At 38.3% G+C, this 104999-nt stretch overlaps 2 protein-coding genes and 2 pseudogenes across 2 annotated transcripts; 1 reads left to right on the plus strand and 3 right to left on the minus strand.

The window, feature by feature from the left end:
* Positions 1–19674: 19674 nt before the first annotated feature.
* LOC138379199 (small nucleolar RNA U3) lies at positions 19675–19747 on the minus strand (annotated as a pseudogene).
* Positions 19748–23594: 3847 nt separating this feature from the next.
* ZNF280C (zinc finger protein 280C) lies at positions 23595–74499 on the plus strand. The gene is made up of 20 exons (XM_069463350.1): positions 23595–23656; positions 26023–26066; positions 26189–26235; positions 31476–31625; positions 34008–34073; positions 34174–34310; positions 37284–37398; positions 42718–42888; positions 43036–43145; positions 48133–48353; positions 50618–50775; positions 51634–51734; positions 52523–52669; positions 58210–58341; positions 62284–62594; positions 63360–63500; positions 69789–69851; positions 73224–73342; positions 73488–73524; positions 73647–74499. Exons 3-20 carry the CDS (start codon positions 26205–26207, stop codon positions 73660–73662), a joined length of 2226 nt encoding a protein of 741 aa, XP_069319451.1. The 5' UTR covers positions 23595–23656; positions 26023–26066; positions 26189–26204; the 3' UTR covers positions 73663–74499.
* LOC138378344 (ribosome biogenesis protein NSA2 homolog pseudogene) lies at positions 38141–41598 on the minus strand (annotated as a pseudogene).
* A 16255-nt stretch (positions 74500–90754) lies between the features above and the next one.
* On the minus strand, positions 90755–100992 carry RAB33A (RAB33A, member RAS oncogene family). Its single transcript, XM_069463920.1, has 2 exons — positions 100634–100992; positions 90755–91343 (listed from the first exon to the last, which is right to left on the minus strand). The coding sequence occupies exons 1-2, from the start codon at positions 100889–100891 to the stop codon at positions 90888–90890; spliced, it is 714 nt and encodes a 237-aa protein (XP_069320021.1). The 5' UTR covers positions 100892–100992; the 3' UTR covers positions 90755–90887.
* Between the last annotated feature and the right edge of the window lie 4007 nt (positions 100993–104999).

Raw genomic sequence — 104999 nt, forward strand, 5'->3', positions numbered from 1 at the left:
AGGCACACCTATACCTTGGACTCAAGCATTACAAAAGCCATCTATGTAACCTAAAACATTTGTACCCCGTTAATATTTTAAAATAAAAAAAATTTATAAAATGTAAGAAAAAAACAAAGACATTCTAACCTCTAAAAAAAAAAAATTTACATATGTCATTTTTAGGGATAGATATTATTTCCACCAGTGTATTTCCTATAATAGGTTTGTCCACTTGGGCCTGGAGGGAACAATACAACGTAAAAATTAGTTTAATAACAATCAAACCCTTCAATTCATGGCTCACCAATGACAGTTGAACTCTCACTATTCTCCTCTATCTGCCAGCAAGAATATTCCACTTCTGAGATTTCCTGGTAGAAAATTTATTTACATTTACTCTCTGATATAAAGATTTCCCTAAACCTTGCTAGTATTCTTGCTTAGTTTTATTACAGTGAAACTCACCTAACATACAATTAACCATTATAAAGTGTTTAATTCAGTGGTATCTAGTACATTACAACGCAGTGCAACCATCACCTCAAATCCTTTCAGCATCCAAGGAGAACACTCCGTACCCAGTAAGTAATCACTTCCCATTCACACCTCCACCCAGGCCCTGGCAACAACTAATCTGCTGCCTGTCTCTATGAATTTGACTATTCTGAATATACCATGTAGTCACAATCATACAATAATGTGACTTTTTGTGTCTAGCTTCTTTAACTTAGCATCTTGTTTTCAAGGTTCATCCATGTCGTAGCATGTATCGGTACTTCATTGCTTTTAGGGCTGAGTAATATTCCATTTTATGAATGCACCACATTTTGTTTATTCTATCATCCTTTGATATACACTTAGTTGCCTCCACCTTTTGATTATTATGAATATTGCTGCTATAAATATTTGTGCACAAGTTTTGTGTACACATATGTCTTCATTTTGGGGGCAGAATATACATAGGAGAGGAACTGCTGGATTATATGGTAATTCTATATTTAACAATTTGAGGAACAACCTAAATATTTTACACAGTAGCTGCAACCTTTTACATTACCACCAATAATGTATGAGGGTTCATATTTCTACACATCCTCAACATTTCTTATTTTCCATTTATTTTTAATATACCCATCTTAATGTGTATGAAGTGGTACCACTTTGTGGTTTTGACTTGCATTTCCTTAAGGATCAACAATTTTGAACATCTTTTCATGTGTTTTTGGCCTTTTCTTTGTCTTCTTTCAAATATCTATTCAAGAGTCCTTTAGTTGGATTGTCTTTCTGTTGTTGAGTTGTAAGAGTTATTTACATATTCTGTTGCTGAGTCATAAGAGTTATTTACATATTCTGGGTATTAAATACCCTTATCAGGCATATAACTTGCAAATATTTCCTACAATTCCAAAGGTTGTCTTTTCACATTCTTGATAATGAACTTAGAGGCACAAAAGATTTTAATTTTAATGAAGTTCAATTTGTCTATTCTTTGGTTGCTTGTGCTTTTGGTGTCAATCTGAGAATACACTGCCAAATGCTTATACAGTGTTGGTGGGAATGTAAAATGGTGCAACCATTGTGGAAAACACGTTGGTCATACTTCACAAAGTTAAACATAGTCTTAATATATGATCCAGCAATTCCACTTTTAGGTATACACCCAAGAAAATTAAAAACATACATTCACACAGAAACTTATACACCAATAGTCATGATAGCATTATTTATAATAGCCAAAAATGGAAACCCCCAAATAACCATCAACTGATAAATGGATAAGCAAACTGTTGTATGTCCATACAAATAGAATGCTATACAGTCATTAAAAAGAATAAAATACTAATACATGCTACCATGTGGATGAACCTTGAAAGCATGTTATGCAAAAGAAGCTAGGTACAAAGATCACATTTCATATGGTTAAACTTATATGAAATGTCAAGAATATGCAAATATATACAGACAACAAGTAGATTAGTGGTTGATTAGTGCTGGGAAGGGGGAAGGGAAAGATGGGGGTAATAAAGTATACTGGCTTTCTGATTCAGGTGATGAAAATGTTTTAAAATTGACTTTGGTGATGGTTGTACATATCTGGGAATATAATAAAAACCTTTGAAATTTATGCTTCTAATGTGCAAATTGTGAGTTATATCTCAGTAAAGCTGTTAAAGAAAAACATTAGTATTTTCTATATACTATCATTAGATAATCTGAAACCAAAATTAAGAAAAAAATTTGGGACAGGCGCAGTGGCTCATGCCTGTAATCCTAGCACTCTGGGAGGCTGAGGTGGGAGGATTGCTTGAGGTCAGGAGGTCGAGACCAGCCTGAGCAGGAGCAAGACCCTGTCTCTACTAAAAATAGAAACAAATGATCTGGACAGCTAAAAATATATATAGAAAAAAAATTAGCCGGGCATGGTGGCACATGCCTGTAGTCCCAGCTACTCGGGAGGCTGAGGCAGAAGGATTGCTTAAGCCCAGGAGTTTGAGGTTGCTGTGAGCTAGGCTGATGCCATGGCACTCTAGCCCAGGCAACAGAGAGAGACTCTGTCTCAAAAAAAAAAAAAAAAGAAAAGAAAAGAAAACAATTTTGTTCAGAATAGCATTGAAAAAGATAAAATACTTAGGAATAAATTTAACCAAAAAGTGCAAGACATGAACATTGAAGACTACAAAGTATTGTTGAAAGAATTTAAAGAAGACCCAAAAAGGGCCAGGTGCAGTGGCTCACACCTGTAATCTTAGCACCTTGAGAGGCCAAGGCAGGAGGATTGCTTGAAGCTGGGAGTTCGAGTCCAACCTAAACAAGAGCAAGACCCTGTCTCTACAAAAAATACAATTAGGTGTGCATGTTGGCACTCGCCTTGTAGTCCCAGCTACTCAGGAGGCTGAGGCAGGAGGATCACTTGAGTCTAGGACTTTGAGATTGTAGTGAGCTATGATGACACCACTATACTCTAGCTGGGGAGACAAAGTGAGACCCTGTCTCAAAAAAAAAAAAAAGGCCTAAAAAGTTAGAAAGACATTCTTGTTTCATGGACTAGAAGATTTAATATTGTTAAAATGGCAGTACTCTCCAAATTGACCTACAGATTGAATATAAGACCGATCAAAATATTACCTTCCTTTTTTTGAAGAAATGGATGAGCTGATCATAAAATTCAGGTGGAATTGCAAAGGTCGTCAAGTACCAAAAACAAATTTGAAAAAGAACAATGTGTGAGGACTCACACTTACCCATTTCGATACATGCTACAAAGCTACAGTAATCAAAAGAGTGTGGACCTGCCGTAAGGATAGAAATATAGATAAGTGTAATAGAATGAGGGTCCAGAATAAGCCCATACAAGTATGGTCACTTGACGTTTTACAAGGGTGCCACACCATTCAATGGGGGAAAATAGTGTTTTAAACAAATGGTTCTGTGACAACTGGATATCCACAAACGAAAGAATGAATTTGTCCCCTATCTCATACTACTGTATATAGAAAAATTAACTCAAAGGGGCAAAAGACCTAATCTTAAGACCTAAAACTATAAAACTCTTAGAACAAAATATATGTATAGACCTTAACTTTGGATCATGAAATTTTCTTAAATATGACACCAGAAACACAACTAACAAAATAAAAGATAGATAAATTGGACTTCATCAAAATTAAAAATGTTCATGCCTCAAAGAACACTAATAAGAAAGTGAGTAGACAACTCATAGAATGGGAGAAAATATTTACAAATCATGTATCTCATGTGGGTCTAGTATTCAGAATACAGAAATAACTTTCCCTACTCAACAACCAAAAGATTAACAGCCTAGTTTAAAAATGGGCAAAGAGCTTGAACAGACATTACTCCAAAAAAGATATACAAATGGCCAGTAAACACATGAAAAGATGCTCAACATCGTTCTAATGTGAATTAAAATCACAAAAAAATACCACTCCACACACAGTATCATGGTTATTCAAAAAAAAAGAAAAAGAAAAATAACAAGTGCAGGTGAGTATGTAGAGAAATTGGAATCCTTGTGCATTGCTGGTGGGAAAGTAAAATGGTATAGCTGCTGTGGAAAACAGCTTGGCAGTTTCTCAAAAGTCAAATTTATAATTACCATAGGATCCACCAATTTCACTTCTGGATATATACCCAAAATAATTGAGCTGATGTGGATGTGGTAAAATGGGAATACTTATTCACTGTTAGTGGGAATGTAAACTAGTACAACTGCTATGGAAAGCAGTATGAAGATTCCTCAGAGAACTAAAAATAGACCTACCATTCAATCCAGCAAACCTACTACTGGGTATCTACCCAAAGGAAAAGAAGTCATTTTATCAAAAAGACATCTGCAATCATATATTCATTACAGCACAATTCACAATTGCAAAGATATGGAACCAACCTAAGTGCCCATCAACTGATGAGTGGATAAAGGAAATGTGATACACACACACACACACACACACACACACACACCATGGAGCACTACTCAGCTGTAAAAAGGGATGAAATACTGTCCACTGCAGCAACTTGAATGGAACTAGAGACCATTAACCTAAGTGAAGTATCTCAGGAATGGAAAAACAAATACCACATGTTCTCATTTATAAGTGGGAGCTAAATGAGAGATATATATGGTCATAAAGTGGTGTAATGGACATTGAAAACTAAGAAGGGGGGAGGGTTGAACAGGGTTAAGGGATAAAACTCTACCTATCAGGTACAACATACACTATTCTGGTAACAGGTACACTGAAAGCCCTGACTTCAGCACTATGCAGTTCATCCATATAACAAAAAAACACTAGTACTCCATAAATTTTTTGAAATAATAAGAAAGGACTTGAATAGGTATTTGTGTACCCATGTTCATAACAGTATTATTCACAATAATCAAAAGTTGGAAGCAACCCAAGTGTCCATTGACAGATAAACGAATAAACAAAATGTGGTTCAATGGAATAGTATTTGGTTTTAAGAAGGAATGAAAGAGTGATATATGCTACAGCATGGATGGACCTTCAAAACGTTATATTAGTTGAAATAAGTCACACACAAAAGGGCAAATATTGTATGATTCCACTTATATGGGGTATCTATTATACACAAATTTGTATATAGGGAAAGTACAATAGAAGTTACCAGGGCCGGGCGCGGTGGCTCACGCCTGTAATCCTAGCACTCTGGGAGGCCGAGGTGGGCGGATCGTTTGAGCTCAGGAGTTCGAGACCAGCCTGAGCAAGAGCGAGACCCCATCTCTACTAAAAATAGAAAGAAATTATATGGACAGCCAAAAATATATATAGAAAAAAATTAGCCGGGCATGGTGGTGCATGCCTGTAGTCCCAGCTACTCGGGAGGCTGAGGCAGGAGGATCGCTTGAGCCCAGGAGTTTGAGGTTGCTGTGAGCTAGGCTGACGCCACCGCACTCACTCTAGCCTGGGCAACAGAGTGAGACTCTGTCTCAAAAAAAAATAATAATAAAAAAAATAAAAAAAATAAAAAAAAAAAGAAGTTACCAGACACTGGGGGGTAAGGGTAATGAGAAGTTATCGTTCAATGGTTACAGATTTTCTGTTTGGGATGATGAAAAAATTATGAAGTAGATAGTGGTAATGCTTACACAACAATGTGAATACATTTAATGCCACTGAATTGTAATCTTAAAATTGTTAAAGTGGCAATTTTTATGCTATACACATTTTCCCACAATTTTTTTAAAAGTTAAAAATGTAATATACAAAAGCCCATTGCAGGCCAGGCATGGTGGCTCACGCCTGTAATCCTAGCACTCTGGGAGGCCGAGGCAGGAGGATCACTTGAGGCCAAGAGTTTGAGACCAGCCTGGACAACACAGCAAGACCCTTCTCTACAAAAAAATCATTGCACTGTACTCTTTTTTTATTTTTTATTTTATTTCAGGAAATTATAGGGGTACAAACATTTTGGTTACATGTTATGAATTTGCCACATCCCAACCATGATTTGAGACATGCCCTTCCCCCCTACAATGCTCACTGCATCCATTAGTTGTAAGTTTACCCACCCCCAATCCCCCTACCCCCAAAGAATATTACTACTGTGTGAGCACCTTAGTATTGATCAGTCAGTGCCAGTTTGATGTGAGGGCGATCTGGCTGCGAGATCTGTCACCCCATTGATCTCCAGGGTTGATTCAGCTGATCTGGCTGGCTAGGCGGGTGGCCCCTTCCTCCCTCACCTCTCCATGTGCGTCCCTCCCGAAGCTGCACTGTACTCTTTAAATGGATGATTTGCATTGTTTGTGAATTATATCTCAACAAAGCTGTTAAAAAATCTATTACCATTCAAAAAGGATAAAAATACTAGAGAATATGTTTAACCAAAAAAATGAAAGACTCATACACTGGAAAATACAAAACATTCTTGAAAGAAATTTAAAAAGACCTAAATAAGTGGAAAACCAACCTGGTGTCATGGACTAGAAAGGTGATATTTTTAAGATGGTAATTCTCCCCAAATTGATCTGCAGTCTGAATGCATAGCCTATCAATCAAAATACCATCTACCTTTTTTGCAGAAATAGACAAGCTTAGCCTAAAATTCACATGTAATTCCGAAAGACCCTAAATAGCCAAAACAATTTTGACAAAAAAAACAGTGGGGTAGATAGAGTTCACACTACCCAACTAAACAACTTACTACAAAGCTGCAGAAATCAAAACAGTATAGTTCCGCCATAAGGAAAGAAATACACAGCCATGGAATAGAACACTATTAAGACCATGACCAGACAACCCACAGAATGGGAGAAAATATTTACACATAATGTACCTCATAAGAAGGTAATATCCAGAATATATAAAGAATTATCTCACAACAGCCCAGTTTAAAAATAGGCAAAGGACTTGAGAGGATACTTTCCAAAGAAGACATATAAAATAAACAGGCATATGAAAAGATGCTCAAATCATTAGTCAGTCATTACAGAAATGCTATAAAAATGCCACAAAAACCTCTGAGGCATCATTCGCCTATTAGAGACATCAGCTTCTAGAATGGGGTTTGCAAACAATGAATTAAAAGGTGGAAAAAAAAATAAATAAAATAAAAGGTGGGCAGCAGACATGAAATAAATCATCTGGGAGGAGATATGTATATTTAGTCTCTGGTACTCATTAGCCCCTAAGGATAATTCCACTTCTTCAAACTATAATCCTGCTAACAGTTCCTGGACATTTCATTGTCAGCCAAGAGGATAAGACTTTATGGGAGTATGATTACTGAAAGGTTTTTATTGGTAAGCTTCACTGAAGGTGGATCACTTCTTATTCACCTATGCAAGAAGTTTTTATCTAGAAAACTACTCCCTTACTCCTAAGAATGAGAAACAGAACATCACTGTCTCCCAACCACCCAAACTTCCCTACTTGGTTGCTTTGCTTGGCAATATTTGTATTGGTTAAAATATTAGGGTGAATTAAGCCATCTTATGAATAAAGGTAATTGGTACATATTTTGGAGTACTAAAAGTTTTCTTTTATTTTTGAACATGATGCTTCTAATTTTGACTGATACATCATACAATCTGCTTCTTTCCTAGGCTAAATGTTTGAAAGCTATTTTCCTAAGACTCCTGGACATGGGCAACAATTCTTTTCTTTAGGAAAAAAATGACACATTCTCCAGAGGGAAGCCAGCACATATTTTCATATTTTATTTACCACATATTTTATTTACTTTTTATTTTAGACAGAGTCTCACTTTGTTGCCCAGGCTAGAGTGCAGTGATGTCATCATAGCTTACTGCAACCTCAAACTCCTGGGCAGAAGCCATCCTCCTGCCTCAGCCTCCCAAATATCTAGGACTACAGGCACACGCCACCATGCCCAGCTAATTTTTCTATTTTTTGTAGAGATGGGGTCTCGATATGTTGCTCAGGCTGGTCTTGAACTCGTGGCCTCCAGTGATCCTCCAGCCTTGGCCCCCCAAAATGCTAGAATTATAGGCATGTGCCACTGCACCCAGCCTTCTCTATTTACCTTGAGACTCAGTTTATCCCTATTTTGAAAGCAATGAAAGTAAGGTTATGTGGGATAAAAGTACCTTTGGTCAAAATTCATTAAGTAAAAGTAATTGCAATTCATAATTACATTTTAAAAAACAAAAACAACTTTATCCTATGGACCAGTTAATGGGGGAAGCCACTCATTCTTTAAATTATAGGGACCTTACGAATAGGATGCTTATGCATTCAGTGTGCTTGAAATTGTGTAGAGTTTGCATGCTGCGCTGTCATGCTGTTTACAATCCTCCATGCCAAAACAAAACTGGTGTGCATGCCTTCCTGTAGGCCATTTTGTCCATTTCTCTTTATTTTTGTTCATTCTTTAATTGTGGGGATAGGGGTATGTGGATAAGTAGCATTGCCAGATAAAATACAGGACATACTAAAGAAATGATTCACTGTTTATGTTGAAATTCAAATTTAACTGGGAGTCTTGTAATTTTATTTGCTAAATCTAGCAACCCTATAGATCAATAGAGAGTAATGGTGACTGATCTGTGAAAATTAAAAAGGACTACATATTGTATAAACTAGAAACAGCACTTCTAAACTTTAATGTACATGCAAATTATCTCAGGTGCTTATTGAAAAGCAAATTGTGATGCTGAAGATCTGGAGCAGGACCAGAGGTTCTGCATTTCTAACAAGCTTCAAGTTGATGCCAATAATACTGGTCTGTGAACCACAGTTTAAGCAAGGCTGCAGTGGAAAATGTGCATGTGCATGTGCGTGTCTGTGTGTGTGTGTGTGTGTGTGTGCGTGCGCACACGTGCTATCCAGCATCTGAACTCACTTTCTGCACTTAGGGAATTCACCAATATATGAGTCTTGGGGGAAAATTGAGCCTGGTTCCCACTATGGAATCTAATAGAAGGTGTCAAATACTTTATCAGCCTCTCTTGCAGCCTGAATTTAGTTGCATGACCTGCACTCCATCAATCAGAAAAGAAATTGAGTCAGGAACTATTAATATCAATAGTAACACATAAAAGCTAGGATAGCAATGAGTTCTTTTTCTTGTAACAGCCACAGTTGTGGGCAAATTGAGTTCCCATGGCAGTAGTGGTGGTAGATGAAGCGGCAGAGTCCAGCACCCTGAGTAGCATCATTTAAAGTAGTCTTCTCACTGAGCGGCTGAATCTGCAGCATGGTTTTGGGCATCGTTCCTGGCTACACAGCTCTGAGCTTGGTTCTCAACCTTCACAAAGATTCTGTGAGCTGCCCAATGTCTTTCCACCTCATTCACTCAGAATTTATATTTGTTGCTTGAAACTAAGAACCCCAGTCAATCCAAAGCCAGAAGCTAGCTGGCTTATACAGCTGGCAGTATGTGTGTGGGATCAGCACTCAGGGTCACCTCTGTTTCACAGGGTGAGGAGATTTCTGAGAGAGGGACCTTTCTACTTGTGGGAACAGTAGCTATTTCCTGGCATATACCTCTATGTCTTTTTGTTTATTATACTATTACTATAATAGGACTAGATTCATATGCTAACCCTATCATAACTAGTTATATGACTTTTGGCAAATCACTTAGCCTCTATTTCCTTGGCCATTAAAGGGTGCTAAGACTATTACATAGTTCTACTATTGCATTTATTCACATTATATCATTATTATTTGTTTTTACAACTTTACTGAGATACAAACTACACATAAAATTCACCCATTTCAAGTGTATAATTCAATGACTTTTAGTAAATTTACTAAGCTGTGCAATCATCATAATTCATTTTTAGAATATTTCATCCACCAAATAAAATCCCTCAGGCTTATTTACAGTTATTCCCTATATCCAGCCCCAGATAACCTCTAATCTACTTTCTGTGCCTATATATATAGATTTTCTTTTCCTGGCTGTTTCAAATAAATAGGATAGTACAATCATGATTATTTGTTACACAAGTTTTGTACACTAGTTAGTGAGTTCCCAAAAGGCCTATGTCTAACAGTAGAAATCAATGAAATTGAAAACAGAAGAACAATAAAGAAAATCAATGAAACAAAGATCTGAATCTTTGTAAAAAATCAGTAAAATCGACAAACCTCTAGCAAGTCTGGCAAAGGAAAAAAAAGACAAATTACCAATATCAGGAAGGAAACAGGGAATATCACTACACATGCTGAAGACACCAAAAGGATAGTAAGGGAATAATACAAACAATTCTACGAAAATATATTTTAGAATTTAGATAAAGTCGACCAATTGCTTGAAAATCACAAACTAATAAAATGCACCAAAGACAAAATAGATCATCTGAATACTCTAATAACTACTAAAGAATGTGAATTCATAATTTAAAACCTCACACGCCTGTAATCCTAGCACTCTGGGAGGCCGAGGCAGGAGGATTGTTTGAGTTCAGGAGTTCGAGACCAGCCTGAGCAAGAGCGAGACCCCGTCTCTACTAAAAAATTAAAAAAAAAAAAAGAAATTAGCTGGACAACTAAAAATATATAGAAAAAATTAGCCGGGCATGGTGGCGCATGCCTGTAGTCCCAGCTACTCAGGAGGCTGAGGCAGTAGGATTGCTTGAGCCGAAAAGTTTAAGGTTGCTGTGAGCTAGGCTAACACCATGGCACTCTAGCCTGGGCAACAAAGCAAGACTCTGTCTCAAATAATAATAATAATAATAATTTAAAACCTCAAAATAAATCTCCAGGCACAGATGGTTTCATTTGTTTCTACCAAACACTTAAACAGAAATAACACCAATTCTCACAATCTCCTCCAAAAAATAGAATAGGAGTTAACACCTCCCAATTTATTTTATGACACCACTCTTACCCTGATACCAAAATCAGACTGACAGTACAAAAAACAGACCACAGACCAATATTTCCCATTAACTTAGATACAAAATCCTCAACAAAATACTAGCAAACTGAATCCAATAATGCATAAAAAGAATTATACAACACAATCAAGTGGGATTTGTTCCATGTGTGAAAGGCTGGTTCGACATTTAAAAATCATTCAATGTAATCAACCATATATCTAAAAAAGAAAAATCCTATGATTATATCACTTGACACTGAAAAATCATTTGGCAAAATCCAACCCCCCAATTCCTGATAAAAGCTTTTAGTAAACTAGGAACAGAGGGGAATTTCCTCAACTTGATAAAGAATATATATCTACAAAAACCTACAGCTTGCTTAACGATAAAAGAACATCATACCCGTAAATGACTTTTTCCTAGGGGAGCAAAATCTACCTGTCTGACCCCAAGAGAAGAGTTGGGGTCCAGCCCACCCATGTCCCTCCGCCCCAGCTTCTGGGTGGCACTCACAGCACCAGAGGAGGGTCAGTGGTCCAGTGAAGCGAGAAGTCCTGGGCCCCAGCACCTTTGTCTGCAGGGATGAGTGGCAGGACATTTCCCTCGGGGCTAATTCACAGTCATCTCACACCAACAGCCTCAACCCCCAGGCACACTCCCTTTCCACACTGCATTCTCTCTTCCCCCGAGTTTCTCCTTTGGACCTTCTCCAGATCTAGACCTCATCTTCTGAACACTTTGATATTGCCCTCTAACGTGAAAATAAATAAGGAAGAAAGTCAAAGTGTTGGTTAGGAGAATAACAATCAACATTTTTGTCAAGGTTTATACTAAATCTTCCACCATGTCCAGGCTATCTTAACAGACTGCATGTAGAATGATGTCCTAGCCACTCCTTCATAAGGAGGAGAAAGGGGGCATCCCTCTTGATTTTTTAGAGACTGGTGGAAAACTCTTTTCAACATTCTCGAATGTTCTCTAGTAAGGTATTTTTTTTTTTCCACCACTGTAAGATGAGGGAATAGCAAAGTATTTTAATCTGGTGGATTTTTCACTTGATTTTCAGCTGTGGTTCATTCAGAGCACTTGGTATATTTTTCTTTTTATGTCTGGAGGGGGAAAAACCCAGCACCACTCTCTCCTGCACGCGTTTTCAGACTTATGGGGCCACAATTTTCATGCACATTTGAAGCAGGAAAATCTATATTGTGCCTTACTTTTTCACTTGAATTACCTCCTACTGAGGCTGTGGTTGACCTTCAGGCCCATGATGTTCCTGAATATGAGTGGCATGCATAATTAGCAGGCTAGTGAGAAAGAAGAAAGTGATATCAAAACCACTACCCAGGGACATCAGAACAATGGCTTGAGAGCCCTAGGACTCAATGGGCCATACCTGCTCTGCCATAGATAACCTCTGGGACCTTGACCAAGCCAGATCATCTCTTTGTGTCTTTCTTCTTGGTAAATTAAATAAAACTATTCTCACCACTTCCTATCTCACAAGTATGTTGTAAAAATAAACTTAAATGATTGAGGTGAAAATATTGAAGGTTTTGGTTGAGGGGTGAAAGGTGGCAGGTGAAAGGCACTCTCTGAATGGAAGATTCAGAAAAAGGAAGCCATTTGGCCTTCAGTTCAGAAACCAATCATTTTAACTAAATTCAATATACATCTGTTGAGCACTAACTCTGTATATGTAGCATTTTGTACTATGTGCCATGTGGCCTTCATAGGAGTTATAATCTAGCAGAATTACACTAACTCCACCATAGTTTGACCTTTTCCCGTGCCTGTGCCAGTTCCCAATAAAGTGCTGGCCTTCAAGTTTGCTCAGGCTATGTTTTCTATATAACCTAGGCTAAGACATTTGCTGCAGATACAAAAATGTGAATAATTGTCCTTTGGGAAAACTAAGAGTTCTTGGCAATAAAGAACCTGAAAAACATAACATTAACTGGAAAAGGCAGAATGCAATTTGTTTATACAGTCCAACCCTAATTATATAAAAATAGGGAGAATAAAGAATTCAAGGAAATAAAATTTAACCAGTGTTTGCCTCTGGATGGTGGCATTATGCATGATTTTTGTTTTCTTTAAACTTTCCTAAACACCCAAATTTTTCTATAATGAACTTCTATTTCTTTAATGATCAGAAAAAATATATTAAGATCTAGATTTAAAACTTTAAAACTCAAAGCAATAGCTTATTGGTATGTACAATATCAATCAACAAAAAATTAAATATGTAAAACCATGGCAGATGCTAAAATGGCACAGTAATCAAGTTCTAATACCAAATATCAATTTATTGTTGTTATTTCAGAATAACTTCTAAGTACAGAATTTATGTCTTATCTTACAAATCTTTTCTTTTTTTACCTTTTATTACTTTTTATTTGGATAGACATTTATCCAAAGAATATATGCAAATAGCCAATAAACACATGAAAAGATGCTCAACATCATTAGTCATTAGAGGAATTCAAATCAAAACCACAATGAGATACCTTATCATACCCACTAGGATAATTATAAGCAAAAAAAAAAGCTAAAATGGAAAATAGAAAGTGTTGGTAAGGCTGTGGAGAAACTGGAATCAAAATAAATTTTATTGGGAATGAAAAATGGTACAGCCACTGTGGAAAAGTTTGTTGGTCCATCAAAAAGTTAATCATGGAGTTACCATATGACCCAGCATATACACTCCTAGTTATATAACAAAGAGAATTGAAAATATATTTACATACAAAAATTTGTACATGGATATTTATATTAGGCAAAAGATGGAAACAACATGAATGTCCATCGACTGACAAATGGATAAACAAAATGTGCTACAGACATACAATGGCATATTATTCAGCCATTAAAAAGGAAAGAAGCATGTGGTACAACATGGATGAACTTGAAAACATTATGCTAAGGGAAAGAAGCTAGCCACAAAAGATGACATATTATATAACTCCATTTATATGAAATATCCAGAACAGAGAAATCCACACAAACAAAAAGTAAACTAGTAGTTGTGTATGGCTGGAGGGTAGCTGGGGGTGGGAGTGGGTGGGTAAGGGCATGGTAGCTAATGTGTACAGAGTTTCTTTTTGGGGTAATGAAAGTGTCCTAAAATTGTGGCAATGGTCACATGTATTTGTGAATATACTAAAAACCATTGAATTGCACACTTTAAGTGCATGAATTGTGTGATATGTGGACTATATCTCAATAAAGCTATTTTTAAAAAATCTTGTACACCAATGTCCAGAGCAGCATTAGTCACAATAGCAAAAACTGGAAACAACTCAAATTCCCAACTGAAGAATGGGTAGCCAAAAAGTCATATATTTGTACAATGAAATATTATTCAGCATAAAAAGGAATGAAGTACTGATACATGCTACAACGTGGATGAACCTACCTCAAAAACATTATGCTGAATGAAAGAAGTCAGACACAAGAAACTACATATTGTATGATTGCATTTATATTCAGTGTCCAGAATAGGCAAATCCATAGATACACAAAGCTAATCAATCATTGCTGGCACATAAGAATAGGAGGGAATTGGGAGTGGCTGCTAACAGGTTATGGGTTTTAAGGGGTGGGGAATAATGAAAATGTTCTGGAATTAGATAGTGGTGATGGGTGCATAATATCATAAATTTATACTTGAGAAATCACTCTATTGCACACTTTTAAATGGTGGATTTATGTGTATTTGTCTCAATATTTTAAATTGCCAAAAAAGGCTATACAGGAATAAACCCTCATTTAATGGTAGTTTTTGGCCAGGCATAGTGGCTCATGCCTATAATCCTAGTACTTTGGGAGGCCGAGGCGGGAGGATTGCTTGAGGTCAGGGTTCAAGACCAGCCTGAGCAAGAGCGCAAGAGCAAGACCCTGTCTCTACAGAAAATATAAAACTTAGCTGGCTGTGGTGGCACATGCCTATAGTCCCAGCTACCTGGGAGGCTGAGGCAGGAGGATCGCTTGAGCCCAGGAGTTTGAGGTTGCAGTGAGCTATGATGACACCACTGCACTCTAGCCAGGGTGAGAGAGCAAGACTCTGTCTCGGAAAAAAAAAAAAAAAAATATATATATATATATATATGGTAGTCCTTAAAAAAAATGAGAACAGTTAGTTCTCATAATGGCCAGTTAGTGAAGAGAACCAATAGACTGGTTTTCCAGAAGCTTGGAGAAGAGTTTTAAGAACAGAGCAGTCAAAATCCTTCAAACAGTTTCCATATGCTGATTCCATTCTCACCAGACATCCTTTTAATTATGATTTGGCTTCTCATGTAGCTTTCATTTTAACAGAAAATTTACTGACCAGAGTTTTCTGGTCTTCTTGGCAGTTATATTTTTCATGAAAAAAAAAATAAATTAGATTGGAAGCTTGGTGTATAAGCGTTTTCTGCTCATCCTTCTGAGGCAGATTGACTTTCTCCCCTCCTAATTTTAGGTCAGATGTGGAGACTCAAGACACTAAGAGAATTTGTTACCTAGGGAACCGGGTGGGGATGGGGAGGGTGCTGCAAACAGCTTGAAAGTGGCAGAAGGAGTCTTATGGGCTTTTACAGTGTCTGGGGGTGGGACTAGGAAAACTTCCCCTCAGCACGGGCTGTAGATTTGCAAATTTTATTTGTTTTTTGTTTTGTTTTGTTGTTTTTTTGCCCCCCCCCCCCCCCTTGTTTTGTTTTTTGAGACAGAGTCTCATTCTGTTGCCTGGGCTAGAGTGCCGCGGCATCAGCCTAGCTCACAGCAACCTCAAACTCCCGGGCTCAAGCGATCCTACTGCCTCAGCCTCCGGAGTAGCTGGGACTACAGGTATGTGCCACCATGCCCGGATAATTTTTTGTATATATTTTAGTTGTTTGGCTAATTTCTTTCTATTTTTAGTAGAGACAGGGTCTCGCTCTTGCTCAGGCTGCTCTCGAACTTCTGAGCTCAAACGATCCACCCGCCTCGGCCTCCCAGAGTGCTAGGATTACAGGCATGAGCCACCACGCCCAGCCAGATTTGCAAATTTTAAACTTACCAGGGGTGCCGAAAGAAATGGTGGGCAGGTCGGATTGTTGCCAGTTTTAAATTTCCCACCAGAGGCAGAGACAGACTGGAGAGTTGCGAGTTTTAAATATCCCACTGGTGCCAGAGTCTTGCAGGCTGTAGATTTGCTAGTTTTCAATTTCCTCCCAGCACCAAAGCAGGTATGTGAGCTTTCTTATTAGCCTGTCTGGAAGTGGGGACCAACTACGAATGCTCCAGGATTTTGGAACTTTAAACTTTTATGTTTGTTATTTTGACTCGCTGTCTTTTCCTGTAAAGCTTATTTTTGGGGTCAGAAGCTATAGACGAGAAAGAAGAAACTAGCTCAAATAGGAAATATTGGGTAGGATTCAGTGACTGGACTTTTATGTGTGTGTTAAGGAACGAGCCAGGCAAGATTTTAAGTTTAGGTATCTCTTGAGAGAGAAACCAGTAGTGCCATAGACCTTATGGAGAAACCTTCTTTACAGTTCAAAACACAACGTTTGAAAAATGTGCAGTATTTTGGCAATGTTTCTCGTGTGTTTTTTCTTTACATTTTTGTAACTATTATAGAATTAGGAATAACAGAGACGCAAGCAAAACCGTACGTTTAAAACAAATGCGGTGAAATTAATAACTTCATTTATATTCCTTTCGGTTATCTGATAAAATGTGAGAAGTGCCTCGGGAACAGTAGGTTTTTATAAGCAATATGTATTTTTAAGCTGGTGCCTTTAGCCTTTACACACAGGGAGAACACAGAATTCACATTTCCGTGTGGTCAGATAGAATGTACAGCCATGCTTTCAGGATTGCAACATGGGGTTAAGTGCATGGTTCGCTGAGTAGATCTGCATCTGCATTGGTCCCTCGCCCTTTTCCGCGGCCTTTGTCCGCAGCCCGCGGCCGATGGCCCGTGGCCCACGGCCAGAGAGCTGCTGCCTTCGAGGGTGTGTAACCGTTGCACATGTCAACGCCCGCCAAACACGGTCAGTCAGAAAGGGTACCCGGATGTTCGGGGAGGGTGGAGCCAGCGTCTACCCATGAGGCAGCGCGCGTAGTTATAAATCCCAGCCTTGAGCTGAGGCGCTCATTCCGCGTTGGAAGTCTCTGCGGCCGTTCGTGTTACTGAGGCGGTAGCCCGGCGTTTTCGCGTTCCTCCCTTTCCCCCCTCCTCCTTCTCCTCCTTCTCCTCCTCCTCCTCCTCCTCCTCCTCCTCCTCCTCCACCTCCACCACCTCCTCTTCCTCCTCCTCCTCCTCCTCCTCCTCCTCATCCTCCGATCCCCAGTCAGGCTGATCTGCTCTGCTATCGGTAAGTGCCCCCCGCCCCCGCCTGTGCCGCGCGGAAGCAGGCAGCGGCTCTCCCGCGCGGCCGTGGCCGCCTTGCTCTGAGAGCAGCCACGCCTGAGGCTTTCGATGCCCGCGCGGGTCGTCAGTCTGGACCAGAGCGCGGGGGAGGGGACAGGCTTGGCGGCGCGGCAGTTGGTGGGCCACCATCTTGCGCCGGCCCTGAAGGGGGAGGGATCTCGGAAAGGTAGCTGCTTGGCTGTGGGATTTGGCGGCCCGCTGCTGCGCGGGCAGTGGCCGCTCGAGCCATCGCTACCTCGGCGGCCGACTTCTCACCTCCCGAGGCCTGTGAGTCCGTCCCCAGTCCGGTTTTGGCTTTTCTTTCTAGAGGCAACTCCCTTTGGTCTTTTGTACGTTTGATGCTGATGTCTGACGGAGACCCGCCCACCCCCAAGTCTCTTCAGTCGTACCAAAAGAGACTAGAAGGGGTTTTGAACTTTAAGGCATAAAGGGATCCTGTGTCCCCCTCCTTCTGCCCAAGCCCCCCCCCATAGGTTACCACGTGCACACCCTTGTTCGCTACCAAAGGGACTTACCTTCTCAGTCAGAAATCGTGTTCCATTCCGTTATTGTCTAGAGGATAAGAGCCCTAAGGAGGAACGTGGAGTTAGATATACTGTTTTCTAACAGTGAGCTTTGCACGTTTTACTTAATGAGATGGAAAAAATTATCCCGTTCTGAGGTTTTTCCTGCTCTGGAGATGGAGGGAGTTCCTTTCAATTTATCTCAAGTTTTAATGCTTTTTAAGGAAAAATTTAAGAGGAAAATGTCAACTGAACCAGCATATGCTGGCATGGGAGACCTTCATCCAAGGGATTCTCTTTGTTTGAAAAGATTAAAATTTGGGTTTTTGTTTTTCTTAATCTATGAGCCTGAATTTTTGGCTTTATTGTTTTCAGGTTTGGACTATGAGATTTAATGCCTTTTAGTGCCGTTAAACATAAAATTGAAACCTAGAAGTAGAGTTTTAGACTACAAAAGCCTCCTTTTAGCATTCGTGAGGTGTCCTGGTTTGGGAGTTAGTTACTGTGAAACTCAAACTGTCTCCTTAAGCAGAAACTTTACTGAGCCTATGAAGGCACTGGTTTGCTTATAAAACTATGTTAAGGCTGTGTACCTTTGTTTTAACATAAGCACAAATTTCACTATAATTGTATCTTGCATTTGTGTATTTAAGTGATAATCAGCCCTTTTGAGATGGTCTGTGAGGTGTTGGTAGAACTGTTCTGAGGTGAGGAAACAGACTCAAGGAGAGAACTTTATGGAGGTCATGTGCCTAGGAAGTGTTAGAACCAATTCTTCAACCTAGGTTTTCGGACCCTCATCCAATGCTCAGTTCACTATATTATATGCCACTTTTTATGGGCGTGAGGTGGTAAAGGCGAATAAGCCATGAGGAGGGAGGCTCACTTAAAAATTTTAAGAAATAGGGCCGGGCGCGGTGGCTCACGCCTGTAATCCTAGCACTCCGGGAGTCCGAGGCGGGTGGATCGCTCGAGGTCCGGAGTTCGAGACCAGCCTGAGCAAGAGCGAGACCCCCGTCTCTACTAAAAATAGAAATTATCTGGCCAAATAATATATATATATAGAAAAAATTAGCTGGGCATGGTGGCGCGTGCCTGTAGTCCCAGCTACTCTGGAGCCTGAGGCAGGAGGATCGCTTGAGCCCAGGAGTTTGAGGTTGCTGTGAGCTAGGCTGACGCCAGGTTACTCACTCTAGCCCGGGCAACAGAGTGAGACTCTGTCTCAAAAAAAAAAAAAAAAAAAAAAAAAAAAATTTAAGAAATATTATTCAATTCGCTTTTTCTTTATATTTTTATTTTAAGACTTCATATTTTTTCAACTTTTTAGTACTTAACATTTCCAAGCATGTTGAAAAGTTGAAGAATGGCCTATTGAAAAAGTTCTGATGTTGAAGAACTCCAAATTTCAGCTTTTCCTGTTGAACTTGTTTTCCCAAGTTAGATTTTTTTTCAGTCCAGTTTGGCTTTTTTTGGTCTAGTATTTTACTACTCAGCATTGTGTCTTTTAGTAGGGGAGAAAAGAGTAAGGGAAATGGGATATACAGTTCTGTACCTTCCCTTTCTCCCACTTGTTTTCTTTTCTTTATTCAACAGGATGTTTAGAACCATACCAAGAATTTATTTGTTGGTGTTTTAATGAAGTGGGCAGGTGAAATACCAAAAGAGAATAGCAATTTTTGTAAATAGAAGGTAATTTACAGCTTTAAATAACAGGATACTGGAAATTTATATTGAAAACATTTTGTTATTCAAAAGTCACTTTTCAAAGATCAGAAATATTTATCACTTATGTTCACTAATTAGATATATAACTCTGAATTTTTTTTCTGTATCTTCTGCCTCAGAGAAAAACTTAAAAACACTGGGTTTTCAGTCAGGTTGTTTCAAGTAATGATTCAGGAAGACTTGATTTATTCAGTAATTTTGATCAAAAATGTATGTCTAGACTTTTTTCCCCCAGTGCTCTACAAGTTCAGAGAAACTTCTCTAGTAAAGAACTATAGAAATGATCCCTGAAAGTATAATCTTTGTCTGGACCTTTTTGATTCATTCTTTGCAAAGTGGTCTTCTTTTAGAAAGTGTTCCTCTTTCTTTCTTTTTTTTCTTTCTTTTTTTTTTCATTTTTTTCAGTTTCATTTCTTAATTTTTATTTTTAACTGACATCTGATAATTGTGTATATTTATGGGATACAATGATGTTTTGATCTATGTATGCATTGCAGAAAGATTCAATCAGGCTAATTAATATATACATCATTTCACCAGTTGATCATTTTGTTGTGGTGAGAACATTAAAAATATATTTTAGCAATTTTGAAATAATACATTATTATTGACTGTGGTCACTTTGTAGGGCAATAAATAACTAAAACTTATTTCTCCATTCTCACCAAAACTTTGTACTCTTTGATTAACATCTTCCCTTTCCCGTCTCTTCTGCTCCTCCCTCCCCCCAGCCTCTGGTAACCACTTTTCTATTCTCTGTTTTTATGAGATCAACTCTTTTCCACGTATAAGTGAGATCATACAGTATTTTTTTCAGAGGCTGATAAGAGAATCTTTAGACAAAGATTAAAGACATTTGAGGAAATGTAAATCATTGTTAATCTTTGCACTAGATTTCCTGTTTTAGAAAATAGATTATTTTCATTAAAAGTATTTATATTTAACATGTAATGGTTTTATCTTGAATAAATGAATACATATTTAAAATCTGTCTGGGTTTCAGATTCTAATATGGTATCAATAGATATCATCCACATAAACATAAAGCTCAGTAGGATCCTCAGTAAGTTTTAAGAATGGAAAGAGGTCCTGAGACAAAGGAGTTTGAGAACTACTGATCTGATGTAGTTTATTTGTGATAGTATTTTAATTGAGTTCTTTATGTGAAGTAGAATTTTGTTCTCTTTTTAGTGCTTGTACTCATCAACTTGTAGTCTGACTTCAGGTAAAGAAGTTGTTTTTATTTTTTTATTTATTTATTTATTTATTTATTTATTTTGAGACAGAGTCTCACTCTGTTGCCCAGGCTTAGAGTGAGTGCCGTGGCATCAGCCTAGCTCACAGCAACCTCAAACTCCTGAGCTCGAGCGATCCTCCTGTCTCAGCCTCCCGAGTAGCTGGGACTACAGGCATGCACCACCATGCCCGGCTAATTTTTTCTATATATATTTTTAGCTGTCCATATAATTTCTTTCTATTTTTTTTAGTAGAGATGGGGTCTCGCTCTTGCTCAGGCTGGTCTCGAACTCCTGAGCTCAAACGATCCGCCCACCTCGGCCTCCCAGAGTGCTAGGATTACAGGCGTGAGCCACCGCGCCCGGCCAAGAAGTTGTTTTTATACAATGATAGTTGTGTAAAAAAAATTTTTTAAAGGAGCAGTTAAGCAAAATACTACAAAGTCCTGTATAAGAATATTTCGTGTATTTTATTTATTTAATCTTCACAGTAGTGCTGTAAGGAAGGTATTACTGTTTTTATTTTGCAGATAGAAAGTAAGGCTCAAGGAGATTGATTAATCTTCCCATAGGTTTGGCGAACAGGACGTGATAGGGCAGAAGTTCCCACTCAGATTTCAGTCTCTATGTCCAGTGTTCCCATCATTGAACTTACTTGACATTTTCCCTGGTGGATAGTTTTACTCCTATAAAATGTTAATTAATTAATAATATTATATATTAATAATATATTATGCATTAATTATATATACTTCCTGGGGTTACTTTAGGAATTACAGCATATCTTATGAAACTTATATATTTACTGTACAGATTGGCTTTGAAAGGCCAGTAATTATGTATTAGTCTTTTCCCCAGGTTATGTCATTTACATATGAATTATAATAAAATCATATGCCTAGAAAGTCTTTACCCTGAATATAATATAAAATTACTTGGTAAAAAGCAAATTTTATTAGAGTGCTCCATCCCAAAAACTAATATAAGAGAAAATATTTTAAAATGTAGGCAAACTTTGTAAGGTGTTATGGTAATGAATTTTAAATCTTATTGTAAACTATTTTCTACAAATAGATGAAGATTGAAATTAAGAGACAAAAACTGAAAACAAATAAACTAGGAGGAAAATAGTAAAGTTACTTTCTCAAAATGTATTTGGACTTCATGTGTTCAGGCTTTCAAAAGATATATAATTTTCACAATATAAAAAGTTCTTAGACAAAGAAAAGATGGGGAGTCTCTGTTTCTTTTTGAATTGTATGTGATTTGTTCCTAAAACCTGGTTTGAGAGTGAATTGTTTAGATGCTAGTGAAATTTTCTAAGGAACCAAGGTATAATCTGGTGTTTCTTGGATTTGAGTACTGTACCAATCACTTCCTGTTATAAGAAAAACATTTTCATAGACAGCCCATACTTAAAACGTTTAAAATATTCTCAGAGTTCTTACACAATTATACAACAAAGCAATCAAGTGAGACTACAAAACCAACCAATGCTGTTTGAATCAACTTAATATATTGAATGAATAATATATTTTGCTGAAGCAAAGTCACTGCCTACTTCTATTGAGTTTTCATACCTACAATTCATACCTATATAAATAATATCAAGATTTTTCTATTTGAACCCTTTTTAATGCCCTGATTTCTATAGCTAACCATATTGTCATTTACCCTTCATTTAGTGCATATGTATCATTTAGATATTTTCTATCTACTAATAAGCCACAGCAATAAAAATGATAGTACTTGGTGACAATGCAGTTGTAAATACAAACAGAAACATGAGTACTGAATTATGTAGCCAAGCTTAATTATAAGGTGGTCATCCAGATGATGCCCAGAGTATGTTTGTGTTAATTTTTTAGATAGCAAAACAAAAATATAGAATTATAGAGCTCTCTTGTACCATCTGGAATATATCTACTTTCCCTAGAGGTCTGTTGACCCTGGTTTGGAAAATGCTGTGGTAATTCATTGGTGAGTTTATTATTACTCTTGAATAGAAGTGCCAGAAACCTAGCTCAGTAGGATAAACCAAAAATGAATAATTTTTTCCTCTCAACTGAAAAGCTGTAGTGGATAATTTGCTTCAACTATGACTAGCTTCAGGTATTTAAATAGTACCGTCAGGACTTGAATGTCTCTCTACCCTACCCTTTTTCTTTCTCTACCCCAGAATCTTATGGCTTTGCTATCCTCTTTGTTGGTTTCTTTATTAGGTACTCTTTTTTCCACAGAGTGACTCCATCACTCCTAGGCTTGTATTCTACTAGCTGACTATTTTCTTAACAGCTTTATTGAGATACAATTCACATAGCATACAATTTACCCATTTAAAGTGCACAATTGAATGGCTTTAGTATATTCACAGAGTTGTGCAACCATCACAGTTAATTTTAGAACGTTTTCATCACCCCAGTAAGAAACCCTGTACCCATTAGTGGTCACTCCCCCGCAACCCTCCCAGCCATAGGCAGCCACTACTCTACTTTCTGTCTATAGATTTGCCATTTCTGGACATTTCATGTAAATAAAATACAATATGTGGTCTTTTTGACTGACATCTTTCATTTAGTATAATGTTCTCAAGGCCCACCCATATTGTAGCATGTATCAGTGCTTCATTCCTTTTTATTGCTAAATGTTATTCCATTTTATGTGTATATCACATTTTGTTTATCCATTCTTGAATTGGTGGGTATTTGGGTTGTTTTTGCTTTTTGGCTATTATGAATAATGCTGGTATGAATATTTGTGTACAAATTTTTGTGTGGACATATGTTTTCAATTGTCTCTGTCTGTAGGAGTGGAATTGCTGGATCATGTGGTAACTCTATGTTTAACTTCGTGAGGAACTGCCAAAGTGTTTTTCACGTGGCTGCACCATTTCACATTCTCACCAGCAGTGTTTGAGGGTTCCAGTTTCTCTACATCCTTGCCAACACTTGTTATTATCTATCTTTTGATTATCCTAGTGAGTATAAAACAGGATCAATTAATTTTTTAAATATTTTTGATTGTGGTAAAATACACATAACGTATACTTTACCGTTTTAACTATGTTAATCCATCATTTTTTTAATTTTTTTTTGTAGAACAAGCTCTTTTAAAAGATGGTTGAATTTTATATATATGAAAGCTGAAACCAAAATATAACTAGATAGTAATAATGATTATTTATACAGGCAGTCTCCAAAAAGTGAATGGGTTGTGTTTAAGAGATATTTCATTAGTCACTTAGTTGGAATTCATTTTCTCCTGTAAGAACAGTGTATTTAAACATGGGCAGGTATCTCCACCTGAATAAATAGCTGAAATAGAGAGTTCTTTCCTTTTTTGCCTGTTTTGATGCCAACTCTGAGTTGCAGAACCTAGAGACCCTTTGGAGCTCACTACTAATATTATAGAAGCTCTAAGATCCCTACTGAATGTCTTTGATGGATAGTCCATTTCTCTGACAGCTGACTTAATCCCCCATACAATTCCTTCCCTTGCCACCAAAACTCTGAAGTGGTGACTTGAGGGTTTTCTTGTGGTGATAGTTTTGGAGGGTTCAAATCCTTCCCCAAAGGAATCCATGAAATTTATTTGTTTATTTTTTGTTTAAACTGGAACTAAATATGATAGTCTTTAGATTTGTTTTGTCCAGTAGAAATGTTCTGTAGCTGCATCGTCCGATATAGTAGCCACTAGCCACTTGTGGCTTTTGAGCACTTGAAATGTGGCTAGAATAACTGAGGAGCTGCATTTTTATTTTTAATTAAATAAAAGTAGCCACATGTGGCTAGTGGTTACCTCATTGGATAGCACAGCTCTAGACTGAAGTTATGTTTCTAATGGCATCCAAGGCTTTCTGACTTTTTAAAGTGTTTATGAATATACCAATTGAGGCTCCTTGGTGACTGCTGTGGGCCTCAAAAGCCACCTATATAGCCATAGGCAGTGGATATGACTTGTTTATGTAGATGACTTTTTACATTTAGTGCTCATTTTAGGATGTTTGTGCCAATAAATATTTTATATGATCATTTAATAGAAGTGTTGAGCCAGGCCTGGTGGCTCCTATGCTGTAGTCCTAGCTACTTCAGAGGCTGAGGTGGGAGGATCGCTCGAGCCCAGGAGTTCAAGGCTGTAGTATGTTATGATCATGCCTGTGAATAGCCACTGAACTCCAGCCTGGGCAACATAGCAAGACCCTGTCTCTAAAACAATTTTTTTGTTATTATATGAGTATCAAAGATTGTACAGTTGTGACTCAGAAAATATTCTGTGTTCTTGGTAGCAGCAGATCCTTAATGGTGAGCAAGAATTGTCATGTATTTCTCTACTTGACATATGTATTACCTTAATTCTAGTTTAGGGACAAGCGCTAACTTTTATACCGGTAACTTCTTGTGGAATTAAAGTAATTTTTTTCCTTTGGGCTAATTGAGTCCAAATAATTTGGAATTCAGGAAAGTTTGCTTCTGTCTGTCTAAGAATAATTAGAGACTGAATTAGTTCTGTATATCCTACTTTAGATTTTTGATGTCTAATTTTGACCCTTTTTGTTTTATAACCTAAATAGTTTTTTAATAGTGTTTATTTTGTATGTAGAATATTTGGTATATACATGAGAACTCAGAATACAAATTCCTGTTTAAAATAAAGCAATTGAAATGTTTTTTGATAATATTTAATGTAACAGCTTTTTTAACATGTACATGGGGAAAACCACAGAGTGATTACCCATAACAGCTTTTTTAAAAGCCTAAACAACCATTGACATATTAGATTGTAAACTTCTGAAGGCAAGGACTATGCCTTATTTATCTTTGTTTTTTTCTCTAGAATTTAGCACATTAAGTTGAGCAAGAAGACAATGAGTATTTTTTAATGAATTAAGATATGATGAAATTTATCTAAGTAATTTTCTGTTGCTTTTCAGTTACAGTTCATTTAAAAAAAACTAAAAGTATAAATGTGTGTTTTCTTACAATAATAACATATTTCTGAAATGTGAATAGGTAATATTAAAGATTAATGTCACTTCACATTTCAAAATTCAGATTTACTAAAAGAGATATATTACATTTTTACATAAGGATGCCTTTTAAAATTTACTTGTAATTTAATAATTCATCAGATTTTTTCAAGTAGTAAATGCGTCCTTCATACATTCAACATTTTATTTACTAAATTTGCATTCATTCAAGAATGACATAATTATGTAAAGTTAGTTACATGTGTATATCAAACATATCAAATTCAAAAGGTGAGCTTTTTGTAGAAGAAAAAGATTAAATCTGTGTATTTAATTTAACAAAATCCACACTAATAGTGGATGTCTTTATTTTATAGGGTGGAAAACAGACCCAACTTATTATCTTGTCTGGAGTTACATGGTAAGTTTAGTGGAGATTGAAATTATATCCAAATATTTCTGGATCCCAAGTTTCATGTTTCAATATTTGTTGTTACTTAAAGCGACTCAAAAAATTGATAGATGTCATTTGTTGATACTTAGGTGATCCTGCAACTTGATGGATGACAACAACGCTCTCCAACCAAAAAGTAAGTATTGCTGCCGCAGTTGATACTAATATGCGTGGCTTTTGTACTGATAATCTTTCTTCAAGAGGAAAGGTTAGAGATAGAGGTGGGCACATTTTCTTAAAAACAGAAATACCTAAATTTATTAAAGTAATGTATACTCATAATAAAAAACCAAACAATATACAGTAAAAATGTCAGTAAAGTAGAAATGAAATGTTTTCTCCTCATCCCTGGAGATAACTACTATTGTAGGTTTGGTCTACATAATCACAAACTTTTTCTATGCATAGACAAAAAAAAATTATTTCTACATAAGATCATACTATATATGCTATTATGTACCTTTTAAAAAATTTTGTTCAACTTGGCTATATTGACAATGGTAGTACCCAATTAAAAAGAATAAGGAAGACCTATGTGTCCACATGGTATCACATGGCATCAACATTAATATAAGTATTTTTTTAATTAATGGTATATGTAGGGCTCCCTCATTTCTTTAAATTTGGCATTGCCTGACTGCCTAGTTTCTTGGTACATAGAATTATCATATGTTAAGTGCCTGCTACATATCCAGTAGACTACTGTGTGTAGGAAGAAATACAAAGGAAGAAGAAAATACATTCTTCACTGCCAAGGAGCTTACTTTGGAGTTAGTTTAAGACACATGAAGAAATAGTGAGCAGTTTGAAATCATAGATAGTAAATCTTGAATACTGTAGTATAGACTGTCAATGCAGTAAAAAGTGAAAGAAAAATAGGACTGATGGTTTGAGGAAGTTATAATTGAACTAGGATTGAGAAGGGGCAGGGAATGAATATTTTGTTGGGTATTTGCTTGAAGTTAGATACTTTATATGGCATTTTCCTGAATCTGTGTTACCACTTCTATTAGGTACATATTGTACTCATGTTAGAGGTGAGGAAATAGGTTCAAGTAATTTCTTCAGGGACACGTGATTAGAAATGGTATGATGAGGATTTGAACTATTGAATTTGACATCAAGTCTGTGCTCTTTCCACTATACTCCATGATGTGGACAGTATAAGGAGAAAGGATATTCTAAGTGGAAGAAGCAGTATGAATGAGGGCTTCGAGGGACACATTTAGGATGGTGTTTTCAAGTATTCAAAATATGCAAATGATAAACTATGAATTATGTTTTTAATTTGATATATAGAACGTTTTATATGATATTTTTTGAGGTATTGTTTAGAAAAGAAGGGGATCAGTTCATAATATTGGTTACATTTGGGAGGATGAGAAGGTTTTTTGTTTGGAGGTTTGGTTTACTTGCTTTTTGGTAGGTGGACTACTAAACATTAAGCAACATTAGCTAAGAAATGGTTTGTGGCATACCTGTATAGAAAGGGAAATTAAATTAAAATTTTTTTAAGTGGCATCAATTTGTTAAGATGTTTTTATTATGTATGCTATACCCAAATCATTGTTTTCAAGTAGTTCCTTTTAACACCATGCTAAATTATGGTCTTAGTTTTGAGTAAAAAGTAGAAATGGCATTATTGTAATATGGTAAAACTACTTTTAGAAATGACTGCATTTAAAAGACAAAGATGATATTGTCTAAGCTAGAACCCTGAAGTTGTTTTGTTTTGTTTGGATTTATTTATTTTCTGGTTGTCCCTCCATCCACATCTCACTCCAACACTTATATCTACCCCATTGCTATGATTTTAGTTTAGATCTCCATAAATACTTCTTTTTAACCAAAACAATACACACACAGTTTTTTAAAGTCAAGCAATCTGGAAAGGCTTTAAGTTGTATAACCACAGTTTCTTGAAGGGAGAAAAGGAGAGAAAAGAGATCCTGTATATGTAAAAATTGTATTGTGTTGAATGTCATGTTTTCTGCGTCCTGTGTCTTCCTCCTTGATTGAGTCTTGTATTTTGGTGGATTCTTCCTGAGAAAGAAAGGGTGAAGAGGAAATAAATTTTGTATGATATTGCTGGTCTTAATTTTTTTTTTTTTGAGACAGAGTCTCACTCTGTTGCCCAGGCTAGAGTGAGTGCCGTGGCGTCAGCCTAGCTCACAGCAACCTCAAACTCCTGAGCTCAAGCGATCCTCCTGTCTCAGCCTCCCGTGTAGTTGGGACTACAGGCGTGCACCACCATGCCCGGCTAATTTTTTCTATATATATTTTTAGCTGTCCATATAATTTCTTTCTATTTTTAGTAGAGATGGGGTCTCGCTCTTGCTCAGGCTGGTCTTGAACTCCTGAGCTCAAACGATCCGTCCACCTCGGCCTCCCAGAGTGTTAGGATTACAGGCGTGAGCCACCGCGCCCAGCCTCTGGTCTTTATTCTTGATGAAAGAATATATACCTCATGCTTGATGAAAAGATTGGTTGAGTGTGGAATTCTAAACTGAAAATTACTTTTACTAAGACTTTTATAAGCATTATTTTAACTTTCTTCCTCCTCCACCTCGATTTTAGGATATTCTCTTTATTTCCAGCATTCTCAGATTTTGTGATATATCTCTCTAATGTAGTTTTTTTTCCTTGATCATTGTGCTGGGTGCTAGTGGACCCTTTCATTCCGGATGTTTATGTCCTTTAGAACAGGGAATTTTTTTTTTTACTCTTCCTTTGATTACCTCCCCTCTCCTTTTTCTCTATTCTCTGTAGCGTTTATTAGGTGAATGTTGTACCTTTGAAATTGATTTTTCTAACAATCTTGCCTTCTTGATTTAATTTTTTTTTATCTTTTAGTTCCACATTTACTCAACTTTGGCATTTGGTTGCTTTTTAACTGAATTTTGGCTGTCTTGTTTTTAGTATTTATTTTCTGAATGTTACTTTTTATAATCTTATCTCTCTAAAGATGCTAATTATAGCTTCTCTATTATTTTCTTCTGCTCAACTGTATTATTTCTGTTTTCTTTAATATCTTTTGGTCTGTTTTATTGCTTTGATATTTAACATTGGAGGTTTTCCTCAAATTTCTGGTGCTCATTGGTGATTCATCCACATTTAAGAGTGAGGCACTTTTTCATAAGTTTGTTGGCCATTCTTCTGTCTTGTTTTGAAAAATTTCTGTTCGTGTCCTTTGCCCACTTTTTGATAGGGTTGTTTGATTTTTTTCTTGCTGATTTTCCTGAGTTCTACATAGATTCTAGTTATCAGTCCTTTATTGGATGTGTAGCATGCGAAAATTTTTCCCATTCTGTAGATTGTCTGTTTACTCTCGTGACGGTTTCTTTGGCTGTGCAGAAGCTTTTTAATTTAATCAGGTCCCATTTATTTATTTTTGTTGTTGCTGTGATTGCCTTTGGGGTCTTCTTCATAAATTCTTTGCCTAGGCCAATGTCTATAAGAGTCTTTCCCACATTTTCTTTTAGAATTCTAATAGTTTCACTCCTAAGGTTTAAGTCTGTTATCCACCGTGATTTGATTTTTGTGAGAGGTGAAAGGTGTGGGTCCTGTTTCAGTCTTCTACATGTGGCTATCCAGTTTTCCCAGCACCATTTATTGAAGAATGTCCAAGAAACATATGAAAAAATGCTCAACATCTCTAATCATCAGGGAAATGCAAATCAAAACCACAATGAGATATCACTTAACTCCAGTGAGAATGGCCTTTATCAAAAAGTCCCGTGACAACAAATGTTGGCGTGGATGCGGAGAGACAGGAACACTCATACATTGCTGGTAGGACTGCAAACTAGTGCATCCTCTGTGGAAAGCAATATGGAGATACCTTAAACAGATACAAGTAGAGCTACCATTTGATCCAGCGATCCCATTATTGGGCGTCTACCCAAAAGAACAAAAGACATTCTATAACAAAGATATCTGCACCCGAATGTTTATAGCAGCACAATTCACAATTGCAAAGATGTGGAAACAACCCAAGTGCCCATCAATACATGAGTGGATTAATAAAATGTGGTATACGTATACCATGGAGTACTACTCAGCTATAAGAAACAATGGTGATATAGCACCTCTTGTATTTTCCTGGAAAGAGTTGGAACCCATTCTACTAAGTGAAGTATCCCAAGAATGGAAAAATAAGCACCACATGTACTCACCATCAGATTGGTTTCGCTGATCATCACCTAAGAGCACATTTGGGAATAACATTGATCGGGTGTCGGGCAGATGTGGGTGGGGGAGGGGAGGGATGTATACATACATAATGAGCGCAATGTGCACTCTCTAGGGGATGGACACGTTTGAAACTCTGACTCGGGGGGTGGGGGGTCAAGGGCAATATACATAACCTAAACTTTTGTACCCCCACAATATGCTGAAATAAGAATTAAAACAAAAAGTGAGGCACTGAAGTATTCCCTAGCAGCTCTGTGTTTGGTGAGAACTTGTAAACTGGTGATATTCATAGTATGCTCTTTACTTAATTTCTTCAGGTGAGAAGTTTCTGATCTGTCCTGGAATGGAATAAGCTTCACTTAATTCCGCTATTTTCAGTCTAGCACGCCATCCCTGCTTTGCTCTGTGCCTAATATACATGAATCTGGTTCAGTTTTTCTAGTATATCTCTTACTATTGCCTCTTATTCTTAGTTTATCTCCCTTTTGTTAATACAGGTGGGGTTTTTATCAGCTAATGGATACAGTCCTTTTTGTAGATATAATTATATTCTGGTCATATAAGTGAAACTCACTTTGTACTTAATCCTAAAATTTATTGGCCACTGTAAACAACTGCTGTCCTTCTTTAGCTAGCTAGTAAAACTGATTTAGATCTTAGAGATTGAGTTCTGAGTTGTTTTTTTTGTTTTTTTTTTTTTGTTGTTGTTGTTGAGACAGAGTCTCACTTTGTTGCCCAGGCTAGAGTGAGTGCCATGGCGTCAGCTTAGCTCACAGCAACCTCAGACTCCTCGGCTTAAGCGATCCTACTGCCTCAGCCTCACGAGTAGCTGGGACTACAGGCATGCGCCACTATGCCCGGCTAATTTTTTCTATATAGATTTTTAGTTGTCCATATAATGTCTTTCTATTTTTAGTAGAGACGGGGTCTCGCTCAGGCTGGTCTCGAACTCCTGACCTTGAGCAATCCACCCGCCTCGGCCTCCCAGAGTGCTAGGATTACAGGCGTGAGCCACCGCGCCCGGCCTGAGTTCTGAGTTCTTTGCTACCACGTACTGACTATAAATATCAATTCAGTAATTGCCATTAGGGCTACTAGAGTACATCTTAAATATACTATGTATTGCAAAAAAGTATTTTTCTTCTTGAAAATAAGGTTTGCTTCTCTCCTTTTGAAAATTAGGTAATCCCAAAATGGCAGAACTCTTTATGGAATGTGAAGAAGAAGAGCTAGAACCATGGCAGAAGAAAACAGAAGAAATTAAGGATCAAGATGATGATGATGAACTGATCTTTGTTGGAGAAATACTAAGTTCAAAACCTGCCATTTCAAGTAAGCATTTACTTTCAGTACAGTTTCCTAAGACGGTTGTTTCTAATGGAAAGACCTCTGGGCCATCTTCTAGGCCTTTGATGTCCTTGTCCTTCTGTAAGTAATTGGAGGTAAAAGGGAGTATAAAGGACAGTAAGAACTTGTGAGAATCAGGGTGGGGATATAGTTGGGAACTGGAGTAAGGACATAAGAGGTTAAAACATCAGATATGAAAAAAGGGAAATAACTAAGTTAACTAGAGGTTACAATTACCTAACAGCATTGTAGGCCTTCTGAGATTGGAAATCATAATTTTTAGTGGAACGAGGTAGCTTATCTGTTTGTTAGTTTTTATTCTTTTTCTCCCTTAAGCCCAGATGTACAGAAAAGGAAGTGTTTGGAATGCTTTGCTTAAAATATCAGAATATACTAAATAAATTTGTGTTAGTGTCTGATGGGGGTTCTCACATCCAGGCAGCTGCGTCATCAAAGTGTCATCTTGATATATGACTACAAAATGAATAGGCACTGCATGATTATACAATCTCTGGTCTGTGTACCAACATGTGCTATAGCTTCTGGCTATACTTATCTTCTATTACTAGCAACTATTGTTTATATTCATGAAAGAGGGAGGTCTTGGTCTTTAGCCACTGTAGTTAGACAGTGCAGGCAGTTGGCACACTTAAATACTTATGGATTTCTAGCAAAATATGTCCCATACCTTTGTGGATTATTAGATTTCTGTTAGAGTAATTAGGCTTGATATTGTTATAGTGTTAAAGTGAAGATACTGGTGATACTTGTGAAAACGTCCTCTCAAAATTATGTAAAGTGCAAGGGACAACATACTGAATTTCAGGTGAGAAAGAGGAAACAGATCCTTTCCCATTTTATTTATTTTTAAGCCTGGAGAATTTACCAAGGAATGTAACCAGCATAGCAGTTTCCTTTATTTACCATGGCAGTAGGTAATAGTGTGGTTAAGAGATTGATTTTAAATTTTCTGAAGGCCTACTTCTTCCTTTTCTTGACTCTAAACTTGGAATAGCACTTCTATTCAATTTTATCAGAGGTAGAATAATTTAGCCAATTAAATTCTCAGCATCATTTCCTGTGGCAAATTGGGAGGTTCTAAGTGGAGTGCCACTTAAATTATAAAATGGACTAGATATATTTGGCACGTTTATTGTTGATAGTGAACAGACTATTGTATTCTCTTAATTATTTCTAGTCACTGTGATGATTTTTATGCTGAAATGTTACATTTCAAAATTGTCACTCAAATCATCTTATTGAAAGCATGATAATTAAGATTCAAGTTGGATTTATATTAATTGTAAATGACTGTTAACAGTGCTCAACTAAAATAATGTGTGTTAGTTTTAAGTGATTCTATCAAAAAAGGAATTGGCTCCAGTGGAATTTCTTTTATAAATTGTTAACTCATAATTTAAAATGATTTTATTTATGTTTTATGTATAAGCCATAAAATATTTTTAGCATATGGAACATGAGCTACATGTTTATGTAGAACTACCATGGGAAGGAATAGAAAACTTGTGTTTGGTAAACTACAACCACCGAAACGTAGAAATAGCTGCTCTTTAATGATTTGAGTAAATACTTATCTTGACTTCCTGAATGAAAACAATATCAAGTTGTTTGAGCAGATTTTTCTCCTAGAAGACTTATGTTGTGTTTAGTCATAGAGTGCTGCATTTCTGTGATCATAAAATAACCCTACTTTTGCATGACCCTTTACTTTATAGAATTATTTTATGAGATTTGGTTCTTTTGTACTAGGAGAGAAAAAAAGGAAATTTTTGAGATTTTTATGGAACTCTTTAAAGCTCTATACCTTTTCCTGATAAGCAATTTTAGACAAATCTCTGCTCTTCCAAATTTCAATTTGATCCCTCAGTAATCTAGAAGTTACAGAATTCACGTGGGTACAAGAGTGTGCGATCTTAAACTGATCCAGAGGATCCAGTTGGGCTCAAATTAACTTTTGATATAGTGGTAGATTTGAAACAAGTTAATCAGATACTCTTAAATTCAATTTAGTCTAGTTTGAAGTCTGATAATTTCCCATTCAGAACTCAAGACTATGCTATTTCTGTGCTTAGATTAAAAAAAAAAGAACTCAAGAGTAGTGGAGAGTAGTGGTACAGATAATCCAGTCTGCTCACCCATAATAAATCTTCCAGGCTTTTAGGGTGTGAATGTGGCATGGGTTTGGGGAAGGGCTTGATTTCAAATCACACAACCTTTCACTATTAAGGAAAAGAAATATACTTCACTTACTGGTTGTGTATTAATGTATTTTTTGAATGTTTTTTCTATTTTCTTAATATATGTTTCATTCACATCACAAATTTTAAATAAACATAATTGTTACAGATATTTTGAACAGAGGTAACTCCAGCTCATCTTCAAAGGGAATAAAGAGTGAGGCACTCAGTCCAGGTACAGTATTAGTACAGTATTTTAACTTTAAAGTGAAATATTTTGACACAGTTGGTTATATAGAAATATATTCAATATATTATGTGATTTTAAAATACAGGTATTCCTGATGTATTCAAGCCTACAAGTCAACACTACAAAGACCCAACATCAAGTCCAGTGGCTGCCTTGCCTAGATTTCATCCTGAATCTAAATCTTCACATAGCTCTGTTATTGTTCAGAACGTGTCTAAACCTGTAAGTGTTTCTGAAATTACATAATTAGTTCAGGGACACATTGGATATTATAATACTGACTTAAAACTGTGAACTATACTAGCTAGTTACCATTTCAGTAGAGGCATAATCACCATCAGAAAATATCACCATCCTTATGATATAGCTCTACCAATACCCAAAATAATAACTATAGGAGCTAATTACCCAACATGTTAATAATCAAATGATACGCTTAAATAGCTATGGCATTGAAAACTGTGATATCTAAATATGACTACAAAGGTATAATCAGTAATGAATATTGCATAATGGCAACATTTTTAAGATAGTAAACTGAACCAGGTGTTCTTAATTAGGAAGATTATTTTGAAGTCATTGTTGCTGTTTATTTTGAAAACATATCTTCATAGTTTAATTTTAAACACTTAACAGAAGTAATAGATAATTGTAGTACTTAATATTTATTTGGCTGTTAGTATGCATAAGTCTTTTTGCTAAATGCTATATATAAATTAATCTTGTTTAATTCTTATGACATCCCTATGAGGTAGGCACTATTATAATTCTCGTTTTATAGTTGAAGAAACTGAGACTCAGAGAGGCTAAATGATTTACTCAAGGACGTACAGCTGGTAAATGATTCATCTGGGATTTCAATCCTATTTTAAAAATATGCCTATACATCCATTTATCCATTTAAGTATATATTTTAAAAATGGAAACATTGCTTTAAGAGCATTGGTGTAGTCCACAGACTGTTGGGGTTCCCCAAGACTTTCAAGGGTCTATAAGGTTAAAACTCTTGTCTTAACAGTAAGACATTTGCCCTTTTCACTATATTGACATTTTTAAATTCACCAGATAATTGTAATGTGCAGCCAGGGTTGAGAATGACAGCTATATATTCTTGAATGAATTGAGAAATGTATGCAAGGAAATTTTTTTTAATTTTTAAAACTATTTCATTCCCTTTCCCTCAACAACTCTTTCAGGCAGGGAGAGAGATTATTATTATTATTATTGTTATTATTTCTTTTAAAGTCAATATGATACAGCTTAAGGACACAGACTTTGTAATTATGCAGACCTGAGTTCTAATTCTGTTCCATCACCAGTAATAAGCTGGGTTGTATTGGGAACCTTACTTAACCACACAAAACCTTACTTTACCTATCTGTAAAATGGGTGGTAATATTAGGTCTTTATTAGTACTGTTGTGACAACTACTTGGTATAATACATGTACTGTGAAAGATGCAAGCACATTTTAAAGACAATTATTGGTGGCTATTATTTCAGTTGGAAAGGTAAATAGCTTGAAACTCAGAAGTGACTTGCCCAAGGTTACATAGTTAAATATAAGGACAGGTCTTCTGAATCACAGTCTATTGTCTATTCTACATTACTATTGTATTTGTTGTCTTTCTGAACTATTTTATGAGACATAAGAAATTCCTGGCCGGGCGCGGTGGCTCACGCCTGTAATCCTAGCACTCTGGGAGGCCGAGGTGGGCGGATCATTTGAGCTCAGGAGTTCGAGACCAGCCTGAGCAAGAGTGAGACCCCATCTCTACTAAAAAAAAAAATAGAAAGAAATTATAGAGACAGCTAAATATATATATAGAAAAAATTAGCCGGGCATGGTGGTGCATGCCTGTAGTCCCAGCTACTCGGGAGGCTGAGGCAGGAGGATTGCTTGAGCCCAGGAGTTTGAGGTTGCTGTGAGCTAGGCTGACGCCACGGCACTCACTCTAGCCTGGGCAACAGAGTGAGACTCTGTCTCAAAAAAAAAAAAAAAAAGAAATTCCTAATTGAAGAATTATTTAACAAGTTATCTGTTGAATAATGTATCTGTTTTCTGAAATTGTGGTACTTAATTGACCAGAGATGTCACCTCAGAAAGAGTTTAAAGTGTTAGCTTTATTTGGAGGAACTTCTGTTAAAGAACTATTTTTAGAAATTGCAAGGGGATAATTTCCATTTTTAAGTGCAAATATATAGGGAAAATATTTACCTTGCAGTAAGATTGTGCTTGGTTACAATTAAGTCATACCCATTATTGCTTTTGTGTAATATACTTTAAGGCTCAAATGCAGAAGTCTTCCTGTTATGCCTCAAATTCTAGGAATGGAATGGTTTGGGTCACTTCAGTGTCTGTCTCCATAACTTCTTAACAAACCCATGTCATTAGAAAACTTAGTAGGAAAGTAAAATTCTTAAAACCTAATCATCTCTCAACTTGTAAACACAAAACAAGCAAGCAAAATCTTTTTATTCCCGTTATAAAAATACTGTGTAAGAGGGGCGGCTTAGAAAAGAGAGAAGAACACATACTGTATTTTGATTTTTGTTTTCTGCAGATGGTTAATGTAGCATATAAAGTATATTAATCAGGACCATATCCATGTATATTTGATACCGCTTCCTCATTTTTCACTGAACATTGTACTGAGAACACTTTCTTTGTCACTAGATGTTTTTGAAAACCATGATGTATGATAGACTGTCATTTAATTTATTTAACCATTTCTCCATTGTCGAACACATAAGCTTTTACTTTTTGCTGTTATAAATAATTGTCCATTAAACATTTTCATTTCCTTAGTATAAATTCTAAGAAGTTAGAATAATTGGAGTAATTGGATCAAAGGATATGAATTTTTTAAAGCCCTTTTGATAGATACTGCTAAAATTTTCTTGCAGAAAAGTTGTTCCAAAATACAGCCTATACTTTGCCAATAATACTACCATTATTTTTTATTTTTAACTTTTTATTTCGAACTAGTTTTATATTTCCAGAAAAATTACAAAAATAATGCAAAGTTCCTGTATACCCCTCACTCAGTAGATGCTAATTTTGGCAGAGAGTAATAATTACCTTTGTGTTTTACATAGTAGTAATTGAGTCATTAAGGTTCTTCATAGTATTGACATACAGTTAAGCTTACCTTTATAAAAGTTTATGAAACAAAATAATTATAACTTTTTACAGGATTTTACAAAGAAGTCATCACAAGCTGGATCAGATGATTCTTCAGTCTTACTGTTTGACTTGACCCAGGATACAATACCACTATCCCAAGATGGACCAGCAGTTTTTATAGAAGGTCTGGTTTAGCGCTCCTTCATAAAAATTATAAACAGAGACTTGGAATTATATTTATGGAATTATGTTTCTGTTTTGAAGCCCCATACTTTCATGTTAAGTTTTTTACATATTGTAAGATGGGATAGAGCTAATCATTCCCGAATGCCTTTCTTGGGTGATATTATATAAAATTATATTTAATAATAGAACATTTTATTTTGTCCTGTTAAGTTGGCTAGCATGTATTCTTTGAGCTCATTCTCACTTGGAACCAGCCATGGGCTGAAAAATCTTAACATAATTTCTGTGAGTCAGGTATGTCCCCTGATGCCTTATATACTCTGTTTAAAAAATGTTAGTTATTTGGAAGGCCATTATTATGAGAAAAGGTGCATGGTTATAGTTGATTTCTTACAGGCTAGTGTCTTTCTATCCAAATAGATAATGCAGATATGATAGTTAAATGTGATTATACAGTAGTGTCACAAAATGGCAGAACTAAAGAAATAGTGATTTGTACATAATAAGTACTCAGTAAATATCCATTGAAGGAATAATGAAAATTGAAGAATTACAGTTCTTTGATGTCTACCATAATGAATTTCTTTTTTTTTTAATGTTTTATGCAATTTAATAAATAGTTCTTTTGATGACTGCAGATATGTAAGGCTACTTGGTGGCATTCAGAAACATCACAGTAATGGTGGTTTTCCCAATTGGTATGTGGTCTTCAATAAGAAGTTACTTGTATGAAAGTGCCATCAAACCAGTAAGACCGCATTTATACATCTATCATTTTCAGGATTGTTGGTAACCTGGGCATATTTCCCCCAGATAACCTTGCCCCCTGTGTCACAAGGCCCAACTCGCTCACGTTGACCTCAATGACAGTACCTTTAGCAATAACACCCAAAGTTGTATATAATGGGGATGAGGGATTCTTCTTTACACCAAGTATTGGTAGGCAAAAGGTAGCTTTCAGTTCAGGATGTGTTACATGGGCCTTCTTGAACTGTAAACCCATTGGCCTAATGAATCTTTCATATTTAGGTGGTTTTCTTGTAAAGCCATCTCCAACAAAGCAGACTTTAGTAACCATCCTCTTCCATGCCTTTTCTTTCTCTTTCCTGTTGGAATAACTTTTAATACTTCTGTTTTTCCCTGGGCACGAACTTTGGGCAGAGGGACTTCCCATTTTCCCGCTTTCTCTTTTCATTTTTGTTTAATCATATTGGAAAGTACTTTGGTTCGGGACTGTCCTTCTCTGTCCAGCAGATAGGCAGGTACTGCTCCCTGTGGAGTCTTTACATCATTCTTTTGTTTGGTGTTTCTCTTTTCATGCATCTTGATAGTCTTTTTCATTTGTATTTTCTCAGCGTGGTGCTGCTTAGGGTAGAGCTTAGCCTTCAGACCAATCATCTTCTTTGCCTTCTTCGACCGTTCATGAGCCTCTCGACTTTCCTTTTTTCTCTTTTTCTCATGGTAATCCAAATGATACCCATAGTGTTTACGGTGTAATTCAATATATTCATTTTGTGGCACGTGACGGCCGCAGAGCTGTCAGTCGCAACCTCTCGGGCACGAAGAAGCTCTCAATCTTCCTGAATTTCTTAATTAACCTAAAATAGTATGCCAATGAAGGAATTTTATGTAGTTGAAAAATTGCCTATAATCAAAGCAATTACTGTTTCTATATTAGCTAATTTGATATATTTCACTAAATGGAAAGAGGGACACAAGAATTTTTTGAATGTTTAAATTGTTTACTAAAAAATTAGTATACAACATTTATCAAACCAAAACAAAAAAATTGTTGTACTATGAGTAGCCAGAAATATTTTCTCATTTTGATAATACTTGGTTTGATACTCATCTATCTAGGTGTCACTTATCTAATTAGTAAAATATCCAAGAACCAAAATAAAAATAAAAAGAAAGATAAAATTTTTAAGTCTGATTTTAAAAGCACATGGTCTTTATTCATAGGAAAAGTCTGAATTCTTGAACTTCTAGAGGGTAAAGATAGTGACTCCTGCTTTCCCTCTAAGCTTTAATACTGTAGAGAATGGAACTTTGCCCTGAATGGTAAATAGGGTTATAGCTCATTAGGAAGATACAGGTTTAAGCCTCTATTCTAAAGATTTCTGTGACCATTGTCAAGTCATTAACCTCTTTATATATCAATTTTCTCACATTATTAAAATAGATTCTTTTTTTTTCTCACATTGTGCATTCACTTTCCACAGCTGAAATGAGCCATTTGGAGATGAAATTTTAATTTTTACTCTACTTATTTTGGGGCTTTTTTGAGGCCCAAATAATATAAGTGAAACTTGAAAAATGCATTATAAGCTTTAAAAGACAATAAACAGTTGTTAGAATGACAATTATGAATGATAATATGTGCTATATATGTTCAGAAGCATGATTAATGGACTCCTGTATAAGATGATCATAGAAAGTTGTTAGAGAAGGTTGGATTTGAACTTGATTGTGAAGAATGAAAATAGGATTTTTATTGGCACAGGTAAGAAAAGTTGAGGGAAGGAAATGGCATGAGCCAAACACAACAGAAATAAATAACTTAAAAGGTCAGAATTTAAAACTATTGAGCTCAGATTGATTTTATTTAACTTGGATTTCCTCATGCTCAAAAAATTATATATTAAAACAGTCTATTTTTACTATCCAGCCCATTATATTACATAATCAGTTGCCTAGTCCAAAATACCAGCACTCATTTGTTGTTCAAGTAACCTAAGCATCTCAGAAGAATGTTAAAGAGATTACACAAAATCAGTGCTAAGTGCCTTCAGTATAGCTGTCAGTGATCATGTGTTTTGAGGATGAAAAAAATCATTTCTACGTTATCTCAAAGAATGAAAGATTGACAGAGGAGCCCACTAATATAATACTCTTATTTTGCTGGCATATATCTACTCTACTGCTTCTCCTATTCATATGCAGTTGTGAGGTTGTTTTGTTTGTTTGTTTTGAGGCAGTGTCTCACTCTGTTGCCCAGGCTAGAGTGCCCTGGCGTCAGCCTAGCTCACAGCAACCTCAAACTCCTGGGCTTAAGCAATCCTTCTGCTTCAGCCTCCCGAGTAGCTGGGACTACAGGCATGCGCCACCATGCCCGGCTCATTTTTTTCTATATATATTTTTAGCTGTCCAGATAATTTCTTTCTATTTTTTAGTAGAGACGGGGGTCTCACTCTTGCTCAGGCTGGTCTCAAACTCCTGACCTCGAGCGATCCTCCCGCCTCGGCCTCCCAGAGTGCTAGGATTACAGGTGTGAGCCACCGCGCCCGGCCAGTTGTGAACTTTAAAATATGATGTGCAGTTTTCAAACCTTTATTACAAAGTAGAGTTAATTGTGTGTTATTTTCATTTTTTTGAACTTGTCACTGACTTGAAACTCAATTGTTTGTTATTTTCAAAAATCACTTTTGCTAGGTCTGGTTAGAGCCTAAATAGCCCCATTTCTCTTGTGAGTGCCCTAAATTATATAATCCTTTTGGCCTTTAAGGTGATGTTTTTCAAACTCAAAACTATTTTTAGCAATGAAATTCTTACTCAAACAAAATTTTATACAAAAGTCTAATAAATAAAACATAAAAGGAGAGTTTCTTTATCTGGCATACCCATTATATTCCCTAAGATAGACCCATTAGACTCAGGGGCACATAGTTTGAAAGCCATTATACTAACTCCAAACCTTTTCATATGAATGAATGAAGTATCATCATTCAAGATTAGTTGTTTCCACTTTGTACATAAGGAATAAACATAATTTAATCTAAACCACCTGTTAGGTTGTTAGGTGGAAAAAGAACTAACTTGAATTTTCATTAGACACCTGAAGTTTTTTTTTTTATAGCATTTTAATGGGTTTCTCTAAATGTTTAGTGCGGGGAGCTCCCCGCAAAGAGGTCCTTTTCTCTTTGTTCCAATCATGGTCTCTAAGTTGACTACGCCAGTTTGCAGAGAGTTAGCTACGCTCCCTGCAAAGAGGTTTTTTCTTCCAATCAGGTCTCTCAGGCAGGGGTCATCGCAAAGGATGAAAAATATAGTAGGAAACAGAAATAAAAATAAAATAGTGGCAGTAATAATACACAGAGCTAAAGATATAGTTTATAAAGTAAAAGTTTATGAAAATAGATAAAGGAGGGTATCCGGATGGAAGTATTTTACCCGGATGGAAATATTTTACCCGCATAAAATATCTCCCCGACTGAAACTCCACACAGGTATTTTATAGGGTACCTACAGGCTCCCCGTTGCCAAGGGCAATGGGATTTGCATACTAACAGGCAGTTTGCTTTAGGGTCAAAGTCTCCTAAAAGGCTACTACAGATCCTTTAACTAGCTCTAACTAGGGGAACAATGAGTTATAAAATCGTCTTGGGGCAAACTTCTAAGTTTTATGATAAGGCTATTACTTTAGCAACAAACAGAGACATCTTGTCTCCGGTGATTGTGTTCTTGGAGACAGAGAAGATCCTAGAAGTCAACATGGGCTGTGCTTTGTGTTAATTACTTTAACCACATGGTTCCATCTGGGCCCGGCTTGGGCATTAGCATATCTATAACATCAGCTCTCATCTCCGGGGGCAACCTTTGGTTCTAAGGGAGGCCTGGCCTGCCTTGTCTTTCAAAACAGGTGAGAACCATGGGCCCAGTTTACAGCTGTCTCTTTCAAGTGCAGCTTCTACTGACCAGCGAGACGCCCTCCTGAGAGGAGGCACCTTTTGAATTAACACATTTATTTTTTCTTTAAGGCAAAGCCTTATTTGACTTCTGAAATCAAATCTTGTCTCCAGAAATACAGGGGGCATTTCTATAACTCAGTATTCTTAGGCTCAACAGTTTAGAATAAATTTTAAAAATATTTTGCAAGCTCAAATGCATTTAAGCATTGAAAGATACATTCATTTATAGGAACTTAGCTCAGAGTATTCTTTGTGCTTTAACTTTTATTTCTCTTATTTTGCTCAGAATTTTTTGGTGTGACTTCATTCATGGTACCTGTTTATGTTTTCTTTGTTTGAAAGCATCTTTAGAATTTTGTTGCATAAAGTTTATTTTGTGAATTAGTCACATTTATGTAGTTCATAGTAGTGGTGCAATTTCTTTCTACTCCTTTGTCATATAAATATTCATGATTCTATATTGCCATTTGTATGATATGCCAATTCAATTATATTACCTTTTATTTAGCTCCAAGTTATTTTTACTTAATTTTAAATGTAAGGCCATTTTAGTCGTAGTTTTATGTAAGCAATATTCTATACTGGGACATTTACAATTATCTTTCACACTATTTAAATGTTCATAGGTATGGATCAAACTTCGTTTGTATTCAAACGTCCTTCTACTTCTAAAGTAAACAGTGTTAATTCAAAAAAGCCAAAGACCAGTGAAGATGTTTCTGAAAGAAAGCCCTCCGCTTCACTGTCTGTAATTAACTCTCCTTTAGGGACATCTTCCCAGGCTATGCTATCAAAAGGTAAATATGAAATCTGGCATATAAAAAAGAAATTGTATTACTTCTACATAAATTTTAGAAATTATCATGAGTTTTAAACGATTATTAATGGTTGTTTAAGGTTTTAAAAAGATGGATTTGAGTCTTTAAATCTTTAATTTATTTTAGGTACAAATACCTCATCAACTCAGTATGAAACTGGAGCACCTTTCCTAAGAGCTTGTCCAAAGTGCAATCTTCAGTTCACTCTTTTGGATCCTTTGAAATACCACATGAAGGTAAGGTTTTTCAAAATTCCATTTTTACAAATGTTTACAAGTCCTTGAAAATATTAAAGATTGATACCCAGTAAATGCAGTTTGCCTAGATATTTAGATAGGAAACCTTCTCATATTGGTATTTCATATAACTTACTAAAAATTGATATTCACAATGATTATCTTTATACAAGACTTAAAAATGTTTCCCAATCATGAAATTTTAAAAATTCAGGTTATTGTAGATGAAGCTGAGGTCATCATAGTAAGTGAAATAAACCAGGCACAGAAGGACAGATATTAATATCACATGTTCTCACTCATGTGGGAGCTAAAAATTTTGATATCATAGAGGTAGAGAGTAGCATGATAGTTATCAGAGGCTGGAAGGGTGTGTGTGGAGGGTTGGGGAGGATGAAGAAAGGTTAGTTAATGGGCACAAACGTACAGTTAGATAGAGGGTATAAGTTCTAATGTTCAATAGTACAGTAGGGTGACAGCAGTGTATCATAGTTTTCAAAATAGCTAGAAGAGAGCACTTAAAATGTTCCTAGCATATAGAAATGATAAATATTCGAGATGATGGATATCCTAAATACTCTGATTTGATCATTACACATTCTGTGCACATAACAAAATATCACATGTACTCCATAAATATGTACAAATATTATGTATCAATAAAAACTTTTTAGTTAACTTCATATACACTACAGTATAGGCATATTGCATTTTAATTTTAAGTGAAAATACTATATTAAAGTATGTTATTGACCAAATTATGCTATTCTTCAAATTTCTTGTAAAGCAGGCATTTTATTAGGTGCTTGATCTTTTATGTAACTTAAAATTTCCTTTTGTTCACATTATTTTTTGTCCATGGTGACATATGCATGTCACATTACTCAATGAAAATCTTAATTTTACATTTTAATTTTCAACACTCAGAAATAAATTCCTAATGGAGCATTTCATATGAAATGATAGTTTTAATTCAATCTAGAATATAGTTATAAATGAATTCTAGCTTTATATTAATATAGAAAGCTCTGGAAATTAGGTTTTAGGTAATTTTCACAGTACTAAGGAAGTATGGGATTTAGGTAACACTGACCTTAAAATATTTTAGCAGATATTACAATATTCTATTGTGTGTGTGTGTGTAAAGATAGTCTGTATTCTGCTTGCATGCCCAGTGTTAATGGCAGGAAGTAGGGAAGGAGGCAAGAAAAAAGGTAAGATTATATGTGGAAAAGAAGGGATGAGAAGGGTGCAAAGCAAAGAAGCAACTTAGGAAAAGATATTGCTCACTATTTTAAAGATTGGCAAATTTTTATTGAAATTCAGCATTTTACAAAAAAGGATTTAAAAAAGTAGTTCTAAGATTCCAAATACATGTCTCTTTATTCTGGGGCAAAACCATATTGAGTCTATCACTACTTTCACCTCCCTATGTTTGAGAAAGATGAATCCAAGTCTCACATTAGTACTATTTTCTTTGATATCTTCCAACTCTGTTTCATGGTGTTACTCTTTAGAATATAGATGGATCTATTTGTTATAACTCCATTGTGAAAGCACCCTTTAGTATTTTATAGCATCCTGTTTTGTTTTATTGTTTAATACTTTGTTTAATATCAGGCTCACAATCCTTGCTTTCTTATTGTTTCCATATGCCTGTTACATTCTTTGCTTATCCTTTTATTTTCAGCCCTTCCAAATCACTTTGGTTATGGTTCAAGTATTTCATTTTGTGGTTGCTTTGTGTGTATGTCATTAGGATTTTTAGGAAAGTTTTTTTTTTATTTTCTACCCTAACTTGTTTTACTTATTTATTTATTTATTTATTTATTTATTTTGAGAGAGAGTCTCACTCTGTTGCCCAGGCTAGAGTGCCGTGGCGTCAGCCTAGCTCACAGCAACCTCAAACTCCTGGGCTCAAGCAATCCTCCTGCCTCAGCCTCCTGAAGAGCTGGGACTACAGGCATGTGCCATCATGCCCGGCTAATTTTTTCTACATATATTTTTAGTTGTCCATATAATTTCTTTCTAAATTTTTTTTTTTTTTTTAGTAGAGACGGGGTCTTGCTCTTGCTCAGGCTGGTCTCGAACTCCTGAGCTCAAACGATCCACCTGCCTCGGCCTCCCAGAGTGCTAGGATTACAGGCCTGAGCCACCGCGCCCAGCCCCTAACTTGTTTTATTACGTAGTCTTGTCCTTTTAAAAAAAAAAAAAAGAAAGAAAAAAAAAACTTTATTGAGGTATGACTGACCTACAAAAAGCTGTACCTATTTCATGTATATAGCTATATGAGTTTAGAGATAAGTATACATCTGTGAAACCATCACTATCTGTACCATAAACATATTCATTACCTCCAGAAGTTTCCTCTTGCCCTCTTTTTATGGTGATATGAACACTTAACAGAAAATCTACTCTTTTAGCAAATTTTTAAGTATGCAATACAGTATTGTTAACTATATAGGCACTATGCTGTACAGGAGATCTCTAGGGCTTATTCATCTTGAATACCTGAACCTTTGTACTCTTTGACTAATACCTCCCCCATCCTCTCCCCCTCAATCCCTGGCAATCTCAATTCTACTCTCTGCATCTATGAGTTTGACTATTTTAGATTCCTCATAAAAGAGGGATTATGTAATATTTGTCCTTCTGTGACTGGCTTATTTTTCTTAGCATAATGTCTTCCAAATCCATCTATGTTGGTACACATGGTAGGATTTCCTTCTGTTTTAAGGGTAAATGATATTCCATTGTACGTATATATACCACATTTTATTTATCCATTCACACATCGATAAACATTTAGGTTCCTTCCACGTCTTGGCTATTGTGAATAATGCTCCAGTGAAGATGGGAGTGCAGATTTCTCTTCTAGGTCCTGATTTCAATACCTTTGGATGTATATCCAGAAGTAGGATTGCTGGACTGTATTTTTTTTTAATTTTTTGAGAAATCTCCATACATTTTCCATAGTGGCTACACCAATGTACTTTCCCACCAACACTGTAAAAGGGTTCCTTTTTCTCCACATCCTCACCAACACTTATCTTTTGTCTTTTTTTTTTTTTTATGTGGGTTGTTCAAAACATTTTATTTTTAAAAAATATGTACAAAAGCTTAGAATAAAAAGAGTAAAAACAAATGCCAATATCCTACATATCCGCATATCTGAATGATGGATTACTAGGCAATCATGAAAACTGAACTTACTTTCAAAGGAAACTCTCACCACTGAATGTGCAATAAAACCACTTCCGTTAGGCCATAAATACCAGGGTTCAGCACTGACCTCCCCCCATATGGTTTAGTATAAAATTAGAGATGGGGACCAGGCTGAAGGACAATCTGAGGGAAGGATTCTATACTGTATAGCAACCTGCACAAAGGTGCTTGATGAATTTCATGTATGAAAACACCATGTATAACCACAATCCAGATCAAAATATTGAACATTTTCAGCACTCCACAAGATCCTACCATGCTACCTCCTAGCCACAACCTCCCAGCACCCGAAAGTAATAATGATCCTGGTTTCTACCCTCAGAGATTAGCTGTGCCTGTTGCTAAACTCTGTGTAAGTGGAACAATACAACACCTACCTTCGCATATCTTTTGTGTGTGAGACTCACCCATGTTGTTAAATGCAGCTGCAGTTTGTTCTATTTCATTGCTGTGTTCCATTCCTTACCTAACAGGTATGAGGTGCTATTTGTCTCATTGTGATTTTGGTTTGTATTTCCCTAATGATTAGTGATGTTGAGCACCTTTTCACATACCTGTTGGCTATGCATATGTCTTCTTTTGAGAAAGGTCTGTTCAATTCCTGTGCCCATTTTTAAATTGGTTTATTTGGGTTTTTTGCTGTTGAGTTGTAGGAGTTTCTTATATGTTATCAGATATATGGTTTGCATATATTTTCTCCATTCTATTTTGTCTCTCCAGTTATCTTAGAAAATTCTGTTAGAGAAATCCTACAACTGAAAAGTATGTATAATAAGTAAATTAATTTTATCTCATTAGACTCTTGTGTGAAAGTATTACGCATTAGGATCAGTTTATATGAAGTAGATTTCCCTTCAGATGTTTTTTTTGGGGGAGGGGATATTTGTTTTTTAAGATACAAGATCTCACTGTATCACCCAGGCTGGAGTGAGTGCAGTGGCATGATCATAACTCACTGTAGCCTCAAACTCGTAGGCTCAAGCAATCTTCCTGCCTCTGTGTCCCAAGTAGCTATGACTTCAGGTGCATGCCACCACACACGGCTTTTTTTTTTTTTTTTTTTTTTTTTTGTAGAGGTGAGGTCTTGCTATGTTGCCTAAGTTGGTCTCAAACTCCTAGCCTCAAGTGTTCCTCCCACCTCAGCCTCCCAAAGTGCTGGGATTATAGGCATGAGCCACCATGCCCAGCCCCCTTTAGATGTTTAAGCATTCTAGATAGAATGTGTTGAGGATTTCAAAATGTAACTGACACTTCTTTCTTTGTGTCCCACACATTTTCTAGCACCTTGAGTCTGGAAGATGGCAAGTTAACTGTGCTCAAAGTCTAGTTCCAACCAGGCTTTACTGAAATACTACTGAGTTATTTGATAATTAAGCTTATACATAATGGCATGTAAAACTACTTTTTGAGATATATCTTGACACAGATGTGAAATGTATTATTTTTGGCTAAGAAACAAATTATTAAATATTTACATCTGAAAAGAAAAATTGCAAGGAAAAGGGTGTTAGATATATAAATATCCCTGATTTTATGGTTTTCAATTTGTTTTTGAAGTTATTGCATTATTAAGATAGTAGATGTCTATTATTTGAATTTTTTAGAGTATATAAAGAAGGAAGACAACATTTTGGTATCTTTCCAGATATATTGCCACGCATAATCTTATATCATATGGCCCTAGTTGTAAACACAGAATCATTTTTTGGTGTCTAATTTTTAAAAGAGATATAAATAAGGCTTGTATTTTTTCCTCTTTCAGCATTGTTGTCCAGATATGATAAATAACTTTTTAGGAACTATTAAAGGAGAACCTTCAAGGGACGAAGATAAAAATAAGACTGATTCAGATAAAGGAAAATTGATCATGTTAGTTAGTGACTTTTATTATGGAAGACATGAAGGAGCTGCTGAGGGAGAACAGAAGACTTACACAACTTTTAAATGCTTCAGTTGCTTGAAAGTTCTTAAAAATAATATTAGGTATGTAAATACTTATTTTTATTTCTGCTTAAAAATTGAGATACTACAGATAGGAATATCGTGTCTTTATTTTTCTGTGCCATCCTAGGTAAGCAATTTTAACACTTTCTGCTAAGAACACAGGCAGATTATTGTGTTGAAAAGCTTTTGTACTTTCTTGTATTTTAGAAATTTGACTCCTGGATACACCTAGTTATATTTTTTTCAGATAGCTTATGTAAGGATAAAACGTATTTTAACTTAGGGGAAAATTACTTCTTTCCCCTATATTTATCATTGAACTAGGAGTTTTTGTGAGATATTTTTATTTTCTAACTGTCTTTAAATCTTTTCTTTGTATCACAAGAAGAACCACCTTATCCAGTGTGACCTCTATACTAGTCTTATTTAAAACTTAATTTTTTCAATTCATATTTATAATTTTTAGCACATTTACCTTGTAGAGAAAGCGATCTTTTTTTGGTGATCTTTACAGAAGTACCAGTTCTATGAAACATGTCTGCTTTGATTTTATAATTTAACACATTTTAAAACACATATTTAACTCCCAGTGGAATTTTAAAGATTTTATTCATGCATGCTTTAAATTCTAGGAACTTGTACTTTGCAATCTTTGACTTGTATAGCATATTACATATCTATCATTTTAAGTGAGATATTAACAAAACAAAGTAACAAGACATAGTGATTGGTATTTTTCATTGCTTAAGTAACCTGACGTTTATATCAGGTGAGGTTATTGTTCCAACATTTTATTATAAAAATTTTCAAATATTCAGCAAAGTTGAAAAGTTTTAAAAGTGAATATCTGTCTATCACCTCAGTTCTACCATTAACATTTGATATACTTTTGCTTTACCACATAACTGTTTATCCATAGAACCATGTGATATTTTTGGATACTTTTCAAAGTAAAGTACAGACATTTACTAAAACCAAAGTAGGAAAGAAGATAGTTCAAGGTGTACCATAACCAGCCGTAAAGAGTATTTTAGAGGTGTGAAAAAGAGATATGTCAAAACCTTCATAATGATTGCTATCTAGGTAGATGACATTGATACTTTATTTTAAAATTATTTTCTTTAGGGATTCATAGTGAATGATAGTAAATAGTTGACCCAGTCTTAAAATTACTATTTTGATTGAATAACTTTACTTTGAAATTCAGAAAAAAGCTTTAGTAAGCTCTTTGAAATAGTTATGCCCATTTGTATTGTACTCTCTGCTATTGAACATCATAGTTCCTTCTCATAAGAAGCCTTTTAGAGAAGATGAAATAGCAGAATGTAAAACTGAAAAATGGACGGTGCTACAAAGGGCACAGTCTGCAGGAAAAATGAACAGTTTGTACTAACAGTAAGCCAGTATCATTAAATAAAATAAAAGGTTCTTGTAATTATAGGTGTTAAAATCGCTATTGCATGCATTTGGAAACCAAGATGCAAATAAAAATACCAATAATTTATCTTTTAAGCAGCTTGAAACCTGTTGTGTATCTTCAAGGCCTTCAAAAGATTTCTCTTATGACTGTAGCTGCTTTTGGTGGTAGGATTCCCTTCCTTTAAGTATTATATTTTAAAATTTAGGCCGGGCGTGGTGGCTCACGCCTGTAATCCTAGCACTCTGGGAGGCCAAGGCCGGTGGATTGTTTGAGCTCAGGAGTTCGAGACCAGCAAGAGCAAGAGCGAGACCCCATCTCTACTAAAAATAGAAAGAAAGAAATTATATGGACAGCTAAAAATATATATAGAAAAATTAGCCGGGCATGGTGGCGCATGCCTGTAGTCCCAGCTACTTGGAAGGCTGAGGCAGGAGGATCGCTTAAGCCCAGGAGTTTGAGGTTGCTGTGAGCTAGGCTGATGCCACAGCACTCTAGCCCGGGCAATAGAGTGAAACTCTGTCTCAAAAAAAATAAAATGTAAATAGTGTTTCATGTATGGAAAAAAAAGCCCGCTATTTTTCTTTGCCAAAAGAATATTTTTAAATCTCAAATAATGATGAAGAGTTATAGCAAATTAGTGATATTTCATACTAACTACATTAATGGATAATTTTAAAAGCAAAAATTTCATTCATAAAAATGTTTACTAAGCCACTTAATAAAAGTAAATTATTTAAAGTGCACACTTTTCTAGAGGGCTTTCAGGCTTAGAGATATTGAGTCATACAACTACATTTTTAAAATGTAGGTTCAGATACTTATTTGTGAAGTTTTTCTTTGGTTATAAGTCTGACTTTTTGCACCTGTTGACCATCATTTATAGGTTTATGAACCATATGAAACACCACTTGGAACTTGAGAAGCAGAACACTGAGAGCTGGGAAAACCACACCACCTGCCAGCACTGCTACAGGCAATATCCCACGCCCTTCCAGCTGCAGTGCCACATCGAGAGTACACACACACCCCATGAGTTTTCTAGTAAGTGACAGTTTCATTGAAATCCTATATATTAGATTTTGATCATCTGAACCGTGAGGAAACCTAAAACATTCTGACAGAAAAATAAGGATAAGAAATAAACTTTGTAATTTAAGAGCAAAATTGAAAAATAAGTTATATAAACTTAAATAAAATCTGTTGCTAAAGCTGAGCACAATGACACATGGCTGTAGCAGGCAGGAGGATTGCTTGAGCCCTGGAGTTTGGGGCTGTGGTGCACTGTGATTGTGCCCGTGAATAGCCACAGCACTCCAGCCTAGGCAACATAGTGAGATCCCATCTCTAAAAGAGAAAAAGAAAAGAAAAAAATTGTTACTAAAATTGAAGTCCCTCTTGTAAATAATTCATTAGTAGAAACTTCCTTGGCATAACTCATGCATTGTGTATAGGGGACTAAATTAGAACACATACATTATACTCCATGATTTTCAAATTTGAAATCAAGGGCCTTGATGTATGCTTAAATATAAAAAGTAACTATAGTGGTAGTTAAAATTCATAGACTCTGGAGGTAGAGAGCTTGGGTTCAGATCCCAGCTCTGCCTCTTAATACAGATGCAAGATCTCAAGCAATTTACTTAATTTTTCTGTGCTTCCAGTTCCTCATCTGAAAAATGGGGATAAAAATAGCAGCTCCTTCCTCAGTGGTGTTATGAGAATTAAATAAGCTAATATCAGTAATGTTCTTAGTACAGCATTACAGAGTTAACTGGTATAGAATTGTTAGAACCACCATCACTACTACTATTGCTATCATTACTTGTTTTGGATGTACAAAATGAGTCTTTTTTATATACATACTCAAAATGGTATAATACGTTTGTTCTTTGCTTTCAGCTATTTGCAAAATCTGTGAATTATCATTTGAAACAGAGCATATTCTTTTACAACATATGAAGGACACTCATAAACCCGGTGAAATGCCATATATTTGCCAGGTACACACACATTTTATTGTGTACTTAGATGTTTATTTAATTTCACATGCCATGAAATAGTATTGTTCTTTTGAATTTTTTTTAGCCATTTAAATAAAATTAGTTACTATGTTAAAATTGAAGACCCTCTTCATTAGTGGAAACTTCTTTGGTTTAACTCATTCATGTCATATGTAAGGGGGTGGACTAGGTTTTGCCTGCAGGCCATAGTTTACTGACCCCTGCACTAAGCAAGTAAATGCCCTGCTGGAGAAAGACAAACATATGGCTTATCATATAAGGAAGAATGCAGACACACCAGGGAAATAGGAAATGCTTTTAGTTATAGAGAACCCAATCAAATGCTTTGAAACCAGTGTTTTTCCATAATTTGAAGTGGCTTCCAGTAATAAGAAAGCAAGATAAAGATAAATTGCCACTAGCATAGCCTGGATGCCATTTAAAATCTAAAGAAGAGAATATTATGTTTTATATAGCAGGAAAAACTTTATAGAACAGGAGATGTCAGCTTAAAAATTCACATCAAGATATGGAGTGGTAGATCTGAAAAGAAGAGGGGAGTCTAGCTACATTTTGGAATATACCTATAAACTTTGAAGGATAACATTTATGTTTCAAAGATTATCTTCATTACTTACAGTAATAGGATTCTCGGTTGTATAGGTAGCAGAGCTGAACTAGTAGTATATAATGTTCTTCTAAACAAATGACCTGTTATTGCTACTTTGATGTAATTGCATATAAGTTATAAAATTTCAATTTAAACTAAACCTTCTTTATGTTTCTAGGTTTGCCAGTTTAGATCATCAACATTTTCTGATGTAGAAGCTCATTTTAGAGCATCCCATGAAAACACTAAGAACTTGCTATGTCCATTTTGCCTCAAAGTTAGTAGAATGGCAACCCCCTACATGAATCATTATATGAAGCATCAGGTGAGATTAAGCAGTACTCATTTATTCATGTTGTCCTAGTGAAAAGATACAGATCTATATCTTAGAACATTGGTTAGATTTGTTCTGGACAGAAAGCAAAGTTGTTCTGAGTGACACAAACAATGTACAATTTATGTTGAATTGCTTGTGAAACTTCCACTTCTCTTCCTTGCCTGCTTTCTGGTGACATTTGAGGCTCATAAGTAGTAAAAGTTCTGAAAGATAGCTAGAAATAGGAACCCCAGAGTGGAGGGGAAAAAGGAAGATGAGTGGAACATTTAGGTTAGATATTTCAGGGTCTAAGAATGGTGGGAATGGGAATGATTTTGAAGGCTTATCAAGAGCAGAGAAAATAATAAGTTTGAACTGAGGAAGATAAGATTGAGGACTCAAAACCTTCTGTTTTCCTATTTGTCTTCAAATTTTATTTCTACTTCCTAGCCCACTTTTTGTTATGAGACATGTGGTTGTCATCAGTGACCCAGAATGGGCTTTTGTAGCAGCCGGAAACAAAGCAAACAGCAAGAACACTTACTACCAGATATCCAGATATGTGAACTATGCCAGAGAATGATATTTAGGTTGTAACTTGTTTCCTGCATGACTTTTTCTACTTCTGCTATATAATTTCTGGGATACCAGTATTAATGCTTGCACCTTTCCCTTGAATTCTGATTTTTGCTTACTGGTTCTTTTCCTGAAACAATTAGACTATCCTTTGGGCTGAAAACTTTAATGAAGTGGGCTATTCTTGAGTGTTTGAAATATAAGCAGTGCCTTTGCCAAAATCAGAAGTCAGTGGATGTACTAAATCTGATCACGTAATCAAGTTCTGCCTCCTCACTGATCAGCTCATTACATTTATTGTTGATTACATTGTCCTGGCCAATTTATTCATGTTAATTGGAAAAAAATCTTAAAAGTAGAATTCTCAGGTACATGTAGGATCACCCCTATTATGACTGAGATGGTACCAACGTATTTATTTTTTTATCCTGATAGGCCACCTCACCCTTAAGAACCTTTGGCAAAGTCTTTCTATTCTAGGGTTTCCCCATCGGTGTTCAGTCAGATGTTAATAAATGTTCCCCTCTAAAATTGTTCCTGGTAAAGGCAATTTGGTAAATGGCTGGGTTTACAAATTTAATAGGGTTGTTTTGTTTATTTTTTAAAACAGGATTTTTCAGAACCTTTAATATGCTAATAGATACTGTAAATCTCTGAGCAAGGGACATAGTATGTAATGTTCCCCAAACTTATTTAACTATTGAACCCTTTATTTGTACAATATCTATTAACATTTCTTGAGGAATAGAGTTTAGGAAACACTGTTCTTTGTGCTCTGTATTTCTTTTTTTGGTCTTTGATTTTGAAAAGAAGAATGAAATATAAAGCAATAGCTCTGACTATTTAATTATGAGGATTTTAACATAATTCTTTCCCTTATGCTTTGCTAAGCTCCAGAGTGGTATAGATACAGATGTGGAGGAAGTGATGCTTGCTTAGAAAAGCAAGAAAGATGTGGGTGGGTCCACTATGTGAGCTGTGTCCATAAGTGGTTCATCTGATCTATAGTCACTCTTCATACCCTAAGTTGTATGTGTTAACTTGCCATGTATATTGGAAAGAGTTATCCCAGCAGGTCTGAGTTGCTCAAATATTGTACAGTTTCAGAAAGGCCTGCTTATATAACTGGCCCTTGGCTAACTCCTAGAAATTGAGCTCTTAAAATGTTCCCTGTGTTACTAACTAATAAGGATATGTTACATGCCTGGAACCTTGAGCCATATTGTATAAGCTTGTCTATATAATTTGTGAAAAAAAATATGATTATAGTGACCACCTGCTTTTCTTCTGGGGGTATGAAGATTTGGTGACTTACTCCCATAAAAAACCTGGGCTCTTAGATTCAAGAGAGCTTCCCTGTCAAATAACACTTTACACATACTGCTGCAGTTAGTTGCTGAAGGATTGATTAAGTGTGTCCTATGCAACTCCATTAGGAGAGAGCTCTTGGAAGCTGGTGCCTGGTATCCTCTAGAATCTACCCAATATACATTTTTCCTTTATTAATCCTTCTCAGTTTCCTTTCACTATAATAAACCGTAGCTGTTAGTATGACAACATCTGAGTCCTTTAAGTCTTCCTACTGAATCATCAAATCTGGGAGTAGTCTTGGGGCCCACCAGCATGCCACAAGTGCTGTCTTGGTCTATTTGGGCTGCTATAACATACTACCATAGAATGGGTGGCTTAAACAACAAACACTTGTTCCTCACAGTTCTGGAGGCTGTGAAGTCCAAGATCGAGGCACCAGTAGATTCAGTGTCTGATAAGGGCCTCCTTCCTGGTTCATAGATGGTCATCTTCTCACTGTGTCCTCACATGGTGGAAGGGGCAGGAGCACTCTCTGGGGTCCCTTTTATAAGGACACTAAGCCTATTTATGAGGGCTCTACATCCATAATCTAATTATTTTCCAAAGGCTCCACTTCCCAATACTATCACGTTGAAGATTAGTATTTCAACATATGAATTGGAGGGGACATAAACATTAAGTTCATTTGAGATGCTCAATTTTTTTTAAGTTTGAAGTACCTCAGATGTAGGGAGTCAGGAGTGAAAGGGTTCTATTGATAAGGATCATCAGGCTTCCCTTAAGATATTTGTAATTTGCATAATTATTCACAAAAGACTCAAAAACCAGAGCCAAGCAGGATTATAAGCTTGTAATTGCAATGACATTATTAGTGCAAATTTAGGTAATAAATATTATTGACTCTGGTTCATTTTTTTCTTTTTGAAAACTTTGGTTGCAACTTTTTCCTAAAAGTAATATATCATATCTTGAGTGATTTTAGAGCTAGCAGTCAATTTGTGCAACTTTTCAGGAAGGATGAAAGAGTCCAGATGTGTTAAATATCCTCATTAGCTCTTTAATAATAACAATAAGCAGTTAACATATACTAATCACTTTCCATTTGACAGTTACTAGTGCTTTTACGTGCATTCTCTTACTTAATCCTCACAGTCACCCTATGAAGCAGGTAATGATTGTTTCCATTTTATAAATGAAGAAACAAAGCTTTATAGAGAGTAACTTGCCCAATGACATATTTCTTAATAAATGACAGAGCCAAAAATGGACTTACAGCCCAAGCTTTTACCACAGATTAATACTCCACATTGATATTAGGTCTAAAAGCATAAATTACAGATAGTCATAATTACCCTTGAAAATCCCTCAGATCATTCAAACAATATAGTATGCTTGTCAAAAAGTTCAACATGGATAAATTTTTCTCTATCCTTGGAATAAATCACTGTTTCTTTGGTTGAACATCATGTTATACAAAAACGTACTGTATCATCATCATCCTTAGTATATTGTAAGCATACATGCATAAGAGAGATGTGCATGACTTGAGTCCAACTAAAGGAATAGTAGATTAATGTCTCCCATTATGGCTCTGGACAAATAAATGCTCATTGAATGGAATGTCACATATTTTGTACTAGTTAAATTGTGCCTGCTGCTCTGTCTGTCATGTGTACTGTCAGTTTCTTGCTGTCTGCCTCACTATTTATTTAACAAATATTTATTGAATGCCTAACATGTCAAGGACTGTTTTAGGTATTGGGAAGTAAGGGTAGCAAAGTTTGTGCCCTCTGGAATTTTCAATATGGTGGAGAAGGATAAGTGTGTGTCTGTGTGTGTCTATCTGATGTCTGAATGTACATATATATGCCAGCTGGTGGGTAAGTACCATGAGAAGTAAATACAGATGAATAGGGAGTGCCAGGGCTCAGATGAAAGAGTAGTTTCTGGTTTTTCTATGGGGTGGTCAAAGAGGGCCTCTCCAAAGGGAATAAGGGAGTAAGTTACATAACTATCTGGGAGAGATATTCCAGGCAGAGGGAACAGTAAGTTACCAGTGAGGTGAGCATATACCTAGGTCATTCAGGGAACAGCAAGGAGGCCACTGTGGCTGGAGCATGGTAAGCAAGTGGGAGGAAGACTAGTAGAGATGAGTTTGTAGCAGTAGAATGCAAGCCAGATCACGTAGGGTCTTGTTAGCCAGAGTCAGGATTCTGGAGTGTTATGGAAAGCCATTGGAGGGTTTAAGCATGTGAAGGATCTGCAGCATTTTAAGATCACTATGACAGCTATGGGAAGAATAGACTGTAGTGGGGGAAAGGTGGAAATAGGAAGAAGACAGGAGGCTATTGTAAGAGTCCTCACGTCAGTCTTAGACAGGGGTGGTAGCAGTGGTTGAAGGTGATAAGTGGAAAGAGTGTAATTTTTTACAGTATTGCTGACAGGTTTTAATAATGAATTGAATGTGGGGTGTAAGAGAAAGAGAACAGCAAAGGATGACCAAGTTTTGTGGGGTTTTTTTTGTTTTTTGGGTTTTTTTTTTTTTTTTTTTTTTTTGTCCTGAGCAGCTGCAAGTATATGGAATTCCCATATACTGAGATATTGGGAAAACTAGGAAAGGAACAGATTTTGTGCCCTTCCCCACTCAGGATGGATGGGAGGGAATCTAGAGTTCAATTTTTTCCATATTGATTTGAAATGTCTATTAGATATCAAGTAGAGCTGTCAGGTAGACAGTTGGAGGGATGCTTTTTAAAGCCGTGAAACTGGATGAAGTAATAGGTATAGGTAGAGAAGATTTCTGGCAGCTGTACTCTGGGGAACTCTTATCTGTCCTGTTAACTTGCTATCTATATGTCTTGATTGAGTTTTGCCTCTCTTTCCCCCACTCTCTTGAGCACATACAAATATGAATCTGTTTATGCTGACTGTATCTATGATATGATCCAATGCTCTGAAAAGGTCTGAAGATGAAACTGAACTAGTAATACAAACACATTATGTTTATATATTGCTTTGAACTTTGTAAAGAACTTTTATTCATCAAATGCCTACTGTATACCAGTAGCTGTTCTAGGTTCTTTCATATGTGTTACCTCGTTTGGTTTTCCTAAATGATTGTGTCTTATATGGAAATAGTGATGCTTGTGGAGATACATCTTTAAAGAAAACATTCTTTTGTATTTGTATGTTCTAAATTTACATATAAATTAATGAGCACATGTACATAAAGATCAAAATTGATAATACAGAGTAGAAAGAAGACTAACCAGCTATAGACAAGTGACTTAAATTTCTCTTGGGTTCTATTTACCACTGATAAAATAATAATTGGACTAGGTTTAAGATAAGACTCAGTCAACTCAAACAATAGATTGGAATCTTTTTATTTATGCTTCTATATAATCAGTGTAGGACTTTTCCAGTTAGAACCTAATTGACATTTTTCATGTTGGATGCTTATTTGGTAACAAATACTTTTGAAACTCAAATACTAGTACAAGGAGTGCTTTTAAAAACTGAAATAATATTTTGGTATTATCTATGATAGAAGATGGTAAAATGGTGGTTTTTAAATTATTTAGATATTACAATTAAGAGTAGTTTCAGTTCCCAGAATTTGTGGTGTTGTAGAAGTTATTTTTAATACTCTCTGTAAACAGAAAAAAGGAATTCATCGTTGTACAAAATGCAGACTACAATTTTTGACCTGCAAGGAGAAAATGGACCATAAGATACAGCATCGTACATTTATAAAGCCTAAAGAACTAGAAGGATTGCCTCCAGGAACAAAAGTGAGTTTTAAATATGTTGTATTTTAATATTTTGTGTGATGATAGAAATAAATTTCTGCCTAGTTTTATCAATTGAATATAATATTTAAGTTCACTTATGGTTGTTATTAAGACCTTAATTTGGGATTTTATCATTCTTTTTTTTCTATTTTTTTATTTTAATTACTTATAACCAACTTCATAGGTTTTATCATTCTCATGCTTAGAAAGAATAACTTTTAATAATTGGTTTTTTACTTGAGATTGACATGTACTTTGTTGGAATAGTATTTCTAGTACAACTAAATTAACCGTAGACTAAGTCAGCAGGTTGTTTCAATGTTCTGTGGGCTGTTTTTGAGCTATTCCATTTGTAAATGTATATGTTTGTTTCAGCTGCTAGACTATAAGGTGTTAGAGATCAGGAATCATGTTTAATTTATCTTGTGTCCGCAATGTCTGTCTTAGTGCCTTGAATGTCATAGGTTTGTTGAAGTTAGTATCACTGAATCTACTGTCAGAGAAGCAAATTCTGTTTCTGGATAGCATTGCTGCTTTTAGTGAGCGAGCACACATATGATTGCAGATTTCTCTTTCTCTGTTTGCTTATATGCATATGTTTTCTCTGACTTCTTTATATGAAGTTAGCTCGTGAATATTTGCTCCAATAGAGGGATGTATAACCCAAAGTGAAATAATCCCCAAACGTTTATATTTGGCTTTGAGTACATACCTTTCAATGTGAGTATTTCTACTATTTGAATTAACTGAAATAATGTAAAGCAATGTTCTGAACATCCAGTGTCCTTCCCTATAATCCATTCATTCCATTTTGGGATTAGACGTGCAGAATACTAACATAGGCAATGCAGTCCACTCTCATATCTCCTCTTATTAATAATATAGCAATAGTAATGAGAATATTATTATAAATGCACAAAATATCTTACAGCACTTTAGAATTAAGCTTTTAGTGTGCTTTTTCATACATTCTGTTATCTATATAATGATCAAATGAGATAGGCAAAGCAGGTATTATCCCCAAATTACAGATGAAGAGGCTTAGAGAGGATAAATTTTTTTCTCAAGTTCACATGGATAGGAAGAGGTAGTACTGAGATTTAGCCTCAGGTCTTATGACTCCTACTATAGTGCTTTTGTATGACACTAAACCACATGTATTTAATAGGACTTTACAGAGGTTGCTCCTCAAGCATATGGGGGAAGTATAGTCAAATGATTAAAGAGAATATTAGTAGGTGACTGTGTTTTCCATTATTAACCAATGGATATAATGTAACATTTTTTTCTAAATACTAAATGACAAATTTTATATTCCAGTTAAGGAAATTCTAAGCATTATTACAATCTCCATGCTATATGAGAAATCGATGTAACCTCCACCATAACCTTTAGAAGCAGAAATTCTGTCCAATGAGCCCCTAGAAAGAGAAGGTCACATTTACTGGACATCTGTTTTGTAGTTACCAAAGGGTCATACAGGCCTTTCCAGAGTTATTACTTCAGGCTTTGAGATTTAAATTTTGAAAGCCTTTTAGTTCTATCAAAGTATTAAAACAGCCATGGCATGTGCTCTTTTGATATTCATATAATTTGCACTAACTCCTAATTATTCTTTAATATCCATGTAACTACCATCAATATAAAACTATAACAATAAATAAATATCAAGGTAAATTTCATTTAATTGGTATTAATTTAATTTAGAATAAATGGGAGACTTATCTGTGCTACTTTTAAAATGATGATTTTTGACTTATTGCAGTGATATTTTTGTAACAGCTTTATTGAGATATAATTCATATACCACACAATTCAGCCATTTAAAGTATACAATTCAGTGGTTTTTAGCATATTTGGAGAGTTGTACAAACATTACAACACTTTCAGAACATTTTTGTCACTCCCAAGAGAAACCCCATACCCATTAGCATTCACTCCCTATTTCCTCTCCACCAGCCCTGTGCAAACTTCAGTCTACTTTTAGTCTCTATGAATTTTCCTATTCTGGACATTTCTTATAAATGAAATCGTACAATATGTGATCTTTAGGGATTGGTTTCTTTTACTTAGCATAATGTTTCCTAGGTACATCCGTGTTGTAGCATGTTTTAGTACTTCATTTCTTTTTGTGGCTGAATAATACACCACTGTATGGATATTCCACATTTATTCATTTGTCAATTGGTAGGCATTTGGATTGTTTTCCCTTTTTGGCTGTTATAAATAATGCTGCTGGCCAGGCACGGTGGCTCACCCCTGTAATCCTAGCACTCTGGGAGGCCAAGGCGGGTGGATTGTTTGAGCTCAGGAGTTCGAGACCAGCCTGAGCAAGAGCGAGACCCTGTCTCTACTAAAAATAGAAAGAAATTATCTGGACAACTAAAAATACATAGAAAAAATTAGCCGGGCATGGTGGCGCATGCCTGTAGTCCCAGCTACTCGGAAGGCTGAGGCAGAAGGATTGCTTAAGCTCAGGAGTTTGAGGTTGCTCTTAGCTAGGCTGATGCCACGGCACTCTAGCCAGAGCAAAAGAGCAAGACTCTGTCTCCAAAAAAAAAAAATAATAATGCTGCTATAAAAATTCATGTACAAGTTTTTATGTGGACATATATTTTCATTTCTGTTAGAGTGGAATTACTGGATCATGTGGTAACTCTTATCTTTAATATTTTGAGAAACTGCCAAACTGTTTTCCAAAGTGACTACACCATTGTACATTCCCACCAGCAATGTATGAGTGTTCTCATTTCTCTACATCCTTGCCAATACTTGTTGTTATCGGTTTTTTTTATTATAGCCATTCTACTTGGTGTGAAGGAATATCTCAATGGAGATTTAATTTGCATTTCCCTGATGACTAATGATGTTTAGCATCTTTTCATGTGCTTATTGGCCATTTGTATATCTTCTTAGAAGAAATGCATATTCATCTATTTTTTTCTTTGGTTGCTTGTGCTTTTGGCATCATATTTAAGAAACCATTGCCTAACCCATGGCCACAAGGATTTACTACTATATTTCTCTTCTAAGAGTTTTATAGTTTTAGCTCTTAAAATTTGGTCTTTGGGCAAGGCATGGTGACTCACACCTGTAATCCTAGCACTCTGAGACGCCAAGGAGGGCAGATCGTTTGAGCTCAGGAGTTCAAGACCAGCCTGAGCAAGAGTGAGACCCCCATCTCTACTAAAAAAATAGAAAGAAATTAGCTGGACAACTAAAAATGCATACATATATAAAATTAGCTGGGCATGGTGGTGCATGCCTGTAGTCCCAGCTACTTGGGAGGCTGAGGCAAGAGGATTATTTGAGCCCAGGAGTTTGAGGTTGCTGTGATCTAGGCTGATGCCACGGCACTCTAGCCCGGGCAACAGAGCGAGACTCTGTCTCAAAAAAAAAAAAAAAAAAAAATTGGTCTTTGATACATTGTGAGGTAGGAGTCCAAATTCATTCTTTTGCATGTGAGTATCAGTTTTTCCAGCACTTTTTGTTAAAGGATTCCCTCCCCCATTGGAATTATTTTGGTACCCTTGTCAAAAACCAATTGACTGGCCGGCACAGTGGCTAATACCTATAATCCTAGCACTGTGAGAGGCCAGGGTGCGGAGGATCACTTGAGATCAGGAGTTGAAGACCAGCCTGAGCAAGAGCTAGACCCCGTCTCTAGTAAAAATAGAAAAAATTAGCCAGGTGTGCTGGCTCATGCCTATAGTCCCAGCTACTCTGGACACTGAGGCAGGAGGATCATTTGAGCCCAGGAGTTTGAGGTTGCAGTGAGCTACGATGATACCACTGCGATCTAGTGAGGGCAGCAGTGAGACTCTGTCTCAAAAAAAAAAAAAAAAACCAATTGACTATAGATGTGAGGACTTACAGTGATATTTTCTAACACTAAAGTGATGATTAATTTTCTAAAAATATGTATTGCCTTTGTTTTTATAGGTTACTATTCGAGCTTCACTTGGACCTCACCAATCAAAACCATCAACTACACCTTCCAGTCGTACTCCAAGCACCACTTCTCTTCAGGTCCTACCTCCGAAGTCTAAAAATACAACTCCTAAAACTTCTCCAAAAGCTAGTGCAAGTAAATCTAAGACAAGTTTGACTCACGCAACTGCATCCACTGCAGATAAACCTAGTACAAGTAAGCCAAGTGGACATATCTCTAAATGCAAAACAAAACCCTCTTCCAAGCAAAAGAGACAACGCAACAGAAAAAGTAAAGTCAGCATAGCTTTGAAGAATTTAAGGTAATCACTTTTATTCCTGATATACAATACTAATTTAATCTTAAATATTAAAACTTATATGTAATTTATCATATCACATTTACATGATAATTACTTATCTGGAATAAAGATAAGCAAGTGATAAAAAGGTGCTCTTTATAACTACTAAGCAGAACTTGAATTACTGTATTTATTTTATAATTTTCATCTTTTCCACTAATCTTATATTTTATGCTTTTACGATATTTGAATTGATTAATTTGATCCTTTTTATTCCAAGGAAAGAAACATTAACTGGTGTTAATTTTTTTTTTTTTTTTTTTTGGAGACAGGGTCTTGCTCTGTCTCCCAGGCTAGAGTGCAGTGGCATCATCCTAACTCACTGCAACCTCAGACTCCTGTGTTCAAGCAATCCTCCTGCCTCAGCCTTCAAAGTAGCTGGGACTATAGACATACACCACCACGCCTGGCTAAGTTTTCTATTTTTTGTAGAGACAAGGTCTTGTTCTTGCTCAGGCTACTCTTGAACTCCTGGCTTAAAGTGATCCTTCCTCCTCAGCCTCCCAAGTGCTGGGATTACAGCTGTGAGCTACCACACCCAGCCTGGTGTTAAATTTTTACACTTATTCTAGCTTGTTGTTTCAAAGCAAATTTTCAAATTATAAGTCTGTATTTAAAGATATTAATTTAAACATCTTGGCTTCAATTAATAAAATGTTAATAAGACTTTCCCATATACTTTGGTTTTACAATATATATTTATCATTTTTTTTCTGTCTCCATAAGGTGTCGTCGGGGAATTCACAAGTGCATTGAGTGTCATTCCAAAATAAAAGATTTTGCAAGCCACTTTTCTACATATAGCCACTGTAATTTTTGCAAGTACAACACTAATTGTAACAAAGCCTTTATAAATCATATGATGAGGTAAGTTAAACATGTAAACTGCCAATCAAAATTGCCATTTGGGAAGTTTGTTTTTTGGAAACAAAGTTGTCCTATTAGAAGCAAGGTTGTCCCCTCAAAGAGCTAAAAAAGGGTCTAGCAATAGAGAACTTTTGCTATGTTCCTTGTACTATTTTCCAGCATAGTAACTCTCAAAATCACTGAGAAAAAAACTATAAGAGCAGTTAGACTAATGAAATTAGAATGGATTTATTACGGAAGTTTGTTTTTCTATGGGAATTTTATGGATATCTTTCGAAAAGTGGTTGTTTTAAATGTTTTCAGTATGTTTACCAAATAAATATAGTTGGCTCTCTGTATCCATGGGTTTCCACATCTGTGGATTCAACCAACTGTGGACTGAAATTATTTTTTATAAAATTGCATCTGAAATAAAAAGATACGAGAAAGAGAGAGAGAGAGAAGATACTCAATAGCATAAGTTCCCAAGAAGGCTAAAATATATGGGATCCAGCATCCATGTGGAGGGATTTAGCTCCTCTCCAAGATGGTGTGTGCTTAAACTCTGTGTGTGACTTTAGGATGGTGGTTGAGGAAGCAGTTTTGGAGCCTCTTGGTATCCTCTAAATCAGAGGTGGGGAACCTTTTCATATTGGAAGGCCACATTAATTCAGCTATAATCAAATAAGGCTGCATTCAAGAAACTTAAATTAGATATACCTAAAAATGTACATTATTTTGTAAAAATCTAACAACTATGTACTTAATAATTTCAAAAAAATGAAAACTATTTGTTAATTTTAAAGTTAACCTTTTAATGACTCTCTTGTGTCTGCTTTTTATTGGAAAGCATTTGAATATTTGGTTGCAGCATGGAGGTCTGCAGTTTCAATTGATCCTCTAGGTACATGTATCAGTCATTTATGACCTAAAGGACATCTTGATTTGGGTTAGGTAAGAGAATGTAGATTCATAGCAATAAGTGGTTGAAAAGCAAGAAAGCATTTCTCGAGCATGTTGCTGAAGGTATGAGTATTCTACTGCATTTTTCCATATTTCAATTGGATCTTTCTTAGCATCAAACAATGACTTTAAAATGTAATCTACTGAGAGCTCAATCATTTCCATCTGTAGTTCTTTAGGTGCCTTGGTGATATCAACTAGGTGAAGCTAAAATGCTAATTTGTAATGCTAATCATTACAATGTCATGATTCTCAAAGTCAGTGAACCTTTCATCATATTCTCCAATTAATAGGTCTGTAACAGCTGTGTATTCTTCAGATGATTTGCATATATCATCCTGCTCATCAGTGACCTTCGTTTACTGGGGAAAATGTTCATCTGAAATTTCCTTTTGAATAAAGAGTGTTTTGGGGAAAAAAAACTGCATCTGTACTGAACATGTGCAGCCTTTTTTCTTGTCATTAATCCCTAAACAATACAGTCTACAACTAAGTACATAGCATTTACATTGTATTAGGTATTTTAAGTAATCTAGAGATGATTTAAAGTATACAGGAGGGTATGCATAGGTTATATGCAAATGCTACACCATTTTATATCAGGGACTTGAGTATTTGCAGATTTTGTTATCTATGGGAGATCCTGGAATCAATCCCCCATGGATACTGAGGGACAGCTATATATGTAACCTTATGACTGTTATCCTCTTCAAAGCACTCACTTTGAGAGGCGGCCCTAGGTTTTTTAATGGTGCTCAGAACCTTATTCTCTCTTTCTCCCTTTCTCTCCCTCTCTCTTCCTCCTCCCCCATCCACCTGTCCATTTATCTTTCTAGCCATCCATCTTTGCATTCATTCAATAAAATATAAAATGAGAGACTATAGCAATATTCCAGTCATAATCCTACTGTTGGAATTCCTTTTCATATATCAATTTGACTTAAATTATTTGAGCACCTGCTATGTACTCTATACTAGGAAAGGAAAAGACTTCAGAGCCCACAGTACTTTCGTTTGGACCTCATTACTGGGCCTTACTTTATTCCTTCAGGATGGGTTTTAAGTAGCCAAAAAGTGTTTAGATATAGCTATGATAAATTGATTATTCAAATCAAGATAGTTCAGTTTATTTTCAGTTAGAAATAAGGTATAACCAATAAAAGTGGTTTTCTTACAGATCATAGCAAGACCTCTATATTACTTTCTGATCATAGTCAGCTACTGCTTTGACGTATTCGCCCACATTTTTTGACAGCTTCAGCACCTAGCTCACAGGGGTTTTTCCCCGTTGATGACCAGCCTGACCTCATAGTACCTTGACTTCTTTGGTGCTAGCATTTCACATCCACCTCTAACTTGTATCCCTTTTCTTACCACCATCCTGTCTTACCTCATCATGGACAATATTTCTTTTGAATTCTCATTACCCACTGACTTTCAGGCTCTTGACCCCTTTTTCTAACCCAGCAGCACCAATCCAATTTTGTAGTCAACCTCACCCTCCAGGTCATCTGTTTTGAATGCTGCTTTGTTTTTGTCCTAGAATCCTTTATATCTTCAGTCATGCTTAGCCTTGCTATCCGTGACTCCTTTATCCTTTTTGTTCTGTGCTCAGTTCTAGACTATGAACTGCTTGATTCAATCAGCTTTGAATTAATGATCTTTAACTTTAATTTGGTCCTGTCTTTTTAAAAGTACCTGTTTGTTTTTATCTACTACATCTGTTTAAACCATTTTCAGTACCCTCAAGATTTTATTCTAGTCTTTCAGTTGTTAACCTTGCCTACTGATTACTCAAAGGTCATCCTTTTTGTTTTTCTCAAGATTAACTTTTTTCTATCTCAAGATTTTTTTCCTTCATCCAGACATTAATCTCAGAAAACAGACATGCACAATGACAACCATTTAAAAAAGAAAAAGAGATTGAAAAAAGAAAAAAGAAACAGATATGTCCCACTTTTTTAAAGTTAACCCTTGCTCCTCATCTCCTGCATTTCCTCCACCTTATTCCATTTTTTCGGACCTTTTAGTTCATAGTTTTCTCCCTACCACACTCCTTCTGCCTGCAAATATTTTCGGGATTTTTTTTTTTAGGGTAAGGGAGATCTGCCTTTACTTTGCATATTTTCTTGTCTTCTTTTTGCCATTAACATTTGTAAAGAATATTCTTTACTAGCTTGTCATTTTTTATCCTTTGTAATTTGAGTGTCACCCTGACCTACAGCTAAAGCTGCTCCTTTAAAGGTTATCAGTCATATCCTAATCACTAAATATACCCACTATTTTTCATTCTTACTCCTCTGTGACTTCCTCAGAGTATTTGACATTTTCAATCACTCACTTATGAAACTCTTTTCAAGTTCTGTTTTTCTTCTTCCTTTTTAGCTACTCTATTTAATTGTCTTTTCTTCCTTCAACTCTTCTTGCCCCTTTATAATCCCTTTCTTGATACCTTGAACACTCAGAGTTTTATTTTTTACCTTTCAACTATAAATCTTCCGATTTCAATGCTGAATTTTCCTGAGATCCAGCTCTTTATTTCTATTTAATATTTTCGCTTTTGACTCACTGGCATCTATAAAGAACAAAAATAAGTCAAAGATTATTGTCTGTCTGGGATTCAAACCACTTCCACCTCAATACCTTTAAGCTCAGTCTGTTTCAGGGCATCATTTGCACAAACATGGAGCACCAGCTAGAAATAATTCACTGTCCCAAGTTATGGAGCTGTCTTGATCTGCCACCACATGGCTTCCTCAGCGTCCACCTTCTGCAACTTACCACTCTGCCTCCCCACTGCTACAGTGGTTCTGCACCCTCTCTTAAGTTGCTCTAAACCAGACCCCAGCCAGCCTTTCCCTTAGTACACCGCTGGGAGCAATTTCGTTCTCTTATTCTGTGCTTTTCCCCTACTTCAATGGCACCTTGCTTCCCTCGTTGCCTCAGGTACCTCCCCCTGAATGGTACGCCCTCACTTCTACTCGTGTGCACTTGTATCATAGGCTTGAGCTCTGTATATACAGATGCTTCATTTTCTCAGAGGTTGAGTACCTTTATTCTCAGCCTACAACAATTCTGTGGCCAGAAGATAGGCCCCCAAAATTGATTAATCTTCCCCAATGTTCCCCAGTGTAGTTTCTCCATATTCAGTATCTAAAGTAAATAGATACAAGTAGAGCTACCATTTGATCCAGCAATCCCATTATTGGGCATCTACCCAAAAGAACAAAAGGCATTCTATAAAATGACATCTGCACCCGAATGTTTATAGCAGCACAATTCACAATTGCAAAGATGAGGAAACAACCCAAATGCCCATCAATATATGCGTGGATTAGTAAAATGTGGTATATGTATACCATGGAGTATTACTCAGCTATAAGAAATAACGGTGATATAGAATCTCTTATGTTCTCCTGGATAGAGCTGGAACCCATTCTACTAAGTGAAGTATCCCAAGAATGGAAAAATAAGCACCACATGTACTAACCAGCAAATTGGTTTCCCTGATCATCACCTAAATGCACATTTGGGAATAACATTAATCTGATGTCGGGCAGATGTGGGGAGAGGGGATGGTTGTATACATACATAATGAGTGCAATGCACACTGTCTGGGAAATGGACACGCTTGAAGCTCTGACTCGGGGGTGCAGGGTGAGTGGGCAAGGGCAATATACATAACCTAAACTTTTGTACCCCCATAATATGCTGAAATTAAAAAATCTTTAAAAAAAGGAAAAGAAATAACATAAAAATCTTTCTCTTATTAGCTCTAGGGATCAAAAAAATTAAGTGGATTTTTTATTTTTCTTATTTTTTTATTTATTTATTTTTTTTTGCTTCCAACACTGTTTTGAAGACAGCTTTTTTTATTCCTGATTATTCCCTGAAATGCCGCTCTCCCTCCTTCTCAGTTCACCTTCTGTGCAGTATCTGATCAACACAGCCACTCGGATCATTCCCTTCTTGAGTTTTGTAACATTCAGCTATTCTGCCTTATATGCATCTCTATTAGCTCTTTGAGAGAGGAACTCTTTGTATTCACCATGGCACCTATCCTGAGGATATTTGCTTGGAATTATATCTAGCCAGAATCTTTCATTTCCCATGCATATATATTATGCTGGTGATGGTTACCTTGTGTCTGAGGGTAACTGTTGACCTGGTGTGCTGGCTAGTTTGAGTTTGTCAGTGAAAGATAGGGCCAGTGCTTCTCAAACTTTAGCTTGCATAAGAATCAGCTGGAAAACTCATTAAAACTGATTTCTGGGCCCCACTGACAGAGATTAATTCAGTAGGTTTGCAGTGAGGCCTAATGAGGTCTGCTTCCTCTTTAATATGCTTAATTTCAAAGGACTCGTTAAATGTTTCATTTTACTGATGTTAAGCAATGGCATTTAACACAAGTAGTATTTACTTTTATGATCATTAAGATTATCCCTCCTCCCTAAACATACTAAGATTAGGAAGTAACAAATAATTATTCATAATTTCTATTATAGAAAAGTATATTATTAGCAAATATATTTTAAATTGTTTTTGTTCTTAATAGTTGAAAAAATTTAATGTGATGCTCTTTGCATTTTTAACTCTTTGAGTACCTTTTTAATATTGGTGAGGTACTGATCATCTAAGAATATTCTCAAGGAAATATATCATTAGAAAATATACAGGTAAAATGGAATGTAAGATAAAAGTCTTTTTTTTTTCAGCATATTTTGGGGGTACAAATGTTTAGGTTATGTTATTGCCCCTGCCCCCCCACCCCGAGTCAGAGCTTCAAGTGTGTCCATCCCCCAGATGGTGCACATCGCACTCATTATGTATGTATATACCCATCCTCTCCTCCCAAAAGTCTTGAATTAAATAGAGATGACTGTCTTAGTCTGTTCAGGCTACTCTAATAAAATACCATAGATTGGGTAGCTTATAAATAACGAATTTATTTCTCACAGTTCTGGAGGCTGGGAAGTCTACGATCAAGGTACCGGCAGATTCAGTGTCTGGGTGAGGGCACATTCTTCATAGACAGCACTTCTCACTGCATCCTCACATGGTGAAAGTGGCAAGCTAGTTCTCTAGGATCACTTTTATAAGGGCACTCATGACCTAATGATTTCCCAAAGGCCTCACCTCCTAATACCATCACCTTGGAGGGTTTAAATTTTACCATGAATTTTGGGGTCAAATCATAGCAGTGACCAACAGGATTTTATTATTTAGATCATGATCTTTTATTCAAAACTAAGAAATAAAGCATAGGTTTGAAATGTGATCATAAAATTAATATGACTTGTTGTGTAACAAAATTAATAAAATCTTGTTTGTCTCTTGTCTTTCCAGCTCTCATTCCAGCCATCCAGGTAAACGGTTTTGTATTTTTAAGAAGCATTCAGGAACTCTCAGGTAACTAGTTGGTCTTTTCCCATTTTCTCTATTGAAAAATTGTAGTAACTAACTTACTTACTTACTTATTTATTTATTTATTTGAGACAGAGTCTCGCACTGTTGCCCGGGCTAGAGAGTGCCATGGCGTCAGCCCAGCTCAAACTCCTGCCTCAGCCTCCTGAGTAGCTGGGACTACAGGCATGCGCCATCATGCCTGGCTAATTTTTTCTATATATTTTTAGTTGTCTGGGTAATTTCTTTCTTTTTTTTTTTTTTTTTTTTTTTTTTTTAATAGAGACAGGGTCTCGCTCTTGCTCAGGCTGGTCTCAAACTCCTGACCTCGAGCGATCCTCCCACCTTGGCCTCCCAGAGTGCTAGGATTACAGGTGTGAGCCACCGTGCCTGGCCTGTGATAACTTTTTAAAACCTGATGTTGGAGTGCCTATTTTGGAAATCTAAATGATAGAGTTCTGTTTATTATATCCTTAGACCAAAAGGGGGAAATAGCCTATTATCTTTGGCTAAACTGTCTTTTAGCAGTGCCAGGTATTAAGATGAAACCTTCAGGAATTTGCATTGTAAAAGAACAAAAATAAAGCTCTGCAACAGCATTTGAATAGAAGTAAGTTTATTAAAACACTGTAATACTTGAAATCAGTACATAGTCTTCGTAATTCTTAGGGGTTTTCTTGAAATAAAAAAAAGTGTACAACTTTTTTGCTGTACAGAAAGACTTGTTGATTAATATTTCTAAATGCACTGATAATTAATTTTGGTCACCCCACACACTAAGCTCAGAATCCACTAAACACCTTTTTTTCACATTCTTCTGATTCCTTTGCATATTTTATTCATGTTGACAGATATTTGCCAGGCATTGAATAGTACCTAGCACATAGTAGGCACTTGGTAAAAATTTGTTGAGTAAATTAATGTATATGTTGAAAATGACATATGTGGTTGATGTTGGACCAACAGCTCATGGGCAGAGGAAAGTTTGATTTTATTTTAAATATATATTAGTCCTGTGTTTAAAAGATTGCTAAATTTAAGGAATTAAATAATAAGCTATATTAGGCATTAGATTTACTGAAATTTTTTTATAAGAATGAAAAGGGATTTATTAATTCTGAAGATGACACTTTAATTTGATTTTTACCATATTGTTATCAAGCTTAATTGTGTGCTTGGTTTTTAAATTAACCATATAAATATTTAAAGATCTGAGATACTTTTTTTCAACTTGGGTGGGTCTCAAATCTAAATAGAAAATTGGCCCACTTCTGTCTATGGGACTTAGAATATTTATAATTCTATAATGTACTTTTTGTAATTACTATTTTGTTGAAATGTTTATTCTTTAGCTATTTATTGTGTGCCTGTCACATATAGCATGATGTAGCAGGTCTTATACAGATGACAGTAATGAAGAAGAAAGCTTTCGTACCAACCTTCAAGGAATGTCTATTGGACATTGGTTATGAGGTGTGAACATAAATAACTACAGTAATACAAGGAGATTTGTAATAAGTGCAATGAGAGTTACTGATTTCAAAGAGGAGAGAGGTTTCTACATATAAGAAGAGGCACAGGGCTATTCTAGTTGGAAGAAATAGCATGAATAAAAATGCAGAAAGGAAAAAACAAACCATACACATTCTTCTGAGTCACAATGTATAACTAGTAGTATAGTTTGGATAGAGCATGAAGTTCATATGGTATTAAGATCAAAATCTGGGCTGGGTGCGGTGGCTGACACCTGTAATCCTAGCACTTTGGGAGGCCAAGGTGGAAGGATCGCTTAAGGCCAGGAATTTAAGACGAGCGTGAGCAAGAGCAAGACCCCATCTCTACAAAAAATAGAAAAATGAGTTGGGCATGGTGGCATGCACCTGTAGTCCCAGCTACTCAGGAGGCTGAGGCAGGAGGATCACTTTAGCCCAGGAGTTTGAGGTTGCAGTGAGCTATGATGATGCCTCTCGCTGTAGTCTAGCCCAGGTGACAAAGCGAGACCCTGTCTCAAAAAAAAAAAAACAAAAAAAGATCAAAGTCTGAGGGGAATAATTTTGAACTTAGATCCAGATTGTGAAATCTTTGAAAACAAAGCTAAGGAGTTTGGACTTAATTTTAATTTGGAGGACATTGGGGAAACCATTGGTATTTTGAATAGAATCAAATATTTAGAGGGATATACAAGGTAAGTTGTAGCTGCAGGAGGTGCATAGACTGGTTATGCTATTGTGGTTAAGACTGATTTAGTACTGACCTGGGTTAAGTTAGCAATGTGGTATCATATTTAAGAACATTGGCTTCTGGAATCAAAGGGCTCAGTTTTAAACCTGGTCCTGGCCTTGTTAGGTTACTAATCCTGACCCTGTCCTCTGTAAAAAAGTGATAATGATAGCACCTACCTCTTTGGGTTGTTATAAGGTTTAGATCAGATGATATGTCTAAAACCCTCACACTGGCACAGAGTAAGTGCTCAATAACTTGTTAATATTATAAAATGTTCAAAACATTTAATGTTTTAAGGAAGAAGAAAATCAGAGATAACTATAATTTTGAGCCTCAGTATTAAGGAAATGGCATTATAAGAGGGACCAGTCAGGAGAGGTGATTTTTGAGGGGAAAGTACATGATTTCAGTTTTAGAAAGATAATTTGTGATGTGTAAGAGTGACAGGTATAAATATACAACAGACTGTTAAGACTAGAGCCTCAGGGGAGAAGTAAGTCTAAGGTATGCTACTGGTTTTTATTCCTATACAGGTGAAATATTTAAGTTTAAAGTATATGATCAACGTTTAAAGAATATATTTGCATTGTTAATAAACTGATAATTACATGATTTATTTTTAAAACCTTCACATTTCTTTTATAATTTTATTCTCACTTAAATAAGACACTAGATTATAAGCTCCACAAACTGTACCCTTTTTATTCACTGTTGTATCCACAATACCCAGTATTACAATGTGTGTGAAGAAGGTCCTCAGCAAATGTATACTTACATATTTGACTGAATGAATGTTACATCCTTGCTTTGCAGGTAGGCAAAGTCATGGAAAGATTGTGACTTGCACATGTTACAAAAATTGTTAAGGGAGCCAAGACTGGGCTTTGGGTCTCTTGACACTTAGCTTTTAATAACAAGTTGAGAGGGAACAATTTATAAAGCATTACTTGCTGGCATAATTTAGACATGGCTATAGTACCATTTTCTAGAGAACCATTTTAGATATATCAGGTTTATATAACAAAATTGGGAAATGAAGGTCGTGGTACATAAAATGAAAATCAGGTTATTACATGGAAAAATAATTATTGAACTCATGTACAGATTTCCATAAAAGATAAGAACCTTCTCTTTCTTATTGTCTTTTTTCCACAGGGGCATTACTCTAGTGTGCCTTAAATGTGATTTCCTAACTGATTCTTCTGGCTTAGATCGTATGGCTAAACACTTAAGTCAACGTAAAACTCATACTTGCCAAGTTATAGTAGAGAATGGTACGTATACATAATTGTGTTACTTTGAATTTCTGATATTTATTGCAGTATTTTTGATCAGCCACAATATGGGCTCTTATGTATTAAATTGAAAATCTCACTCTTCATATATGCTATTTTAAACATAAAACTCTTCTGATTTCAGTTTCCGAAAGTACCTCAACTTCTGAATCTACTTCTGAGTAAGTTGAATTTTCATTCAGTGCATTTTACTTTGATGGATTTTAGCACTGTTGCATTTTTAAAATGTATCGTTGACAGAAATGAAAAATATTAAAGTTTTTTGTCTTTGTTTTTTTTAAAGCCGCTTGTTGAAATAGATTCCTGCTCTATGGAGCTCGTGCAACCTGGTGCAAGACAAGTTGGAATTTCCTAAGTTCAAAGTTCTGAAGTGTTTTATACAAAGGCAGTTTCCTAAGTTCAAAGTTTTGAAGTGTTTTCTCACACAAAGGCGGTTAAACAGTCAAGTTCATGACACTAGCTCTCATTGTTCAGCTCTTTTCAGCTTTCAGATGGCACTAGATTCTTATTCCACCTTATCTTTGTGTCAGGTTAACATATGTTAACAGTCGGCTCTCAAAAAATAACTTTTGTTGCTATGGTCTTTTCTCATTTTGCTTAAAATACGTGTTCTTCTCTGCTATACTTGCCTTCAGAATATTACATTCCAAACAATATGGCTGTTCATCTTTTTTGTCTGTTTGGTCTGCTTTCTTAATTTCTGATGTCTTATACATTTTTAGGTCAATAGCCATTTTTTCCTCGTTTCTTGTCTGTCATTGTTCTATTTTTCGTATTTTTCAGATGCAGAAACAACACAGAAATTTCAAAAAATGTCCAAGGTACTCCTGGACAGTGTCCCCCTTCGATGGACACAACTGATGCCTGTTCTCTCTTTCCAAGGAATGTGAATTATTTGACTGTGAGACCTCCTCTAGTTTGTGACCTTAAGAAATCAGATCTTGGGGAGAGTCCCTTCCTACCTGACTGGCCTCCCATAAGGCTGATGCTTATTTGGCCAGAGATGACCTCAAGGCCCACCAAATTGAGCACAACTTCCCTCTGGGGGCTTTGGCTTTTCATCTTGAGTTTATGGATCAATTCTAACCAAGAAAAGCCCATCAAATCAATACTTCAATGCCCAAGTTGAAGTTTAATCATTTTGGCTGCTGCTCTTTAATATTCCTCTAGCATGCATGCAGTCCAAGGAATATAAAAATTCTGGTTGTGTAGAGAACCAAGGTTACTTTCATGTTCTTGGAAAAGTAAAAGTTCTAAAATTACAGTTACAAAGTTAAAGTTATTCATATTGTCATGTAAAGTTTTATCCAGTATTAATCCTAGGAATTTTCAATATTAATATTCAGGTTTTTTAATTTTTAATTTTTTTTTTTTTTTGAGACAGAGTCTTGCTTTGTTGCCCGGGCTAGAGTGAGTGCGTGGCGTCAGCCTAGCTCACAGCAACCTCAAACTCCTGGGCTCAAGCAATCCTTCTGCCTCAGCCTTCTGAGTAGCTGGGACTATAGGCATGTGCCACCATGCCTGGCTAATTTTTTCTCTATATATTTTAATTGGCCAGATCATTTATTTCTATTTTTAGTAGAGACGGGGGTCTCGCTCTTGCTCAGGCTGTCTTGAACTCCTGACCTCGAGCGATCCTCCCGCCTTGGCCTCCCAGAGTGCTAGGATTACAGGTGTGAGCCACCGCGCCCAGCCCAATTTTTAAAATTTTATTTTGGTAGCTCAGTTTTATGTTGTTCTTCACCAAGTGTATTGATGTCCATTTTGTTATGTCTACTTTTGTGCCCTTCTCTTTAAAGCTTTTGTTTTGTGTTTGTTTGGGTTTTTTGTTAAGAGCTCCAGTGAATTTCTTAGAATTCTCTACAGATTTCATATAATTACCTATTGGTAGCTCTTTAACTTGATACCTGTTCATACCATTAGACATTGTTACATGCTGTGTCTATCTCTGGCCTATCATTAACATTATCTTAGGGATTATTAATTGGCAAAAAGAGTTCCCAAAAACTTCTTACAGACCTTAAGACAAATTTTAAAGCTACATTTCTGTACATCTAGTACATAATGTCTTCTTAGCCATTAATGTAATTCCTTTGGATAAAGATAATATATTCAAGAAAATATTGGGACCAAAAATTTACTTGTTTCTTGCCCACATATATAGATGTATATTTTTTTTAATTTTGTGTTTGTTTATTTTGGTTACATTGAATATAGATTTGCTGAACAGTTTTGATGTTATTACTTATTTTTTTAATAAAATTTGTATTGTTAAAGTGCCTCGGGAATTATTTTCTAATAAATAATTTCATATAAAAGCTGTAGATCATATCGTATAACTAGGAACATTGTTTTGCTATTCTAATAAATCATTTCATATAAAAGCTGTATATGACTAGGAGCATTGCTTTGCTCCTAGTTACATAAATACCGATTGCTTGGCCTACAGACTGAGAGCTTTGTCTACTGAGTGCCTCTTGCATGTTTTCCTCCAGCACAGTTAAAAGCTCACAATTTAAACTTTACTAATTTCTTGAACTTTAAAGGCTAGCAGAAGCCGCTTTGTGATCTTAATAACCACGAAGGTGGGCAGGCTCTAAAGTTGTTTGACAAAATCATGAATGGTTTTCTTACTCTAAAATCAGAACTGCTTGAATGTACTTTGAAACATTGAAAGGCAGTGTCATTGGCCACTTGTTACATAATATACTTCTTACAATTCATAATCAAAAGAGTTTAATCCATTAGTTTTAATTTTCCAGACTGATTTCTGCTGTAAATGATTTTCTATAATCTCCAAAAGTGGTTCGTATCATAGTAGTGGACTTTAGTGATGCTCTAGTCTTCATTTCCACACCTGTCTAGGATGTTTTGTCAATCACCATCTTTCTACCCATCTTTTTTTTTTTACTTTTTTTATTGTGGTAAAATATAAAATTTGCCATTTAAACCTTTTTCAAGTGTACAGTTTAGCAGCGTTAATGGCACCCAATTTTTCTTTAAGTTTTAAACTTTTGCCCAGAAATAACTTCTTTGCATTTTTAACATAGGTCCTCTTTTTATTTACAGATTTTTTATATCTCTGTCCTAGTTCAAAATATGAAAAACCACATTCTTGCGATAGTATTTTAGGCAGAGGTACAGCTTTGTGTTCTTCCATGGGATTCTATTTCTTGTAATATGTATCAGGTTATTTTTCTTAAAAAAATAAGTCTTAAAGCTTTATGTCCTGTAACATTTTTTTTTTTTTTTTTGCTTTGGTTGAATAAAATGCTTCACACAGTCAATACTAAGCTTGCTCATTATAGGCAGTTAGTTGAGTTTTACTTGGTGGTAATGGGTTTTAGCTTGACAGTCTAATCCCTCTTTATCTTTAGGTTATTCTAAATCGTTCTTTTGCTTAATTCAGAAATAGCCATCTTGTGCATGTGTGCTTTTTGGTTTCAACTGAATAAAAGCTATGATCAGCTCAGTTTCAATCCATCACCATTATTAGAAAAATAACCACTAAACTACAGAGACTTAGAGTCTTACCCTTCTTTTTGTCACACTTTGGCAAAACACCTCTTTGAGCCTCATTTATTTGTTCAGCAAATGTTTATTGAGCACCTACTATGTGCCTGGCACTGTTCTAGGTATTGGAAATATAGACTGAAATCTCTACCTTCAAGGGGCTTATATATCAGTGGTGGGAGACAGACAATACAAAATAAGAAAATTATAGAGTGTGTTAGTGATCAATACCATGGAGAAAAATTAAGTGTGTGGGGGGGAAATAGCAAATATGAATTGGTTGATAGCAAATTAAAATTGGTTGACCATTTTAAAATTAATGGTCAGAGTAGGCCTCCTTGAGAAGATGGCATTTGAGTAAATACCTGAAGGAGGTAAGGAAGTGAGCCACTTGGGTATCTACCAGAGGAGTATTCCAGAGAAAGAAAACTAGTATGAAAAGCCCTTAAGTGTATGAGCCCAGCTCATACATTGTTGGTAGGAATGTAAAATGGTTCAGCCACTATGGAAAACAATTTGGCATTTCCTCAAAAGTTAAATACAGAATTACCATATGACCCAGCAATTCCACTCCTAGGTATATATCCAAAAGAATTCAAAGCAGATACTCAGATACTTGTACATACATGTTCATAGCAACACTATTCACAAGAGCTAAAAGATGGAAATAGCCCAAGTGTCACCCACAGATAAAGGGATAAATAAGGTACAATGGAATATTATTCAGCCACAAAAAGGAATGAAGTACTGATACTTGGTGCAACATGTATACACCTCTTAAATATTAAGTTAAAAAAGTCAGTCACAAAAGATTACATATTTTATGATTCCATTTATATGAAATAGCCAGAATAGGCAAATCCATAGAGACAGAAGGCAGATTAGTTGTTACCAGGAGCTGAGGGGAGAGGGCCATGGGGAGCAACTGCTTTATGGGTCTAGGGTTCTTTTTTAGGGTGATGAAAATGTTTTTGAATTAGATAGAAATGGTGATTGCACAACATTGTGAATATACTAAATGCCACTGGATGGCTCACTTTAAGATGATTAATTTTATGGCAAATGACTCTCACATCGCTTTAAAAAAAACTTAGCAAGTTAGGAATATGGAGGAAACCTCCTTAACCTAACCTAATAAAAATCTACAGCTAACATCATCATAATGAGAGGAAGGGGATAAAAAGGCCCTGAAGTAGGCCCATGCCTGGATCAAGCAATGTTAACAGGACTGATGGGGCTGCAATAGAGTTGGAGGGGTGGCTGGAGGAGTAGCAAGAGATGGGGCCTGAGAGGTCACGTGGACCGTGTAGTATAGTGACTTATAGGCAATTGTAAGGATTTGGCTTTTATTCTGCAATAGGAAGCTGTTAGTGGATTTTTGAGAAGGATATTTTATACCTCAATAAAAATCTGAACAAAACCCCAAAATCTAAGTACAGTGTTAACAGAATTACTGTAGCTGCTGTTTTGAGACTAAGCTGCAAGCGACCAAGGGCAGAAATCAGGGAGATCAATGTGAAGGCTATTGTAATAATCCAGGTGGGAGGTAATGGAGACTTAGAATAGGGTGGTAAGAGTGTAGGTGATAAGTGGCTTCATTTGGGGTATATCACAAAGGTTGAGCCTACAGTTTTGTTTATGGTTTGGATGTGAGGTGTGAGAGAAAGCATTGTAGGAGACAGCACGATCATTAGTCTGGACAACTGGAAAGATGGTGTTGATATTAACTGAGACAGAGAAGACTAAAGGACAAACTTGAGAGCCAAGACTAGGACTTTGATTTAGGACATGTTTGAGTTTAAGATGCCTATTAGATATCCAAGTGGGGTTGTCATAAACATTCGAATATGAGTTTAGAGTTGAGGGGTGAGAACCTGGTTGTTGGTAACATTTATTTTTTTAAAAGTCACAAGACTGTATGAGATCACCAAGGGATAGAATAGGGGTAGAGAAAAGACAAGGTCCACAGACTGAGCTCTGGAGTATTCCAAGAACAGGAGGTTAGGGAGACAAGAAGGAATCAGTGGTGGAGACCAGTGATGTGAGAGGAACAAAGGCAGTCACTGAGTTCTTGAAACCTTGAGTGCCCTATTTGTAAAACATGGGTGTTAACTTGTTCTACAGTTCTTGGATTTTATGACTCTATTTTGGTTATACCTAAACATCACTTACAATTTTTTCTTACGAGAAAATGAATTCAGAATAGTAATCATTTCACAACATACATATATATATACATATATATATGTATCTCAAAACACCACATTGTGCACTTTAAATATACAATTTTTGTTTGTTAATTTCATCTCAATAAAGTTGGAGGAAACAAAAGAATGCCACATAACCACTATCCCCAACAGCAGAAACTGGGACTCTTGACATTGAGAAAATGAAATGTCCCAATTACTCCTAGGCACAGTTAACTCTGTACATGTAGTCTTCTATTATAAAAGTAATGCTCGTCCATTTCTGTAAAAGAAGGTATCTAGGTCTAGAACTAATGTCCATAATTTAGAAATGATCTGCAAAATAAAAGTCAAATGGTCAAATTTAGGAAATGCTGAGTTAAAGTTCTTTATTATGAATTTTTCATGCTGCATATAGTCTATGATTCTCTAAGGGGAAATTCAAAGGGCACTGATTTGACCCTGGAAAATGCCCCACATACTTAGTAACTTCTTGATGTTAATTTCCAGAGGATAGTGTGGAGAATGCTAATCAAGTATAATCATTTAATCAGATTTTCTGAATTGAGAAATATAAAGTAGTTGGGTGAGTGTATTGACTAAGACGAACTTGTAGACATTTCATTCACATTCATGGATCACTTATAATGTTGAATATATAACTGAAAGCTAGCAATATTCATTTTCATATTTTTAGAAATTATATCAGAAAAAATTATATGTTCACTGTTATATTTGTAAAATCTAAGAAGTACATAACTGGGACAGACCAGTTATTTGTGTTGGAGGGTATGGTCACTTTATATGATTTCAAACTCGAGAACCTTCAGACTATCTTAATTATGTCTAGCTTCTCTCTATAACTCATTATGTCTAGTTTATTAATCTATCCACTTGCCTACTTTTCTTGGAACTATTACTATTTTTAGCCTATTATTATATATATTAAAGAGTGTCTTACTCTGTAAAGTTTTACTTCTTGCTTAAACAGCTTCAAGAGATCTTCCTGATACTAGGATTATAATAGTTGAGATTCAATACCCAACTCCACAGTACCCTTACAGGGACAGTGCAGTGGAGTGGTTAAGAGCCCAGGCTTTGCAGCAGACTGCCTAGGTTGGAGTTCCTGCCCTGTCAGTGACTCTAGATGTAGGTGACTTTGGGCTCTGTGCCTCAGTTTCCTCATTTGTAAAAAGCAAGTAACAGCATCTACTCATAGAGTTGAGGGAATTAAACAAGTTAATACAGTATGAGTATATACCACTTAGATTGGCACAAAAGGAGTGTTAAGTCAACATTGTGAATATTATTGTTAGTCTATTACTACCTTTCTTGACTTTTTTTCTGTCTTCCTTTTATTCAGAAAGAAATGGCTCTAATCTTCACCCAATTTTTCATTTCATCATCCACATCACTTTCACAATCATTTTCATTAACTCTTTTCCTAACCCAGTATATCTTTCTTGAAAGTCACTGTTGAAGCACATAGTACTAAAGGTAAGAATACCATTAGAGTTTTGATGTCTCAAGCTCACCAGACTTCCATTTTTAGAGAACATCTATGAATTCTCCTAGGATCATTTTAGTCAATTTTAGACAACTGTCTTTTATAAATAGTATTGGAGTATTTTCCCTAAATTATACCACCTTATACTTGACCACACCATGGTTCACCTCGTACTCATAGTCATACACCTCACTTCTCTGATTTTGAGACCCTTCTGTAGCTTCATTCCAGTCACTTTGTTTTTGATCACCTAGAAATGCTTACTGTTGTCAACATACTTGGAGAGGTTAGTGTGCATTTCTTCTACTGTTTTTAATCCTCCACCCTAAAAAACATCATACTGAATGGGGAAAAGTTGAAAGCATTCCCCCTAAGAACTGAAACAAGACAAGGATGCCCACTGTCACTACTCCTATTCAACATAATGCTGGAAGTCCTAGCCAGGGCAATCAGTCAAGACAAGAATATTAAGGGTATCCAAATCGGAAAAGAGGAGGCCAAACTATCACTCTTATTTGACAATATGATCTTGTATCTGAAAAATATTTGTTTATCCATACCACTGTGATGTACAGTGGGTGAAGAGAGTGCAGCCTCAGAATGATACAGTCCTAGGTTTCAGTCCTGGCTTTGTGTTTAACCAGTTGTATAACCTTGGGTAAATTACCTGCATTTGTCCAGTCTCAGGTTCCTCATCAGTGAAAGGTATGTAATGATAATTTCCTTGTAAGGCTGCTGTAAAGAATATATATATGCAAGTGTTCCTCAACTTATGATGGGGTTGCATTTGATATACCCATCTATAAGCTGAAGATACAGTAAGTCGAAAATGCATTTAATACACTTAACCTACCAAACATCATAGCTTAGCCTAGCCTACCTTAAATGTGCTCAAAACACTTACATTAGCCTACAGTTGGGCAAACTCATTTGGCAACACAGTACACTGTTGTGTATTAGCTGTTTACCTTTGTGATTGCAAGGCCTCCTGGGAGCTGTGACTTGCTGCCACCACTCAGCATCACAAGGGAGTCTCCTACCACATATTGCTAGCCCAGGAAAATATCAAAATTCGAAATTTGAAGTACAGTTTCTACTGAGTGTGTATCACTTGTGCACCATTATAAAGTCAAAAAATCGTAAGTCGAACCATTATAACTTGGGGACTGTCTGTATAACCTATATATATGTATAAAACTTGGCACAGGCATGACAAAAAGTAGGCACTTTTTGTGCTGATGCTACTCCTGCCCCTACTGCTATTGCAGCTGTTATTGCTGTTATTTCTGTTGCTGCTGTTACTACTATCACTACTGCCACTACTGCTGAGAAGAGACCTTGGAAACTACACATCAGTGTAATCCATTGACAGTTTTGGTGGCAATCCATCAACATGGTGGTTATTTGTAACTTTGGCTCATGGTTCCCAGGTCTTGCAATACATTCCTTCAAACTGCTGGGTGGATGACGTCTTATTACAGTGCTTTAGTTACATGTGGTGTAATTCTCTAATGCCGGAAATGAGTGTAGCTCTGGCTTTTTCTTTCTAAAGGCTATGAAATGATACTGCCTTGTTGAAAACTAGTACACAATCCTATCTGATTTGAAGGAAAGCATTCCTTTTGTGTTTAGAGTAAGAGAAATTTATTACTAAGAATTTGTTTCCAGAAAGAAATGAATTTTGAATCAATGAAATCTTGGCTACTTGTCCAATACTATTAATTGTATGAAAGTATGTAATTGTATATAGCAGTAGTAAAGTGTTCTTTCCTTTTGTAAGATTTTAAAATGATTTTTTAAAATACCTGGCTTTCTCAGACTAGGATTATTGTCACTCAATCTTGGAATTGCATTTTTTTGTCTGTTTGCCCCTCATCTCCATTTTTTCCCTCCTCTATCTTCTCCAATATATCTACCTAAATAGATTCATTATAATATAGAAGGAAAGTTTTAAGCTAGACAAGTTTCTTTTTCTTTATAAAAACTTTGGGAATAGAATGGGATATTTCTATCTAGCAAATCTTCAGAGCCCCAGAGCATAAGAATTCTTGGTAAATCACAACACCAATCGGATATCAGACTGAGGTGGGGGGTGGGGGAGGGGATGGGTGTATGCCTACCAATGAGTGCATTGCGCACCCTTTGGGGAATGGTAACGCTTGAAGGTGCTGACTCGGGAAGGGGGGGTGGGGAGGGGAGGGATATATACCTACATGATAGGTGCAACGCGCACTGTCTGGGGAACGGACACGCCTGGAGCTCTGACTTGGGGAGAAAGGCGGTACATGGGCAACGTATGTAACCTGCAATTCTGTATCCCCCATAACAATAAGATGAAAAAAAATAATAATAATAAAAAAAAGAATTCTTAGTAAATCAGATACCTCAAGCTTGGAAGAGTAGGCTACTTAACCAGTTGTCTGTCTTATTGATTGAATCAAATGTCTTAAAGGCCACAATTTCAAGTGATTTTAAAGGTTGATTTAGTTCTCTTAATGACTTCCAAGTGGCTTTGTGATCAAGCTACCTCAGTTCTGAATAATTTAAAAGAAGGATATATTCAACATAGCTTCACTTTGTTTTTACTCTTTTTTTTTTAGACATGGGGTCTTGCTATGTAACCTGGGCAACATAGCAAGACCCCATGTCTAAAAAAAAAAGAGTAAAAACAAAGTGAAGCTATGTTGAATATATCCTTACAGAGTTAACTCAAGTAATCCTTTTGCCTCAGCCTCCCAAAGTGCTGCGATTACAGGTGTGAGCCACTGCACCCAGCCTACACAGCTTTATTTTTAAAACTAAATGATTGGGAAATACCTGAATGATTTTCCATTTTCATTTCTTCCTAGTGCCCTTTATATCAGGGAAATTGAATAAAGTATTATATACATATATATCTGTCCATAAGTTATATTTCACATGTTATTTTATTTAAATCTTCAAAAAAATCCTGTAAAGATGATTTTCAATCCCATTTTACAGTTGAGGAAACTGAGGTAATTGTCATTCTAAAAATAAAAAGTTATCAGGAAGTACTGAGTTGTTCACACCATTTTCCCTATTCTGGTTTTAGTCAAATCAGAGCATTTTCTTTAATGGAAGGTCTGCTGACTTCTTATCTGTAGACAAGTAAGCAATCCTTCAGAGGCCTAAAATTTCATTATCTTCGTAGCTGGCTTAATACGGCTATGGCCAACTTGTGCACAATCACTATTTTTGTTGTTCATAGTGATGGAGAACTGAAAAGGTCCTTAGAGGCCATCTCTGAAATGGTGCAAGAAACTCCTCTAAAATACCTCTTTTTTAAAAGTTCCAGTTGTTCAAGCTGGCCTGTTTCTAAACTTTCCATCCCCAAGCCTTGCCCTCCCCTCTTGGGAGGATAGTTTGATCCTCAGGTGCCTACTCAGACCTTACCCCCAGGTTCTGGGCCTAAGCCCCACTTAAGAATGCCTTCACCACTTAAAGCCCTGGCATCTAGCATCAACTTCCATCTGATCTACTACTTAATCCTAAATGAAGCAAGGATAGGGTCATTAACTTCGAGCCCAAGAGCTCATCCTCCTTTCAGCTTGAAAGAAATAGAGAAGGATAAGAGAAGTTAACATTGTGCTTCGGGCTGTGCAGTTAGGCAGATCTGGGATCTACCATGCTCCAGTACTTGGCAGCTGTGTGGCCCTGGGCAAGATGCTTTGATCATTCTGTGCCTCAGGCTATTGTGAGATTAAGCGTGACAGTCCATGTTAAGCACATAACATAGTACTTAGTAGTACTCAGAATGTACTCAATAAATGTTAGCTGCCATTAATAATTGTCATTATTTCAGTCGAAGGCGTAGAGGCTGAAAACTAGGTGTGGTCCAATATTACCTTTTCCGTGTAATGATCTCCCTGGAAGGCCAGGCAGAAAAACAATACGGGGGTCCCTCTCCTTCATATGAAGCATCAAGTTTTCCACCTGGGATTGGTGGGTAAGGGTTAAGTCAGCCAGGTTTCTTATCCATGCTTGTACTTAAAGTACTTCCCCCAGTACTTTAAATTCCGAGGGTCACAATACTTACTTTATCACTGGGGAAGAGATGAAGTACCACCCAGAGAGTCAAATCAGGTCGTGAGGTCCATTTCTCATTCTAGTTCAACTATATCATGACTTAACGGAAATTTCTCTGTGTCCCCAGTGATCTCTCTTAAGACTACCCAGGCTACTTACCTACCTAACTTCAAAATCTACCTCCCTGGGCAAGTGAGGTGTTTCTCAACGTCTCCCCTCTCTCCCTCCCTGCTGCCAGGCTAGTAGCTCTTACCAGGGTTCACAGACTTCCCTTAGGAGAGTTAAGCCTTAGTGATTTCAGGCAGAGTTAACTTCAGAGCACCCTCCTGAGCCCATTCCCTTTTATAAGAGTAACCTCTCTAGTTCCAGGTGTCTAAGTGCTCAGATTGGGACTAGGATTAATTCCTTCCTTTTGGGTGTCCATCCCAGGAAATGGTCAGTACTGGTCAGAAAAACTCCTGGTAAACACTTTCCTGCCTCCTGCCTTCACTAATCTTACCAGCAGGAGGCGCATGGCAGACATGCAATCTCTTTATTGTATCATCAATCTCATCTTGTGCCTTGCGTCCAGAGTGGTACTCAATGTGGAGGTGTTTATAGTCAGGATTAGTCTTCAGTACTCTCTTAAAGTTAAGAGGCTCTTGCCTGATAGTTTCAGGTGAACAGCCCAAGGGCATTGGGTATAACTGGGACAGTTTCCTTTAGAAACAGTTTAGAGCCTGAAAGGATCCGCCTCACCAGGCCATGTTCCCTAGTTAACCAGATCGCCCGGGGGTTCACACAGCTGGTTTTGAAACTCTGGCTCAGGAAAAGTAGATTCTGATTTTAGAACTCATCAGGAAGTCTAGGAGCAGCCACACACACACACACACACACACACACACACACGCACGCGCGCACGCGCGCAGAGACCTGGAGGCACATCAGAATCACCTGTGGACATTTTAACACTACAGATTCCTGGACTCGCTTTTGGATCTACTTGACCCAGAGCATTTGGGGTTGGTGCCCCAGGAATCTGTACTTTAACAAGTCCTCCACTGAGTTCATGCAGTCAGCTATGAACGAGTATTTGGGAACCACTAATCCAGGGGAATCTCTGGGACCCCCATCTCAGTCCTGCTGCCCCAGCGCCAGCCCTTAGGAGCGTGGAAGTCAAGAAGACTTGGAATCCGAACAAGATTTTAGCCCATGTGGCCGCTTCATTTGAATCATGCTGGGATCTTCAAGGGACTTAAAGGGATCTCAGAGGGAACAAGGACCCTTTCCTTTCAGTGAGGGGATGAGGGATGGCAGGTAGAGGGGGCGTCTTTAAGGTAAGGTGGCAACTCTGTCCCCTCAGGTGTTAAAAGAGAATAAATACTGGCCTCTCTCTGCATTTGCTGGTCAAAACTGCAGGAGAAGCCAAGCCTTGCCTTCAAGGGCGCTCTCAGCACATCTCCACACCCTCCCCCGCCCCTAACACACACTCAGGGTGGGCTGCAGTCAGCTTCCCTGGGGGGGGGGGTACTGCAGCTAGTCTGGACTGGGTATCCCTCCCCGCCACTGCTCGAGGTGGTGGTGCACAGAGCAGCACCTGGTCCTGGGCTCTCTGACTGGAGGTCCCTACTGAGATCGTCCACAGGCTGGCTCTGGGGCCCCGAGCAGATGAGCAGACATTGGGGGAAGGAATAGTGCAGGGGATAGGGGGTAGTGACACGATCCTACAGCCCCAAAGGCTCAGCAGTGCAGTCCAGCTGGCTGTGTGGTTCCCAGATACTGTTCAAGGCAGGGACGTTTTAGGGACTCCTTTGGACTCCCAGAGCCAACACTTCTGTCAGCCAACTGGGCTTCTTGGAGGTAACCAGTCAGGGGCATCCTATTCAGGGAGGAATGTCCCAGACACCTCCTGTATATTGAATGGCCTGCTGGCCAAACCCCTGTGAGTCAGGGAGACTGGCTGGGGTAAACCTGGCACCCCTGCAAGGGCCCTGGAGCTCAGAACTCACCGGAAGGACAGTATAATATTGTAGAAAAAGCCTAAACTTGAAGTGAGACAGATCTCATTCCATCACTTACTACCTTGGACATAAAATGGAAATCATTATCCCTAACCCAGAGGATTAAAGGAGTATTAAATGAGATAGTGAATGAATGTAAAGTGTTTAAACATGGCACCTGGCACATGGTAGACATTCAAATGTTAGAAGTTATTTCTCAGGGCCGGGCGCAGTGGCTCACGCCTGTAATCCTAGCACTCTGGGAGGCCAAGGCAGGAGGATCGCTCAAGGTCAGGAGTTCGAGACCAGCCTGAGCAAGAGCGAGACCCCCGTCTCTACTAAAAATAGAAAGAAATTATCTGGCCAACTAAAAATATATATAGAAAAAATTAGCCGGGCATGGTGGCACATGCCTGTAGTCCCAGCTACTCGGGAGGCTGAGGCAGAAGGATTGCTTAAACCCAGGAGTTTGAGGTTGCTGTGAGCTAGGCTGACGCCACCGCACTCACTCTAGCCTGGGCAATAGTGCAAGACTCTGTCTCAAAAAAAAAAAAAAAAGTTATTTCTCCAGGCCCTGTCTCTGTAGCACAGGTGAAGACCCCAGGACACACGTCTAGAGAGTGGAAGGGCACTGTAGAAGAGAGACAGCAACAGGCATGGTTAGTTCCAGAGATTGGTGAGGCCAAATGAAGAGCCTGGAAGCACCCTACTTCCTTTGAAGCCCTCCACTCCTCACCACCCTCATGGCAACAGGGTCTCATGGTTCTCTGGCCTTCTGGGTTCCCTTCCACTGCGTATGCTCTGGGTCCAGCCCATTCCCAAATCTTCTCCCTCAGTTTGAGGGAGGCCTGAGCACCCTATGCAACCCTGCTGTTGCCGGCAATCAGTTCTGGGGCTGCGAAAGGGATCTTACTAGCAATGCTGGGGTCCTATTGAAATGTCCTGGCTCCATATTAGGATACCATCTTCCCCTGCATCCCGCCCCTTGGGAGGGGAACTGGGGACCCCTATAAGGAACTAAGAGAAGATCTGGGTGGAGCCTGGAGATTCTCAGGATTCCTAGGACCACAGTGCGGAGCCCCAGGACTTCTCAGTTGTCCTCAGGTGGCTGAGGGAGAACAGTCTCCTACTGTGGGGTGGGGCAGGATCAGGCCAGTGAGGCACAGAGGATAGAAGCAGGTAGGACTGGTGAGTGCCTGCTATTTGCAGCAAAACCACCAGAACCTTGGCAAGACCAAAAGGTGACAGTCTAGTGGGAGTGTTCAGAGTCTGGTTCTAAGGTGGGGGCCAGTCAGCATGGAAGTGGCACTGCCGGGGCCCACACTCAGGAGTCACCCAGGAAGCGCTAGCTGTCTGTCTCAGAGGAGCTAAGAAAAAGTGGAGGCTTTCCTTTTTATTTTTGTAAGAGACAGGGTCTCTCTCTGTTGCCCAGGCTAGAGTGCAGTGGCATTGTCATAGCTCACTGCAGCTTCAAACTCCTGGACTCAAGCAATTACCCTGCCTCAGTCTCCTGAGCAGCTAGGACTACAGGTGTGCACCACCATGCCTGGCTAATTTTTTTTTTTTTTTTTTTTTTTTTTTTTTTTTGTAGAGATGGGGTCTCACTATGTTGCCTAGGCTGGTTTCGAACTCCTGGCCTCAAGGCATCCTCTCACCTCAGTCTCCCAAAGTGCTGGGATTACAGGCATGAGCCACTGCACCCACCTGGCTTTTCCTTCTTGCAGGTCAGCAAGCCTGCTGAATCTTTCCAAAGTTTACTGAGTATAGATGGTGCTAAAATCCACTGGCTTCCCACTGCATTTAAATAAAACCCAAACTCCTAGTCATGGCCCACAGGGCCCCAGTACACCTGCCCTTACCTACTTCTCTACCTCATCTCCCACCACTCTCTCCGTTGCTCACTCTATTCCAGCCATGCTGGCCTCCTTTCTGTCCCTCAAACACGCCAACCTCTTGCCTGCCTCAGGACCTTGGCATTTGCTGTTTCTTCCACTTGGGGTTTTCCTCCCCCTGATCTCACAACTGGTTGCTTTTCTGCCTTCAGTCCTAAGCTTAAACAGTATCTCTTCAAAGATGGCTTTCATGACAACTCAAGCTAATACTTTGTCCTCCCCGACCTCTCTTACTTTCCATTCATTTTCCCTGTTTTATGGCCCTCAGATTCCTTGTCACTCTCTGAAATGAGCTCATTTAGGTATCTCATTTCTTGTTTAGTGTCTGTCTCCTTTATGAGAGCAGGATTTTATTTGTTCACCTATGTATCCCCAGGACTTAGAACAGTGGCACATAGTGGGTGCTCAGTAAACATTTGTTTACTGCCTGAAAGGTGTCAGAGGCAACCCAGGTCTAAGAAGAGGCAATCTTGGTTAGGGGATTCATAACACTCGGAACATTGTCATCTTGGCCCTGTTACAGCAGAAAGAGGCCCTGATCAAGAGGGGCCGGGACCCACTGGAATGCACTCATTACGATAGACAAGTGCACCTGCAGTCACTGAGAGGTGGCCAAGACCTGCAGCCAGGTCACAGGAGCCAAAAGGCGCCATGACAGGTTGGGTCTTGGGCAAGGAGTCAGGATTTGGAGTCTGAGACAAAGTCATGGGGTACTCCATCTGAGAGAGGCATAGCAATCAGGGTTTCAGCAAGCAGCTCATCCACAGACAACAGGACCGCAGCCCCTTGGGTGAGATTCAGGGGCCAGGCATTGGATGCGGACAACTGGTAAGAAAAGCACCTCTAACTAGAGTACCAAGCAGGTTGCAAATGCTAGGATCCAGGCAGAAGCCAAGTGATGAGAACCAGACTGGGGGATGGACTGAGCCTGAGGCCAGATGGAGATGGGGTGGGGTGGGGAGGGCTACAGGGACGAGCCAGGCAGGACCAGACAGTCTCTTTGGGTGGGAAGCACGTCTGGTGTGTGTTGCCCTTTGCTGTCTGGGAGCAGAGGTGCATACACCTAACAGAGGAAAGTGCTCAGGAGCTGTCTTCCCGGGACTCTCTTACAGCAGGATTCCAACAAGAGAGCCCCCTAAAGAGCACCCCTCAAGCAAAGAAATCTACCTGGGGCCATTGTAGATAGGCCTTTCTAGCCACTTTTAGTTACTTTAACGACTAGACAAGAGGTTTTCACATCAATAGGACCAGATCTAGAAGAAATAACTGTAGTATTCTGCTGGGGAACCACCAAAAACTCCCATTGGCTCCAAAAGCAAGTACAAACTGTTCTGCCCGCGATGCAGGCCCTCCCCAGCCTCAGCTCCCCACTAGCGCTGCTCAGCTCTCCTAGGCCAGACTCCCAGTTGTCTTCCTGTCCAACCCCCAAGGTCATTCCTGCCTCCCTACTTTTGCCCACTCCCTTCCTCTTTACCAATCCAAATGTTGTACTTTATTCAACATACCAAATAAGTCCAATTATTTTTCTGTGAGCACTCCTTGATACTGAATATATAATGCTCTCAATTCCCATGGCACAACCCCACACTTGGTGACATCATTGTCTAATTTTTGTTCACATGTAGTTTCAGCACGTACATTGCTCCTGCCGCTAGATCATGGGGTCTTTGAACATAGGGGATGTGTTCTCTTGGTGTGTTTCTTCCATAGCACCCAGCAAAGGTCTGAGGACATAATAGATATTTGTTAGCTTGAGTCCTGCCACATCCAAGAAAGGGCAGGGTGCGGCAGAATGCTCTTGGTGTCCGAGACTGCCTGGTGACAAATGGGAAGCAGGATCTAACTATTCTGGAAGCAACTGGGCCCACTGGGCAACCTATACTTTTTATTCTTAAACTTTGGAACATAGGGAGAGAGCAACCTATCTCAGTGTCCAAGGCACACATCTAGGGAATCCAGGAAGTACTGATTAAGTCCATATCTCCTTTCAAGACTTCTCTATCCCTCCATCTGCGTTGGCTCTATAGAAAAACATATCTGGCCCGTGTCCCATCCCCACCAGGCGTTTCTGCCCACTGATGATACTGAGTGAGAGAATTAATAGTCCTGAAAAAGTGACTCAAACGATGAGCGTGTCAGGAAGCATAGGAAGCTGGTAGGCAGTATGCCTTGGCACAGGTACATCACTCTAGGAGGGCAGGCTGCCTCTTCCTCTCATCACAATCAGAAATGTCTTCTTGGAGGAAAGCAAGACAAAAAGTCATTGATAATCTATACAAATTTTATTTCGATATCAATTTGTATGGAAACAAGCAGGTGTCGGCGTTATGCAGGCACGAAAAAAAAGGGAAAGAAAAAAAACTCCAGTGATAATTTATCTCGTATTTACAACATTTGGTTTCAACAAGGACAGGAAGCTTTACTGTTAGCTTCCTGTGGGAACTCCAGTTTCTGCACCTTCCCCTGCTGCCTCTCAGTGTCACGATACAACAGGGATTTCTGGGCCTTCAATCGGCAAGCCAGGCACATGAAAATTGACTCCACGTTCTGGCTCTCTTTGGGGTCCTTGGCTGATGTTTCAAACAAGAGCATGTTGTGGGCATCAGCAAATTTCAGGGCTAAGTTGGAGGGCACCTGGATCTGTTCCCTCAAGTCACACTTGTTGCCCACAAGCACTTTTGGGACTAGTGGGGGCACTGCATGCCCATTGCATTCTTGGATCCACATTTTGAGGTTGATGAAGGATGTCATCTTGGTGACGTCATAGACAAAGACCACAGCATGCACATTGCGGTAGTAATGCTCCACCATGCTTTTGCGGAAACGTTCCTGACCTGCTGTGTCCCACACCTGAACCTGGAAGAGATAAAAACCCATATGTAGAGTCAGAAAAGGAAACATGAACAGATAGGAGAAAACATGGTTCTATAACATTATAAAAATGAAGTTACACTGGCCGGGCGCGGTGGTTCACACCTGTAATCCTAGCACTCTGAGAGGCCGAGGCAGGAGGATTGCTTGAGCCAGGAGTTCAAGAGCAGCCTGAGCAAGAGTGAGACCTCGTCTCTACTAAAAATAGAAAAATTAGTCTCTACTAAAATATAAAAATTAGCCGGGCATTGTGGCACGTGCCTGTAGTTCCAGCCACTCAGGAGGCTGAGGTAGGAGGATCGTTTGAGCCCAGGAGTTTGAGGTTGAAGTGAGCTATGACGACACCACTGCACTCTACCTAGGGCGACAGAGTAAGACTCTTTCTCAAAAAAGAAAAAAAAAATGAGGTTACAAGCCCTGACACAGGAAGTGGTTCTTTGACAGATTAGCAGCATGGACTTATCAAAGCCTACAGAGAAGTTTCCAAATTTGTGTTCACTGAAAATCTTGAGTTAAAAAATCTTGAGGTTTTTAGTTGAAAAACTGGAAATGTAAATTGGTCAACTTTTCTGGAGGGCAATTTGGCAATATCATCAAGAACTTTAAAAATGTTTACAACTCTTAGAGCCTGTAGTCCCACTTCCAGAAATCTATACAAAAGAAACAGCAGGCCAGGCACGGTGGCTCACACCTGTAATCCTAGCACTCTGGGAGGCCGAGGCCGAGGCGGGTAGATTGTTTGAGCTCAGGAGTTCGAGACCAGCCTGGGCAAGAGAGAGACCCCATCTCTACTAAAAATAGAGAGAAATTAGCTGGACAACTGAAAATATATAGAAAAAATTAGCTGGGCATGGTGGCGCATGCCTATAGTACTAGCTACTCGGGAGGCTGAGGCAGGAGGATCGCTTGAGCCCAGGAGTTTGAGGTTGCAGTGAGCTAGGCTGACGCCATGGCACTCTAGCCCGGGCAACAGAGTGAGACTCTGTCTCAAAAAAAGAAAGAAAAAAAGAAACAAACAAACAAACAGAGGCTGGGTGCGGTGGCTCACACCTGTAATCCTAGCACTTTGGGAGGCTGAGGTGGGAGGATCGCTTGATGCCAGGTGTTCAAGTTCAAGAAAAGAAATAGCAGGGATGTGGTCAAAATTCTGTACAAAGATCTTAATAACAATATTATTTAGACTTTTTATAAAACAGGAAACAACCTAAACACTCATCAGAAGAGGAATAGCTGAGGTGTGTATCTAGACAATGGACTATTATTGCAGCCATTAAAAATAATGTTTTCAAAGACTAAATGATAAAGGAAATGCTCACAAAATACATGTAGGGGAAAAAAGCAGGATACAAAATTTTTCATATGCTATGGTCCCAATTTTTTAAAAGCACTAAACATAGACATATGCAAAGACTGGAAGTGTATATATCAGAACATTAATGGTTATTTATGTGCAATGGGACTATAGGTGATACTTATTTTCTTCTTTTATTGCATTTTCCAACTTTTCTGCTAAAAGCATGCATTACTTTGTTTTGGGTTGGGTTTTTTTTTGGCATTACTTTTTCTTTTTCTTTTTTTTTTTTTTTTGGAGACAGAGTCTCACTCTGTTGCCTGGGCTAGAGTGCTGTGGCGTCAGCCTAGCTCACAGCAACCTCAAACTCCTGGGCTCAAGCGATCCTCCTGCCTCAGCCTCTCAAGTAGCTGGGACTACAGGCATGTGCCACCATGCCCAGCTAATTTTTTCTATTTATTTTTAGTTATCCAGCTAATTTCTTTCTATTTTTAGTAGAGATGGGGTCTCGCTCTTGCCCAGGCTGGTCTCAAACTCCTGAGCGCAAATGGTCCTCCCGCTTCAGCCTCCCAGAGTGCTAGGATTACAGGCGTGAGCCACCGTGCCTGGCCTGCATTACTTTTTAAAGAAAATAAAATTAGTCTTAAAATCTCACCTTCTAGTTCAATTTATTTTTAAGTTTACTTTTTTGTTATGTAAAAAGTCATTTAACTCACTGGATTTTTCTTCTGCATCTCAGCTTTTGGGACAAAGGCCAAATTTTGAAGAAAAACAGCTGATATCAGTAACATATGCAAAGACACAACTCCCAGGGGATACTCTGGAGTCAACACACATTCAGCCTAATCTACTACTGTTTATACAGCCAATGCCTTGGACAAGGGAAATTCATGCTCAGAATGAAGGTCCCAAGGCCCTATACAATTCTCAGTTATCAAAGAAAATTTCATTATGGCTACTAATTGACTACTACGGCTCTTAAAACGGAGTATAGCCTTTATTTGGAGTTAGCAATCAGTAAGTATAATCTAGTAAATATAACTGAATCTCTCGGCTGAGTGAAGATCTTACAGGGCCCCAGAGTCATCATTCTAAACATTAGTTTTCATTGTCCAGCCTCCCCTGCACCTCTATCGACACAGCCTTTAAGTTCCTTTGGCACGACCTTCAGATTTGCCCCTTCTTCTATTTCAATTTTCATGTCCCTCAGCCAAACCCTGGTCTCCTCACTCCTGGACTACAGCAAAGTCTTTTGGATTCCGATGTCTCCACTCCAGTGCCTCCTGAATACTGCTTTCAGGCTAGCCTTCCTAAATCCCTGCTTGTATCCTCGTGTCATCCTCCTCTTCAGGAAATTACCATAGCCCTCTACTGCATGTGGCATCAAATGGAAAATTTTCTGCCTGCCATAATTTGACCCCTCCCAACCTGGTTTCAAACTACTCAGCTCCACCTGGTTCGCTCCCTCCTGTGCACATCTGGTCCTGCTGGTCCACCCTTCCCCATCGAATTGGCTGCCCCCTCGTTGCCCTGCACCCATTATTCAAGGTTTGGCTTATGCTTCCACCTTCTTCCTCAAACCTTCTGCAACTTCTTTTCAATCATCTTTTCTTAGGAATTTCTAGTACACTTAGAGTTTGTATCGTACTACTTAGAATATATTTATGTGTTTTCTAATTGTTTCATCAGTGCTCCTGGCGTCTCTCCAGCTAAACCGTAAGCAGCCTTTGGTTGTCATCATCATCGTCATTAACAGCATTATCAAAAGGCAGGATTGGCCTGAGCCACCAAAACTACAAGCAGCCTGGTGTCCTAGGCATCTGCTAAGGCGATTTCAGAGAGAATGTCTGACTGTGGTCGCACAGAAAAACTCAGTCTTCGAAGGCTAATTTGCTTCTGCAAGCAGAGACAGAACAGATTTTCATTTCTTCCACGTCTCTGTTCTGAACAGGAAGAGGGGGAGAACAGGCCAGGAGAGGGATGGAGGTCGGTGAGAGGAGAGCAGGTATAGGCCGAGAATATCATCACCACTTGGCACATGATCCCTGCTCCCACCACCGCCCGCCCCACCCCCCAGTCTTAACTCTTGCCTCTGAGTAAGGCTGAATCCCTACCAGCCCTCAGGCATGTGGCAGATGCTTTAACACCATGAGCTCAGGACTCTAAAAATACCTGCCACTAGCAGGAACACGGGTGGGAGTGTGTGAGGTGTTTGAGGTTGGCCGTTTGGCTTTTCTTTGGCTTCATAACCGTGTATGCCACCCAAGTTGCCGGAACTGCGGGGAGGGCCCTCTCTGCTGGAGACCTCCTCTGCCTTTCCAACGCGATCGCGATCGGAAGCCTCAAAGCTTTTATTTGGAGGCTCAGAATTTAAACTGTAGGCAATGCTCCCATTCCAGCTCTTTATAAACCCCACCCTGAGTTCTTTGCAGCCCTGTGTTGAGAGGGGAGCCAGGAAGCAGGCTGCTCACAGCAGAAAATAGAAGACCCAGTGGTGTGGCCTCAGAGCCATCAGAAAGGAAGAGCATAGCAGTCAGGCTCAGTGGACACATGAAACGACCTCATTTTATTTGGGGGTTTGGTGTTCCTGTTCTTCTCAGCATCCTCATAAACACCCGGCCCTTGCCAGGCAGTGAAAGCATCTCCCTTTGCAGCCGGCTCTCCTCTCACCCTTTCCTCCCTTCCTGTGGGCACTGCAGCCGTACAGTGGACAGGGGCGCTGACTGCCCCCTCAGTCTCATATATGCTCCTCTGATCCTCTTTTCTCTCAGAGGGCTAGTGGGGTATAGTGGAGTCAAACCAACTTAGGTGCAAATCTCAGCCCAAATCATGTCCTAGTTAGGTGGCCTTGGGTCCATTACTTCCTCTCTCTATCTTAAGTGTCCTCATCTGGAAAGTGAAGATAACAATAGCAGTCGTGTGAGGATTAGCATTCCCTATAAGTACACACACTCCTTACAACATACACTCTCCCCTCCTCCCTGGCCTGAAACCTGCACCATTAGGTCTAGATGGACAATGACTTGAGTGGGTGCTGTTGGAAAGGCAGCATCCCTGTTCCTCCCCTTAGTAGCTGAGTAAATGACCAGGCAAGTCCTTTAACCTCCCTGAACTGAGCCTCACTATCCTCATCTCTATAATGGGAATTTGATGCTCCCACAGTTGCTGGGATGATCCAATGAAATCACATATGAGAAAGGGCGTTTGCAAAAAGTCAAGTGCTCTGAAAATATTAGGTGTTGCTATCATCTCAGAAAGCCCAACAAGCTGTCTCCTGTTAGCACTGTTCCTTGGATCCATTGGTTCTCATCCTGGAAAGCACAGAGAGCTTGGCTTCTCGAAGGTGAGACGGAGCCAAAGCAAGGGCAGTCCCGTGGGGAGGGGGAGGAGAGAGCAATGCCGGCAACATGCCATGGGAGGCTGGGGACAGGCCCAAAGTGATGGGGTGCTGAAGGAGGGTGGAGGGAGGACAGTGTGGGGAGCTGCCAAAGATACATCTAGCCTTTGGAACAATTTTCCTGGGGCTATCTCTGCCTGAGCGAGCTTCAGCAAGCCCCCAACCCCTGCACGTGCTCTTAGCTGACATGGGTCTTTCTATTCCCTAGGGAACATATCTGGCATCTTTCTATAGATGAAGCATGAATGTCCTTTTGTTGGAGGCTGATGGGGGAGGGTAGAAGTGCAAAAAGGGAGACAAATACATCTGTAACCTTTGGAGCATGCCTGAGTGGATGATGGGAAAAGTTTAAAAGAAATCTGTTTTCAACTAGCTGGACTGTCCCATCTGCATCTAAGATCCACACACAAAGCTGACACAGAGAATGGCAAAGGAGGATAGAAACAAAGAGAAACTCACGCATAGAAAAAGAGGCAGCAAAGGAGACAGAGAAACACACACTGATGGATAATTAACCATTAAGCTAACTGGCAGAAAATGGAAGCTCAGAAGCCCTACAGAAGACATGATGTCATTCTGACTGCGGGCAGCTTCTGAGGAACACTTAGCTCAGCCTCCATCCACTCGGTAATGTCACACAGGAAGGTGTTTTATCCCAGTGATGAGCAGAGGAAGAGAAACCCACAGTCCTGGGCCGCACCTGCCCACAGGCATGGCTGACCTGCGATCTGTCTGGTCCTGAGGGCTGAGGCAGAGGGAGTGCCCAGCCTGTGGGAGGAACCAAACTAGACAGGAAGGCAGCTTCCGTGAGAATTTACAAAGAATGGTTCAAAAATTAGTTTCTGAGCCTACCCTCTACTACCTACCCCGCTCCAACACACACACCCCTACTTGGCATTTTCCAGTGCTTTTAGACTGAGACAGACTCAATAGATTGAGCTAAATCTGTAGGTGACAGACACATAATGGTCATTAAGGGAAACTCTACCCATCCTTTGGGGGATGGGGGATGCCTCCACCCTTCCTAGGCTGATGTCAGGAAATACGGTCAGCTTTTCCATATATGTCCCTCTGCATCCCTATCACAGGTAACCTCATGGGTTGGATGAACCACGGAGCTAGCCTGAAGTAGAGATTTATGTGCTCTTTGAAGCCAGAAAGCATAATAGGTGGAAAGAGCACCAGAAAGGGAGTTAGGAGACCCGAGTTCTAGGCCTGGACCTGTGTGATCTTGGGTAAGTCACTTTCCCTCTCTGAGCCTCAGTTTCCTATCTGTAAAAGAAGGATGTTGGATTAGAGAGTCTCTAAGGTCTCTTCTATCTCTGAACGTTCTCTGATTCTCACACCCAAGATGAGACAGACAAGGTGCAAAAAGTGAAACCCAGGTGGTTTCAAGTGTGTTCTAGATGCAGTTGAAGGAGACATCTTAAAGGCTCCTGGGTCCTTAGGCTATAACCCTATGTCCCCTGGCCTACAAGACTGGCTGCCTGGCATTCTACCTCCCTCTGTGCACTCCCCCAATCCAGGGGGCTGTCTGTTGCCTCCTAGGGTGGAGTGCAATGGTAAAGATCATGGGCACTGAATCTAGGTTGGAATCCTGGCCCTCTCACAAGGAAAACAGGATAGTGAGATGGTGAAATGCTTGGGCTCGAGAGTCAAAGACCAAAGCTTGAATCCATGTGCCATTGGGCAAGTTATTTCATCTCTCTCAACCTCAGTCTCCTTATCTACAAAATGGGAATGATAATAGTACTGATTTCATAGGGCTGCTGTGAGGAGCAAATAAGATAATATATGTAAAGTGTCCTACCTGGGCTCTTTGTTTATTCAATAAATAGTAATGGAAGTTGCTGTTTTTAGTATTATTGCCTACTCACTGGAGGCTTTTCTTGATGTTCATATTAATCAAGAAACACTGGTTTGTAAATATTGTGATGGGGTGAGGGTGGGGGACATAGTGGTTGGAGACACCAAATCGGGCCTCAATCCCCTGGGGTGGCCCTGATGATTAAGAGTGTAGCCCCAACTATACCAAAACCGGTCACCCAGCACAGGCTTAGGACACAGGAGGAATCCCAGAAGAGGCCACACCCTACTCCTGGACTGAGAAGAGCAGACTGAGACCTCTCTACCACTCTCCTGTGAGAGCTGCTATTTTATTGCCCAACAACCTTCTATTGCTGGCTGTGGTCTAGGGCTACCTCAGACTGTCACACTGGACTTTTCTTTCTCTCCCAAAGGGGGGAGCCCTTGGCAGTCACCTCTTAGCATGGCTTTGGCACTTGTTCCTTGAGAAACTCCAGGCCAGCCAGAGTGTGGGGCCAAATCTCCTGTCTGCATCACGTGCTAGCTGCCAGGCTCTGCCACCTTCCCATGGACATGCCGGTCTCTGGCCAGCCCGTTCTGGCCCTGAGGTTGCAGCAGCTTTGCAAGAGGCAAGGTCACCATCTCCCCACTCCCACGTTCCACTCTGAGTTCCTTCAGAATCTGCCCTCGGAGGGCTCCTCCATAAGCAGTGTCACAAGGCTTTGTCCTCTTGAAAATATCATCTTCCCAAAAAAGCCTTTATTAAGCACTTATCTGCACGTGGTGTTGTGCTGAGTTCTGTTTCTAGTGAGTCACACTGTCACAGGCTCTGTCCTCTGGGAAAAAGTCTGGAATCTTTGGCAGAGACTGTAAAACCAAGTTTGGCTAAGTACAGGGGTGTCAGAAGGGAAGGAAAGGTTTACAAATTCCCCCAAGGCCAATGGGTGGCGACTCTTCCCCTCATTTTCACCTCCCATTCCTTACTTTCTAGCTTCCTATTCTCTCCCCTCACTCTTCTTCCCCCTTCCCCCCTAGACTCCCCAACACTTCCTTTTTCCTACTTCTGAATTTCAGATGGACTTATTTCCTCCCTTTTAAATCCAAGGAACTCTTTCGCTCATTGTACCACTTGATTTTAAACAAATGATAGCATAAAACTTTAAGGTTTTTGAGGGTTTATGAACTCATCCATAAATATATTTCTACTTTGGCTAAAAAAGGCATGTTTTAAAAATGCCAGAATTGTACAGCCTTACATTAAAGAAGCTAGACACACTAGAGGAAGTCTTAACCAAGCAAACGTCAACATAAGAACCCTAGGAGAGGACAGCGATGGAGACCTACTTTAACTTTAAAGGGAAATGTACCAATTCTCCCCCAAATTGCAAGAGCCCAAAGGGATCACAATTTCAAAGTGATCCTTTATCTTCCTGACCTGGGGGCAGGGGCGGCGGGGGGCTCTCCTTTATCAGTACTGAGCTGTCTGTCTTCCTGACATCTAGTATCTTGGCCCAGTTTCTGAAGCCATTTTAAAACACGTTCATTTTCATAAGCAAGCAGTCAGGAGTCTTGCACAATTTGGAGTGTTTCAGCAGTCTCCCCAGTTACTCAGCCCTTCTCTGCACATCACTCAGAAGAGGGGCCTTGTGGTCACTTTTGCTGTTTGACCAGTAAGAGGGAGGTTTACCTTCACCCTGACTCTGTCTAGGGTCTAACCATAGGCTCAGGAAAAGGCCCACCGTGAGTCTAGAAGAGCTGGACTTCAGTGTCCCCAGGGCCTTTATTATATGTGCTTTTCTCCCCATAATCCTGCCCCCTTCTGCTCCCCTGACATGTGAAGTTGCCCTTGCCACATCCTCCCTCCCACCATCCCCTCCACATTGACATATTCCTGTCCTATTGAGTTTCTACCTTTTGTGAACTAAAGGTGAGCACAAAAGGTCACACAATAATATTTGTAGTTAACCTATTTCATAAACTAATGGGGGAGGGGAGGACCAAGGCATTTCCCTGGGCCCTCAGTTAAGCTGCTCTGCATTTTTTGCAAAGGCCTCCTGAAGACAATACCAGCAGAATGAGTAATGGGCAGTTCATTCATTAGGTACCCTAGACAAGTAAAAAGATATCATTTAAGGGGGGCTGTTTCAAATGAACAAGTTTTGTCTATTATGAAGGCCCAGCAGGTGACCCTGTCTCAATTTCTTTAGAAGGACTCACGGCTTTGTGCCAGAACCACCCCACTACACCCCCATCCCAACTCAGCCCTTAACTATAAACTGCAATTTAAAATAAAACAGCTTTCATTCTCCATGGATTCCCATCCTTTCCTCCCCTCTAATGCCTTCGGCTTAGCCAAAGTGGGTTTTTGCAGCCTATTGGCACCCAAGAGGTAGCAGAGAGACCTCAAGATGTGTAAAGTGCTTTGGGATCCATCCCACAGACTAGGACTGAGAGATGCCTCATGCCTCCCTCTGCCCACAGGTGCCGCTGCTTCGCTTGGGGGAGGGTGGTCAGGGATGGGATCAAACATGCTTTCCCTGGCAGGAGCTGTCAGGCAGGGGAAAAGGGTAAGAATGCAACCACTCCCTCCTGCCCTAAAAATTGGGTGAGGTGGGGATGTGGTGACTGGGAGAGGCAAAAGCGGGTGAGGAGGTTCCCAGGGTCTTGGACTCAGCAAGCAGAGACCAGCCATGAGCTGGGTGATTACAACCACTAGAGCTGTACCTCAGGCGAGGCCCCCTCCCAGATCCCTCCCTCCCCGGACCTGACTATCTGGATCACCTTGATCTTCTCGCCCTCGATCTCCACGGTCTTCTCCCTGAAGTCCACGCCGATGGTGGCTTCAGTCTTCTCTGGGAAGGTACCCCCGCAGAAGCGGAAGGTCAGGCAGGTCTTGCCCACGTTGGAGTCCCCAATCACGATGATTTTGAAGATGCGAATCTGCACATACTGGTCCAGCGAAGAGTCGAGCTCCAGGGACGCCAGGCCAGCGGCTGAGGCGGGCTGCAGGCTCCCATGGCCCAGCATGGGCTGCGCCATCTCCCCGGTACCAGACCGGGGCCCCAACCCCCCTCAAGGGCTCCACACAAAGAAAACGGCCACGTTAGTGCGCTCAAGGCGAGAGAGCTTTGTGCGTGTGTGTGTGTGCGTGTCTGTGAATGTGTGTCCGCCTGCGTGTGCGTGTGCCCGCAGCGTGTGTGCGCGCGCGCGCGTGGAGGGGGTGCCTCTCACCCGGGCCCCCTCCTCCTCCTCCAGCGCACCCTCCTTGCAGCTCCGAGGCACCAACACAAAAGCCAGGGAGAGGAGAAGAGATGGAGAAGATGGGCAAGCCGCAAGCCTCGTTCTACGTGTGCGTGCCCTCGGACCGGACGCTCCTCAAGCCGCCGCCGCGCCTTTGCCTAGACTCTCCCCTGCCTGGACCCCAGGGACAGACCGGAGGAGAAAGGGAGTGGGGGGGGTTGAGCGGCACACACCACCCCGGGATAGCTTCTTTCTCCTTGCCCCCATTTATGTTATAGGTTTCCGGCTCCCCACCCCCGCTTGCTCGGAGCTCACAGGGGTCAGCGGCTAGGGAGTATAGCTGGGGAGGACAAAGACCGCTGCACCCTAAAGCATCACTGGAGCACTTCGGCCTGGGAGCAACACAACTCGGCGAGGGTGGGGTGGGGGGCAAAGATACTTCTCTTTTGCCTTGGGAGCAGCGGGCAGCTGAGCCGCGCCTCTGCAGCTCCCTCGCTCCTGGTCCCCTCCTCCCCGACCCTTGGGATAAAGGGATGCTCTGTCTTATTGAGTAAGCAGGTGCACTCAAGTGGGCCCCAGGCAGCCGGGGAGGGTACTGCCAAGACACGCATTGGTTTGCGGGGGGACCGCGCAGCTGAGAGCAGGGAGCCAGGGGGCGCGAGTGTGCGTGTGTAGGGGGTGTTAGTTACTGTTTCTATCACAGACTTGCCAGATGTAGGGGGGCGCGTACCAGGCGCCAACCTCCCCTCATCACACCACGAGCACCCATCCTCTGAATGTTCAGGAGAGCGGCTCCCATTGGCTGCTGCAGTCTGTTGTGTTTGGCTGGCCAATGGGGAAGGCCCGCTGCGGGAGAGGGTAAGAGAAGGGGGGAAGCTGGTGGTGGCAGCTCCAGCAAAAGGGGACTTTGTTTCTGGGGCTAACCATGACAGGCCAAGGTGGAGGGATCTTGGGACATGGCATAAACCCCACAGTGCCTTGCATTCCCGAGCCCTCCATATAACCATAAGTCCTTCCAAAATGGTGAAGTTTCAAAGGGAGTTGGGAATTCCTAGGAGGGTTCACCCCCCTGCAACTGAATGTAGAACAAAGTGGTTGGGTCTAATTTGCCAGAAGCCTAGATTATGCTTGGAAGATGATAAATGAACACAACTTCCTTACGGTATTAGGGGGCAGCTTCCCAAAGCTTACTAATCATCACATATCTTGGTCAAGGCCACTATACCCTTCCCACAAGTGATCTGCAGGGTCAGAATTTGTTTGTTTGAAGTCAACTTTACTGAGGTAAAATTTACATACAAGAAAGTGAGCCCATTTTGTTTGTTTTTAAGACTGTACCCCTCCCTCTACATATTTCACAGGCAAAGGTAACATTGACATATGCCAATAGCACTGACACGTGAATTATTGCTAATGTCATTAAGGTCAGATTCAAGCAGCACACATGAGCTGCCACCTTATGTATGTGAGGATGAGCTTCAGAAAGAGAAAAAACGTGACTAAATCCACTCCCACTAAGAGAAAAACAATTCAGTGCATCAGCCATATATCTGAAAGCAAATGGGAATGTGACTATTTAACAAAGTCCAAGTTACTCAAAACGGGGTCTTCTAATGTTATTAGTTGAGTTAGCAGATATATTTATAGCTAACCCTTTTATCATACATATGGGTCACCCATTTCTAAAACCCTAGATTATACTATTCAACATTAAAACCATCCAGATAAGGATTTAATCTTAGTTGGCTAATCCAAGGCCATCATTATGAATGCCAATTATCATTGTACCATGTATCAACCATCATTGTACAGTATTTTGGTTTTTAATTGTTTAATGTCTAGATAATAGTTTGCTGGATCATTCCTCTGTATTTGAAGCTAATGCCCCTGGTGATCTTTACAGAATAGCTGTAAAAAAGTGTGTGTGGGGGGACTACTAATTAGGCACATCCTGTACATAAAGTGGAAAAGAGGCTTTGCCAACTCACAGCTAGAATTAATGCCAACTTCCTAGGAGATATTAAAAAATCAACATTAGATCCACATAAGATTATTTAGATGTATACTTCTGGCAAAAACTTATCACTTAGTCTACCTTTGTAAGGAACAAACTTTGATTTCTGGTAATGTGGTATCTCAAAATGAGTTCCTTGCCCTAACAAAAAGTGTATGTTTCCTCTGTGCAGTGAGGTTTTGGGAGCACTTCACTTACATTTTTGAAATTAGTTCAATGAGTATATATTGCTTTTGCAAAAAAAAAAAAGATAAAATATAATTTTTAATTAAAATAACAGGAAACTACTTCATTGCACCTATTGCAAAAAAAACTAAATGTACTGTACAATGCCTTTTTGTTAACTGTGCATTATTAAATAATTGTCTTTTGAATGTATGCAGTTGTTTTCATAGATACCTGATTATCATTATTTTGGCAGTTTTCCAAAGTTTCTTTCACCAACAGACACAATTAACTTTGTATTTAATCAATCCATGTTTATTAATAGTTTTTATAAATACCAATAAACATCAATGTCTTAAGGCCTTTAAAATATTAAGGAAATATAATTTTTACCTTACTCTGAAATTGATATTTTCAATATTTATCCCCCAAAGCAGCTCTAGGTAAAATGTCACCCATTGCCTGCATTTCTTAACACTAATCTATTCTGCTTAATGGGTAAGGGGACCCTGGATCATTTTCACCCAATAAAGACTACCTTGTGGATTAAACTTCCTAAAACAATGCCTTTGTAATTTCATTTCCTATCCCTGTTCCACTAAGAAAAAAAGTAACTTCATCACCTACAAGGTTAGGGCCAAACAGTTTTGCCAATTCAAATTGGCCCAATCATACTTACCTGTCCTTATCCCTATTTTTAAGTGTGTACTTACTCTCTGGTCATTGTCCCCTGAAAATGTGCTGGTTTTTGTTTTTTAATACCTTTTAATTTAGCAAACAACATGGTGCTTCCTCTAAGACTCTCTACAAATATTAGCTCATTTGGTTTTCCTAACCCCCTATGAGATTGGCAGATAAGGAAAATAAAGCACAGTTAAGTGACTTGCCCAAATGGCAGAGCCAGGATTCAACCTGGGTGAGTCTGGATCCAAGGTCAACATGCTTAACCATTAAAACTGTTACCTTTTGTCCCAATGTATTGACCATCTGAAATATCGTTCCTTCTCCTCCACTATTTGAATTTTACTACTCATCCTTCAAGACATGGCTCAAATATCACGTCTTGCAAGAAGTTCTTCCTTAGAGATTTCATCCCATACTCCTCTCTTGCTCTGGCACTAGATCAGATATTATTTATTATTTCAATGACCAGTATATGTCATCTCGCCAACTAGACAGTGACCACTTCCTACGCAGATGGAATTTCCTCAATTTACCATAAGGCTATGTCCCAATAAACCCATTGTAAGTCCAAAATATCTTATGTTGCAAATGAATTTAATGCCCCATAAACTCATTGTAAAGTCAAAAAACAATCATAAGCTGAAGCACTTTAAGTACAGATGCTCCTAGGCTTACAAGAGGTTATGTCCTGATAAACCCATCACAAAGTCGAAAAATCAAAATTCGAACCATCGTTGAGTCATAAATCAGGGACCGTCTGTACTTTTCATACCCACCAAAGGCCCTTTCATGGTACAGTCGAAGCAGCAAATGCTCAATAGTACTTGTTAAATGAATATGTAACCCAAATCCTTGGAAAAGGCGCGTTATGTTCTGCACACAGCCAAAACATTATTTCTAATTTAGCTTACATTTGGCAGAGTCAAAACGCCTATTTACACTCAGCCCCTCACCCTAATCCTCCCACAAGCCTGAAAGTCCAGTTTAGGACTTCTCTCACACTAAGTCTGTGAAGCATGAACTCTTTTTGCCAGCACCTTGCTC

This window comes from Eulemur rufifrons, chromosome 30 (genome assembly GCF_041146395.1).
Source record: "Eulemur rufifrons isolate Redbay chromosome 30, OSU_ERuf_1, whole genome shotgun sequence".
NCBI classification, from domain to species: domain Eukaryota; kingdom Metazoa; phylum Chordata; class Mammalia; order Primates; family Lemuridae; genus Eulemur; species Eulemur rufifrons.

Excerpts from the sequence above, each read along its gene's own strand:
- ZNF280C (XM_069463350.1), top strand. The coding sequence starts at position 26,205 with ATGGATGACAACAACGCTCTCCAACCAAAAA. Across the intron at positions 34,311-37,283 it reads TTCAGAACGTGTCTAAACCT|GATTTTACAAAGAAGTCATC; the intron begins GTAAGTGTTTCT and ends AACTTTTTACAG. Across the intron at positions 52,670-58,209 it reads ATCATTATATGAAGCATCAG|AAAAAAGGAATTCATCGTTG; the intron begins GTGAGATTAAGC and ends CTCTGTAAACAG.
- RAB33A (XM_069463920.1), bottom strand. The coding sequence starts at position 100,891 with ATGGCGCAGCCCATGCTGGGCCATGGGAGCCTGCAGCCCGCCTCAGCC. Across the intron at positions 91,344-100,633 it reads TCGAGGGCGAGAAGATCAAG|GTTCAGGTGTGGGACACAGC; the intron begins GTGATCCAGATA and ends TATCTCTTCCAG.